This window comes from Myxocyprinus asiaticus, chromosome 32, assembly GCF_019703515.2.
Source record: "Myxocyprinus asiaticus isolate MX2 ecotype Aquarium Trade chromosome 32, UBuf_Myxa_2, whole genome shotgun sequence".
Lineage (NCBI taxonomy): Eukaryota > Metazoa > Chordata > Actinopteri > Cypriniformes > Catostomidae > Myxocyprinus > Myxocyprinus asiaticus.
The window spans coordinates 12,541,334-12,685,512 of NC_059375.1; the positions used below are offsets into that span (position 1 = coordinate 12,541,334).

The 144,179-nt window shown below is 38.7% G+C and overlaps 5 protein-coding genes across 6 annotated transcripts; all 5 read left to right on the forward strand.

Annotated features, from left to right (window-relative positions):
• The first annotated feature begins 3,020 nt into the window (after positions 1–3,020).
• LOC127423326 (transient receptor potential cation channel subfamily M member 4-like) lies at positions 3,021–64,499 on the forward strand. Its single transcript, XM_051667524.1, has 28 exons — positions 3,021–3,248; positions 8,127–8,188; positions 8,746–8,923; positions 10,903–11,083; positions 14,752–14,921; positions 16,788–16,956; positions 18,906–18,970; positions 19,054–19,287; positions 19,590–19,692; positions 19,866–19,987; positions 20,512–20,748; positions 28,574–28,675; positions 29,226–29,354; positions 29,458–29,587; positions 29,671–29,816; positions 39,359–39,471; positions 39,773–39,883; positions 39,998–40,044; positions 40,364–40,605; positions 48,865–48,980; positions 53,081–53,213; positions 53,778–53,952; positions 54,066–54,231; positions 54,588–54,769; positions 57,287–57,419; positions 60,282–60,354; positions 60,436–60,529; positions 62,851–64,499. The coding sequence occupies exons 1-28, from the start codon at positions 3,192–3,194 to the stop codon at positions 62,877–62,879; spliced, it is 3,699 nt and encodes a 1,232-aa protein (XP_051523484.1). The 5' UTR covers positions 3,021–3,191; the 3' UTR covers positions 62,880–64,499.
• On the forward strand, positions 33,425–37,753 carry LOC127423327 (uncharacterized). Its single transcript, XM_051667525.1, has 2 exons — positions 33,425–34,803; positions 37,608–37,753. Exon 1 carries the CDS (start codon positions 33,758–33,760, stop codon positions 34,622–34,624), a length of 867 nt encoding a protein of 288 aa, XP_051523485.1. The 5' UTR covers positions 33,425–33,757; the 3' UTR covers positions 34,625–34,803; positions 37,608–37,753.
• A 2,188-nt stretch (positions 64,500–66,687) lies between the features above and the next one.
• Positions 66,688–84,376, forward strand: LOC127423240 (cilia- and flagella-associated protein 251). Of its 2 annotated transcripts, none has more exons than XM_051667381.1 (6): positions 66,688–67,805; positions 70,551–70,648; positions 74,932–75,000; positions 77,130–77,184; positions 83,665–83,701; positions 83,873–84,376. In XM_051667381.1, the coding sequence occupies exons 1-6, from the start codon at positions 66,878–66,880 to the stop codon at positions 83,892–83,894; spliced, it is 1,209 nt and encodes a 402-aa protein (XP_051523341.1). In that variant the 5' UTR covers positions 66,688–66,877; the 3' UTR covers positions 83,895–84,376. The 2 variants fall into 2 exon arrangements, with proteins under 2 accessions (XP_051523341.1, XP_051523340.1); XM_051667380.1 differs by having other exon boundaries at positions 66,692–67,805; positions 70,548–70,648.
• A 17,833-nt stretch (positions 84,377–102,209) lies between these two features.
• LOC127423490 (carbonic anhydrase 4-like) lies at positions 102,210–110,839 on the forward strand. The gene is made up of 9 exons (XM_051667839.1): positions 102,210–102,258; positions 102,417–102,489; positions 102,688–102,714; positions 102,847–103,017; positions 104,598–104,749; positions 104,858–104,959; positions 105,051–105,123; positions 109,685–109,851; positions 109,963–110,839. Exons 2-9 carry the CDS (start codon positions 102,417–102,419, stop codon positions 110,170–110,172), a joined length of 975 nt encoding a protein of 324 aa, XP_051523799.1. The 5' UTR covers positions 102,210–102,258; the 3' UTR covers positions 110,173–110,839.
• A 2,387-nt stretch (positions 110,840–113,226) lies between these two features.
• ca15b (carbonic anhydrase XVb) lies at positions 113,227–120,171 on the forward strand. Its single transcript, XM_051666675.1, is given in 10 exon segments — positions 113,227–113,326; positions 115,685–115,711; positions 115,962–116,017; positions 116,019–116,133; positions 116,287–116,435; positions 116,523–116,588; positions 116,670–116,742; positions 116,845–116,937; positions 116,940–117,004; positions 120,022–120,171. Coding segments are annotated over 10 exon segments (894 nt in total).
• The last annotated feature ends 24,008 nt before the right edge of the window (positions 120,172–144,179 follow it).

Genomic DNA, 144,179 nt, shown 5'->3' on the forward strand with positions numbered 1-144,179 from the left:
TCGCATGGATGATTGTTGGTTCCAGACGGGCTGGTTTGAGTATTTCTGTAACTGCAGATCTCCTGGGATTTTCACACACAGCAGTCTCTAGAATTTACTCCGAATGGTGACAAATAAAAAACATCCAGTGAGCGGCAGTTCTGAGGATAGAAATGCCATGATTGTTTGACTTTGACTTTTCTTTTTCCATTTGCCAATCCATACCTGCTGAAGCCGAGGGGTGCCAGTAATAAAAAAGAATGAATCAATATATTAATTTGAAAATAAAAAGTGAATAAACCAATTTATAAATGGACAAATAAATATACACATTTAAATGTGTTTATTTAATTCACATGTAAAAATTTAATTATATTTAACAATTAAATTGTGCATTAAAAATAGTGTATTTAGTTCATGTTTAAAATGCAATTAAATATAACAATAAAATAGCACATTAATAAGTAAATAAGTTTTAAATGCACCTATTAATTTGCGTTTTAAAAAAGCATTTGGAAATTGCTTTTCTTAATTCATTTGCCAGTTGCTTTTCTTCATCTATTTGCCAATGGCTTTTCTTTATCCATTTGACAATCAAGGTTAAAAATGTCACTGGACAGTTGACACGTGGGAGCAACCAAGTGATGGGTATCTCTGAAAAGTTCAGATTCTAAACTTACAAATAATATATCATATGCCTAACTTTTGTATACGGAGACTTTAAAGTTTTAAGGGTAAACCTTTTTGCGATATAGCGCTCCCCGCCGAAGGGTCCATACAGTTTATGGGGTTTTAAGTAATTTTGGGTTTTATCATACATTTTATATCGGACATACAATTTTGAACAATAATTGCTCTTAAAGAAGTTATGTAATATATATATTTTTGTTATGTTTTGGATTTGGTCACAATAGAGCAATTGTTTAAAAAAAATTGTAGCCCTCATTTGCCATAATTGTTAATATTGAAGTGTGGGTAAGGGGTAGATTATAAACTGCTGTTGTATTTCACTGATGTTATGCATTTAAAAAGTGTCTCTTTGGGGATTAAAGTTCATTTAAAAATAAATTTTACTTATATTTGCTTGGTTTTAATAGTCTGATTCTTTAGTTCTGTGCTTCATTATGTGAGACTGTATCTAGCATTTGAGGATATGTTGTCAATTGACATTATATACACCTAAAATACACATACAAACTGATATTATAGAGCTTTTACATTTACTGTTATAATTATCACATGCCTACATTACAGTTATACAGAGTAATGACTGCTGACATGTCTATATGTTTTACCTTATGTTTGAGGTAAAAATTCAAAGCCTTAGGCTAAACATTTTTGAATAAATCAGCAAAAGTGTTACAATTAATCCTGCTCTACCCTACTTACAATGTGTCTTATCATAGATTAGTAGAAATGTAGAACTACATGGAATTATGATTGACTTCTCTTTGGCAGAAGGCGGGCTGCTCAAAATGGCTGTCAGCTTGGGACATGTCAGGTACACAACCTGGCGAACAAGTTATACCAAATGGGACAGAGCAACGGAAAAGAAGAGTCCAAAAATGCAAATGATCCAAAGGGATATGGACGTTAAGAATACATAACAGGACAACTTGAAGATTTCGGCTCAAATCTCAGCATTTATCAAGAGACAGAATGTGTTTGACTGGTACTGCTCAGGCTGTAATGCACAAATGGAAAAAAGAGCTATAATTTAAATAAGTTAAATATTGCATTTGTATTAACTAATTAACTATATATGATTGTGTATGTCTTTGATAGACTTTCTTTAGGCTGCTCTTATTGTATAAAGATGGTGTATGTATTGTAAGCAAAGATTGTATATAAAGATGACAAAAGTATTAAAATGAATAACACAGACTTTTAAAGACTTCATGGGTCCAAATTTTGGAGTCCAATATAAAATTACATACTATGACAGCTTCATCTTGCTTGTCTGCATAAGTATAGATCAGTCCAGAAAATATTCTGTTCTAGGCCTATCTAGTTTTAGGTTTACTGCATCAGCAGGCACTGTATAGTGAGCTGTAGCTGTTAGATATTTCTATTTGCTGTCCCAAGAGCATTTGTTGTTGCATGTGTAGCTATTACAGGATGAGTGTTTTTCATGAGAAAAAATTAAAATCAACTCTAAAAACTCTCAATGTGAAGAAATCACACTTTTAAAGGGACAGTTCACCCAAAAATGAAAATTATTTACTAATCCTCATGTCATCCCAGATGTGTATGACTTTCTTTCTTCTGCAGAACACAAACAAAGATTTTTAGGAATATATTTCAGCTATGTAGGTCCATACAATGCAAGTGAATGGTGGCCAGAACTTTGAAGGTCCAAAAAGCACATAAAGGCAGCAGACAAGTAATTTATCCGACTAGTTAAATCCATGTCTTTAGAAGTTATATAAAAGATATGGGTGAGAAACAGGTCAATATTTAAGTCCTTTTTTTACCATAAATCTCCACTTTCACTTTCACATTCTTCTTCTTTTGTTTTTGGTGCATTCTTTGTATGTATCACCACCTACTAGGCAGGGAGGAGAATTTATAGACATGGATTAAACCATTGGAGTTGTGCGGATTACTTTTACCCTGCCTTTATGTGCTTTTTGGACCTTCAAAGTTCTGGCCACCATCATATTTGCTAAAAATCTTTGTTTGTGTTCAGCAGAAGAAAGAAAGTCATATACATCTAGGATAGCATGAGGGTGAGTAAATGATGAGAGAAATTTAATTTTGTGTGAACTATTCCTTTAACTTCAAAAAAGGAGCTGTATACTCGTATCTAGTGCCAAATAAATGTTTGTGCTTATCTGCATAGTTTACAGCTACTTTTGTATGCATTGTTAATTGTTTTATATGGTAAGATACGTGTGTTTTATATTTTGATCAGACTTGTGCTCATAGCGACATTCAGTTGGTAAGCAACTCTGTCTCTCATGACAAAAAAATCTTTCACACAAAAATAATGAGACCAAGGGCAAGTCTCTTCCAGTCCTTCCTTCGCCAACCACACCCTGCCGACGGTGGTAACACCTGAACTCACGGGTAAACTAACACAGAGGTCTCGTGCGATATACCGGACTTCCTCATTCACGGACGACGTGGACGTTATGAGCGACTGCAAAGCGCTTTAAAGTGAAACTTACGACAAACTTAAGTCATATTAAAAATTCCAAAACCACACAGAGATGGATGAGAACGACATCGAACAAGGTGGAGTGGGCGCAATGTCGAAAACAGATCTGGTAGGTCTCTCAGAAAGTTGAAATCACCTTTGTAAAAGGAGCGCTTATACTGTATGCGCGTGCTATTGTAATGTTACGGAAAAAATGCTGGTGATGAATTCACTATACTCGCACCAGCCTGCATAACACAGCATCATTTTAGAAGAATATTTCAGCTCTGTGGCTACTTAGAATGCAATCGAATGGTGACCAGAAATTCGAAGCTCCAAAAAACACATAAAGGAAAAATAAAAGTAATCCACATGACTCCACTGGTGAAATACAAGTACTTTTTTACTCTAAATCTCCACTTTCACTTTCACATGTGGTTTTCATATGTAAAAGTAAAAGTTTAAAAAAAGGACTTAAATATTGATCTGTTTCTCACCCACATCCATCATATCGCTTCTGAAGATATGGATTAAACCACTGAAGTCATATGGATTACTTTTACATTTCCATTGTGTTATTTTAAGAGCTACAAAGGTCTGATCACCATTCACTTACCTTTCAGACCAACAGAGCTGAAATATTCTTCTAAAAATCTTCAATTTTGTTCAGTAGAAGAAAGAAAGTCATATACATCTGGGGTGGCATGAGGGTGAGTAAATGATGACAGAGTTTTCATTTTTGGGTGAACTATCCCTTTAAATTATGCTGTCAAGTGATTTTATCACACAAAAATAATATTAACAAGAAAAGTTTTCATGTCTTGCGGCTATACTTTTTAAAAATATTTGAACTTTTACGGATTGTCCCATTTACTTCCATTGTCTTATTGTAACACAGATAAAAAAGTAAAAAAAAATATTTAAGAAAAGGAGGGTGAAATCAAAATTAATTTTGCTATTTTGCCAAATTAATGCTGTCACAAATGCTGTTGATTGAGCCTAACTTGTATTCAGGGTTGGGGAGTAACAGAATACATGTAACGGGATTACGTATTTAAAACACAACATATAAGTAACTGTATTTCACTACAGTTATAATTTAAATAATTGGTAATTAGAATACAGTTACATTCAAAAAGTATTTTGATTACTGAAGAGATTACTTTGCATTTTATTGTCATTTGTTTCATTTAATATTTAGTCCTTTCAGATGGAAAACATTTATACATATAAATGATGTAATCCAAAGTGCATTTGAACAGCGGTGAAACACTTTCTTATGATGTGTTACATTCATACGAGCAGACAGAGAAGTAAGTTTGAAGTAAGTCTGGAGCAGAAGAAATAGAAATAAACCTTGTGTAAATTGTCAGCTTTACACTGAGCTAAAATGCTATTTCTAGCCATTTTACATGAACATGTCCCAGGCACGATCATATTTTATCAAGAAAATTCACGTTAGATCATAATTTCTTTTTTTCTAGTAAGACCTTTGAGATTAGGGCAAAAGTCGTATTCTTGATAATAATTTTTGTATTGTTTTCCTTTAAAAATATCTAAAAATCCTTAAAACAAGATCAATTTGATTTATCTTGTTTTAGAAACAACACTGCATAAGATATTTAGGTTTTTCAGAGAATGTATTTTTAACATGTGTATTTTGTCTTACTGTACTGGCAGAGTTTTTACAGTCAAAACAAGTGATAAAATCTACCAGTGCTGAAGAAGTAATCCAAAGTATTTAGAATACGTTACTGACCTTGAGTAATCTAACGGAATACATTACAAATTACATTTTACAGCATGTATTCTGTAATCTGTAGTGGAATACACTTCAAAAGTAACCCTCCCAAACCTGCTTATATTGAACCCTTAATATTCCTTTACTATGCAGTGTTGGGTAAAACAGTAGTCCACTACAAATTACTAATTATTTTTCACTCTAAAATGTATTTATTGATTGAAAAAGTAATCCCATTACTAATTACAGTACTTTATCTATAAAACAGTTTTCACTGAAAAGTTCAATCAACAAATTAAAAGTAATGTGTATATTTGCTCCTCGTTTATTTTCGGTGTCCCTTCAGCTGTTACAGAAACACAAACAGACGTATACTGTATTTGACCATAATTCATGTTTTAAATGTTTTCTACATAAATTATTTTATTTGATAAATATGTGTAAACTAAGTAATGTACTGAAAAGTAATTAACTTAAGTGAAAGTCAGTTAATGTAATCGATTACAATAACTTAAAATGTAATGTCACACTATTTTTGCCTAAAATTAATTAGATTACTTTGTAATCAGATTACACCCTTGCCTATTTTTGCCTATTTTGTGTAACGGCAAGCTGTCATTTATCAGATGCTTTTTTCCCAAAGTAATTTACTATATCCTTATACAGTTACAGTCCAACTGGAGCAACCAAGTTATGTTAGATTGAAATGGTGATAATTTAATGATAATTTACACACATATACAGTGGTGTGAAAAAGTGTTTGCCCCCTTCCTGATTTCTTGTTTTTTTGCATGTTTGTCACACTTAAATGTTTCAGATCATCAAACAAGTTTAAATATTAGTCAAAGATAACACAAGTAAACACAAAATGCAGTTTTTAAATGAAGGTTGTTATTATTAAGGGAAAACAAAATCCAAACCTACATGGCCCTATGTGAAAAAGTGTTTGACCCACCTGTTAAAACATAACTGTGGTTTATCACACCTGAGTTCAATTTCTCTAGCCACACCCAGGCCTGATTACTGCCACACCTGTTCTCAATCAAGAAATCACTTAAATAGGACCTGCCTGACAAAGTGAAGTAGACCAAAAGATCTTCAAAAGCTAGACATCATGCCGAGATCCAAAGAAATTCAGGAACAAATGAGAAAGAAACTAATTGAGATCTATCAGTCTGGAAAAGGTTATAAAGCCATTTCTAAAGCTTTGGGACTCCAGAAAACCACAGTGAGAGCCATTATCCACAAATGGCAAAAACATGGAACAGTGGTGAACCTTCCCAGGAGTGGCCGGCCGACCAAAATTACCCCAAAAGCGCAGCGACGACTCATCCAAGAGGTCACAAAAGACCCCACAACAACATCCAAAGAACTGCAGGCCTCACTTGCCTCAGTTAAGGTCAGTGTTCATGACTCAACCATAAGAAAGAGACTGGGCAAAAATGGCCTGCATGGCAGAGTTCCAAGATGAAAACCACTGCTGAGCAAAAAGAACATAAAGGCTCGTCTCATTTTTGCCAGAAAACATCTTGATGATCCCCAAGACTTTTGGGAAAATACTCTTTGGACTGATGAGACAAAAGTTGAACTTTTTGGAAGGTGTGTGTCCCATTACATCTGGCGTAAAAGTAACACCGCATTTCAGAAAAAGAACATCATACCAACAGTAAAATATGGTGGTAGTGTGATGGTCTGGGGCTGTTTTGCTGCTTCAGGACCTGGAAGACTTGCTGTGATAAATGGAACCATTCGGCTGTCTACCAAAAAATCCTGAAGGAGAATGTCCGGCCATCTGTTCGTGACCTCAAGCTGAAGCGAACTTGGGTTCTGCAGCAGGACAATGATCCAAAGCACACCAGCAAGTCCACCTCTGAATGGCTGAAAAAAAAACAAAATGAGGACTTTGGAGTGGCCTAGTCAAAGTCCTGACCTGAATCCTATTGAGATGCTGTGGCATGACCTTAAAAAGGCAGTTCATGCTCGAAAACCCTCCAATGTGGCTGAATTACAATTCTGCAAAGATGAGTGGGCCAAAATTTCTCCACAGCGCTGTAAAAGACTCATTGCAAGTTATCGCAAATGCTTGATTGCAGTTGTTGCTGCTAAGGGTGGCCCAACCAGTTATTAGGTTTAGGGGGCAATCACTTTTTCACACAGGGCCATGTAGGTTTGGATTTTGTTTTCCCTTAATAATAACAACCTTCATTTAAAAACTGCATTTTGTGTTTACTTGTGTTATCTTTGACTAATATTTAAACTTGTTTGATGATCTGAAACATTTAGGTGTGACAAACATGCAAAAAAATAAGAAATCAGGAAGGGGGCAAACACTTTTTCACACCACTGTATATATATATATATATATATATATATATATATATATATATATATATATATATATATATATATATATATATACATTTTTACTTTTACAATTGACATCCTCTCACAGTTTAAGGGGCATTAAACACAAAGCTCACAAGTTCATATAATCTAAACAAGTGATGAGATAAAAGGTAAACAGGTTTGGCTTGTTTTCCTGATGGAGGGGGCTCAAGTGACTCAGGACCTAATTATAAAATTAAAGGTGGATTTAGGGTGAGTTGAGCTGTTTATTTACACAAGCTTTGTGATTTATGAGATTCATTTTGATCTTCCTTTTGTAATGACATTAATTAAGATTTGAAGATTACACACTTTAAGGTCCACATGAAAGTCTATTCGCAACCGATTTTACTTCCATAATATGAAGCATTTCCAAATGAAACAGGATAGTCAAAGAAAAAATGTAGGGCAGCACTTTATTTTATTCACTGGGAATTGAGTGGATCAAGCAAAGTGGGTGTTACATCACAGAATGGAGAATGGTGATTGGAGAGGAGGGGGTGAAAAGTAGGGCTTGGTGATGTCAGCCAAAAAGGAACATTGTTTCAGAGGCAGAGCAAGTTATTATATGTTAATAAGAGATTCCGAAGGCAAACATTTGTTTTATTTGGAATAATAACGAAGGTGCAATAAGAAAGTAAATATGGTCCATTTTAATTTTGTGATGACTTCAAACAGTGAGCCTTTGTTTTGAGCTGTAACTGATATCTGTTTGATGTGATCACTGAATTGAATTACTAATGCATTATTTTTAAAGTGATCCCTAAACAGAAAATACCACAAACACTTGCAGAAGTAAAGTATCAATATAGTTTTTTTTTTGTTTTTTTTTTTTCAATGTACATGTTTACCAGTGTATTGAAATTATGTTTTTGATTTTAGAGCTGGATCCCAGAATTCTTTAAAAAGAGAGTGTGCACAACATTTGTGGAGGACTCTTTCAGGTGAGATGCCTTGATTTTGAGTTTGCTTTTCTTCGTGCTACGGGGGAATAACTGTACACATCAGTATGAAGAGGGTCTTTCCATTCAAACACATTCTCATTAAGAAACTTGGTGACCCATGGTCCATATTGTAAATGTCACTCTGGTGCCTTATTCACTCGTAATGGAGCATTTTTGTCAAATACATTATTGTGACTGTACCACCTGTTACGTGTTTATATTGTTGAGAAGTGGTTAGGTTAGGGATGGGGTTAGGGGATGGAAAATTTTTATATAATTGTATAATGTAGCTATACCAATTATGATGTACTGTAAGTATACTGTAATAAAGCATATTGTGATTAAACACATAATATCTGAAGATTGCCAAGCTTAAGATGGAATCTTAAGGTAGAAAAAGGGAAGAATGATTGATTGGCCTGTTTAAAGCAACACAATGTTTGTGTAATATGTTAAAAATCAATCTTATCCCCTTACAGAATGTTGTGTATAGCAATATCCAGTTCTTGTGTATAGATACAATATAACAGATTGAGCCACCTTCTATCAATCTGTAGTAATGGACGTCTGTGTCAGTGTGGGCTCGCACGAGACATCCACGACTCTGTGGCTTTGGGCGATAACTTCAGCACGGCCATCGTCAGTCACTGGGACAGCACACAGCACTCCTCAGAGCAGCCAACGGATGCCTTTGGAGAGCTAGAGTTTACCGGAGCTGGCAAAAAACACAGCTATGTGAGTTCCCATTAAACAGGATAATGATCTGTTCAAATGGATGTAAATTTTGCTATAATGGGCCTGTATGAATCAAGGACCATATACAGTATATAAACCTTCCTGGAGTGATCTTTCACGTCATAGTATGCTGGACCATATGGATAATTTGTGGTCAGCTTTTATACTGTTATTTAATATGTGTTATGCATAGAAACCTGATACATTTTATATAGGTACAGTGTGAAAAATAAATTGATTAATCAACATGAATTTAAGAATTTGCATTAATGACAACATGCACTTGTTGGCATGGACTCCACAAGTTCAAGTGCAAATCCTGATATTCCAAATAGCAATGGAAGCAAAGAAGTCTGAACTTTTGAACAAAAGAGTTACCGGTACATACCAAAGTTCATGGTGAGTGTCGTACATTTTGCGTATTTAATTAGTGACCTAGAAATAGTGCAGAATATTAAATATTTGTTATGTTGTAAATGTTTAAAAACCTGAAGTATGTAACTTTTTCTGTGTTGAAATACTTTCTCCTAACCAAGCTTAAAATGCAGAGACAACTACTGTATATTTTAAGCCATTTATAAGATAATTTTCTCGAAAACTGTATACAGAGTGTCTCTGTAGCGCTATAAAAATTCCTCTTTGTTTTCAGCGACCCGTTTCAAGAATAGATAGTAACATTGACTTAACCAGTGGTGTGAGACTATCTATTTGTTTGACCAATGGCAGACGGGGGGTGGATTTTGAAAAGAGAAAGCTGTTTTGAAAACAAAGTTTATTTTTGCAGTTACGTTCAGTGGCGCTAGTGGTACAGAAATTACATACTTAAGCTATAAATTAGATTTTGATTCCCAGATTTTCACTGTGGTTTCAGACTTTAGCACATAGAAAGGTGTTATGTAGCTTAAAAGCTTGTATGTCACTATGTAACAAATTGAGATAGTCTGTTGCTGTACTTTACATATACTGGGTCTCATTTACAAATTATTGCGTAAAAGTTGTGTACTTAATTATGTGCACAGAAAAAGTTCTAATTTTCAGCCAGATTCACAACTGGGGCATACGCACATAAATTATTTCTTACCCTCATTCTAATGTTGAAGAACTAAGTGAAGAACGTAGTTTGGATCTCAGCACTGTTGCACATGTGCGAGGCTGTAGTTCCAGCTTCGGCCACTGGGAGGCAATTCGAATGTTCGGATAGACCGATTTTAGCAGACAAAACAGTCAGCGGTGAATTCACGAAACAGTTGTACCACTTTTGCGCATGCTATTTCAATGTAAAAACCTCATCTAATTCACTAACCGCCCACAATCTAGTTTAAGCAGGTGTGTCAGATCGCAGTGGCCTGCTGCATCCTCCTCTATATAGCGCTCAGGACTGACCCCCAAGATCAGAATTGCACAATGCAAATTGCGTTCAGCACAAATTTTGTGGATACATTTGTGCTTTTGCCTGATCTGCATAATTCCTTTAGGAAACCGGGCACTAAACCAGCGCAGACAGTGCATGCAAATGAATGCCACTTTTACGGGGCGCAGTTCATTTTAGGGAATTCCCCCATCACAGATTTTCCAGTGAGATAAGTCTGGAAACTATCACAGATCAAGCTATAAGATACATAATTTTTGTTACTCTAAAATAAAAACATTTGTTGGGTCATTTAATTATTTATTTTTCTAATAATAATAATAATAATAATAATAATAATAATAATATTATATATAATCATTTTAGCTCTGCAATGTTTTTAGAGCCTAGGGAGTCTGTTTTTTGTGGATGTGTTGCTTCGGTTGGACCTAAATGTAATCCTAATTTAGAATAAATTTAAGTATGAACTTATTGATGAATCATGATTTTTATGCATGAAAATGTTCGCGGATAGGTTTTACACACAGATACGTGATGGTTAGTGAAAGAGACCCACTCTTCTTTGGGATAACTACTATTACTGTTTTGTTTTTTACTCTCTTTCCCACAGTTTTTGCGTCTCTCCAGTAGCACACCCCCTTCTAGGGTCTTTGATATCATGAAAGTACACTGGAAACTGAAACAGCCCAACCTGGTGGTGTCAGTGGTTGGTGGTGAGGGGAAGTTAAAGATCAGAGGCTGGGTGCGAGACTTGCTGAGGAAGGGACTGGTTAAAGCTGCACAAAGTACAGGTGCCCTCTCTTTACCACCACCCATTATATTGATCTCATTTTTTAATTCCTGCTGTCTCCTGTGTGGTCAAAGGTGTGAAAGTGGACAAATTTGGGTAGAAGTTTTAGAATTATTGTCAAGTTAGTTTAGAGTGATTCTCCTGAATGAGCTTGTTTAAAAATCTTCTAGTTGTTTTGCCCTTTTTTGCAAAAAAATGCAGATGCCGTGTGACTACTTTCCTGTTGAGATATGTCACTTGAATGCACTGAATAGATTGAAATGAGAAGTGTGTAACCACAGTGACTTAAGCAAACCCCTGCCGTAACTGTGCCTGGAATTGTCAACTAACAGGATCCAAGCAGTTATATGAATCATGCATTTATTTCTATACTAATTGCTTACCATTAAAGGCCCAATTTCACAAATTAATCCTGGATTAATTATATAGTAAACCTGGATTATAGTTTTTATTGTACACTCACTGAGCACTTTATTAGGAACACTATAGTAATACTGGGTAGAGCCTCCCTTTGTTCTCAAAACAACCTCAATTCTTCATGGCATGGATTCCACAAGATGTTGGAAACATTCTGGTCAATGTTCACATGATCGCAACATGCAATTTCTGCTGATTTGTGAGCTGCACATTCATGCTGCGAATATCTGTTCTACCACATCCCAAAGATGTTCAATTGGATTCAGATCCAGTGACAGGGAAGGCTACTGAAGAACAGTGAACTCATTGTCATGTTCATCAAACCAGTTTGAGATGACTTTTGCTTTGTGACATGGTGCATTATCATGCTGCAAGTAGCCATTAGAAGATGGGTAAATTGTGGCCTTGAAGGGATGCACATGGTCAGCAACAATACTCAAATAGGTTGTGGCATTCAAGTAATTATTGATTGGTATTAACAGGCCCAAAGTGTGCCAAGAAAACATTCCCCACACCGTTGCACCACCACCACCAGCCTGGACTGTTAACACAAAGCAGGTTGAGTCCATGGATTCATGCTGTTTGCACCAAATTCTGACCCTACCATCTGTGTGCCTCAGCAGAAATCGAGGTTCATCAGACCAGGCTACATTTTTCCAATTTTCAACTGTCCAGTTTTGGTCAGCTTGTTCCCACATGCAGCCTCAGCCTGAAAGAAGTAGAACCCAACGTGGTCTTTTGCTGTTGTAGCCCATCCGCCTCAATGTTCGAGTTGTGCATTCTGAGATGCTATTCTGCTCACTACAATTGTACAGAGTGGTTATCAAATCAAATCACTTTTATTGTCACACAACCATATACACAAGTGCAATAGTGTGTGAAATTCTTGGGTGCAGTTCCGAGCAACATAGTAGTCGTGACAGTGATGAGACAATTTAAAATAAACATCAGATTTACAACACAGTTTAAAATCTAATATACACATAATAACACACAACACAATATACAAATAATAACATACAATGTACAGTATACAATACATACAATATAGAATACACATTATACAATACAAAAAAAAAGTATATATAGTATATTTTGAATGTACAGTAGGTTGTATTGTACTGTATTGACATTCAGGCTGTTGGTTGATAGTAAGTTGTTAAGAGAGAATATAATATAATAATAATATAATTTATGACAGTCCGGTGTGAGATATAAGAGTAATAAAGTGCAGTGCTGATGTATTTGATCGTAGGAGATCACGAGTTCAAAAGTCTGATTTCTTGGGGAAAGAAGCTGTTATGAAGTCGGCTGGTGCGGGTCCTGATTCTGCGATACCGCCTGCCTGATGGTAGCAGTGAGAACAGCCCATGGCTCGGGTGGCTGGAGTCTCTGATGATCCTCTGAGCTTTTTTCACACACCGCCTGGTATATATGTCCTGGAGGGAGGGAAGCTCACCTCCGATGATGTGTCTGGCAGTTCGCACCACCCTTTGAAGGGCTTTGCGGTTGTGGGCTGTGCTGTTGCCGTACCAGGCGGAGATGCAGCCAGTCAGGATGCTCTCTACAGTGCAGGTGTAGAACCGTGTGAGGATGTGGCGGTTCATTCCAAACTTCCTCAGCCGTCTCAGGAAGAAGAGCCTTCTTCACAACGGCTTCAGTGTGGATGGACCATGTTAGTTCCTCAGTGATGTGGACACCCAGGAACTTGAAGCTGCTGACTCTCTCCACTGGTGCTCCATTGATGGTGATGGGACTATGTTCTCTATCTCTTCTCCTGAAGTCCACCACAAGCTCCTTTGTCTTGCTGACATTGAGGGAGAGGTTGTGCTCCTGACACCAGTGTGTCAGAGTGAGCACCTCCTCTCTGTAGGCTGTTTCATCATTGTCAGTGATCAGACCTATCACCATTATATCATCAGCAAACTTAATGATGGCATTGGAGCTATGTGTTGCCAAACAGTCATGTGTGTACAAGGAATACAGGAGTGGGCTGAGAACACAGCCCCGCGGGGCTCCAGTGTTGAGAGTCACTGATGAGATGTTGCTGCCCATTCTAACCACCTGGCGTCTGCTTGACAGGAAGTCCAGGATCTAGCTGCACAGTGAGCTGTTTAAGCCCAGAGCCCGGAGTTTCTCATCAAGCTTGGAGGGCACTATGGTGTTGAATGCTGAGCTGTAGTCTACAAACAGCATTCTCACATAAGTGTTCTTTTTTTCCAGGTGGGAGAGAGCAGTGTGTATTGTAGATGCAATGGCATCATCAGTGGAGCGGTTGTTGCGGTAAGCAAACTGCAGTGGGTCAAGTGAGGAAGGCAGCACAGAGCAGATGTAATCTCTGATTGGTCTCTCAAAGCATTTGCTGATGATGGGGGTCAGAGCAACAGGACGGCAGTCATTTAAGCAAGTTATTTTGGATTGCTTTGGAACAGGCACAATGGTGGACATTTTAAAGCATGTGGGGACTACAGACAAAGAGAGGGAAAGGTTGAAAATGTCCGTAAAAACACCAGCCAGTTGGTTCGCGCACACTCTGATGACACGGCCCGGAATGCTGTCTGGACCCGCGGCTTTGCGGATATTCACCTGTCGGAAGGATCGTGTTACATCCACTACAGAGACGGAGAGTGAATGTTTATCTGAGTTGCCGTAACATTTCTGTCAGCTCGAACCAGTCTGGCCATTCTCTGTTGACCTCTCTCATCAGCAAGCTGTTTCTGTTTGCAGAACTGCCGCTTACTGGATGTTTTTTGCTTTTGGCGCCATTCGGAGTAAACTCTAGAGACTGTTGTGTGTGAAAATCCCAGGAGATCAGCAGTTACAGAAATACTCAAACCAGCCCTTCTGGCACCTAATGCCAAAGTCGAAATAACTGAAATCAAATTTTTTCCCTATGGTTGATGTGAACATTAACTGAAGCTCCTGACCCATATCTGCATGATTTTATGCATTGCACTGCTGCCACATGATTGGCTGATTAGATAATCGCATGAATAAGTAGATGTACAGGTGTTCCTTATAAAATGCTCAGTGAGTATAAACATGATCACGGTGGGGACTAGGTTTAGTTAGCGGCAGAGAAAATCTGTCTGTCTGTCTGTCTTGTCTGTCTGTCAATGAAATAGTAATGAAGAATATTTTTGTGTATTATTATATGATAAAAATAAAATTTGATGAGGGAAAATGAAGTTTAAATAAAGTTCAATTTGGACAATGTATGTAATGTGCATATATACTGTATACTGTACACAGGAGCATGGATCATAACAGGAGGACTGAAGGAAGGCATTGGGAGGTGTGTAGGAGAGGCTGTGAGGGATCACATCACCGCAACGTCTTCTGTCTCCCTCAATAAAGTAGTTCCTATAGGCATCGCTCCCTGGGGTCTTGTACAGAACCGCCAACAGCTCATCCACCCTGAGGTAACACAACATATTTATAATTATATATATAATTATTATTATAATATACTGTAAATGCAAGTTGTTATTATATAACTTTAAGGGACAGCTCACTGAAAAATTTAAATTTCTCACCCTAAATTTTTAACCCCTCAAGACTTTCTGTTTTTTGTGGAACACAAAGGAGATATTTGGCAGAAGGCTCTATTTTCGTGAGTGTGCAAAGCGCAGCGCTACGCGCTATGACCGTACGCAATGTCTTATCCAATTTTCGTGAGAGCGCTAATTCTAAGCTCAGTTTTTATTGTCAGCGCAAAGTGCAACTGGGCGTGGGTGGTTATGTTTGTGCTACTGTGGGTGTAGGCGTGTAAACTCTGGGTGTATTGTATGTTAAAGTGGCGCAAAGCGCAATTTGCTGTTTTCCTGAGAATTTGGTCGTTGCGCTAAGACGTTTAAATAATACCTCTTAACTCGGCGCAAAGTCTAAATTCATTTCCTGCATTTGCAGTTTGGAGATTTCACCAGCAGGTGGTAATAAAGTTCATGTCCAAATTCTGAAAGTACAGAACATCAAATAATGCCCTTGATGATCACTGTTGAAACCGTTTGTTGAAACAAAAACAAAAATATGAGATTTGTGTAACATTTTCTAGAGGTCATGGTTTATTTTTTCAATTATTATTATTATTACTATTTTTATTGTTATGTTAAAGTCACTGTAAAAGGGGCTGGTGGAAGGAGAGAGTAAAATGTTTTGATTTGGTATGATTTTTTGGACCACTTCGTTATTTTAATTATACTTTTGTTTTGTTTGAAGTGTAATTTGAATTAAGAAATATTTTTGGATAAATTTTTTTGTGTTTCAAAAAATGTATTTAATTTTTCAAAATCAATGTCGACCTGTAGAAGTGAATGCGTGCCGATACAATCACTGTTAATACTAGCCATGATTTGAGTGTCAGTAGATGAAAATTATTAATACTTACATTCTCTGTAATTTAACGGAGCCTACATCCATATCCTGAACTACATTTTCCATGTGTATAAAAGACGCACAAAATAACGTAAATCCATATTTTTTATTCTTCCATTTCATTGCATACAGTCCATTTACACTACCAACTTCTTATGAATGTACTGTCTTTGTTTATATCGCTGGTACTTGACAGGGACTGGACTGTATAATAAGACGGAGACTGTGCCAGGGAAGAACCTCCATTGACCCGATTAGCGTCTTGCGTGCACGATTTCACCAAACCCACTTGTGCCTAGACTTAGCAACACTTCATGGCCATGACTTTGCACTTATGAGCTAAGACATTGCGCTGCGCTCAATGCTTGTGTGTTTAAAATAGGGCCCGTAATGTTAGGGAGCGTTCAGTTTCATTGCAACTTTTTTAATACAATGAAAGTGAAAGGTGACTAAAATGGAACATTCTGCCTGACATATACTTTTGTGTTTCACGGAAGAAAGAAAGTCAGATGGGTATGCAAAAACATGATAAATAAAAAACATAGAATTTTTATTTTGGGGTAAACTATCCCTTTATGAAAATATTTGTATATTAATTTAGAGGTTGGCTCAAAAATGTCACAACTTTTGGCAATCTAATCAAATTGTGAGTCAAGAAAGAGATCTTAAAAACAGTTTATTTCTGTTCATTCATCACACTGGAATTTTTTGTCAATGTAGTAGATCGTCCACATATTAAGTGCAAAATGTACATAATCTGCACAGTATACACTTCTTTTAAAGGTACACTGCTCCAAAAGAACTCAAATGCTTAAAATCATGAACCAATTTAAAGATAAACTAGCAAATGGGTTTAAACACAGTTCTCAGTCCTTCACAAAAATGGTTTCTCTCTTTTTTACTGCTTCTATTAGGGAAGTTTTCCTGCAAAGTATTTTGTCTCAAACACATCTCGTGACACTTGTTATCTGGATAATAACCACATGGCCTTCCTCCTTGTGGATGATGGGACCATGGGCCGTAGAGGTGGTGAGGTCAGCTTTAGAGTGCGTCTGGAGGACTACATTTCACGTCAGCGTCCAGGTACAGTGAGGGTTAAAGAGAGTTTTAAGAACAGTTTTAAAATATAGAATTACTTACAACTATGCTCAGCCCAGTTTCATTCTAAATACCATTTTACAGCTTATCTATGGTCTATGGTCTATCTGCTTTCTATGGTCTGAGGATGTTTAGATTATTTGGCCACCTAATGGTGATTTGGAGCTATTGCAAGAAAAGGAGATCATCTGTCAGAGGATGACCTGTACAATACATTGAGAAATGGACAACACAACTGTGATGTCATTTGATAAAGTCTGACAGTGTTTTAGTTTGTAAAATGTCAAAGATTCAGAGAACTGGAGTTTTCAAGAGAATGTGTTATTTTCGATAAATCTTGAAGACATTCTTTTAAATCTTTAATAATCAAATGACAATACTACGAATATCAAGTTAACCTTCAAAGTACTGTAAAATAATTTTTTATCAACTTCTTTTAATTGGGTGGAATAATTTGTGTGTAACACAACTGGGCAATAATTAGCTGAATTGGAATTGTATTAGTCTAATGGAAGTTTTGCGACAAAATATAAATAATTACACCATTAATTTTGACTGATTATGTCTATTTATTTCCTGATATGAAGAACAGATTTAACACAGCTATCAAAACAGATTAAACTTTTGCCATACAGCACCACATGTCTCATGTCTGGGAGCATTATGTTTGTGTGTTCCACCTTCCTTATGTCTTTGCCATGCGGATCTATAATATATTTTTCAAGTGTCAGTAAACCTGCTCTTCGGCACATTTCAAGTTTGTTTTGACTTATTTGCTCTGCAAACTCTTTGAATTTTCTAGACACCGTTATGTCAGGATGACCAGAGCAACATTTCAGATGCGATGATTGGTCCGCTTGTTAGACCAGAAATGAATGAGTGATTGACCATGTTTACATGCACTTAAGAAAACAGTTTATTCTTGAGTTTTTGCAGAAAGCGGCATTCTGAAACATCATGGAAACAAGAATGCAAATTTCCTTATGCCATTTAAGGGATTATGAGAAAGCGGCTTAATGTGGCCATGTAAATGCATAAGCGGCGTTCTGATGGGTGTCTGAAGAGTGCGCACGTGCGTGAACAGACCGAATAACAAACGTCATAGGATGGAGCCCAGCAACAAGTAAACACAGTGGAAAGAATTCAAAATATCTGGGAGTGCAGTGGGAAAAGTACATACACTTTTAATTATACCCGTTTATATACAACAATATAAAATATCGACTGTCCCGCACGTCCATGTATATGCACTGGTACATAAGGGGAATTCCAGAGTTGTATGTAAGAGGGAAACCCCACTATTGCAGCGCAGTTCCACTGCAGGTCACGATGAAAAGTTAAGGAAACCAACACAGCAAGATCTCTGGAATTGAAGCAATGGAGAATAAAATAGTGAAGTCTTCCTCGGATACCATGTTTGTTATTTAAAGCATCGCAGGGAAATTACTGTCTGTTGATGTGGAGAAAGCTGCTTCCTGACTGACCGCATGTATACGGGAGTAAAGAGGATGCTGTTTATACAGTGCATGTAAACCGGAATTCTGCTTTATTGCAATAAACCACTTTCTCGCAATAAGCCGCTTTCTGGTGTCCATGTAAATGTAGTCATTTAGTCACATGACTTTTTGATGCACATCTTGTATTCCCAATAAATTCAATAGGAGTTTATTCTGTAAATGTGTTTCCATAATAGTTTATGTGCATTTATTCATATTGGATACAAAATGTATCCACCTCAAGCGAGCGTATTCGTTTTTTATGCTCATTTTTGAGATTTTATTTGCATCTTGGTGTTTCCATCCAGATGTTTTAATGCAATATCCCAAAATGTGCATAAAAATACATGGAAAGAAACCCAGATATTTTTTATAAATAGCAATGAGGGCTGACTGATAAGCCTATTGATTACTGTAAATTTGTATTCTCATGCGCAGGCAGTGCAACTATCGACATTCCTGTTCTTTGTATGCTGATATCTGGAGAAGTTGCCATGCTAGAGGTGAGCAGGTTATAGTTATACAAAACACACAAGTTCTCTCTTCTATGTCTCAATCTTTCACTTTCCTTGTTTCTTCACCTAAGGCATTAGATTTATCCCTTAAGACTGCTATGCCCTGGTTGGTCCTTGCTGGTTCGGGCGGGCTTGCCAATTTTGTGACCGACATTGTGGAGAATGTGCAGTCTGCTTCAATGTCTCCATCTGGAGGTGCTGAGAAGGAGGAAGGGAATGTTAAAATGGAGCTCAAAGAGCGACTAGCAGAAAGAGTAAAAAAACATTTTCCTTCAGTGAATGAGACCGACAACCTGGTTGATAAGGTAAATGTCATAGTGAGGATTCTTTTTCCCTTGATTATATCAATTTACTACGGTATCAAAGAACAAAAGTTAAAGGTAAAACAGTTGCGAATCTTATCACAGAGATTTTTTATTAACAATGTTGACAAGAACTTATCTCTGAATGCACTGTTTTTTTGTTCTTTATTACCTTATTACTTAACTTTTATAATTAAAATAATTTTAGCGACGGCCCTGGTTATTGGTATCAACTACTGAAATTCTGGTATTGTGACAACCCTACAGAAAGGTGTCTTTTCTGTTTCTTGGCTGATTCCTGATAGGTTGTAAGCATCTACCAGAACAAAGACCTCATCTTTATTTATCATGCAGAGCAAGATGGGGCAGATGATTTTGACACTGTGTTGCTTAAAACTCTAGTTCAAGGTAAACTCACCCATCCCCTGTATGCAGAAAGTGATTGAGATGTACACGTGCAGTGCTGGTCATTTGTAATAACTGCTATCCCTAAATAACTAGGCTTCAGTCTACAGTGGATTTTGATTTTTATACATTCTATTTTGATGTATATAATTTCTGCTGTGTGTGTTTTGTGTTAGCGAGTAAACAGCGTGTTGCGGAGAGTGCTAATCCTTACTCTGATGAGTTGAGACTTGCTGTAACTTGGAACAGAGTGGACATTGCCAAGAGTGAAATCTTCAATGGAAACATCCAATGGAAGGTAGAGCATTGGGAGAAATTACATTTAGCTATAAAACTAGGGCAGTAATTTTGTTAATGTGCATTAATACCTTATCGTTCAAACCCATATGACTTTATTTTCTGTGTAGAACACAAAAGGGGAATTTTTAATGAATATCTCAGTCCGTCTTTTCAGTACAATGTCAGTGCCAGTTTATAATGTTGACATCCATTTCATGTTCATGAGCGTTATGAGGAAAGCTCTAGCTTTATTGGTAAAAACAGAGAAAGAGCTTCTCATGCAGAAGGTGGAAAATGGTCATAAACACACACACACACACACACACACACACACACACACGCATATATATATATATATATATATATATATATATATATATATATATATATATATATATATATAAATGATATAACCCCTTTAAGCATAGTATAATGTTTGTCAATAACTTTAATAACTGTAATAAATTAAAGTTATTTCAGTATACACTGTTATGTAGTTAGGAATGTGGTCATAATCTGGTACTTTTCATCTGGCAAATGCAGTATGGAGACCTGGAAGATTCCATGACTGATGCACTTGAGAACAATAAACCCAATTTTATTCGTCTCTTCATTGATAATGGTCTGAACATTTTGGACTACCTGACTTACGGCCGCCTGGAGGAACTTTACAAATCCATCCCTGAAAACTGTCTGGCCTACTCACTGCTTCAGCATTTCCTCAATGTCCGCTTGAATGAGTCCAGCACTGATCACCAATACAGTGTCAGTCTCTATGAGGTGAGGATAAAAGATAAGACATTACAAAGTATTTGTGTTTGCTATGACCAACATTTCATTTGCTCTTCCAAACTTTAAAAAAAGAGAAAATAAATGATTCTGCTCAGCTTCCTTCCATAATCTTGTCTTCTTAAGGCAATAGAAGTCAAAAGTCAGTGTGATTTCAAGTTCATTTGCAAATAAATTGGTTAAACTGCTGATTTCATGTTAAAGAACTACGCTACCCATAATTCTAAAGAGAGATCCACTAATCAGAGAAGTCACTGTTACCATGGTAATAAGAAAAGCGCCATAAGAGCTCTGTGGAAGCCCGTTTTGTCCATGGTTTATATTTATTTTTTTCTGTCTTGTTTTCTCGTGATCACAACCTAAATTTCTTGTGATCTCGACATAACAAATGTTTTCTCGTGATCATGATTTAATTTTCTCGTGATCTCGACATAACAAATGTTGTTCAGTTTCCTTTCGTTCCAGACTGCTAGCGGCAGTACTGAAAGCACAAGTGGAAAACTCTTGCGCTTGCGCTTTGACCGAGAAACAAATTAGAAAGTTGTCACCCCGTGACGCATGACATTCTCTTTAGCTATAAAAACCCCTGAACACGTCAGCTCGATCTCTACTTCATTCTCGCTTGACGGAATTTTATACAAATATCTTTTGCATAAAGAAGAGTGCTTCAGCTGACATCCGCAAAATTTTTCATCACCGTGCTTACGGATTGGATTATGAGTGGTTTTCTCCACTGCTAGCTACCAGGAAGTGCGGTTTATGAGCGTTTTTCTCCAGGATTCGCTGCTCGCAATCTGGAAGCGCTGTTTACGAGTGTTTTCTCGGGAAGCACCCGCAAGACGGTCTTGTGCTTCTGAAAGGTTTCAAACTTCTGGTTGCCTTTAAGTTTATACTTACATACCCTCTGAAGCCCTGGTTGCCTAGGTTTAATGAGCGCTGGATTTAAACTCATTGGATTGCTTTTAGGTGAGTATTGAAGTTAGTATGGATACATCTAGATGTTCTACATGCCCTAATGTGATGGATATCATGGATGGACATAATCAGTGCCCTGCTTGTCTTGGTGTGGACCATCTTAAAGAGACCATGTCTGACCCATGCTCTGAGTGCTCCATAATGCCTCTTGTTGTGCATCGAGCATGACTGGCAGGTCTGGATTCCTCTGCAGAGGATTTGCTGCTCTCTTCGAGCATCCCTATGTCTGATCGTAAGCAAACACTTCAGCATGACAAAAGGAATAAAAAACTAAATCTTCTGATTTAGCACACAAAGTGGAATAGCTGTCTTCTGCTGTAGAACTTTTACTGCTGCTCCTGGCCAGAGCTCAGCCTACAACCAAGGCACAGGACAAAGTGGAGCCTGAATCATGCACACCATTGTCACCAGCTATGCATGCAGAACAGTAGTTAGATGCAATGTCAGTAGCTGCCTCTAAATCGCTTTTTGGCGCAAATCCGGTTGCAACCTCAGTGATTGGTGAAAGTCTGCCTGCGGCCCAGTCATATCACTCTGACAAAGATAATGTGTCTGACAAATCGGGTGGGTCATCTTCAGTGGTAACGATCTCGGAGGGAAGTTGAAAGCAATGCTTACCCATATTAATCTGGACCCCCCACAACCAGCAGTGGGCTCTTAGAATGTTTTTCTGCATCGTGCACAAAGAGCCTCCTTATGGTGCCTCAGTGCCGTGATTTTACATCCGTATTAGTGTCTGCATGACGGAGTTCATCAAAGGTCACACGTCCTGATCAACTGGCCCGCACACTGGCTGTGATGCATGACCCGGAGGCAGTGGGTCTTGGCAGCATGCCACCTGTAGAACCCAGTGTTGCTGCGCTCATCGTATCTCCTGATGAGGCATTTCGTGATAACGTGTGCTGCCCCAATGTCGAGTGCAGATGCCCAGATTTACTGTCATGGGCACACAACTCTACAGCATGTCTTGGTCGTGTTTCTAATTCCTTGGCGCACATGCTTGTTGCGTTGCATTCCTTCCTGCGTGCAACATCATCTGACCCTTTAGTGATGGATCTAACTGAACTTGCGTTGCAGGTGATGGGTGTCATTGCCAACCACTGCGGCACAGCTTTGGGCACTCTAGTGCAGGCACAGCCCCAGGTTTGGTTGGCCCAATCCCCTTTGCCAGATGTCTGTTGGAACAACTTGAGACGGTTGCCACTAGTACCTGGTCGAATCTTTGGACCTGCAGCACAGGAAGCTCTAGATTAGTGTGTTTCAGTCTCAGAGACTCGTTCCCTTCATGTAGGGACAGCTTCAGCCCCAAGGGCACCTACAGCAACCCCTTTTGCTCACTATCAGATTGTTGGTACAAAACCTACATTTAAGCCTCCTCATCCTTTAAGTCAGCTGGCTCATTGGGGATCAGTAACAACAAACCAGTGGCTGCTGACTACCCTCTCAAGAGGCTATCGCATACAGTTTTGCCATCGACCCCCTGTACACACTGGTGTGAGACCCACAGTAGTTCACGATCCATGCCAGTTAGACGCCCTTGTGCATGAAGTTCAGGTGTTGCTGCGCAAAGAAGCCATAGAACTTGTCAACCCCCAAGTTCATCCGGGGGATTCTTTTTCACTTATTTTCTGGTCACAAAGGAAGACGGCGGGTTTCGGACAATCTTAGATTTTTTTTATTTTATCATTGCATTTACATGCGACAAATACTAAGTACTTATGTTACAGTGAGGGAGATAGGAAGGCAACAAGTGACAAAGTAGAGAAGAGACAAGAAGATGAGACAAAACAAAACAAAAAATAAAAACATTTGTTATGATTATAGGTGTTAAAAGGTGTTAATGTGTAGTTTGTATGTATTTACTGGGTGGGCACGTACTGTAGATGGTTCAGGGTGTGTGTATTGTGCTTGTGTGAGTGTGTGTGTATGTGTAGGATAATGTATGTGTGGGCAATTATAAGGGTATCTATATGAAATATTTAAAAAAGCAATGAAAACAACCGCAGCAACAACAACAGAAAAAAATCAAAATGTATAATAATCTGCCCCCATCCCCCCACGGTCCCAGCAAGCCAGGCCCCATGAGGAATAGGTCACAAGGAGATGCTGCCAGGCCCAGGGCACACCCATCATCCCCACCCCCACCGAATGCCCCCACCCCAGGCAGGCCACCATCTTAGATTTAAGGAATTTAAATTGTTTTCTAAAGTTATTGCCATTCCGAATGTTGCGCACAGCAGATGTTTTACAGGCCATTATGCCTCAAGATTGGTTTGTGATGATAGATTTAAGGGACGCCTACTTTAATATTCCAATTATTCTGGAACACAGGCAATTCCTTTGGTTTTTCATTTATGGGTCAAATATTTCAGTTCAGAGTTCTCCCATTTGGCCTCTCTCTGGCACCAAGTGTGTTTTTGAAGTGTGTCCAGGCTGCACTTGAACCACTACAAAGGAACGGCATGAGAGTGTTGCCATACCTGGACGATTGGCTTGTCTGTGAGGCATCACCACAGCAGGCAATGGATCAAACTCGCCAGTTGCTGGACCATATTATAGCTTTGGGGTTCACAGTGAATTGGGACAAATACAGGCTTGTCCCAACTCACTCGACCCATTTTATAGGTCTGACACTCAACTCTCCCACGAAGCTGGCCTCCCTCACACCGGAGAGGGTACGTTCAATTCTGACAGCATTGAAGCATCTTTGGGTGGGCCAAACCAACCCTCATTGGTTCTCTCTGATGGACGAGCCAGGATCACTGGGCTCGATTGGCCGGATGTAACGTTATATGCTTTCCCCCTGTTACCGCTGATTTGGAGAACCCTGTGCTTTGTGCGTAACTGCAGCCAACGTCTGCTGTTAGTTGCTCCTCAATGGCCTGCGATGCCATGGTTTCAGACCCTCCTGTCATTGTTAGCAGAGCCACCTTATCCTCTACCCAGCAGATCAGATCTGCTAACTCAGCTGGAGGGGAGAGTTTGCTATCCTCACTCAGACCAGTTGAAATTATGGGTGTGGCCACTGTGTCCACCGGGCCTCTCTTGGTGTGTTCACAGGAGGAAGGGACACTGTTTTGAATGCATGGTGCAACATCTACATGAAAATTGTATGCTAGTAAGTGGAAGGTGTTCTGTGACTGGTGCACCAACCATGCCACTTATCCACTACACTGTTCTGTAGGATGAATTTTAGATTTTTTGCAAGATCTTTTGATGCTTGGATGTTCTGCGTCTACACTTAAGTTGTATGTAGCAGCTTCGGAGGCCAACCGTTCTGAGGTGGGCGGTGTCTCACTTGGGTCTGACCGATTAGTTGTGGCCTTTTTGAAAGTGGCTAACCGTCTGTTCCCTACATGGGGTGTGCGAAGCCCAACATGGGACTTGAATGTGGTGCTCAATTCCTTATGTTAAGCACCATTTGAGCCTATAATGGACTCTGATATTAAATGGCTGTCTTTAAAGACTGCATTCCTCTTGGCCATTACAACAGCGAAGCGTGTGAGTGAGCTCCCTGCATTATCAGTGAGCACTCCCTGTTTGTGCTGGGGGCCTGATTTTATTAATGTTTCATTGTGGCCCAATCCAGCATTTTTACCCAAGACATTGTCTCCACAATTTAGGAATCATCCCATTATGTTGGCTGCTCTGCTGCCAGATCAGGCTGACATGCGGGTTGAGCTATGGGCCATTAGGTCTTTGAAGGTTTACATTGACAGAACAGCAGCCTGGTGCAAGACTGACCAATTGTTTGTTTGCTTTAGTGATGCACACAAAGGGATTGCGCAGGTAATTTGTCATGCATACAAGTCTTCAGGGCGTCCTGTCCCCTCATCTATCACTCATATGTCACTCTACATGTGCTTTCGCAACATCTTGGGCAGCGCTCAGAGGTGTATCACTCTCTGAAATTTGTGCAGCAGCAGCATGGGCTTCAGCCTGCACTTCTTCTCATTTCTACAGACTGAATGTGACTCCCGTGCCAGCAGTGTGTGCTGCGGTGCTCTCTACCTGCCCTGATGCATTGCAAGGGGATTCCTCGTGACTGCGTAGGTATTTGTCTTGCACTAGTGCTTTCAGTACTGCCTCTGGCAGTCTGGATTGAAAGGAAACAGAACGCTGGTTACATATGTAACTGTGATTCTATGACTGAGTGGAAGACTGCCAGAGTCTCTGGTCACTCGGAATTTGCAGGAATGATCTAGAAATCGAGCTGGTTTTTATAAATAAAGACACATCATGCGTCATGGGGTGCTAACTTTATAATTCGATTCTTGGTCCAAGCGCAAGAGTTTTCCACTAGTGCTTTCAGTATTGCCTCTGGTGGTCTTCCACTCAGTCATAGAACCAAAGTTACATATGTTACCAGCATTTTCTTGTGATCACAACTTAATTTTCTTGTGATCTTGACAACAAATTTTGTTTTCTTGTGATCACAACTTAATAATGTATTCAGATAGAAGACAAAGGTAGGCCTAACACAGTCATAAACCTAACTCAGGCCCCCACATACAAGGTCATAAATTATACTGATAAAAATCACAGCAAAATCAAACAAAGGGAGTCCAAAACAGACTACAAATCTCATGAAGCCTTGCTCACTAAAGGATCGAACTCTCAACTCCTATTGGATGAGGCACACTACAGAACGCACCTCAACCATGACATCATCAGGAGTAGAAATACCTCTAAAATGCTTCCGTTATTTGCTTCCAGCAACTTTGCTCGCCGTGTGTAGACGCAGCTCATCGCTACTCTCAGGTGCAGCCTCGTGGCACAAGGAAGTAACGTCCGACTTGAAACTGTGGCCATACAATCTCCATCTCGCTGGACGAGTTGAGATTACTCTGTGTTCCACCGAACACTCTAATGGATCCGAAGGAGACTGACAAGCAATCCACATCTTCATCCGTTTGCCTGCAGAAGTGAAGAGATAAAAGATTCCTCTTCCAACTTCAATCAAGTCGACGTCGCTAATTTCTCCACCAGCCCGCCGAGAATCAGCAGCCGTACCGCCCGCCGATAGAGCGAGGAAACAGCCTCCCGTCATCACCCGAGCCTCGTGGAACCGAGTCTGAGTTAAAGGACGGATGAACACACATTCTGCATCCTCATGCGATTCAAGTAAGAGGTTTACGTCTGGGCAGAGATAGAATATTATAGTGTGTTATTCTTGTGTACCAAGGTTGTTGCTTGTACAGTTTACGGACCGCCATGTCCGCTCATTATTAATACTCAAGGTATTAATTATCACAAATTTGATTTGCTGTATTGTGGTCCAACCACATTGGACTGTTGTGCATTTTCGCCATTGCGGGTGAGACCGGCAAACTGAGTTTATCCATTAATGAATCAAAGAACGCGGGACGGTTTACGAGCCGTCCACCGCGTCTCTGAGTGATAAACTAACAGCTGCTTTCTCTCCCACGATCGCAAAATTGGCTTTGGGGCTATCACTTTATTCTCTCTCTCTCTCTTGTACTAACCACACACACACACACACACACCCTCACAAACATTCTCGGACACATTTTTGGCTAGTAGATAGCTTCGTGATAAAGCTCAGCTTTGTCCCTAAGCTATCGTACAAGTGGATACACGCGGTAACTGGTAGACGCCATTGACTGGTTTCTCTCCGTCCACATTCGCGGCCATATTCTCTGGCTGGAAGTCTCCCTTGACATACTCTCCACGAGAGTCACGTCCGCCATTTTGTGCGCGTCCCTCCTTATACACACACACACACACACACACACACTCGCTCTCTCTCTCACACACACACACACACACCCTCATGTGTTATAGGATTATTTTGATTTCCATATCTAATCATATCACTGTTTAGTTTGTAGTTGTAAGTTGGAAGTTTATTGACTGCATTGTATTAATTATTAATTGATATTACTGCATAAATAAACTTTGTTATATTACAAAGAGAAGTGTTTTGGTTTGTTTTGCATACACCTGTGTCATGTTGACGGGATGTCACTGCTTGGATTCAAGCCTTCATTCATTGTTTTTTTTCCCGAAAATCGATATTCTTCGGATGTCAATTTTCCTAAGAAAACAATCTAATATTGAGACTGTTTTACTATCTGGTTATTAGTCCCTGATTCCAGGGTGGTGTCCCGTCAATGTTAATCCTTATTAATATTCTACTGATTTTTGATAATTGATAATTATCTTTGATGATTGTTGAATTTGAATGATCAATAAGCTAGTGTTAATTTTAATAAACGTTTCATCGATGTTAACAATTAATGATTATCTTTGATAATTGTTGATTTAAAGGATTAGAAAAAGCTAACATTGATTCTCATCAATGTTCTGTTGATTTTAATCATTAATAATTGTCTTTGATAATTATGAATTATTGCTAATAACCAAACCCGCTCCTAAACGTAGCGCACTACATTTACTGGAGCCCCATATGAGGTTTTAATGAGTTAGATTCAATTAATTAATTTAAATATTAATTAATAACTAAAGAAATAATTATTAATTATTTCTGATAGTAACTGATCTAAACAACCAGTAAAGCCCTACAACATGGACAAAACGGTCTCTGTAGCAGTGAATGGCATAATTGAGTCAGTCATACTGTACTATGAAACAACTTATGTGTTTGTATATATTTGAATATTTTACAATAATCTTTAAATATATTGGATTTTATAATTCAATCAATACCTTAAAAACAATAGTTTTATATTTTACTCTCATTTATGATATGATTAATTTGCAATGTTTCATAGAAAGAGTAGTTAATTTGCTCATAAAATAATTTAAATACCCAGTCTTGTAAGTTACTGTTATAACTGTCACTGATTTCTTTCCTCAGGTATCTCAACTGTTGGAGAATCTGTTAGGGGATGTATGTCTGCCCTTCTACATAACTGAACTTGAGCTGGACACAAACTCCTCCAAAAGAAAAACTTTTAAGGTGTCAGACATCACTTTAGATCTATCTGGTTTGAAAATTCAATTTGTACACTATATGGCCGAATTAAGTGGACACTCAAACATCACATCCATAAGTGCTTGTTGAGCACTTACTATCAAAACCATTTGCATTAATAGGGAGTTGCTCCTCCCTAATAGCTTCCACTAGATGTTGGAACATGGTTGCAGGGATTTGCAGGGTCTGGCTCACAGTAGCCATTAATTCACCCCAAAGGTGTTCAGGTCTGGGCTTTGTGCAGGCCAGTAAAGTTCTTTCACAACAGACACAGTTACCCATTTCTAAATAGACATTGCTTTCCACACAGGAGCATAGACGTACTAGAACAGACCCATTCTACTAAAAATGCTTAAGTTTAACCACCTGCTTGAAATGGGTGTAGCTGAAATATCCGAACCCATTAAATAGAGGGGGTGTCCACGTACTTTTGGTTGCATGCTTCCATATTTTTTCACAATATCAGCTCACTAACTGCAAATGTAATGTCATTAAATCTTAAAGTACCATCTTGTCTTGAAATATTACCCTTTAGAAAGCATGTAAGGTCCTGAAGGGGAATTGCTTATATCGTGAAAAGACCTGTAAGCACCCTTGGTTATGTCTCTTCATCTGGGCAGTGCTACAGAACCGCTGTGAGATGGCTGTCTTTTTCTGGGAAATGGTATGCTTTTGATCGTGACAAACTTATGATATATAGCTTGTTAGTTCTGAGATTTAAATGTAATGGTACTACCGTACTCACCTGTATCTTCACAATCTCTCAGTGTGGTGAGTCAGTTCTGACTGCTCTGGGAGGTTGTAAACTGCTGAGGGAGCTGTCAAAACTGGAGATTGAGACCGAGACCAAGCTTTCCATGAGGGATTTGGCCCTGAAGTTTGAGTATATGGCCAATGGTAAGAAGCAAGCAAGCGTATTGTTTTTTATACACCTTCTAAAACGTTTTAACCCTCTTTCTTCCTACTGTCATTATTGACAGATGTGTTCAGCATGTGCTACCAAACCAAAGCGTGCCGTTCCTTTAAGCTTTTGATTCGGAAGTCTCAGCTGTGGGGTAATGCCACCTGTCTGAAGATGGCCTTGGGGGCTGATGCTCGCCTTTTCTCCAGCCATGATGGAGTGCAGGTCAGTCAGCAATAAGGCTGGGTCAGGATATTCAACTTATCGTCCAACAACTGACTTTTCCAGGGTTCATCAAACTGGGATTCGAGGACCCTTGGTGGGGTGCTGAGGGTCCACGAAATATTTCAGAGAAAAAAGGGCACAAAACAAATTATTAAAAAGTAAAAAGGTTAACATGTGACATTATTACTGTTTCATTCTGGTTTCTAAAGACTGGTCGAAAAAATTTTATTTTCAATTGACAGCCATAGTTTTAAAGGGGTCATGTCATGAGGAATAAAATTTTCCTTGATCTTTTGACACATAAAATGCAATTGTACTATAAAAACATACTGTAAGTTTCAGAACTCTAAACTTTCTCCTTGCTGCAAAAAGAGCATTTGTTGAAACTGTAAGGGGGAAGTCACCCACTGGCCCAAGGACGGTATCCAATGGCGTGGCTGAAGGTCTCTTGCGTGTTCTGTCTTATCGTGCGCGACATTAAATAATACTTTGATTATTTGATTTGAGTTCCATGTTTTTTATTAATCTTATCATTAATTCTTTTCTTTATTTCATCTGACTCCAATTATGAAAAACCTCGTTGATGTATCTATGCTCTGAATTTTAGTAATTCTCTCTTCTAGGCTGCATTTGTTACTTCAATGTTATTTGGGTCCTGTGCTGGTCAGACACAGGTCCTTTTAACTACAAATTCATCAGTTTCAGATATTAGTAAGTTTTAGACTAAGTCCATATAGGTTCTTGGCTTTATCCATTTAGTCTTATTTGGCTAAGTTCTATAATAGATTCTCGGTTTACCGTTTAACCCCAGTCAATTAAGTCCTGTTTTACAGGTTCTCGGTCCTACATTTAGTATTCCCATTTAATTCTACTTGGCTAAGTTCTATAATAGATTCTCGGTTCACCGCTTAACCCCAGTCAATCAAGTCCTGTTTTACAGGTTCTCGGTCCTACATTTAGTATTCCCATTTAATTCTACTTGGCTAAGTTCTATAATAGATTCTCGGTTCACCGCTTAACCCCAGTCAATTAAGTCCTGTTTTACAGGTTCTCGGTCCTACATTTAGTATTCCCATTTAATTCTACTTGGCTAAGTTCTATAATAGATTCTCGGTTCATCGTTTAACCCCAGTCAATTAAGTCCTGTTTTACAGGTTCTCGGTCCTACATTTAGTATTCCCATTTAATTCTACTTGGCTAAGTTCTATAATAGATTCTCGGTTCACCACTTAACCCCAGTCAATTAAGTCCTGTTTTACAGGTTCTCGGTCCTACATTGAGTATTCCCATTTAATTCTACTTGGCTAAGTTCTATAATAGATTCTCGGTTTACCGTTTAACCCCAGTCAATTAAGTCCTGTTTTACAGGTTCTCGGTCCTACATTTAGTATTCCCATTTAATTCTACTTGGCTAAGTTCTATTATAGATTCTCAGTTCACCGCTTAACCCCAGTCAATTAAGTCCTGTTTTACAGGTTCTCGGTCCTACATTGAGTATTCCCATTTAATTCTACTTGGCTAAGTTCTATAATAGATTCTCGGTTTACCGTTTAACCCCAGTCAATTAAGTCCTGTTTTACAGGTTCTCGGTTCTACATTGAGTATTCCCATTTAATTCTACTTGGCTAAGATCTATTATAGATTCTCGGTTTACCGTTTAGCCTCTTACATACTTAACTAATGGGTTACTTCTGAAGTAGCTTAATTAAGCCAACTCTGACCATAGATTTGTAGTTAACAAGAAATATACTAGAAAACAGTCCTTCAGAATGAATCATAATAACAATTTATTTACCAGGTAATAGTAATACATTCAAATAATCCAATTAAAATAATAAATCAAACTCAAAGCTATCAGTGAACCAAACATAATAATATATTTAAAGTTGTATTCCATTCAAACATTTACCAAACATAAGAAATACAAATTGCAATTACCTGGTAGTGAAAAAACTACATGCAAACAACGAAGCATGGGAGATCTGATTTGCAGATTCCCCGAGCTTCTCTGCCATCCCTCCTTAAGTACCAAACGATTCCATTGTTATTTCAGATGTGTGTGTTTGATGTTATTTAGGATTTGTTTTATAATTTAGGGAGTTGTAAGTCAACCTTTGATTGAGTAGGTTGTTTGATGTTTACAAAGAATACACCTAATCTGCATACAGCATCTGGTCTCTGTGTGAGACTTGGGAGGGGCATGCCCCGGATAGGATACTGTATTTTATTAAGTTCTTAAATCTTACTTGTGATTTGACTTTGCTGAAAAGGAATGAGACCGTTTTACCAGTCGCACTGAGACCTCTTGAATGATACCAAACATGTATGATCAGAAAACCTTTAACATTACAGAACAGGATAAGTCATAACTTAGTTTTTAGTGTCCTTAAGGTGACCTGAGGTGAGAGAGAGAGAGAGCAGATGTGAGTGTGAATTGCGTTTTATGGTCCCCAATCAGTAGGGTTTGTTTTCTCAGGTGGAGATGCTCCTCTGTGTGAGTTTTGTGACTTTGGTTCTCGCAGAATTCTTTGACTTTCCCGGAAGTAATGCAAACAATTCTGTGTCAGTCTTACAAAACCAAGCTGCCAGAACGACTTGTTCTCTACTCTGATATCACACTGTGGTAGAAATTTGCATCTGACCGCCTCCACAACAACACATCAATGCCTACTTTACCTTTAAGCACTTCCGTAGCCTGTCTAGTGGCGGTGAGCAGTGAGATGGCAAGGAGAGAGCAGGTCAGTCAAGAGCAGAGAGCCAATCATAACAGTGGAAATTTAATGTCAAGTTTTAAAGGAGAAGCAGCACCAAAACCGAGTGTTTCTGACAGAGGGTCAGGATGAGGGTGGAAAATGACCATGTTTTACAAATATATGATTGTTTTTTTTTTTGCAGAAAACTTGACTAATATTATAATTGAAACTCAAGGAACATATTAAAATATTTTTTACAAAATTCAAATTTATTTAAGTGTTCATCTCTCCTTCCCTGCACCGTACATACTTTCGAGAATTGTTTGTACTTGTGTTGTATCTTACTAGAGAGTTTCTCCTTGACACTGTCACCATTAGTTTGCTTACTGGGGGTTGTAAATAAATATTCTCTGTAAAGCTTATTGTTAAAAGTGCTGTACAAATACAATTCAATTCAATTGACAATGTTTCTGTGATAAATCTCAAGTTCTATTCTCAAAGAGGAAGCGAGGGCCGGATAAATGTCCAACTCAAGTCATTTTAGTACACACTTTTCAGTGTAACAAACAAGTTTGCTTTTCAGCACAATGTAAATGAATGCACACATCAACACTCCTGCATGCCTCTCTCCCCTCTGGTCATTTGGACTGCCCTTTTAGCCCTCTCCAGCTCTCACTGCAACACAAAACAGCTGTTAGAGATCATTTTCCACAGGTGTCAGTCCTTACCGCTCTTCCTCTCCCAGCCACACTCTCCACAGTTGTCGCCTGGCCACAACCACATCACCACAGTTTCTCTTCTGGTTTCTAAATCAAATTAATCATTTATTTTGTCTTTTGTGCAATAAGGTATATGTGGCAGCGGGGGCGTGGTCAAGCATCTCTCCGGAGAGAGAGAAAGCGGTAAGGGCGCTTACACCTGAACTAAATTATGTCTAACACCTGTCTCTAATTTCAGTGAGCACGGGGAGAGCGGCATAAATAGAGCCACACTGCAAGTAGAAAAGAGAGAGAGCCTGGGCACCACAGACCCGAACAAGAAGCAAGAGTTTTGTTATTACAAATGATGAGAGTTTTATTTTGGTGAAGCGGTGTGTGATTATAGATCAACTTAGTGGATAATGCAAAGACGCTGAGACTGCAATTGTGCTGCAAAGAGAAAATAAATCCTTACCTGAACCAGGAAAGCTGCTTCTCGCCTCCACTTTACACTGGTGCCGAAACCCGGGAATTGAAATTTGGGTTGAAGATGGATGGAAGTCATCCCGTAGAGTCCTCCCAGTTGGCGGAGATCCTCCAAGCCCTCGCTGGCCTACATCAGAGCCACCAGCAGACATTGCTTGAGCTCCGACAAGACCAAGATCGCCGGTTTGTCGAGCTCCTGCACGCTCAAGCCAAGGACCAGCAGGCAATCCGGAGCCTCCTCAGCCAGGAGGCGTCCTCAGCCGCAACCCCGGACGCTCCCACGCCGTTACCCCTGCCCGCATTACAGAAAATGGGGGCGGCAGACGACCCCGAGGCCTTCCTGGATTTGTTTAAGCGGACTGCCGATATCTGGGGCTGGCCGCTCGGCCAATGGTCGGCCCGACTGATCCCACTGTTGTCCGGGGAAGTCCAGCTCGCGGCTCAACAACTGCCAGCGACGAGCCTCCTGGCCTACGGAGATTTAAAGAGAGCCATCTTGCAACGGGTTGGTCACACTCCGGAGGAAAGTCATCAACTCTTCCGGAGCTTGAAGTTGGAGAGCTCTGACCGCCCGTTTGCCTTCGCCCAGCGGCTCCGTGACGCCTGCCGAAGATGGCTGCTAGCGGGGGACCGCGACGTCGATGGAGTTATCGACCAGGTGGTACTGGAGCAATTCACACATCGACTGCCAAAAGGGACGGCGGAGTGGGTCCAGTGCCACCGCCAGGCGTCACTGGAGGAAGCTGTCCGGCTTGCGGAGGACCACATGGCGGCGATCCCGAGGGCGGAAGAGCCCTCCTACATTTTTTCTCCTCCCTCTGTCTCTTCCTCCTCCCCTCTCTCCTCTCGTTCTGCTCTCTCTCCAGGTCCCGTTCCTGCCTCACGCAGACGAGGAGGACTTCAGCCCCTGAGACCAGTTCCCCGGGTGTAGGAGGCGACACCTACCCCTATCCCAATGCCCCGCCGCTCTCCCCCTCAGGGGGGGGGGCGCCTGCCGACGCAAGTGTGGGCGTAGCGCCTGGGCCGGCCTGCTGGAGGTGCGGAGACCCGGGCCACTTCCGAGATCAGTGCCCTCTGATGGAGCTGGGGATGGTAGCGTACCGGATACCGGTAAGTGTCAAGGAGGGTACTCACCAAGCGTTGGTGGACACCGGGTGTAATCAAACCACTATCCACCAATGCCTGGTTCAACCTGAGGCACTGGTCACAACTAAAATGGTGAAGGTGAAATGCGTACACGGGGATATTCACAAGTATCTGGTGGTGACCCTGACGATTAAATTCCGGGGGAAAAAGCATAAAATGGAGGCCGCGGTTAGTTCCCGCCTCACCCATCCGCTGATTTTGGGGACTGATTGGCCTGATTTCAAAGTTTTATTAAAGGGAATTTGCACGGATGGGTCCTGTACGTAATTAGGGAGATGTGTGATGTGCGATGCTCTGGCAGGAGAGGCGGAGCCGGGGCCGTCCTCGACAGCTCCATGTCATAATGACGAGAGAGGGGGAGAGGCTGCAGCCCCTCCCCTTCTCAGGGAATTCCCTATGGGGGATTTCCCTTTTGAGCAGTCGCGAGAGGAAACCCTCAAACACGCCTTCGACCAAGTGAGAGTCATCGATGGTCAACGACTCCAGCCGGACATCACCCTTTCATACCCCTATTTTGCGATTATAAATGAGCGCTTGTATAGAGTGACACAGGACACTCAAACTAAAGAGGATACAACCCAACTTTTGATTCCAAGGAGCCGTCGGGAAATGGTATTCCAGGCGGCTCATTATAATCCCATGGCGGGTCATCTAGGAGAAAGGAAAACACTGAACCATCTAATAGCCCGTTTCTATTGGCCGGGCATTGGCGGCGATGTCCGCAGGTGGTGTGCAGCATGCCGCGAATGCCAACTGGTTAACCCACCGGCCACCCCAAAAGCGCCATTGCGCCCTCTCCCTTTGATCGAGGTCCCCTTTGAGAGAATTGGAATGGACCTCGTCGGGCCATTAGAACGGTCAGCACGCGGACATCGCTTTGTATTGGTCCTAGTGGACTATGCAACGCGATATCCGGAAGCAGTGCCTCTTCGCAACATCTCAGCACGCAGTGTTGCGGAGGCACTCTTCAAAATAATCTCCCGGGTGGGGATTCCGAAAGAAATCCTCACCGATCAGGGCACAACATTTATGTCACGGACACTAAGCGAACTATACGAGTTGTTAAATATTAAATCGGTTCGCACCAGCATATACCATCCTCAAACGGATGGCCTGGTGGAATGATTTAATAAAACCCTCAAAAACATGATTTGTAAGTTCGTACACGACGATGCTAGAAATTGGGATAAATGGCTCGACCCCCTGTTATTTGCAGTATGAGAGGTCCCGCAAGCCTCCACTGGCTTCTCCCCATTCGAGCTGTTGTATGGGCGACGCCCACGCGGCGTGCTTGATGTATTGCGAGAGGCCTGGGAGGAGGGACCTTCAAACAGCAAAAATGAAATTCAGTACGTTCTTGATCTTAGAGTAAAACTCCACACTTTGGGACAGCTAACACAGGAGAATTTGCTCCAAGCTCAAGAACGACAGCACCGAATGTATGACAGGGGAACTCAGCTAAGGGAATTTGCACCGGGAGATAAAGTGCTTGTATTGCTTCCCACATCGAGCTCTAAATTACTCGCCAAGTGGCAAGGACCCTTTGAGGTCACACGACGAGTGGGAGATCTCGATTATGAGGTTAAACGAACCGATAGAGGGGACGCACGTCAAATATACCACCTCAATCTCCTGAAATTGTGGAGGGAGGCGGTTCCCGTGATGTTGACTATGGTAGTTCCGGAGAAGGCGGAGCTCGGACCGGAGGTGAGTTCAAAGCATAAACAGTTCACTTGCGGAGACCACCTCTCACCGAGTCAACTCGCAGAGGTTGCTAGATTGCAACAGGAGTTTGCGGACGTGTTCTCCCCTCTACCGGGACGTACAAACCTCATTCATCACCACATCGAGACCGAGCCGGGGGTCGTGGTACGTTGCCGCCCCTATCGATTACCCGAACACAAGAAAAAAATCGTTCAGGAAGAATTGGATGCAATGCTCAATATGGTGGTAATAGAAGAATCCCACAGTGATTGGTCCAGCCCAGTTGTTCTAGTGCCTAAGAGCGACGGGTCTGTGCGATTCTGTGTGGATTATAGAAAAGTCAACGCGGTGTCTAAATTTGATGCATATCCAATGCCTTGCGTTGATGAGTTGCACGATCGGTTGGGCACTGCTCGATTTTACTCGACATTGGATTTGACGAAGGGTTATTGGCAGATCCCCTTGACACCAATTTCCCGTGAGAAAACCGCCTTCTCCACACCATTTAGATTACACCAATTTGTGACACTTCCGTTCGGTTTGTTTGGGGCCCCGGCTACGTTTCAGCGTCTCATGGACCGAATCCTCAGACCACATTCAGCCTACGCCGCTGCCTATTTAGATGACATCATCATTTATAGCAATGATTGGCAGCGGCACATGCAACATCTGAGGGCGGTTCTGAGATCACTGCGCCGAGCGGGACTCACAACGAACCCAAAGAAGTGCGCGATTGGATGGGTGGAGGTACGGAATCTGGGGTTCCACTTGGGCCACGGGCAGGTGCGTCCCCAAATTGACAAGACAGCGGTGATTGCGACCTGCCCAAGACCCAAGACCAGAAAGGGGGTGAGACAGTTCCTGGGGCTGGCTGGCTATTATAGAAGGTTCGTGCCTAATTATTCGGATGTCACCAGCCCGCTGACTAATCTTACTAAAAGGGAGCTCCAGATCCGGTCCAGTGGACGGAGCAGTGTCAGCGGGCGTTCACGCAAGTTAAAGCTGCACTTTGCGGGGGGCAGCTTTTACATTCACCTGACTTCTCTCTCCCTTTTGTTTTACAGACAGATGCTTCAGACAGGGGGCTGGGGGCCGTACTCTCACAGGTGGTGGAGGGGGAGGAGCGCCCAGTGTTGTACATTAGTCGTAAGCTCTCCTTGAGGGAAACTAAGTACAGCACCGTAGAAAAGGAGTGTCTCGCCATCAAGTGGGCGGTCCTCACTCTCCGATACTACCTGTTGGGGTGGGCCTTCACCCTCTGTTCCGATCACGCCCCACTCCAGTGGCTCCACTGCATGAAAGATACCAATGCCCGGATCACCCGTTGGTATCTGGCTCTTCAGCCGTTTAAGTTCAAGGTGGTCCACAGACGGGGGTGCAGATGGCTGTCGCCGACTTCCTTTCCAGGAATGGGGGGGAGTGGTAGTCAGGCCGAATGCCGCCCCGGCCTGAGTCGGGCGGTGGGAATATGTGGCAGCGGGGGCGTGGTCAAGCATCTCTCCGGAGAGAGAGAAAGCGGTAAGGGCACTTACACCTGAGCTAAATTATGTCTAACACCTGTCTCTAATTTCAGTGAGCACGGGGAGAGCGGCATAAATAGAGCCACACCGCAAGTAGAAAAGAGAGGGAGCCTGGGCACCACAGACCCGAACAAGAAGCAAGAGTTTTGTTATTACAAATGATGAGAGTTTTATTTTGGTGAAGTGTTGTGTGATTATAGATCAACTTAGTGGATAATGCAAAGATGCTGAGACTGCAATTGTGCTGCAAAGAGAAAATAAATCCTTACCTGAACCAGGAAAGCTGCTTCTCGCCTCCTCTTTACAGTATAAAAGCCAGTTGTTGAATAATATCATGTCTTTATAATATCATGCCAACTTTTTTTCTCACACAGTATAAATATATTTTAGAAGGGGGCACCTTACAAAGTTTGAAAACCCCTGAACTAGTCAATTATTGAATTCGACTAGTTAGTTCATCTAGATTTTTTTCTAGTTGTAAACTTAAGCAGTGTATTAGTATTTTTATTGATTTAAAAAGATTTAGAAACTTTTCAGAACAGATTTTAGCATTCTAATAGTAACCACTGGACTTTTGGCAAAGCAAGAACCTTATCTGAGAAGTTACGTCTCTCATTCAAAGCACCACCTTTGTAAAAAATTCACAGCCATTTCAAGACAATTACTACTAAATTCAATATTTTTAATTGTTGGTCTGTGCACACAAGCAAAGGGACGTCTTTCAAGTAAAAGAAAATCTTCTTTTAATCCTCAGAGACCCTAACTTGGACATGATGATATATTTATTTTTTAAAGTGTTTTGGGGAGAATTTTGCATGACATTGGCAAGATCTTACATTCAGTATTTTTAAGTATATTTTGTTTTGGAGTGAATTTTGTGTCTTTTTTTCTCCTTGCCAAACAAGTTACAGAAAAAAACAGTACAGAGTGTCAGCTACCATTATGTGTAGTTTTTACATATTTCCAATAAAATAAAAATGGTATTATTTAATTGCTTTAAATGTTCAAGTCTGGGGAGGGTTAATAATGCCTGCGTTCTATTCCATTCTACTGTGATTCGTCCTGCTGTTTTTTGAATGCAATATCACATCCTATGTAAACGACCCTTAGGAAATGAGATTATAAAGGGCTTCCTTAGGACCGACTAGATGATTAGTCATTAAGACCGATTAGTCGATTTTGAAAGTGTGTAGTTTTTCACAACCCTGTCAGCATGCAAACAATTATTCATATATATATATTATTATTATTTTTTTTTTACATAAGGTGTGTTCACAAAAGTGTTCTTTTTTTAGTCCCTGCTGTCACAGATCTGGTGGGGTGACATGGAAAGAGGCACTGAGGTATGGAAAGTCATCCTGACTATGTTCATTCCTCCACTCTGCTACACCAACCTCATCAATTTCAGGTCAGCAAATCACCAACATTTACTTCACAGTTCAACTTTCTTCGTATTTATTTCTGTCTGTCTGAATTTACCAATGATTCTCCCTGCTGGTCATTAACCTGGTAGCAAGCCTACCCTTGTTCAACCAGCTTTATTTGGAAAAACAATGCTGGTCGACCAGCATTTTTTACTTGTGCAATACATCTATATGCTGGTCCACCAGCCAGACTGGCAGCAGACCCACACTAACCATTATAAACCTGTTTGTAGCAGCATAGAAATTCATGCTGATCTAAGATGATCTGTTGTGTATTTCTCACAGGAAATTGGAGAATGTGGAAGAGGAGAAAGTAACACTGGTGGGACATCCAACCTCAGAAACAGACTGCCACTACGGAGAGACTTTCTTCTCCTTTTCTGAAATCAAAAACCAGTAACATGACCTTTTATTGAATAAATCAGGCATACATATAATATAATATAAATCTGTATTTGAAATATAAATTGGTAAACACATTATCTGTTACCTTCTTACTATATTTGTCAGTGAAGTTGAGCAAGAGGACTCAAATAATATCAGACGTCCAACAAAAGGTTTGAATTCTGATTTTGAAACCAATGTGTTTGTTCATTTACATCCTGCACATTCATTCAAATCTTATTGCCACTAGTCTTTATGCATCTTGGGCCTCATTTATGAAATATGTGCAGAACAATTTTTGTGTGTATGTAAATCATTCGTAAAACCATTCTAATGTAAATTGTCACATTCAATGAGGCACAATGCACTATTATGATTTAGAACAGAAAGTCATTCTGCCCATGTTTCATGGAAAAGCCCATTATATTTTACAGTTATAATAATGGGTGAAATGATTCCTTATTGTTTTTATTTATTCCGTCCTGTAATCAGGTACTTCGCTTGCATCTTTCCGCCAAAAGAAGCGACCCTTTGTGGTTTCCCGCTGGAGGCAGTTCTGGTATGCCCCTGTCACCTCATTCCTCGGCAATGTTCTGATGTACTTCCTTTTCCTGTTTCTGTACGCCTACGTGCTATTAATTGACTTCAAGCCACCTCCCCCAGATGGCCCTGCCGCCTCAGAGTTTGTGCTGTACTTTTGGGTGTTTACTCTCGTGTGCGAGGAGATTCGAGAGGTTGGTGTTCATTTTATGGTGTGCACTTTCATTAACCCTCTCATCCATGGTGCCCACTACAGTGTACAGACCTTTAAAAGCCATTTTTAACAATTCAGGGTGTGATGTTACATCCAAACCACCATCCATAAGTGAATACATTTGACCCTTTCTTATAATTCTCTATGACTGTCCTCTTTATATGTCATTATGTTTTTTATAACCACATAAATTAAATATGATGATGAAAGTGGTGATGCACTGGAATATTTAACATTGTCTTGAATTGTAATGGACAGATGTGTAACTCTTATCGAAATACATTATTCTGGAAAATAATTTCAGTTGGGAATTATAATATTCTTGTTCTGAAGAAAAAGAAACGTCCTGGTTACTGATGGAGTGAACGAGACGTTGTGTCGATGTAGTGACACTAGGGGTCACGCTTGGGAGCCCGAAACACCTCTGGTCGTTGAAAAAAGGGCAATGAAAATTGGCTGAACATACAGGTACACTATATTGCCAAAAGTATTCGCTCATTTGCCTTTAGACGCATATGAACTTAAGTGACATCCCATTCTTAATCCATAGGGTTTAATATGATGTCGGCCCACCCTTTGCAGCTATAACAGCTTCAACTCTTCTGGGAAGGCTTTCCACAAGGTTTAGGGACCATTCTTCCAGAAGCGCATTTGTGAGGTCTGACACTGATGTTGGATGAGAAGGCCTGGCTCGCAGTCTTCGCTCTAATTCATCCCAAAGGTGCTCTATCGGGTTGAGGTCAGGACTCTGTGCAGGCCAGTCAAGTTCTTCCACACCAAACTCGCTCATCCATGTCTTTATGGACCTTGCTTTGTGCACTGGTGCGCAGTCATGTTGGAACAGGAAGGGGCCATCCCCAAACTGTTCCCACAAAGTTGGGAGCATGGAATTGTCCAAAATCTCTTAGTATGCTGAAGCATTCAGAGTTCCTTTCACTGGAACTAAGGGGCCAAGCCCAGCTCCTGAAAAATAACCCCACACCATAATCCCCCCTCCACCAAACTTCACAGTTGGCACAATGCAGTCAGACAAGTACCGTTCTCCTGGCAACCGCCAAACCCAGACTCGTCCATCAGATTGCCAGATGGAGAAGCGTGATTCGTCGCTCCAGAGAACGCGTCTCCACTGCTCTAGAGTCCAGTGGCGGCGTGCTTTACACCACTGCATCCGACGCTTTGCATTGCACTTGGTGATGTATGGCTTGGATGCAGCTGCTTGGCCATGGAAACTCATTCCATGAAGCTCTCTACGCACTGTTCTTGAGCTAATCTGAAGGCCACGTGAACTTTGGAGGTCTGTAGCGATTGACTCTGCAGAAAGTTGGCGACCTCTGCGCACTATGCGCCTCAGCATCCGCTGACCATTTTACGTGGCCTACCACTTTGTGGCTGAGTTGCTGTCATTCCGAATCACTTCCACTTTGTTATAATACCACTGGCAGTTGACTGTGGAATATTTAGTAGCGAGGAAGTTTCACGACTGGACTTGTTGCACAGGTGACATCCTATCACAGTACCACGCTGGAATTCACTGAGCTCCTGAGAGCGGCCCATTCTTTCACAAATGTTTGTAGAAGCATTCTGCATGCCTAGGTGCTTCATTTTATACACCTGTGGCCATGGAAGTGATTGGAACACCTGAATTCAATTATTTGGATGGGTGAGCGAATACTTTTGGCAGTATAGTGTATAAAAGGAGCTGGTATGCAACCATTCATTCAGGTTTTGTGCTGAGGAGCCGAGACAAGGTCCCGGCCATTTCAGCGGGTAGTCCAGCGTTGTGGCAGGAGGGACACAACGTCTCATTACCTCCATCAGGGAACGGAGGTTACGAATGTAACCAGGACGTTCCCTATCTGTCACTCACACAACGTTGTGTCGATGTAGTGACACTAGGGGTCACTATACGAAACGTCACAACTGGCTGAACTGTGTTACGTGAACTGGGGGTGTGTGATGGGCAGACCACTGTGTGCCTTGTAGCCAGTGCACCAGGCCGACACGTAACCTCCCTCAATGCTGTTATGAGTGTCGAATGGCCCTTCAGGGACAAGTCGACTGCCCAAAAGATAGAGACAGGCTAGCCCAGTCTCTTATCCTCTCTTTTTTTCTGGGGCCACCATGTCTATGTCGGGGGGCTGTCACTCCCAAGGGGAAGACACCGCGGGGGGGTATTTTGAGTGGAAATATGTCACATGGTCTTGCCGAGCTTTGTCTGAAGTATGTCATGTGGAGAAGTCCCATGATAGGTCCTACCCTATGGGGGAGGAGTTTCTACAAACATGGTGAATGGGGCAGAGGGGCCCAAGGAAGACGCAGTTTACCAACAGGGAAACGAATTAGCGGAAGATATATGTCGCATGGGGTTACCTATGGGGAACCAACACATGCGGAGCACCTACCCCAGTACAGGGCTTAGTTAGCACATGTACTGAGCCGGCAGCGAGTTTCTTCACAAACTCGTCTGCCACAGGGCTCGGAGGAAGTCATCCAGGGAACACAGTTTGTGAACACTACTGGGAGTCAACAGCACATGTCTTCAGCTCAGGGGAGGTGAAAGGCGCAATGTGCAAGTGATACACCCAGCCAGCTGTCCCGGACTTATCTGCTTGTGCCTGCCACTACATGGGACGAAACCGGTTCCACCCGGAGATTGTAGAACCTCGCAAAGGTGTTGGGTGTTGCCCAGCCCGCTGCTCTGCAAATGTCTGTTAGAGAGGCACCACTGGTCAAGGCCCAGGAGGTCGCCACACTCCTGGTAGAATGGGCTCGTAGCGTCCTGAGCGTGATATGCCATTGCTATGGTGTCAATGACCCAGTGGGCGATCCTCTGCTTGGAGACAATGCTTCCTTTCCGCTGTCCACCAAAGCAGACAAAGAGCTGCTCAGAGATCCTAAAGCTCTGCGTGCGATCCATATAGATGTGTAAAGCAAGCACCGGACACAGCAATGTCAGGGCTGGGTCTGCCTCCTCCTGGGGCAGCACTTGCAGGTTCACCACCTGATCCCTAAAAGGGGTCGTGGGAACCTTGGGCACATAGCCCGGTCAGGGTCTCAGGATCATGTGAGAGTAGCCTGGACCGAACTCCAGGCATGTTTCGCTGACAGAGGATGCTTGCAGATCTCCTACCCTCTTGATGGAAGTGAGCGCAGTCAGGAGGGCAGTCTTCAAAGAGAGTGCCTTAAGCTCAGCTGACTGCAGGGGCTCAAAGGGGGCTCCCTGTAGACCCTGAAGAACTACAGAGAGATCCCATGAGAGAATGAGGCGCGGTCTGAAAGGATTCAACCTCCTGGCGCCTCTCAGGAACCTGATGATCAGGTCTTGCTTCCCTAAGGACTTACCATCCACTGTGTCATGGTGTGCTCCTATAGCGGCTATATACTCCTTCAAGGTGGAGGGGGACAGCCGCCCTTCCAACCTCTCCTGCAGGAAGGAAAGCACCGATCCGACTGCGCATCTCTGGGTGTCTTCACGTCGGGAAAAACACCACTTAGCGAACAGATGCCACTTCAAGGCATACAGTCGCCTCGTAGAGGGGGCCCTAGCCTGAGTGATCGTGTCTACCACTGCGGGTGATAGGCCACTTAAGTCTTCCGCGTCCTGTCCAGGGCCAGACATGGAGATTCCAGAGGTCTGGTCGCGGGTGCCAGAGATTCCAGAGGTCCTTCCTCAGGGGAATTCACCGGGGGGCTGTCGTGAGGTCCGAGAACCATGTCTGGGTGGGCCAGTAGGGTGCTACCAGGACGATCTGCTCCTCGTCCTCCCTGACCTTGCACAGGGTCTGTGCAAGTAGGCTCACTGGGGGAAACACATATTTGCATAGTCCAGGGGGCCAGCTGTGTGTCAGCGCATCTATACCGAGAGGTGCCTCAGTCAGGGCGTACCAGAGCGGGCAGCGGGAGGATTCTTGGGAAGCAAACAAGTCTACATGTGCCTGCCCGAATCGACTCCAAATCGGGAACGCCTGCCCGTAGAAATATGAGGTCGGTCCAAGGGCTGAAGAGGCGGTGACAGACTGGCGTGATGGCCACGCGATGTGTCCCACGGCACCATGCCTATCTCTGGACTTGAGTCTGGAGCCAGTGCTGAAGCAGTCTCGTATACATCAACCCGAGCAGAGTGGCCACTGCTGAGGATGCCATATGCTCCAGGACCTCTGAAACAGTTTTAGTGGAACCGCTGTCTTCTGTCTGATCGCCTTCAAACAGGTCAGCACCAACTGTGCGTGGCAGGATGTGTCGGATAGCTTCCGTCTGCTGCTTCACCGCCGAGAACTGCTGGGCAAAGTCCTTGATGGTGTTGCTGAACAGGCCAACCTGGGAAATGGGGGCGCCAAGGAACCGTGCCTTGTCAGCCTCTCCCATCTCGACCAGGTTGAGCCAAAGGTGGTGCTCCTGGACCACCAAGGTGGACATCGCCTGCCTGAGAAACCGCACCATGACCATCGTCGCCCAGAGGGCGAGGTCGGTCACCAAGCGCAGCTCCTGCATCAATCCCGGGGCAGAACTACCCTCATGCAATTCCTTTAGCGCCTTGGCTTAGTGGGCTTGCAGGAGAGCCATGGCGTGCAGGGTGGAGGCGGCTTGTCCAGCAGCACCATAGACCTTGGCCATCAGGGACGACATAAACCTACAGGCCTTGGACGGGAGCTTTGGGCACCCACGCCAGGTGGCGGCGCTCTGCGGGCATAGTGCACCGCGAGCGCCTTATCCACCGGGGGGATCGCCGAATAGCCCTTGGGGCCTATCGAGGGTAGTGAGAATGGGGGAACTGAAAGATCGGGACTGGGCAGTAAATGGTGCCTCCCATGACCTTATCAGCTCCTCGAGCCACGAGGGTTCAGGGGAGAGCGGAGGGTTCCATTCTAGCCCGACGCTTGTGGCTGCCCGGGAAAGCATGTCTGTCATCTCCGCATCAGCCTGTGACTGGGCGACCATACCCGAGGGGGGGAGCCCAGCTGAGGATTCCACATCCGACTGGACGAGCCCGCTCTCCGATGCTGCGCTCAACAGCTCATCACCTTTGCGGGCTCCGAACAAGAGGTCGAACTCGCCGTGAGACGAGCTGGCGGACTCATCCGGAAGCCCGATCGGGGCAGACGAGCGTGCTGGGGAATGGGAGGTCCATGGGGGGATACCCGGTGGAGGTGGTCCCATTGGGGTCCCCAAATTGCCCCCAGTGCTAGCCGCGCTGGCCTCATACTTGTAGGTAGAAGGACCGAGGTGGGGAGCCGCTGGGGTGACTTGCTTTCTTACGAAGGCAAGCCACGACCGCAACGTTGCCATGGTCATGTTCTCGCAATGAGTACATGATCCATCCATGAATGCTGTCTCCGCGTGGGTAGCGCCCAGACATGAAAGACAGCGATCGTGACCGTCAGAAGGCGAGAGATAACGACTGCAACCAGGAATAACACACAAACGGAAGGGCATCTTTAAAAAGACGTTCCGTATGTGCCGCTCTTTTAGAGAAATATACTCTTTTTAGAATATACTCTGCCGAATTTATTTCTGCCGAAGTGCCCTGGGGCGTTCTCTGCAGTGCACCAGTGCAGAGGGGGAGAAGCCACTGAAATGCACCGTCAGATCCAGCAGAGGTGAATGAACAGCCGTAATAATTCAGCTCAGTGAGCATCGACCGTTCGCCTCCAAAGAGAAAATCTGAATGAGTGGTTGCATACCAGCTCCTTTTATACCCATATATTCGGGGGAGTGGTATGCAAATACCACTCGCCAGTTTTCATTGGCCTTTTTTCAAAGACCAGAAGTGTTTCGGGCTCCCAAGAGTGACCCCTAGTGTCACTACGTCGACACAACGTAGAGTGAGTGACAGATAGGGAACATACATTTTTCCCTTTGTGATTTAAAGGAATAGTACTCTACAAAATAAAAATTGTCATCATTCACTCACCCTCATGCCATTTAACTTTCTTCTGTGGAAGACACACACACACACACACACACACACACACACACACACAAAATACTGATTGGGGAATCTGGGCTGTCGAGTTAAAAAAATCAAAGTTTCAGATAGTGGTTTCAAACTTGCCATGTCACGATCTGTCATGTAACATGAAGTTGTCAATAGTCGCTTTTCCACATAAAGCCTTTTCCAGAAAATTACCTGCAATTTTCAGTTTACAGGTTATGTGTGAACACAGGACATGCTGATGGAAGACGGAGATTATTCAGTTACTCTGGAGTCAAAAAAATGTCATCAAACTGGAAAAATAGTGAAATTATTCCATTTAGTCAGAGGATATAAAAAATATTTGATGTTTTAGAGCCGACTATAGAAGAAATATCGTAGAGTATGATGCTCCATGACTCAAATCTGAAGTCAAATGTTAAGCAGCCAATAAAAAGCGACCGTGCGCGGACACAAAACTGGACCATGAACAAATGTAGATGGCAAACAAGCGCTCAAAGTGGAACAAATATTTAACGCCACTTGCATCCGACTTAAGTCGCAGTCTCCATCTTTCCTCCCAAGACAGCACCCAAATGAGCTCTGCCCATTTCTTTTGAGACTCTGAACAGAGAAACAGCAACAATAATGGCAGTGCTCCCTTACATCCATGTTTGATTACATCTGTCATGCGTCTCCTAGAATGGGAGTATGTGTTTTCACATGAGTTTGTGATCAGATCAACATGACAGCCAGAGTGATCATCAGTCGTTTAGTGTGTGATGCCCAGTTATTGTCTTTAGACATTTACATTGTCGGTAAGTGTGTGATACCTAGTATTTTTAGATTCTGTTCATATTTTAGAAGTGGTGTAGTGTAATTCAGCCTAAAAATGCTTCTCTTCATCCGAGTGGATGAAGAAATTTGTCAACTGATAAAAACCTAACTACATCTCAAGAGTTTAATAGCATTTTGGAGCTTATGTATGAATGTTAGCAAAACGGAAAAAAGACGGAAACCATTGCATGTGTGAATAGTAGACGTGGTACATTTACCAGTAAAAGCATTTCAACAGTGTTAATGCAATTTACTAGGTTGCATGTGTCAAAAGGGCTAATGTCAAGACATGTTGCATCTCAAGGTGGTGCATTTAACCTCCTGAGACCCAAGGATTGCTGTGTATATTTTCCATTTCCCTTTTTGATTTGTAACTAGTAGCACCTAATAAACATGTAAAAAAAAAAGAGCAAATAGTTTCACTTAAATAGATGTCCACATATGTGGACAGTGGGACTATGTTGTGAAATTTTAAATAATACCAAGCTATAGAAAGTCAGGTCTTTTTTTAAAACAAACTGATCAAACACTCCCTTGCTCCCTATTTAGTGAATGACTTAACCTCCAGTGTGCTTTCTGTCTGCACTGGCCTCAGAACAGTTTGAAATGCACCTTATTTTCATCCTAACTCCATGTAAATCCTCTAAAGGCAAAAATGTTTTCACAATGTGAAAATTTCACATTTTAAAATGGCATATCGGTTTAAACTAGAGACTAATCTTTTGACTCAAACAGGTTTCAATGTAAAAAACTTAATTAGGTTTCTTACCAGATTAAGTTTTGTTGGCGTTTCTCCCAAAGACAAACTGCGCTGTGATCGGCACCATGTTGTTTGGTCACATGACAAAGTTGAAACCTTTCCTGAGAGCCCAGAGTCTTCTGAACTAAGGTCAGTCAGTTTAAATGAAATGAAATTATGCATACAACGAAGCCAAAATACAATGTCCACGCATGTGTACGCATGTGTATGCGGGGTTGCACAACGTTAAATGGATGCGGGCAGCAGAGGGCAACATTTTCAGTGAATAATGTCTGTTTGCCACATAAAAACCTATTGTATGGCCTCAGAAAGCTTGGAATATAGCGCACAAGTTGTGTGAACTACAGTTATGAATCTTTTCTGGTACTTTTTGTCATTTTGGAGCTCAACAACTCAGATTCCCATTCAGTCTCATTATATGGAAAAGAGTGGTCAGTACAGTACACTTCTTCAACATTTCTTCTTCTGTGTGCCACAGAAGACAGAAAGTGAAATAACATGACAGTTAGTATATTATGACCAAAAAAAAAAAAAAAGAAAACTTAAGTTCACAAAAGTTACATGCATCAAAATATTTCAATATCAAAATGTGCATAGTGTGTGTAAAGATTAGTGCAGGAGTGTAAATCTCTCAAACAACAGTTTTCAATCAAACACAGATTATGGTAATTAGACACTTGTGATAGACGTGTAAGGTTAATAACCCATTAATTGTCTTCTTTTACTCACAGACATTTATTGTGGGCAGTAAGACTGTTGGTCAGAGGTTGATGCTGTATGTTCAGGATGTGTGGAATAAGTTTGATGTCCTTGCCATCTCCCTCTTCATCGCTGGTATGTTCTGCAGGTAATGGCTCTTTACAGTAAGTCCTGTATCTCTGAATGGAATTAGGAGAACATTTCCACTAGGGGACAATTCTCTATATGTATACAATGAATATGGTGAATCACTAGCCACATATAGCTGTGGGGAGATCAGTGAGGAAAACTGAGTTTTAGTGTTTGCATCAGACTTTTTTTTTCGTGTTTGATGCAAACACTAAAACTCCATTTTCCTCACTGATCTCCCCACAGCTATATGTGCCTTTATCTAATTTAATAGTTCTATATAAGTTATTTATAGTTATTTTAATATTAATTAAACTAATAGTTATTTAGTGTAATATCAGCATCAGCATTTGGTATGTCTCCCCATTTTCTTTAATGACAGCATGAACTCGAGCTAGTATGAACTCCACAAGTTTGTGGAAAACCTAATGATTCATGTCATCCAGCATGATTTGAAAATGTTAAAAAGAACATCTTGACATGAACATGGTCAATATCACATATTTGTTTATATGTTATATTCATATATTATGTTCATATATTTTTCAATATCCTAAAACCTTTTGTTTATTTCCAGGTTTTTATTAGTTTTTTTTTACATCCCATATTTTGAATTTGGAGTTTTGAGTCCAAAAGAACTGTTGTTGTATTACACGTGAGAAAAGTCATATGAGTTTGGATTGGCATAAGGGAAGGAAGATGATGACAGAATTTGTTTTGTTTAGAGCAAGTTATCATCGGGTCAATCCATCTGAAGTGGTTCAATAATTGTAAAGTTGGTTGCTTGACCATTTTTAATTTTCCAATTTTATTTTTAAGTGATTACCTCTAGAGGATAGTGGATTTTACCAATACCGATAACTAAGTTGGGCAGTACCTGCCGATAACCGATTAATCAACCGATAGTTTTTAAAATTGATACTGAATGAAAAAATAACACTCAAAGTAAAATAGTGCTGAACTTTATTACAAAAATAAATATTACTGACTGAACCATGAAAAGGTATTGTACTTTTTTAAATGAAATTAATATATAGACATGAATATAATACTAATATTCGAATTTTAAAGTTTCATAATATTTTTAAGCTTCATAATAACAGAGAAATACCACATTGTTTTTTATTCAGTACAGTTGAATGTAGAGTAGCAATATTCACAGATAGCAATGGTATCCAGCTGAACTTGGTGGTGAAGCGGCTCAGACTATGAGCCCAGGCCAGGAGCTGTTCAAACAGGTGGAACCGAACCCGAGGATCTCGAGACACACATTTCCAAGTTGAACATCTTTCCTGACATAGCATTTAAACAACTCATTGCTTAATCTGAGAAATGCTTATAAGAGAGCAAGATGCAATGGCCAAAGAACTCCACCAACTGTACGGGGCTGTTCACAACGAATGCTTTTGCAACCATCCATTTGTTTTTCTATGTAAACGCACACGAACACGAACGTCTTTGTTTATTCAGCATCTAGTGCAGGATCGCTGTTTTTTAGATGAGGTGTCTAATTAAAAAGAACTTTAAAAGCATATTGAGACAAAACTCTATTTGTTGCACTGCATCTAGCCTTTTATAGCGCAAGAATGTGATCGATCTGAAGTCATCATATTACAGTGAGGATACATTTTTTTAATTGAAATTAGATGCGTTTCTGATTTGTTTAAACGTTTCTCTTGGCTGCATGAAGATATTAATTTGCTTTCTCATGTCACTAACTTTAAATATGTAACTTAGCTGGCTAACGAATGCATAAACGTGACCAGCTGGATATAAACTAATGCAAATAGATGGTAATAGATGGTAACAATCATGACATTTAAACATTTGGGTTGGACTTGCGTGTATTTTTGTCACATTGTTCTAACTGCTTGAGGTTAGCTTTAATGTTAGTGTCCTCTCAGCCTTGTCAGCAAACATACTGCTCTTCTGTACTAATACAGCATCTAGTCAGCAAATTAATTACTTTATAATGATATGACAGCGTGTACTGTAGTGTACATACCTTTTCGTTTTTGATGTTTTAAATCCGCATCTGAAGTGTTCCCCTCCATGCAGTGTGTAGTCTCGCATCAAAACAAACACCACAAGGCATCAGTGAAGTGATAGTTTTTATTTCTCCTCTAGAGGCCGCTCTCATACTGTATAGCGACAGCGGACCCTTCACAGCTGCTCCAGCACCAGATGCAACAGGGAAAAACTATCAGTGTGGATTTTTGCCAGAAATCTGTTATCGGTGCCGATTAATCGGCAAATCTGATATATCAGTCGACCTCTAATTACCTCTATGTATTGGTATTGCAAAACCACCAGTTTTTTATTTTTATATTTAAAATAACTTGGTTTAACCACGGTGGCCATCTTTGTGTCATGGCGCACAACATATTTTGATTATACAGATGTTTACGGAAACCTCAATATCTCATCTCAGGGTGGTCCTAGCTCCTTGGAATGAAAACTGATTTCTAGAGCACATTACAAGGTACAGTACATGTGTCACGAATCCCACCTCTGTAGTTCCTCCCGCTCACCACCAGAGGGCTCTATCACCTGAGTATTGACTCTAACTCTCCGGACTCCATTTCCCATAATCCCCGTACCTGGCACTGATTACCTCCTCACCTGTTGCCTATCTACTCAGCTATTTAAGACTCACTCTCTGTCTATGAGAAGTCTTGATTTGCCCTGGCTGACATTTCTGAGCATTATCTGTATTTACTGGCTAACCTGTGTATGATCCTGGACTGTTTACCCTGTTTTGCCCTTTGCTGCCTGCCTACTGTTACTGCTTTGTTTACCTGGATATTACCTGTGATTACCTGCCGCCTGCCCTGACCTCTTGCCTGTTTTGTGACTATCTCTCTGATTTACCTTGGATACTACTATTGCTGGTGATTTATCCTTGCCTGTCTATATTACTACGTTTACTGTTAATAAAGCTGCACATGGATCCCAGCTCCGCTGACTCATCATTACAACATGTCCATATATAAACATTTTGCACACTCTTGTTCCTTAGACTTAGAATTTAAGTCCTAATGTAATGATCAAGATCGAGGAAAGTTCCACTTTTACTGACAATTTATAATGGAAAGGGTTCGAGTCTCAGTTCTAAATGTTTTTAGGGGATACCTAGGTAAGTATAGTGTTTGAGACTTCTCTTAATTTGTATTTTTTTATGGGGTCGAAAAAGTGGAATTTTTCATTTTCGGATTGATTATCTCTTGTGTGGGACCAGATAGGAACCTGAAATTTTCAAAGATATAAGTCCTCTATAGTAGCATTCTTCTGTAAAAATGTTGAGTTTGAGATTCCACTGGTTACAGAGCTAGGGCTAGTATAAATATGTGGAAAAGCCTATTTTATTAATGCATTTTGAGAAATGAACAGATGTATTATAAGCATAACAAATAATAAAAATGAACAGTATTTTACACTACTTATGTTTATGATTGACATACCACAATTGCAAGCTACATGTTTGATTAGAAGCTGTGAGATTTCCTCACTCAATCTCTCGGAAATATTGTGAGGGGTCAAATCCTCACCCCTGTTTGTATGTGTTCCTCTTTTGCAATGAGAGGATTAAGGGGGTTACATAAATCTATGTCAATCACTCAAAAAAAAAAAAAAAAAAAAAAAAAAACAATTAGGAAAATTAAAAATGGTAAAGCAACCTATGTTGGACCACTTAAGATGGATTAACCCCATCAGAAGGTATGAATTGAGTGGACTGACCAAATTTAGACATGTAAATGTCAAAATCTTGTGATGCTTTCTGACAGTCTTTTAGACAAACATTTTTTTTTTTTTTTTTTTTTTACATTTTTTAACTTATAATAATCAAGTAACTTAATCATAAAAGATGTAAATTATGAAACATTTTTGGAAGTTATATTCAAAAATCTGAAGGGGCATGTTTGAATAGGCATGATGCTTCTGATTTCCTCTCTAATTTTTTATTTAATCAAAAACATGTGATTCAGTCTTCTCAAAAATAGCTATTGTTGGTGCAGGTGTCACAATTTAGCAGTTTTTAATCAAACCTTAGTGGTAAGCATTCTTCTACATTTTTGTGGCCTGGATTCATGTGCGTATGTGTAAATGTGTCTGTCTCAGGATGTTCAGTTGGTCATTCAACATGGGACGTGGCATATTGTGCATGGACTACATGGTCTTCACACTCCGACTCATTCACATTTTCACCATTCACAAACAGCTGGGCCCGAAAATCATCATATTGGGCAAAATGGTGAGGTGACCAACTTCAGTGAACTGAAAGATTGTTGCATAGTTGATAAATAAATGGGGGATAAATGTTAAAATACACAGTGTCGAAAGTATAACCACAACTTAAACATTATACAGTATGTGATTGCATGAGACTAGTGTGATGAAAATAGTTTACTGTCCTTGTCTGTGCAAAATTATATGTAATTTTCAACTCGCGTAACAGCAGTTAACCTGATAACCTGCGCACAACTTGAGTTGCACATTTCTGCATTATTTTCTAAATTAATTTCTGTGGCAATTGGCAGCAGGTCACATAAGCTTTTGATGGAGCTTAGCTTGTTTTAAACTCCCCAAAATTCCTTTAATCTGAAATAATCTTAATGATAAAGTTTCACTGGGGGTTAGTGAATTTCTATCATTACTTGTGTTCAATGAAAAAAGAAGGACCGTAGAAATCAGCCAAATATCAGTCAAAATAAATAAATAATAAAAAAGAAATGTTTTTTTTTCACTGGAATTATTTTATAATCAAGTATCATTTCTCTTGTCTTCCTGTTTCGGGGTAAATTTTCTTGAACAACAGATGAAGGATGCATTTTTCTTCTTATTCTTTCTGGCGGTGTGGCTGTGTGCTTATGGAGTGGCCAATCAGGCTCTACTGTACACATATGATCCGAGACCTGATAGGGTGTTTCGACGGGTGTTGTACAGACCATATTTGCATATATTTGGACAGATTCCTGTGGAGGAAATAGACAGTATGTTCACTTCTGACCATGAATACTAAGAATATTTTGCAGCGTTTTTGTTGGCATACACTGACTCAGTTGTTTTTCTCTGTGTGTGTGTGTGTGTGTGTGTGTGTGTTAAGCTGGTAAATCCTGGGATAGGGACTGCACAGATAATCTGACACTGGTTAATGAAGGAGAAGAGCCATGTAGAGATACCAGCCACAACTGGCTTGTGGTCATTTTGCTGGTTATCTTCCTACTGGTCACCAACATCTTACTTGTCAACCTGCTCATTGCCACATTCAGGTATTCATCTGTCTGTTTATCCATTCCAACTGTTTAGCCAGTGTTCTACACAGCAAAAATCATTTTCTTCTTAATCAGTGTGTTTAAAGTTAAGTTGCTTGACAGTTTACAGTTTAAGACTTTGAAATAAATCTTATATATATATTTTTAAATTTATGCTTAAAATAACATAAAATTGCAAAGTGGGGTAAGAAAAACAAACTTAATTCAAGATATATTCTCTGAAAAAAAGTTTTATTTTCAAGCAAATGTATTTTGCTTAAGGGATGATGAAAATGATTTTTGTTTTGCTGTGTATTCATCCATCCATCTGTGTATTTGTGAAAATTCTCTTCTCTTTGTGTCTGTCTCTGCAGCTACACCTTTTCTAAGGTTCAGGAGCGCAGTGACACATACTGGAAGTTTCAGCGTTACAATCTGATAGTGGAGTATCATTCTCGTCCAACTCTCGCTCCACCCTTCATCATCTTGTCCCACATCAATCTCTTCATCAAAAGAAACATTCGCAAAGTGCCATCCACCAAAATCCACCATTTTGGTAAAGTTAGAAAATGATTACAACCAAGCAGAGCAACTTGCTTAGTGTTTGGTAGAGACCGCCAAATATAATTTTTACCCCCACTACAATATAGATTATTTTTATGTTATGCAGAAACTATATTTAATTAGTGTTTATTTCAGCTTTTTGGCACAATAATAGATATTCTAACAAAAAAGTTATATTTATTAGGGTTACACGTTATTTTAATGTGTAATTACAAAATAATTACTGATTATTACTAATTAACAACATATACTTACTATATGTTTAGGGTAAGGGTTTGGTGTAGGGTTAGTTGCTTGTAATTGTGCATAATTGACTGTTATTACTATAGTAAATACATGTAATATGTGTAACAGGACACATTAAAATAAAGTGTTACTTTTATTAGAAATACTAAGTTATAAAAACAGGCATTATAAAAATGATTTGTTTTGGGATCTGTCTAACTGTTTAGCTATGTGTTTCACACTTGAAATAAATGACTATTATGTAAAAAGAGTAATTTATGCAGAAAATACATTAAAGCTTATGTGTGTTATTTCTACATCAATAGTGCCACCAAACGGAGTTTCAAACAATCACTTTTTTCAAAAAGATTCCAAAAAACACCCCCCGTCTTCCATTGGTTGTACAAACTAATAGTCTTGCAAACTCAGACAATCGGTTGAGGCAATGTAGCTGTCTCAGGCTGGAAAAACGGGAATGCTTTGTTAGCGCCACAGTGTTATACTTTTAGGTGAAATCATCCTACTTATAGTTGACCCTGCATATTAACCTGGGACATGCAAAATAATTATGACATAAAAAAAAATATTCACACATCAGCTTTGTGTAAGTTTCTTTACCTGTGAATATAGTTGTTTGCATACAGTACTGAAATGGCTTGTTGGTTGTTTTGGTCATTAGAGAACTTAGGAATAGCAGCACTTATTTCCTGATTTCTTCTGCTTTTGTGCATTTTTCATACTACATTTTTTTTAGATCTTCAAACGAGATATAACATACAACAAAGGCAACCTGAGTAAACACAAAATAAAGTTTTCAAATATGTTTTGTATGGTTATCCAACTCCTATATCACCCATGTGAAAATCTAACTGCCCCTTTAAACTTAATAGCTGGTTGTGCCACCTTTAGCAGCAGCAACTGCAACCAAACACTTCTGATAACAGAGATCAGTCTTTCACAACGCTGTGGTGGAATTTTGGCCCACTCTTCTTTGTAGAACTGCTTTAGTTCAGCCACATTGGAGGGTTTTCGAGCACAAACTGCCCGTTTAAAGTCCTGCCACAGCATTTAAATCGGGTTCAAGTCAGGACTTTGATTAGGCCACTGCAAAACTTTAATTTAGCTTCTTTTGAGCCATTCAGAGGTGGACTTACTCATATGCATTGGATCATTGTCTTGCTTTATAATCCAATTGCACTTGAGCTTCAACTCACGGACTGATGACCGGACGTTCTCCTTTAGGATTTTCTGGTAGAGAGCAGAATTCATGTTTCCCTCAATTATTGCAAGTCGCCCTGGCCCTGAAGCAGCAAAGCATCCCCACACCATCACACTAGCACCACCTTGCTTGACCGTAGGTATGATGTTCTTTTTGTAGAATTCGGTGTTTGATTTACACCAGATGTAACGGGACCCCTGTCTTTCAAACAGTTCCACTTTCGTCTCATCAGTCCACAGAACATTCTCCCAAAAAGTTTGAGGATCATCAAGGTGTGTTTTGGCAAAATTCAAATGAGCCTTAATGCTCTGCTGGGTTAGCAGTGGTTTTTGCCTCACCACTTTTCCATGGATGGCATTTTTGACCAGTGTCTTTCTGATAGTGGAGTCATGAACAGTGGCCTTTATTGATGCGAGAGAGGCCTGCAGTTCCTTGGATGTTGTCCATGGATTTTTTTATGACTTCCTGGATGAGTCATCGTTATGCTCTTGGAGGAATTTCGGAAGGTCGGCCACTTCTGTGAAGGTTCACTACTGTGCCAAGTTTTCTCCCTTTGGAGATAATGGCTCTCACTGTGGTTCTTTGGAGTCTCAGAGCCTTTTAAATAGCTTTGTAACCCTTCCCAGACTGATGTATTTCAATCACCTTTTTCCTCATCATTTCTGGAATATCTTTCGACCATGGCACAGTGTGCTACTGGGTGAGACCTTTAAGCCAACTTCATGCCGCTGAAAAAGACCTATTTAGGTGTTGATTTGATTGAACAGGGTTGGCAGTAATCAGGCCTGGGTGTGTCTAGACCCGCTGAACCCCATTATGAATGAAGTTTCATAGATTTGGGGATTTAGTAACTAAGGGAGGAAATACTAAAACAGAAGAAATCAGGATCACAGCACTGTGTGTGTGTGTGTGTGTGTGTGTGTGTGTGTATATATATATATATATATTGGTCAAACGCATTATGAGTCTATCACTAGTATTAAGGAACAATCCAGTTCCTCAAATTGTATTTTAGATTAAATATGTCAATTGATGTATGTGTCTTTCATTTTTCTTTTTAAATAGCCTTGGATTTGAAGGGTAAAGAAGCTAACAAATTGGTAAAATGGGAGACCCTGCAGAAGGAAAACTTCCTGGCTATCGAGTACAAAAAACAAAAAGGGACAGACTCTGAGAGGCTAAAACAGATTTCTGCCAAGTGAGTACCCAACCAATGCAAACCTTTAAAGAGTTAATATAAAAAAATGTGAGTCAGAAAAGACTGCAAAAATGGCTTCTACAACTTTCTAACATCAGACAGATACATTTACACATTTACAGTGGCCCCAGAAAGTATTTGGACACTTAAGCTGCACATAAAAATATACACATTTTATTGCATTAGATAACAAAATGTATAAAAGTGGCATTTATTGTAAGAAATATAGCATGAGCACACTTTCAATGCAAAACATTTAACAAAAATAATGATGAACTACACCTATGGTTACTCGGACACCTGTGTGAATTTGAAGGGAATTTGAGGGGCACTGACTTCATACATCCACTAAAAATCACTGCCACACCAGTTGATAAAAAGTAATTGCAGAAATGGCTGAGAACAGTGAAATAAGTTCAGAGAAAATAAATTTTGTTTATATTAGGTGTCTTTAACTACTATGTACTTACATTAAAATGCATACAATACCATATATTTATTGTGTAACTACATGTTGTTCTGCAAAACAATTCACGGGTATGTTTAGGAGTAGGGCTAGGGGTTATGATTAGGTTTAGGGTTAGGGGTTAGGTTAAAAATAAAAACTACAGATGTAATTAAATACAGGTACTTTAAATGTAAGTACAGTGCAACAACACAAATATACATAAGTACATTGGATCAAATGCTTAAGTACATAGTAGTTAGAGACATCTAATATAAAGTTGATCCTATTGTTCTATAATTTAAAACCTCACAAGCTTATTTTATGTTAAACGTTTTGCTTGAAAATTGTGCTCATGCTATGTTCACAATAAATGCCATTTGGTTTGATGTTTTGTTCTCTAACGCAATGTAAAACATATGTTTTTAAGTGCAGCCTAAATGTCCAAATACTTTTTGGGGCCACTGTACATATAAACAACACCTATTAGGTATTCAGCAACTTAGCCCACTCAGTGAGGAAATTAGTTTGAGATAGGATACTAGTATTCCTAAACAACCAAAGCTTTAATGTACTATTATTAATTGTTATATATAACTACCAATTAAAGATGTTGGAGAAGTTAACGGAATTTCCTGATGTTCCTGGCTGTGGGGTAGCACCCACAGTTCTGCATAACATTTGAAACAAGTAAAAAAAAAAAACAAATGTCTTTAAAAAGGGCCCTGGTCAAGTCATCTTTATTTGTATAGTGCTTTACACAACACACACCATTTCAAAGCAGCTTTACAGAAAATTATGCTTTAACAGATTATTATTATTATTTTTTTTTAAATCAGTCCAACCTTTACAATTTGTGTGTAGAATTTCAGCACGGATTGTTTCAAATTTAATGCAGGTTTTGAAAAGGAGCTTTTATTGAAGGATGTAGCACAATATTGACCCAGATGGCAAACCTGCAACCTGTTATTAAGCACTGTTACCTATTTCACTTTGGAATAGGGTGTTTACATAAAAGCCTTTAAGGTACAAAAGCAAAATGGCCCTAATTCTAAAGTTCAGGGAGAGGTTGGAAAATAGTCAATGTAATGTAGTTGGAAAATGTAATTTTGCTTAGGAAATAAAAAGAAAAAAAAAAAGAAAAGTGGACCACAGGGAGAAAAATACAATTCTGAATAATTGATGACTCCTCCTTAACCCTGGGGACCCACCGGCGGGTCTAAAAGGGAGCGCTATGTCAAAAAAATGTACGCTTAAAATGTTCAAGTGTCTGAATACATAAGTCAGGCACATTTGGTATTGTTTGAAAGCTTAGAATCTGAACTTTTCAGATAACTTCTACATTTATGTTACATAAAATAACAAAATAAGGCCAAAAAACATGCAAGTCGCAAATCAGTGCCACTTAGTGGTCATGTGGTAGAAATATTGATATGAATATAAAAGTCTTTCAAATATCACTTAAATAGACAGATATCAAATGAAAGCTCTCATTCTCAGGAATGCGACTGTACAGTTTATTTTGTTGCCCTAATACCACAGTTTGAAAGATTTGCAAAAGAATCGCAAAGTGAAATATATGATATATGTAAGACATCAAATACAAACATCTGTTTTAATGCGCTGGTCACTGCTGCTATAAGCCCCAAATAGCTTAAAACTGTATATCTGCTTTTACCTTAGGCAGTTTTAAAAAAAATTAGCCATTTGTTACTTGTCTGTGAGCTTGCTTGTGTGTATAATCCAATGTTATATCTTAGATGTTCAGAACAAAATATGCGGTCCAGAAGGTAAAGCATGCTAAACAAGTTATCGTAAATATATGTTATCGACTATTGATGATAAATGTTATACATCATTTTTGCACTTTCTAATGACAGATTGAGCTTCTAGTCCACTCAGAGGCAGAGATATTCCATGAAACAATGGGGTTAGTGCATGAACTGAAAATTAGACTGAATGTCTATGGACGAGCACATCTGTTAGGGCTTAAATGCGTTAGAGCGCCACCTACATTTCAGATTGGCATTTTGTGACGGAAGGTGATAGAGGATTCTTTCTTTTTTCTAGTAGTGGAATAAAATAAGACTTTTTGGAGTGAGATGGAGTGAACAGAACCAGAATTACATGCTTACAAATTTAGGACAAAAAAAAAGATTTTTTTATTTTTGATTCATCATAACATATATACTTTCATGAATAATTGGAGTCCTTTTATTTTATTTGAGATGTATGCGTTGAGTACAGTATGTGTAAATGGTGAGCTTTTAATTTTGAGTGTGAAAAATTGTTAAAGAGTTAAAGAGGTTAACAGATTCAAAAGCAAATAAGGTCTTACAATACAATGTTACAAATACAATGTTGTTTCTTTAAGATACTGCAGAATGTTGACGTGTCTATCTTTGTGCATGTTGCAGAGTGGATGGTGTTCTCAAACAGGTTGCAGAGATCAGAGATGTTGATCGCAGACTGAGAACACTAGAATCAGATGTAAGAGCACATGTTGTGATATCTATATTAAACTTTATATGTAAGTCTGCCGTTCAAAGCTAAATACTCACCTATATGCAGATGGAGTTCTGTACATCTTCTCTTCAGTGGATTATGGAAACTCTGTCTCAAAGCAGTGGAGCGAAGACCAGCAAAGTGCACCCTACTCGAAAAGGTCCACCTGCTTTTTGTGTCACAATTCCTTAGTGGTGTTCACACATACATGATCTGCTGTGACAAAGCGATTGAAAGTCATGCATTTTCAATGAGAATTTATTTCTGCCAACATGAGTGACAGCGGCTGTTTACTCTGTGAGAATGTCCATTGACAAAGTTGAGAAGAGTTTATTTGAGTGAGCAGTGACACAAGGTGGGGACTACCAGTGGGAGTGAAGACATTAGAGTTCATCCAATATGTATGCTCCGAGATGAGGTAGTTGAGTTTAGGCAAGATGGAGAAGTTAAAGGAACAGTTTACCCAAAAATTTAAATTTACCCTCATATCGTTCCGAACCAATTTATCTTTTTATATTCTGCGGAACACAAAAGGAGGAATTTTAAAGGAAGCCCCATTCGCTGAATTCAATACAATGGCAGTTGATAGTGACTCAATTTAAATCTTCTTGTCAAAATAGGATGACAAATTATACAGTGTCAAGAAAAAGTATATGAACCCCTTGGAATTAGCTGGTTTTCTGCATCAATTGGTCATAGAATATGATCTCATCTTCATCAAAATCACAAAGACAAACAACAATGTTCTTAAGCTAACAACATTCAAACAATTATAATCTTTCATGTCTTTATTAAACACATTCCATTAAACATTCACTGTGCTGTTGAAAAAGTAAGTGAACCCTTGGATTTAATAACTGGTTGATCCACCTTTGGCAGCAATAACCTCAACCAAGCATTTCCGGTAGCTGCGGATTAGACCTGCAAAACGTTAAGAAGGAATTTTGGGAACCGCTTCAGCTTAGCCATATTCTTAGGATGTCTGGTGTAAATGTCTCTCTTGAGTTCATTCCACAGCATCTCTATTAGGTTAAGGTCTGGGCTCTGACTGGGCCACACCAAAAGGTGGATTTATTTTATTTTTTGAAGCCATTCTGTAGTGGATTTACTTCAATGTTTAGGGTCACTGTCCTGCTGCATCACCCAACTTCTACTGAGCTTCAGCTGGAGCACAGCCACCCTGACATTATCCTGTAGGATATCTTGATAAACTTGGGAATTCATATTTCTCTCAATGATGGCAAGCAGTCCAGGCCCCAAAGAATGAAAGCAGCCCCAAATCATGATGCTCCCTCCACCGTACTTCACAGTTAGGATGATGATTTCATGTTTGTATGCGGTGCCCTTTTTACTGCATACATTATGCTGCATGTTCTTCCCAAACAATTCAACAGTAGTTTCAGCAATCCACAAAACATTTTCCCAGTAGCCTTGTGGAGTATCAAGGTGGTCATTGGCAGACTTCAGGCACACAGCAATGTTTTTGTTGGAAAGCAGCGGCTTCCTTCGTGGTGTCCTGCCATGGACACCATGCCTGTTTAATGTTTTCCATATAAAAGTCTAATGATCAGAGATGTTAACCAGTTCCAATGATTTCAAGTCTTAAGCTGTCACATTAGGGTTCTTTTTTATTTATTTTTTTACCTCATTGAGCATTCTGCAGTGTGCCCTTTGAGTCATCTTGGCTGGACAGCCACTTCTAGGGAGAGTAGCCACAGTAATAAATTGTCTCCATTTATAGACAGTTTGTCTAACTGTGGACAGATGAATATCTAAGATGTTCGAGATAACTTTGTAACCCTTTCTAGCTTCAAGCAAAGCAACAATTCTTGATCATAGGACTTCTGAAATCTCTTTTTTGTGAGACATGGTCAATGTCAGCAGATGCTTCTTATGAATAGCAAACTCAGAATGTCTGAGTGCTTTTTATAAGTCAAAGCAGCTCTAACCCACACCTCCAATCTCGTTTCATTAATTGGATGCTAGGTTTGCCAACTTCTGACTCTTATTAGCTTTAGTTAACGTCATTAGCCTAGGGGTTCACATACTTTTTCCAACCTACACTGTGAATATTTGAATGATGTATTCAGTATGTACAAGAACAATACAATAATTTGTGTGTTATTTGTTAAAACAGATTGTGTTTGTTCATTATTGTAAGTTCAAACCAGATTTTAAGTCAGATTTATACATAAATGCAGATAATTCCAAAGTGTTCACATATTTTTCTTGCCACTGTATTTACAGGCAATGCATCATATTTCTGATCAGATTTTCAAAAGCTGTGGCCAATTGCGCAGCCCACTATTAATGTTCTGTGGCCAACAGTCCAGCAACCTGTGCTAAAATCACTATATCTGTGAACGACCATTAGGTTATAAGGCTTAAATACATACATTAGTGAATGCATTTGACAGTCAGAAGATTGTATTACATTTCGAACATAAACTGATGTGGTTTTGGTTCATCATCTTTCCACAGCTGTAATTTCAGCCTCTCTTGAGAAATGAAAAAGAGCCTTCTTCCTGTACTCGTCTGCTGTCCCACACTCTCCCGGACACATAAACCAAGAAGGCGCAGAGAGCCAGTGAAAACAGGGGTGGTGACTTGTAAAAAAAAACTGACTGTATTGTTCTGCTTTCCATTTTTAAATTTGTCATCCTGGCCTTTTTAATGGCTCTTTCTACTCTTGACAGTTTAGTACTCCCAGGTGACCTGTCTTCTTTTCCATCTGAATGTGGAAAGGCACAGAATGTCTTGAGCTTATTGTTCACTCAAATATCAACTATGTCATGTTACATTTATAGATTAATCAAATTATCATGTTCTTAAAGGAATATTGTTGTTAGGCTTACATCTTTTTAAAGTCAGAGTGTTATTCTGTATTGTGCTCATAGAATCTGATTTTATAAAGCTATAATCATGAAACATAATTTATAAGAATAAGAAATATGCTTGTCCTGTGTTTTGATTAATGTCTTTCAACAAATATAAAGTGGTGTGGCTTAAAAGCAGCAATGGCGAACAAACATATTGCTCTTGTGCTCTTGTAACATACATTTACATCATTGTTCAATTTATTTTGTGAACAAAATACCTCAACAATTTGCATTTATTATGTAATTCTTGAAATAATGTTACAGTGCATGCAATAAGTTCAGCAGAGTTTATTATGTTATGTTTATTATGTTAATGACAGAGAATATTACTTAACATACCAAATTAATTAAATATCTAGTGTTTCTTGCACTCAGATATAAAAACCAAACAAAGCAAACTTTGTATTGCACTTTAAGTATGGTAATGCGTGTTTACATTTAAATGTAGAACAGATGTGTTTTATGTCATGGCATTTTTCAAACCTTTTTGTAAAATTCTACTGTAGTTGCATCCACTGAAACTGTAATTGCATGCTGTTAACTGTGTTTTTGGATTTTGGGTTTTTGTTTGGTATTTATATCAAGTTTTTATATAATTTTGCTATTGTTTTTATTTTAGACTACATTGTGATTTTTAATAGAATTTCTGACACCATAACATGTAATGTCTTTATTTAAAGGACTGTAATGTTTTGGCAACCTCACCATAACAGAATCCGCAGCAGAGAGAAATAGACTGCATGTACTGCGTTGTAAGTTTGCCTCGTATTTCAGGGACAACGAAGATCCTTCTCTCTTTTCCCTCCACCCCAACCCCCACCCCTAAAAAAATTATTACAAAGCTAGAACTATGCCCATACTCTCTGGACTAAAGTATACTAAAGCAGTGATTCCAAACTGTACATGTAACCTAGGGATACTTAAGCAGGTTCCATATGGTACTTGGAAAGATTCAGATTTTGCTTTAAGTTATTTAAATTAGCTGCTAGACCTTTCTCAAGAGAAAGTTTCTCCATGATTTCCACTAAAACATAAGCCAAACAAGTTCACGAGTCCGCATTTCACGCACATAATAGATTATTTTAGTTAAAAGGTTAATCATTGCAATAATGGCAACATTTTAAAGGTTAGTTATTTTATTCAATTTACCCTTATGTTGTTTCAAACACTTAAAGGAATAGTTCACCCAAAATGAAAATTCTCTTATCATCTACTCACCCTTATACCATTCTGGATGTGTATGACTTTCTTCAGCAGAACACAAATAAAGATTTTTAGAATAATGTCTCAGCTCTTTTGGTCCATACAATGCAAGTGAATGGATGCCAAAATTTTGAAGCTCCAGAAATCACATAAGTCAGCATAAAAGTAATCATATGTCTCTAGTGGTTAAATCCATGTCTTCAGAAGTAATATGATAGGTGTGGGTGAGAAACAGATCAACATTTAAGTCCATTTTTTACTAAAAATGATCTTCCCTGCTCAGTCAATCTCCACTTTAACTTTCACATTCTTCTTCTTGTGTTTTTGGTGATTCACATTCTACATGCATATGCCCCCTATTGGGCAGGGAGAAGAATTTCTAACAAAAATTGACAAATATTTATCTGTTTCTCACCCACACCTATCATATCAATTCTGAAGATAAAGATTTAACCACTGGAGTCTTATGGATTACTTTTATGCTGCCTTCATGTGCTTTTTGGAGCATCAAAAATTTGGCACCCATTCACTACAGAGCTGAGATATTCTTATAAAAATCTTAATTTGTGTTTTGCAGGAAAAAAAAAAAATCATACACATCTGGGATGGTATGAGGGTAAGTAAATGATGAGAGAATTTTCATTTTTGGGTGAACTATTCCTTTAAGGTAAATGGGGACTGAGACTCTGCCTAACATCTCCTTTTGTGTTCCTTGGAAGAAAGGTTCCTGTAGCCAGTGTCATGGGTTTGATTCCCAGAGAACACACAAACTGATAAAAAATGTATAGCTCAAATGCACTTTAAGTCGCTTTGGAAAAAAAGCGACTGCAAAATGCATAAATGTATTATATTTTTGGAACAACATGAGGGTAAGAAAATTATGGCATAGTTATAGCTGGGTGAAGTATCCTGTTAATATTAATGATTATGTTTACTTATATCCAGAATGAGTCAATAGGAACATACTTTTGCTTTTGTGGGGCTGTGGGGGTATCTATGACTAAGCTCAATTATAACCAATATAATATAATTAGGGCTGTCAATGGAATAACATTTTTAATCAATGAATTACATGATATGGAGATTAATTAATCAAGTTAATTGCAAATAATCACTTATCAACATTTGCTGAAAAGGTCCACAAATAAAGATAATTCATTATAATAATCAAAATAATGATAAATATATAATAAATTATATTAAATTATGCAAAAAAATAAATACCAGACAACTCAAAAACATCACATTATTGAGGCAGATGAGTTAAACATTGATTAGACAATACTAAAGGTGTCTTTAGAACTCAAAATTTGTTAACACTTAACAAGTTTCCATTCTTTAACATTAGTTAATGCATTAGGCATCATGAACTAACAATATATATATATATATATATATATATATATATATATATATATATATATATTACATCATTTATTAATCTTTGTTAATAAAAATACTGTTGTTCATTGTTAGTTCATAATGCATTAATTTTGTTAACAAAAACAACTTAAAAATGTATTACTATATGTTGAAATTAGCATTAACTAAGATTAATAAATGCTTAATAAGTATTGTTCATTGTTAGTTCATGTTAAATAATGTTGTTCACTAATGGTAACAAATGGAACCTTATTGTAAAGTGTTACTGTCAAAATATTGTTTGGTTTATTATTATATATTTATAATACAAAACCATTTAATTGAAAAGCATGTAACAGATGTAGAGACCAAAGGCAAAAGTGTATGATCAGCAAAATGGATTTAGGTGCCCTTTCGAAAAGGACTGAGTATAGGGAAAGAAAGAGAGAGAGAGTGGGATGGAGTTTCAGCAGCTGAGAGATCTATTGAAGGTCAGATCATGCAATGTACGGCTGCTTTTGAGAGCCTCTTTATATAGCTTCACACCCACCTGCCAGACCCAGCCAGGCCTGAGAATGGTCAAAATGGGGCAGATTTCACTGCGTTTGTCTGGTGTTGGTCCTAAAGCTTATTTGTGCCTTCCAACCACTCCCATATTCATCTGATATTGACATATCTCATCAGTTCTTGTTTATCTCACTTTCTCTCCAACTCAAACACTCACATAGACAAAGATGTAATAAAGGACATTAGAAGCATGTCTTACGCATGTGGCCCTGTCAATCATCTCAGTATGTTCCTCTGTTCCACACTGTCCTCTGAATGGAGTCAGAGTACATGTGACCATACAACAGAGGCCAACCCCCTCTCTGGCAATCAACTAGCTCTTTCTAATTCTCTCTAGAGTATCCAACAGATCAGGAGTTAGTTTTTGCCTTTGACTCTACGTGATCTTGGTGCAGTTTAACTCCTTAAAATCTGCTCTTCTTGGGTGGACACAAAAAGTTTTTAGACAGGACTGTCTGTTTTTTCCTGCTATAGTTGTACTTGTCAGTGACTGCAAAATGGTAGCTTCACGTGGTTGGTTTCTGGGGCTTTTCATTGCCCTGTTTAGCACTGGAGCATTTAAGGATTCTGTGCAGGCTGAAGAAGGGCTGCAAACTGAGGTAGCCAAGGAACTGGGGGGTCTGGACATTACTGAAGTTGTGGAAGAGGATGCAGCTAATGATGAGGAGGTTGGAAACACATCTGAGGAAGTGGCTGATGACACAGGAGAGGATGAAGGAGGAGATGTGGAGGCAGAGGAAGAGGATGATGGAGAGGAATGGGCAGCTCCTGCTGGTGACATAGAGGTAGGGGTGTCTGAGGAAGTGAAAGTGGTGGAGGAAAATACTGAAGAGGAGGAAGGAGCAGCAGAGGAAGAAGAGGAGGAGGAAGTAGCACAGAAAGTTAAGGAAACAGAAGGAGCCATAGATGAAGAGGAGGATGAGGAGGAAGTAGCAGAGAATGAGGAGGAAACTGAAGGAGCCACAGATGAAGAGGAGGAGGAGGAGGAGGAGGAAGTAGCAGTGAACGACGAGGAAACGGAAGGAGCCGCAGATGAAGAGGAGGAGGATGTAGCAGAGAACGACGAGGAAAAAGAAGGAGCCTCAGATAAAGAGCAGGAGGAAGAAGTAACTGAGGAGGAAGAGGAAACAGCAGCAGATGAAGAGGAGGACACAAAGGAAGAGCAGGAGCAGACAGAAGCAGCACAACAGAAAGAGGAGGAAGAAGCAGCAGAGGAGGTGTTGGAGAGAGCACCAATTGAGGAAGAGGAAGAGGTAGAAGTGTTTGATGATGATGAGGATGAAGATAATGTGGATTCTGATGAGGAAGATGAGGAAGCAGAACAATCAGAGGGTGTTGAAGAACTGGCTGAGGAAAAACAGGAGGCTAGTGAGACTGAGAAAGCTGAAGAGTCTGTAAATTGTACCACTGGGGATGACACTGAAGGTAATTACTAAATTGATCTTTCAATGGCCCAGCGATACCCTCTTTATCTTAAGCCAGATTCCCTTTTCCAAACTTTCTCAACTCACAAATACTTTTAATTATTACATGCAGTTTGGTTCAGAGGTAAAGGTCCATCAGCGTGCATATGAGAGTATTCGAAACAAAACTTCTCTTTTTTTGTGTTTGATTATTTGCACTTATTTCTGGCTTTGTTCCAAAACCTAGTGAGTTGCCTTGCTATCTACTGCCTATAGGACAGTGCCTTCTAAAGGCTGGATTACAATACATGACTTTGACACCAATTTTAGCCCTGATTTGCAGTCGGGCCGAGTCAGTGCTTGTGCGCGTTAGTCATCTCTAGTCTGCAGATTTTGGGCCAGTCAGAGCTGACAGATTTCACCAAAAATTGTATATTGTATGATGGGTACAGACTGATTTCTTGCCCTCAGAAAATGGTTCCATGTAGTAAGAGAATATCAAGCATGTTTGACATTTTTGAGCCCACTATCCATGACTACAAAGGAAATATCATAGTGCATTATGCTCCATGACTGAAATCTGAAGTCATATGATGAGCAGCCAATGAAAATTATACGAGTATGCGTGGCGACTAAGCTCAAGAAATGGATATGGTGAACAAGCACTCAAAGTGTAGCTTAACTTTTAACCGAACTCACCTCCAACTTGTAATGCAGTCTCTAGAGGCCATATTGGCCGCGTCTTCCCACCCATTACCACACCCAAATGCGTTGGGCCAGTGTCTTTCGTGACTCGGAAAACAGAGTAGCAGCAACAAGAATAACAATGCTCCCATACATGTTTGTTTACATTTGTTATACTGCTCGTAGAGCGAAGGGTGTGTGTTTTGGGTGGTGCTTGATCCTCAGTTGTATAGTGTGTGATGGCCAGTTTTAATCTTTAGCCATTTACAAAGTCGGTAGGTGTATAATACCTAGTATTTTTAGAATCTATTCAGATTTTAAAAGTCATGTGATGTAATCCAGCCTTAAGGCATCCTAACCAAAATAACTGTTTTGACTGTGACTGTTTTGGAATGCTCAACATAGGCAGCAACTCATAGGAAGTGTCATACGTATAATGCTCCTCATGTGAAGTGCAGGAGAGACTTGACTTACAATTGATTTTAAATAGAGTTTGGTGCTAGAATGTTGCTAAGCGAAAAATAATGCAATAGTCTAATAATACTCTAATAAAAATCACACACAAATATTGGGTAAAATAGTCTAAAAATTTAGGTAAATAGGTAAAATTTAATTTTAGTTATACTTTTCAGTATTGAATGAATTATTAGTATTTTTAATCAACAATTTATCTTGCTTCGTCCACCATTTTGGATGAATTTTCTCACTAAGCTTGTTGTGATTGCCTTCACCATGTGAAGCATTCTACCAAAGTCCTTTCAAGGCAGGTCAAGACCACTCTGCGGATGTTCTTAACACCTCTGGGATAGCAACCTGCTGGATGCTTTTGTATGGATACAAGAACAGCTTCTATCTATTTGAATGGGGAAGACCGAGATCCCCAAAACAGTTAGTCAAGATTACAGTCATATAAAATTGTCAAATCAGCAGTAAAACTTGACACCAATCATGTTATAAATTTTGCTTCTTTAGCTCAGATCACTTTTAAAAACAAAATTTTTCAGGCTGGTCCAGCTAATGCACATGTATGTTCTCAAGTAAACTGATGTCTCTATATAAATAGAGATAATATTTTTTAACTGTAAGGTGGGACTTCAATTTCTGACAGCTGCCATATTTAGCATTTCGGTCTCTGATTCTACCTACAGTCTGTCCAAAAGAAGTTATATTGGAATAATTTTGAACAGGCTTTGCATCTGGAGCGTACCATGTGATGGCTACGTAGGCAGCTCACTAGGTTATGGGAAAGAGCAACTGTCAGCTATGGAAAGTCCTGTGCATATCCCACAGTGGGTCTGTGAAGGCAAACCTCAGCCCTAAAATAGCTCGCTATATCTGAACAGCTAAAGCAGCTGAAATATTCCAACCGTTTTAAGTCCTTTCTGGTTGAATGCTGTTGACAGGATACTAACACACAGCATATATTTGTCAGGGTATTGCATGTCTGTATGACTCCTGGTGAATCCTAAGATATGTTATCTCCAAATCGCTATGATAAAGTTACGGGCTAATTGCAATTCAGTTATTGCTGCTGTGTCACACAAAACAATGCAACAATATCTCCGTGGCACACACTCAATTGTCATCTAGCTTTTCTTTTATTACTATCAGATAAGTAATGGTCTTCAGATGTTTTTTTTACCAAATGTAATGGCAATTAATTGGTTAAGGGACTTTATTCTAATAAACAATGATTTGCGTGATGTTGAGGCCATACCCATACCATAAATCTATAGGCTAATTATAGTTCATAACACAACTGTTGTTATATAATTACTATATTTTTGATAGAGTTTCATAAGACTATGTATAGACCCCATCAAAGCAAAATCTGAGTTTTGTGGCATTAAGTACATGTCTGTATGCTCTGTTGCTATGTTCCACCCCAAATGATTTCTTGGGGTCTTTAAGAACAATTTAATCAGAATATTGCCATTTACATTTAATTTGTGTATACTCTTTTGTAAATGTTCACTTGGGCTATGTTCAAGTAACATAAGTCATTCTTTGTGCATGTTCTTTCCTTACCCATTACTAATGGAGATCATTTGTTTAACCTCATCTTTCCCTTACTCTGCAGAAGATGCTGAGGAGGTAAATGTAGAGGAGGAAGAAGTGCCCCCCACAGAAGATGCAGAGTACAGTTCAGGCTCTTTCTGTAAACTTTGCTCGGTCTGTGAGGTAAACCACCCTTCAGACCAGAAACATAAAAGATGAGCAAAGTTCTGACAGCGCTTACATTACTGACATAAGAAATTACATACATTAGAAGGTCCTCTGGCTAGCCAGCTGTATGAATGAGTATTGTGTGTATAAATGTCATCAAATGATCTATAATATATATTCTATATACAGTTGAAGTCAGAAGTTTACATAAACCTTAGCCAAATACATTTAAACTCAGTTTTTCACATTTAATCGTAGAAAACATTCCCTGTCTTAGGTCAGTTAGAATCACTACTTTATTTTAAGAATGTGAAATGTCAGAATAATAGTAGAGAGAATTATTTATTTCAGCTTTTATTTCTTTCATCACATTCCCAGTGGGTCAGAAGCAAGGGTGTAGCAGCTGCACTCTTTAAAAAGGTGATTTGGTCTCCCGCAGTTTTTCAAGCTAAACCCATACCAAGTCCAAATGGTGGATTTGTATACAATATTCTTTGTGTTTTGTTACTTTGGGCTGATTGAGCAACCATCCATCCAATCACAGGTGAGTATCATGAGCCGAAACATCCCTTACGTAATAGGTCTAATCAATACGGCTCTGTTCATTTAAGTTGCTTTCAACAATGCTCATTTATAAAACATTTTATCTGCACTGATGTTGATCTAAATTAATAATCTATAGATGAGGAACACACAAATGAGAGTTATTTATTGGCATATCGTTCTTGATTGGCAGCATTACGTGAAATGCACTGCAGAAAAAAAAGGACAATCCTTCTTTTAACCACACTTTGTAAGTGGAGTTTATATCAGTCTTTCTTTTTATATCAAGTTATCCTTTTTACATTATGTTTGTGAGGTAAAAGTTTGACTGGATCTTTTATGCCAATTTAAGCAGATTACTAGATATGTGTTAAATATGTAAAGCTGTTTTTAATATAAGCTCCTGTTTTTTACCTTTATGATGGTGTGCAGTTGACAAACTGTAGGAAAACTGTGTTCTTAGAATACTTAGGCATTTTACTGAAGTCAGTAGATACTGTAGACATGCTTTTTTATACATGAAAACATACGGATGTTATTGAAACTCATAATTATTACTGTTATCTTTTGATAAAAGTCATGCTCAGCAACTCACAATCTGTAGGGAAATTATAGATTTGCTTTGTTCTTATAATGCTTAAAACCTCTACTGAAGTCTCTTTGTAGGCCTGTAGACATACAAATTTTAAAGGACTAAAAATTTGTTATGATCGTTGATTCAGTGACTAACTCATTTCACACAAGACACTCATTTGTCACCACCTTCTGGCATCACCAGAAATGGTCACTGAACGAATTATTAAATGGATCTGAACGAATCTTGGTGAATGTAGTCAAAACACTTCAATCCCACAATGCAAGAGCACAGAGTAAAAAATTAAATTGCACATACACAATTGTCATTATTGATTAAATAATTTATTCAGGACCAGCTTGTGCTCAGTCTTTTATTGTCATGTGTGGAAAAAGAAGCAAGTGCTCCACAAGATGCCCTTTATTTTTGCAGCTAATTTTGTAAAATTTTGCAATTAATTTGCAATACTTGAATCTTTAAAATACTACAAATACAAGTATATAATACTTATATTTAAGCAATATCACACGACCAAGAGTGCAATATGGCCCTATATCAGCACTGCTGTGATTCGGCCGCAGGCGAGCCACCTACTCACTGCTGTGTCCCCCACACTTTTAAAATGACTGCTACGCCCCCTGGTCAGAAGTTTACATACACTTTGTTAGTATTTGGTAGCATTGCCTTTAAATTGTTTAACTTGGGTCAAACGTTTTGGGTAGCCTTCCACAAGCTTCTCACAATAAGTTCTGTAATTTTGGTCCATTCCTCCAGACAGAACTGGTGTAACTGAGTCAGGTTTGTAGGCTTCCTTGCTCGCACACGATTTTTCAGTTCTGCCCACACATTTTCTATCTGATTGAGGTCAGGGCTTTGTGATGGCCACTCCAATACCTTGACTTTGTTGTCCTTAAGCCATTTTGACACAACTTTGGAGGTATGCTTGGGGTCATTGTCCATTTGGAAGACCCATTTGCAACTGAGCTTTAACTTCATGGCTGATGTCTTGAGATGTTGCTTCAATATATCCACATAATTTTCCTTGCTATGATGCCATCTATTTTGTGAAGTGCACCAGTCCCTCCTGCAGCAAAGCACCCCACAACATGATGCTGAAACCCCCATGCTTCATGGTTGGGATGGTGTTCTTCAGCTTGCAAGCCTCACCCATTTTCCTCCAAACATAACGATGGCCATTATGGCCAAACAGTTCAATTTTTGTTTCATGAATTTTCCAAGCTGCTTAAAGGCATAGTTAACTTAGTTTTTTTAAACTTCTGACCCAGTGGAATTGTGATATAGTCAATTAAATGTGAAACAATCTGTCTGTAAACAATTGTTGGAAAAGTAGATGTCCTAAACAACTTGCCAAAACTATAGTTTGCTAATATGAAATCTGTGGAGTGATTAAAAAATGAGTTTTAATAACTTCAACCTAAGTGTATGTAAACTTCTGACTTCAACTGTATATATATATATATATATATATATATATATATAACAGTGATGTCATCGCATATACAGTACTGTGCAAAAGTTTTAGGCACTTGTGAAAAATGTTGCATAGTGAGGATGCCATAAATAGTTTTCATTATCATATTTCAATCATACAAAATCCAGTAAACATAAAAAATCTAAATCAATATTCGGTGTGACCACCTTTGCCTTTAAAACAGCACCAATTCTCCTAGGTACACCTGGACACAGTTTTTCTTGGTTGTTGGCAGATAGGATGTACCAAGCTTCTTGGAGAATTCAGCACAGTTCTTTTATCTATTAAGTCTCAATTGCTTCTGTTTCTTCATGTAATCCCAGACTGACTTGATGTTCAGTGGGGGGCTTTGTGGGGGCAATTCCATCTCTTGCAGAGTGCCCTTTTCTTCTATTCTAATCTTTTCTATTTGCAAAAGTAATGTTTGGGAGTCTAAAATGTATTTTTCCTATTGAAAATGTATTTAACCCTATCTTCTCTCCACAATTGTACAGAGTGGTTATCTGAGTTACCGTAGACTTTGTCAGTTCGAACCAGTCTGGCCATTCTCTGTTGACCTCTCTCATCAACAAGGCATGTCTGTCCACAGAACTGCCGCTCACTGGATGTTTTTTGTTTTTGGGACCATTCTGAGTAAATTTTAGAGTGTTGTGCGTGAAACTCTGGCCAAAATCTAGCCATCTAGCCAACAATCATGCCATGGTCCAAATCACTGAGATCACATTCTTTCCCCATTTTGATGGTTGATGTGAACATTAACTGAAGCTCCTGACCCGTATCTGCATGATGTTATGCACTGCACTGCTGCCACATGATTGGCTGATTAGATAATCGCATGGATGATTGTTGGTGCCAGATGGACTGGATTAAGTATTTCTGTAACTGCTGATCTCCTAGGATTTTCATAAAAAAAGTAAATAGAATTTATTCCAAATGGTGCCAAAAACAAAAAAACATCCAGTGAACGGCAGTTCTGTGGACGGAAATGCCTTGTTGATGAGAGAGGTCAAAAGAGAATGGCCAGACTAGTTTGAACTGACAAAGTCTACGGTAACTCAGATAACCACTCTGTACAATTGTCGTAATAAGAATGTTATCTCAGAATGCTATTCTGAGATAACATCTCAGCGGCAACCCATATCTCAACATTCTGAGATGCAGGTTGGCGCTGTTTTGGCAGCACGATGGGGACCTACACAATATTAGGCAGGTGGTTTTAATGTTGTGGCTGATCGGTGTATATATATATATATATATATATATATATATATATATATATATATATATATATATATATATTCGTGGAAGTTGCTTCATTTGGCAGTGACCTCTGTGTGGGCGGTGCTTTGTACACAGCTACATTAGATATTCACAATGGACAAAGATATAATTTTAGCAGCGAGTTTACTTTTAATTTCACTATTCCAGAGTATAAAGTGCAGAATTAAAAAGAGGCTGCTTGTCCATTTTGTTTTTTTTTTTTTAGATGCAACCAAAGTAAGACAAAACAAAACAAAATCTACATTATAAAATCATTATCAATCACATTTAATGGAAAACACGACCTTACTTCAATGAACTTGCTGAAATATAGATTTGGTGTGTTCCTTTTCTGAGCTTTCCCAATAATGAGATGACGCATTACTTAAAGCACTCTATCTCTGTCTGCCTCTCTCTTTCTCCTCTCAGCACTGCAGTAGCTGTGACAAATGTCCCTGTGAGGAAGGAGACACATCAGCACACTGCAAACACTGTGAAGTAAGTGTAGTTCAATGTGCAGTGAAACTGTAAGCCAATTTGTATGTTGACTTCCAGTATAGAATAAACACTGGTTCAAAACACTGTTCCATTTGAGTGGTCCAACGTGACAACTTCTGGCTCAACCAGTGGCGTGAGTTTGTTGTGGGAGGAATTGTTTGTTTGAACAATGGAAGACATGAGGCAATAGGAAGGAGTGGTAGAAGCCTGGGAAACATTTTTGGAAATAATATACAGTGCATCCGGAAAGTATTCACAGCACTTCACTTTTTCCACATTTTGTTAGGTTACAGCCTTATTCCAAAATGGATTAAATTAATTATTTTCCTCAAAATTCTACAAACAATACCCCATAATGACAATGTGAAAAAAGTTTGTTTGAAATGTTTGCAAATTTATTAAAAATAAAAAACGAAAAAAATCACATGCACACAAGTATTCACAGCCTTTGCCATGACACTCAAAATTGAGCTCAGGTGCATCCTGTTTCCACTGATCATCCTTGAGATGTTTCTACAACTTGATTGGAGTCCACCTGTGGTAAATTCAGTTGATTGGACATGATTTGGAAAGGCACACACCTGTCTATATGAGGTCCCACAGTTAACAGTGCATGTCAGAGCACAAACCAAGCCATGAAGTCCAAGGAATTGTTTGTATACCTCCCAGACAGGATTGTATCGAGGCACAGATCTGGGGAAGGGTACAGAAAAAATTCTGCAGCATTGAAGGTCCCAATGAGCACAGTGGCCTCCATCATCCGTAAATGGAAGAAGTTTGGAACCACCAGGACTCTTCCTAGAGCTGGCCGCCCGGCCAAACTGAGCGATCGGGGGAGAAGGGCCTTAGTCAGGGAGGTGACCAAGAACCCGATGGTCACTCTGACAGAGCTCCAGTGTTTCTCTGTGGAGAGAGGAGAAACTTCCAGAAGAACAACCATCTCTGCAGCACTCCACCAATCAGGCCTGTATGGTAGAGTGGCCAGACGGAAGCCACTCCTCAGTAAAAGGCACATGACAGCCCACCAGGTGTTTGCCAAAAGGCACCTGAAGGACTCTCAGACCATGAGAAACAAAGATTGAACTCTTTGGCCTGAATGGCAAGCGTCATGCCTGGAGGAAACCAGGCACCGCTCATCACCTGGCCAATACCATCCCTACAGTGAAGCATGGTGGAGGCAGCATCATGCTGTGGGGATGTTTTTCAGCGGCAGGAACTGGGAGACTAGTCAGGATTCAGGGAAAGATGAATGCAGCAATGTACAGAGACCTCCTTGATGAAAACCTGCTCCAGAGCGCTCTGGACCTCAGACTGGGATGAAGGTTCATCTTCCAACAAGACAACGACCCTAAGCACACAGCCAAGATAACAAAGGAGTGGTTATGGGACAACTCTGTGAATGTCCTTGAGTGGCCCAGCCAGTGCCCAGACTTGAACCCGATTGAACATCTCTGGAGAGATCTGAAAATGGCTGTGCACTGACGTTCCCCTTCCAACCTGATGGAGCTTGAGAGGTCCTGCAAAGAAGAATGGGAGAAACTGCCCAAAAACAGGTGTGCCAAGCTTGTAGAATCATACTCAAAAAGACTTGAGGCTGTAACTGGTGCCAAAGGTGCTTCAACAAAGTATTGAGCAAAGGCTGTGAATACTTATGTACATGTGATTTGTTTCGTTTTTTATTTTTAATAAATTTGCAAAGATTTCAAACAAACTTCTTTCACGTTGTCATTATGGGGTATTGTTTGTAGAATTTTGAGGAAAATAATGAATTTAATCCATTTTAGAATAAGGCTGTAACATAACAAAATGTGGAAAAAGTGAAGCGCTGTGAATACTTTCTGGATGCACTGTATATTATTTCCAAAAATGCACTGTAATAATCATAATAATCATTATTTTTTGCAATTCCATTTGGTGCCAATTAGTACAAAAACATTACAAACACTACCCCGTCTGCCACTGTTTGGACAAAAAAGTAGTCCCACCCAAACACAGGCCATTGGTTAAGCCAATTATGTTTTGTCCAGCCTAGTAAAGCCGGCCATACTGGTCATAAGACATAATATGCATTTTAAATTAGGAAAAACAAAACATGTACTGACTGAACAGTTTTGTTTCTCCCTTGACAGCATTGTTCCTACTGCTACATTTGTCCTGTTATCTGTGAGACAGTCTGCCAGCCAGGTACGATGCTTCAAACATCAGTGAAACAAATGTCTGAAAGACTGGACTAGTATGAACCACACGTTAAATTACTAAAATAGCATACCCACTTAAAATGCGGTCAGATAAATCAACAAGATATTCATGACCGTGGGGACTCTAATGCACAGCTTTGAGGTCGTTATTGTCTTTACAAAATGGCAGAAACAGCAATATGACATAAAACAATGAACTGAAAACAAGCGCAAATCTCATGTGTTGAATTAAAAAATACCGCCTTTAAAAGTGTCATGCCAGGTGTGTTATGGAGTAACCCTAAAAACCCAGACTGATCTCATAATAAAATTGGAAACAAAAGGTTGGCTTTTCTTTAGCTAAAATCGGTCTCTACTTACCAAAATGTGAAACACTGCCCCAGTGGCCAAAGCGGTAAGTGCTGTTGGGCTCATGGGCACATGTGAGCTCCATTCTCCAGGTGAAATATCCACGTGGGGGCACTAAAAACGAGTTGTGAAGTGAGATGTTTTGAGCTGTACAGGCTGTAATACAGTGAAGAGGAATGCATATAAACTGTACCCCCAACCTAAACCCTAAACCTAACCATCAGTGGAGTAAAATGTAACGTTAGATTGAAAAATGCAACCTTCGAAAATACGCTTGTCACTGATTATGTAAAAGTGATTACTTCCTGGTTTCAATGCAGTATCTGAACCGGGTCACACCACTGGTCGAGCCGATGCAAAAATGTCTGACAGGAGATGGCACTTATACATGAGTCAGAACTCTTGGAAAGAACATATCCGCGACTTCCCATGTGATCATGCTGAATTTTTTTTTTTTTATATACTTAACTCAAAAATTCATGACATTTGTAAAAAAAAAAATATCTTTAACCTTGAAAAATATATTTGAAAACATTTTATTAAATTAATGATTAAGTTGTGCACACTCTTACATATTAAAGCTGCAAGGAAAGTGTTTTAATACCTTTTATTGCTGGTTACACCAAATGACATTTTTAAAGTAATTTAATAATTTTATTTGTAGAAAATGCTAAATGTTTTACCAAAAATTATGAAACCAAATCAGACACATAAATTACATTTCTACTTAGAAACGTGAACTTTAAAATATTTCACACATATATAAATCCAGTAACAACTATATGCAACGTGCCAAAAAGGGCCTCATTTTCATTTTATTTTAGGATAGGTTGTTTTAATTTAATTTCATAAACTCTCATGGTGAGACACACTGAAATACTAGCTGTATGCTCAAGATGTCACTGTGGACGGCCGTCTCGGTGTGGAGCTCTCCAATTCTTTTGTTGTTTTTGTTTGTTTGTCCTGTGTTTAGTAATTTTTTTCCAATCAGTTTTACCAGGGACAAACTACTGAACATTTGGCAGCACATACCAGACAATCTTTTCCTGGTTTTGGACTATTCAGACTTTATGCTGGACATTTTAGTCAGAGGTGCAGCTGTGTTGTTCAAGCGTGCAATGAGACGCAAGTGAGGGAAGCGAGCTGGCGCGCTGGTCAAGCTCCGTCAGCACGGCTTTCGAACAGCGCTGCCGAGTATTCATCTAACGAATCTCCGCTCTCTTCCTAACAAAACGGACAAACTACATCTCCTCACCCGTACAAACAAGGACTTTTCAAACTCTGCTGCCTTGTGCTTCACAGGAACCTGGCTGAGTAAAGCCATTCTGGACAGCGTGTTACATCTGCCGGGCTTTCAGCTGTTCAGAGCGGTTTGCATTGCAGAGTTAATGGGGAAAACGAGAGGTGGTGGAACATGCTTTTACATCAGTGAAATTTGGTGTACAGATGTAACAACGTTAAAGAAGATGTGCTGTCCTAATTCGAAAAGTGCTCTTTATCAAATGTAAGCCTTTCTATTCACCGCAGGAATTTTCCTAGTTTATTCTGGTGAGTGTGTACATCTCGCCACAAGCATGTGTGAATGCAGCGCTGCAACAGCTGGCTGATCACATCACAAACACGGAGCAACAACACCTTGCTCTCTTATTATTATTCTCGCCGATTTTAACAAAGCCAACCTCATATGTGTAATGCCAAAATACAGACAGCACATTAAATGCCCCACCAGAGACAGAAATATACTGGAACACTGCTACACAACATTAAAGGATGCATATCGCTCTGTCCCTAGAGCAGCTTTGGGAATCTCTGAACACAGTCTAGTTCATCTTCTTCTGACCTACAGGCAGAAACTAAAATCAGCTAAACCTGTAGTAAAGATGGACCAATGAAACAGAGCTGGAACTACAAGCCTGCTTTGACTGCACTGATTTGAGTGTTTTTGAAGCTCCAGACACTAATCTGGACGAGTCATTCAGGTTCCTGGGTAGGGTTGCACCAGCTGTGCATATGGTCTCATGTAAGTTGGGATGTAAAGATCACACTAAGGGCTTAGTAAATACTAGTTAGTTTGTAACTAAGTTAGTTACTTAATTTTGTTGCACCACCTGTTCTTAAGGCAAGACTTGACAAATAGGTCGTAAGCTCTCCGTAAAGTAATGCGTAATCATATAATATAACGATTGCCTGTATTGATCCAATAAGCAACCTTCAAATTTATACACAGAAGTGTTAAAAAGCTGTGAATTTCACTTTGATCTTGTTATGGTTGATGTTCAAACCTTGTTTGCTCATGTGTAACGTTGAGTTGGTGGAGTGGAAGAGAGGAGACACTGGGAGTAAATACTTTAAATCTTTTAATAATAAATGCTGGAGTGGAACAAACAATAATTATAAACATCACAACATAACCATTAAACGTAACACTTCAAGGACTGACCAATGAAAGAACCAAACAAGAGGGTATTTAAACACAAGGAGCTAAATGAGGGAATGGAATACAGGTGAAAATGATGAGGAGCAGATGGAAGTGATGAGGGCAGTGCACTATGGGATATGTAGTCCAGGAGAAAACTTCAAAATAAGAGTCCTTGAAAAACAAGAGGGAGACACTACGTAACTGTCAGCTGTATATCCCCATTAAAATACGATATGTAATAAAAGTAGATTTGATAAATAGTATATTTGCCCTGTGTAAATAACAATATAAAGGAACTGTATCTAAAATAAATAAGGTGAGATAAATAAATACTAATACAACAGGCTGGAAAAATAGACATCAATTCATTTTAATATCCTACATATATTTTGAATGTGTTGAACTGGGCGACACACCCTGAAAACTGCACCGTTTGATCGGTTTCATGCAGAAGAGCAGCTTAAAAGTACATTTTTTTCTCTCTCTGCTAAATGTAAATGAGTGTAAATGTCAACATCATACTGTATGTCGAAATGATTGATGCCTGTCACAAAAACATGAGCTCATTGATGTCATAAAATATCAGTCTGCTTTTTTATTCCAACCATTATTGCTGGTCGGAGTCTTCCGTCAATATTTAGTTCATACGTAAGGTTACGTCCTACCTAAGTTTCATGGTGCACCCATCAAATATTTAGTTGTGCTTAAATTGTGACTTAGTGCCCATTTACTCCACAACTAGGCTAAGTTTTAACTTATGTATAGCTGGTGAAACCGGCCCCTAGGCACTACCATCTCACAGGACCTGAAGTGGGAGACTTGCATTGACTTCAAAAGAAAAAGGCCCAGCAGAGGTTGTACTTCCTTCGCCAGTGGAGGAAGTTCAACCTGCCACAGGCGCTGCTGATACAGTTCTACTCAGCAGCCATTGAGTTTGTCCTCTGCACTATGTAACTGTCTGGTTTGGTTCAGCTACGAAATCGGACATCAGAAGACTACAAAGGACAGTTCGGACTGCTGAGCGGATTATTGGTTGTCCCCTGCCCTCCCTTCAAGAACAGTACACTTCCAGAGTGAGGAAAAGGGCTGGAAAAATCACTCTATACCCCATTCGCCCAGCCCACTACCTTTTTGAACTGTTGCCTTCTGGTCGGCGCTACAGCGCTCTGAGCACCAGAACCGTCAGGCACAAGAACAGTTTTTTCCCTCATGCTATCCATATCATGAACAGTTAAAACTGCCCATTGTGCAATAATTATGTGCAATACACAGCTTAGTTATTTAACATATCCTACCTCTTCTGCATTACATTCCCTTGCATACAAATATAACAGATTTGTATTTGTACATACATATATACAGTGAGAATGTTGTTTGTAGACTACAGCTCAGCATTCAACACCATAGTGCCCTCCAAGCTTGATGAGAAACTCCGGGCTCTGGGCTTAAACAGCTCGCTGTGCAGCTGGATCCTGGACTTCCTGTCAAGCAGACGCCAGGTGGTTAGAATAGGCAGCAACATCTCCTCATCACTGACCCTCAACACTGGAGCACCACAGGGCTGTGTTCTCAGCCCACTCTTGTATTCCTTGTACACACATGACTGTGTAGCAACACATAGCTCCAATGCCATCATTAAGTTTGCTGATGACACGACGGTGGTAGGTCTGATCACTGACAATGATGAAATAGCCTTCAGAGGGGAGGTGCACACTCTGACACACTGGTGTCGGGAGCACAACCTCTCCCTCAACGTCAGTAAGACAAAGGAGCTTGTGGTGGGCTTCAGGAGAAGAGATAGAGAACACAGTCCCATCACCATCAATGGAGCACCAGTGGAGAGAGTCAGCAGCTTCAAGTTCCTGGGTGTCCACATCACTGAGGAACTCACATGGTCCATCCACACTGAAGTCGTTGTGAAGAAGGCTCATCAGCGCCTCTTCTTCCTGAGACGGCTGAGGAAGTTTGGAATGAACCGCCACATCCTCACACGGTTCTACACCTGCACTGTAGAGAGCATCCTGACTGGCTGCATCTCCGCCTGGTACGGCAATAGCACAGCCCACAACTGCAAAGCACTGCAAAGGGTGGTGCGAACTGCCAGACACATCATCAGAGACTCCAGCCACCCGAGCCATGGGCTGTTCTCACTGCTACCATCAGGCAGGCGGTATCGCAGGATCAGGACCCGCACCAGCCGACTTCATAACAGCTTCTTTCCCCAAGCAATCAGACTTTTGAACTCGTGATCTCCTACGATCAAATACATCAGCACTGCACTTTATTACTCTTATATCTCACACCGGACTGTCATAAATTATATTATTATTATATTATATTCTCTCTTAACAACTTACTATCAACCGACAGCCTGAATGTCAGTACAGTACAATACAGCCTACTGTACATTCTATATATACTATACATACTTCTTTTTATTGAGTAATGTGTATCTATATTGTGTGTATTGTATACTGTACAGTGTATGTTATTATTTGTATGTTGTGTTGTGTGTAATTATGTGTATATTAGACTTTAAATTGTGTTGTGTAAATTTGATGTTTATTGTAAATTGGTATATGTCTCATCACTGTCACGACTGCTATATTGATCGGAACTGCACCCAAGAATTTCACACACCATTGCACTTGTGTATATGGCTGTGTGACAATAAAGTGATTTGATTTGATTTGATTTATATATATATATATATATATATATATATATATATATATATATATATATATTTTGTCTTGTTGTGTATTTCTATATAGAGTATACTTTATATTTCCTTTTTCTTTTATATACTTATATATTATATTTTATTTCTTTTTTATTTTATTTGTATTTATTTGTATTATTATTACCTCTGTCTTGTTGTTGTATTGTTCGTGCACTGGAAGCTTCTGTCACCAAGAAAAATTCCTTAAATGTGTAAGCATATTTGGCAATAAAGCTCATTTTGATTCTGAAAGAACAGTGCACTTGGATGTAAGACAAAATGGCTAAAATGCCCTTCCATAGAATATACCCTGATAGCCCATGTACATCACCTAGACATATATTTAATGTCTGTGTTTACATCTGGAAGACATATTTTGTAGGTTGTTTGCTCTTTTGCAATACGTCTATACAACGTTTCCTCTCAGATGTCAAAGAGACATTCATCAGATGAATGTAAAATTTAGAATCAGGGGCGGGCTGGGAAGAGAAATCGCCCTGGATTTTACATAGAAACCGGCCCAAAAGTTGTGTTGCTGTCCTTTTCTGCATATTTCTGCAGCTCCCTTCGGCATATCACGGCACTGTTTTGCGGCCCGGTTCAGCCAGTTGTAGCCCGTTCGGCATTACGCGGTGGCCCGTTTCAGCTTATCAGTCCCGGTTCTCCCTATCGCCAGTCTGCCCCGTTTAGAATGTTTGTAAATCTGAAATTTTTAAGATGTTTAGAAGATTTTAGTTAGAATGTGATGCTTTCAAGATTAAATGCTCTTAAACAAACTATGACTTTCCAAGTATTTTAGTACTAACTGTACTGCTTAGCTGAAACCGTCAACCAGTTTCAAAAATTTGGATAATTATATAACACACTTAAAACTGATCAAAATACCACATCTTTCAGCACTATGTAATTTATATGATTGTTTTTAATCTTTTATGATGATTTTACTGGAACAATATTTTGCTTTTGTTTGTTTTTAGGAGGGATTCTTGACATAGTGAGTGGTTCTATCTACCAGTAAGCACACCAAATCCGCCCAACACCCTAATTTCTTAGCAGAATGACCATGTTATAAATTATATTTATACATCTGTTAGTATAGGTTAAGGCTGTTGACTCATTCCCTTCTTCTCTCTCTTTTGTTTTCTTCTCACCTCCTCTGTGCTTGTCTTCCACATCACCTCACAGGACTGTAAGCACATTACTCTGAATACTCTTCACTTGCGGTGAACAGCGAAACTACAGACTAGCGGTCAATCCATACACTTGTAGGCCTACTGGAAGTTCGGTCAGCAAGATCTAGGAATTTTTGCTTTGTGTCCAACTATGGGAGCGAATTTGGACAACCTAATCCTAGATATAACTGGGGAACTTACTCCAAGGACCTTAATGTTTACCATTAACAGGCACATAATTGTGACTTCACAGACTGCATTAAATAAATAAAAACAAATTCTGAAGGTTCAGTGCAAAGGTTCTTATAGCCTACAGTAGTAATTATTGTCATTTATAATAGAGATCTATGTTTACAGACCAATGATATGAAACAACAATATAGAAATACAAAAAAACATTCAGATCAATCCTAATTGTAAAGAATTTGTGTCAATGCTGTCTGTAACTGGATACTCATGCTGGTTTCAGATTAAGCAATTCAAATAAATAAATGGGTATAATTTTTAAGTGTATGTCAATTTGAATAAATACTTGCATATTATATAAATACACAACACAGAAAGCCTCCATTTGTACTGAAGAGACTAGATTAATTCAAGAAATGTTGCAGTAGTGCTTTACTTTGCCTAAATTTCACATAGTCAAATTAAGTTTTACCAAAGTCTTTCTAGTAAGTCAGTCCACTGTCGGCCATCTTTGGAACACTCTCGGGAGGCTATTTCCAGTCATGCCAGTGCAGCTCCTATCTACTTGAATGGAGAAAGACCAAAATCTCAAAAACGGTTGGTCAAGATTATGATCAAAGAACATATTTCAAATCAGCAATACAAACTGACAATACTGGAATCATAAATTGTGATCCTTTACCTTATATTATGCTAAAAAAAAATTCCCAGCTTGTATAGCTAATGCGCATTCTAAAGTTGATCGACAAGTAATGTCTGTATCTAAAAGGTGATTGGCTCTTTTACCTGTAAGGTGAGACTTCTTTTCTACATCCGTTGACCGTTGGGCGCTCAGAGCTCATTAGTTGAGCGTTACAATTTCTCCCATTTATCTTAATAGAAGTGGCCCTTCTCTGCTAAATAAATAATCCTCTGGTTTTACAAAGGATATGGTGTATATAAAAAATTACAGCAATAAAGATTTAGAATAATTTGTAGACTTTACAAAATAATTTTTATATACAAAAACTATAAGCATTTGCATAAAAGTGTGGCTTTGGTACTGATAACCGTTTCTTGTCCAGAACTGGTTCCATTTAAAAATAAATAAATACCAGAAAAATATGATTTTCATGACTTTCGGTTCTGTTAATGGTTCCTGTATGTTCAATTTTACGCAGCAGCGCTGCCCTCTACCCTCTACATCAGACGAAGTAGTTACTGAATTATTCTTATACTGATGCGCAAGTTATAAATGTCCAACTTAAAATGAAATAAGAACTGTTAAAGGTGCACTCAGTAACTTTTGTCTTTGTGTCATCTTGGACTTACACTGACACCTAGTGGCTTGGATGCAGCATCATTTAAAATCAATAGTTTTCAGTTTCAGATGACATTGTAGAAATGTAGTATTCACAGTCAGCCATGACTTTAATCAATTAGTGATTCTAACATGGCAGCCCCCATGTGCGGACCCCCTCCATGTAGAATAAAACAGCTTTTATAAGGTTACTGATATGACTGGAGTCTTCATTTTAATGTGAGTCGTCATGATTTCCTACATATATTGCAAAATTACAAATCATGATTTTAGGAATTAAACTTTTTTAATGAGGAAAAAATTACTGAGTGCACATTTAAAATCTCACAAGCCTGAAGTACAACATTAGATTAACACAGTCTAAACTGTGTCTAGAACTGTTAATGTTATGTCATGTTTTTACTTCAGACCAGTGTAACTGCTCGTTTTTTTTGTTGTTTTTTTTTGCAGTTTGTTCATCACTTCATTATATTTCCTGCAGGCAGGCTCCAGTTCAGTTTTTTTTTATGTATTCCGTCTCCATTTAACGAGTGTGCTTGCTTGAAAACACCTTTAACAGTTCCTTGGTCTAATAGGTCAGTTGGACCCTTTTGAATTTTTAAAACTGATTTACATCAACTTAACTTTAAGTTTTCAGCCTGAAACTTCATGACATCCTCCACAGTGGTGATTTTAACCTGATGATGTAAAAATGACTAATTTTATGTTTTTTAAAAGGAAGTTATAAAAAAAAAGTACTTTCGTAGACCCTCCGGGTCAATTTGACCTGGTTAATATAAAGACTTGCAAAAGAAACTGCAAAATGGTAGTACAGTTCCAAAAAGTACACTCATACTCATTTTTATGCCGCCTAAATGTGACTTTTGGACCGTCAAAGTGCTGGCACCCATGTACATCCATTATAAGGACCTGACAGAGCTCTATCTTCTTCTAAAAATCTTCATTTGTGTTTTGCTGAAGAAAGACAGTCATACACATCTGGGATAGCATCAGGGTAAGTGAATAATGATAGAATTTCCATTTCTGGGTGAACTATTCCTTTAACATTTAAATCCATTATGTCTCTACTTGACCACAGACTCACACATAAAAGCCAGGCATTACATCTCATATTAAGCACAACACAGTGTGGAAAAGTGTTGCCTGAAGCAGTTTATACTGTAGAGCTGACCTTGGTTTCTTTTTAATTTCATTTTAGATTGGTGCTACTTTGGCTGTGGTGAGCAATATTACTGTGCATTTTCATATCATCGTTATAATCAAATATGTTTTAAATATTTCTGAATCTTTGGTTAATTACTTTTTTGTATAAGCACACAGAATAGAATTACTCACCTTTTTAGCTCACCTAAAGATGAAAGTTCCGTCATTATTTACTCACCCTCATGTCGTTCCAATCTTGCATGCTGTTATTTTTTAATTCAAGCTTAAAAAGGGGCAAAAAAGCTGTTACACCTGGGACATTTGCCCTAGTGGTCACTAGAGGTCGCTAGGTGTATTTAGAGACTCTTAGTGTGAAGTTCTGTGTATTCCTTGTCTTGTCATGTGATATCCTGTTTCCCTCATGTTCATGTGTCCTGTTCTCATTGGTTTATTGTCTTGTTAAGTATCAGTTCTGTTCTGTTATTGGTTCCTGTTTAGTAGTCTTGTTATCTTGTTTTTAGTTTAGTCTTGTCATTGGTTGTCTTTGTCATGCATTTCCCTTGTCAGCGATTTTAAGCCCTCTTGTTTGCTATAGTCCCTCGTCGAGTATTGTTTGTTGTAACTCTGTTTCATGTTCCTGTTGCGATCACTGTAAATAAACTGCACTGGGGTTCACACTCCAGCTATTTTGTTTCTGTCTGCTCCTGTGTTCATCCTGCTGGTATGTTCCAAAAGCACCATAACAGCTCCATAAAAGTAGTTCATATGACTTGAAAGCTATATTTCAATTTTCTGAAGCCATGCATGAAGATTCTTCAAAACAAACAACATGCAGGTTTGGAACGACATGAGGGTGAGTATGTAAAGACAGAACTTTCATTTTTGGATGAACTACTCCTTTAAGCATTTAATGTTTGTTTAGCCTACTGCCTAAGGAAAGATCCTAACTGGTGATCTTAATGATCATTACTGTATCTAACAGTGCAACTGTATCAGACAACCACTATGGGAGATGTTCATCTCACAATCAATCTTATTTATTCATCAGTTAGTTCCGGTCGTCGAATCCGATTGGACAAGAGATGTTCCATGAGGATTCGTCAGGATTTGTGACAGACACAGATCATATGGATTACTTTTATGCTGACTTCATCTCCTTTTTCGGAGCTTCAAAGGCCTGATAAATATTCACTAGCACACCACTTGCATTGTATGGACCTACAGAGCTGAGATATTCTTCTAAAAATCTTTGTGTTCTGCCGAAGAAAGTCATACACATCTGGGATGGCATGAGGATGAGTAAATGATAAAATAATTTTCATTTTGTGGGTGAACTAACCCTTTAACAGCTATTTTACAATACAAAAACAGTTCATAGTGACCATGAATTCTGTAGGACTTGAGCCGTGTGTGTGAGACAAACTGGTAATTACAAGGGTATTATGCTATGTGGTCTGAGGACATTTCTAGTGTCCCCATAATTCAAATCGCTTAAACATCCTAAACGATTTTTTTAATTTATTTTTTTTTATGTAAAAAATCATCATAAGGATAGCTGCACCTGTGTGTGTGTGTGTGTGTTTAAACATGGTGACATGCACTTAATTTTATTACACTGAAATTCTTAGTCCCTCTCTAGTTTGTTGATGGCTGTCTTTTGAGCCAAGGTTTGCCAAACATTTGTGGATAGCTAGTTTATAATTGCATTCCAGTGCAGAGACACAAACTAAATTTCATGTTGACTCTGTTTGATAAAGGGAATTTAAATGTATACAATAAAAAGGCATTGGCGACATAAAAGGATTGAGTCAAGTGCTCGTGGAAGAGATATGCATATTTAGACAAGAGTTATAAAGAAACGACACATGAGCTTAATGATAAATACCACTCCATTATTCCTTCAGGTTGTGGAAGACGAGCAAAAGGAAAAGCCACAGATCAGGAAAAACTTTACTGATTATCTTCAAAAAAATACCAAGAAAGGGTAACATGACCAAATGGTGGATAAACATGCAGAACAAGAGTGTTACTCTTGGTTCATGTGTGTGTGTGTGTGTGTGTGTGTGTGTGTGTGTGGGTTACTTTTGAAATGTATTCCACTATAGATTACAGAATACATGCTGTAGAATGTAATTTGTAAAGTATTTCGTTAGATTACTCAAGGTCAGTAACATATTCTAAATACTTTGGATTACTTCTTCAGCACTGGTAGATTTTATCACTTGTTTTGACTGTAAAAACTCTGCCAGTACAGTAAGACAAATTACACATGTTAAAAATACATTCTCTGAAAAACTGAAATATCTTATGCAGTGTTGTTTCTAAAACAAGATAAATCTAATTGATCTTGTTTTAAGGATTTTTAGATATTTTTACAGGAAAACAATACAAAAATGATCAAGAATATGATTTTTGCCCTAATCTCAAAGGTCTTACTAGAAAAAAGAAATTATGATCCAACGTGAATTTTCTTGATAAAAAAGTATGATTGTGCCTGGTAACATGTGCATGTAAAATGGCTAGAAATAGCATTTTAGCTTAGCGTAAAGCTGAAAATTTACACAAGGTTTATTTCTATTTCTTCTGCTCCAGACTTACTTCAAACGTACTTCTCTGTCGCTCGTATGAATGTAACACATCATAAGAAAGTGTTTCACCGCTGTTCAAATGCACTTTGGATCGCATCATTAAATGAAACAAATGACAATAAAATGCAAAGTAATCTCTTCAGTAATCAAAATACTTTTTGAATGTAACTGTATTCTAATTACCAATGATTTAAATTGTAACTGTAGTGAAATACAGTTACTTATATGTTGTATTTTAAATGCGTAATCCTGTTACATGTATTCCGTTACTCCCCAACCCTGTGTGTGTGTGTGTGTGTGCAGGTTTAAGTGGTTTACGAGGACTTTTTTTTTAGGTTACAAACTGGAAATTACAAGGGTATTATGCTATAAATGTGGTTTATGAGGACATTTCTAGTGTCTCCATAATTTAAATCGCTTAAAAACATAATGAAAATGAAAAAAATGCAGAACGTTTTTTGTGAGGGTTAGGTTTAGGGTTAGGGTTAGGGGATAGAATCTATAGTTTGTACAGTATAAAAATCATTAAGTCTATGGAGTGTCCTCATAATGATAGCTGCACCAACGTGTGTGTGTGTGTGTGTGATTTTTATTTTATTTTTGTATTAGATATTTAGCTACTAGCCTAAAATTGGTGCCCCTGGTAATAATGTGGTAGCTACTTAAACCTCACACTGCAAGAATGTAGGCACAAAGCTATATTACATTTGTAAATAAAATGGATAAAGAAAATGAAACTGATACATTTTAAATGAAGTATTTTCAGTATTTCCATGCACTGAAATGGTAGTTGCGCACAACAGTTTGAGTATATTTACATGCGCATCAGTGCACTAATAACTGTAAAATTCAGCTTATTAAAAAAAAATAAAAAACAGAAGACAACAGAAGAAAAGCATGTTTACATGAGATTTGAAATCATTGGATTATTCTCTGTTTTTGATATCAAAATGTAAATATGTGCACAACACATGCACACAGTGGATTAGCCACTAAGAGTAAAGTTGTTTACATGTAAAGCAAAATCGGGGAAATGGAAAAAAATCTACAACTGTCGATAACTTTTTGCTTTAACCATTTGACATTACCCTAAAAAAAAGAAAGCTGTTTAAGGCAATTACATGACCTTACACGTTGTCTGCTAATTAAGTATAATTAGTGTGAGATTGCACATGTAAACTGCTCAAGGAGGGCATTTTTGGCTAACCGTTGTAAATTCTTGTCAACCAAAATATTTAATATATTTGCAGAACTGTCTACACGGATGTGCTTTGGCCTGACCTGGGTGTTTTTGAGTATTTATTCGCAAAGCTTATTTAGATATTTTCCAGCTGTTTTCTCATTTCTGTTCTAGAAAACAAAGTTAGAATTATGGAGCCCTTTTCTATGGATCAGCTCTTAAAGGGTGTTGACCTCACCAAGTACTATCACTACAATGGCTCTCTGACCACCCCTCCCTGTAATGAAGCAGTGGTATGGACCATTTACAAGGACCCAATTTGGATCAGCAGAGATCTGGTACAGGCAAAGGGTTCATTTCCAATTCCATCTGTATTCCATCTTCGTACGATTTTACAGCTTTCTATTAGTTCAAAGTTTCCCCTAGTTCCAATTAGGCTCCATTAAGCAGGAGACTTGCTGCCTTCCTCCCCAAGTGGCTTTTAATGCACATTTTGATAATTTTATTTGCATCTTGGTGCTTCCATCCAGCATTTTTATGCAATATCCCAAATTCGCATAAAAATGTGGATGGAAACCCAACTTATGGCAGTGATTGTCAAATTAGGCCACCTGTTGATCTGAGTTCTGTCCAGCTCTACAGTATGTGTACTTCCAGACTTGCCATCACTAGGAAAGAGAGACTTGTGCACAGGAGTTTTAATAAGAGAGGCGTGGCCTGCCACATAGGTGATACCCAACATATATATATATATATATATATACACAGTTGTGCTCAAAAGTTTGCATACCCTGGCAGAAATTTTGGCATTGATTTTGAAAATATGACTGATCATGCAAAAACAACCTGCTCCTTGAAACAACCACACCGTCTTTTTCCAGAGCAGCCTGTATTTCTCTTGTGGTTACCTGTGGGTTTTTCTTTGTATCCCAAACAATTCTTCTGGCAGTTGTGGCTGAAATCTTTCTTGGTCTACCTGACCTTGGCTTGGTATCAAGAGATCCCAGAATTTTCCACTTCTTAATAAGTGATTGAACAGTACTAATTGGCATTTTCAAGGCTTTGGATATCTTTTTATATCCTTTTCCATCTTTATAAAGTTCCATTACCTTGTTACACAGGTCTTTTGACAGTTCTTTTCTGCTCCCCATGACTCAGTATCTAGCCTGCTCAGTGCATCCACGTGAGCGCTAACAAACTCATTGACTATTTATAACCACAGGTGTGGGAAATTAAACTTTAATTGGCATTTAAACCTGTGTGTGTCACCTTGTGTGTCTGTAACAAGGCCAAACATTCAAGGGTATGTAAACTTTTGATCAGGGCCATTTGGGTGATTTCTGTTATCATTATGATTTGAAATGGAGCTAAACAACTATGTGATAATAAATAGCTTCATATGATCACTATCCTTAAATAAAAGACAGTTTTATTTTGCATGATCAGTCATATTTTCAAAATCAATGGCAAAATGTCACAATTTCTGCCAGGGTATGCAATATATATATATATATATATATATATATATATATATATATATATATATATATATATATATATATAATAAGATAATTAACTGAACTAAATGAATGCATTAAATCGACAGCCCTATTAAAAATGAATTAGTATGTTAAAATTAACATTAACCAAGATTGAATTGCTGTAAGGTTAGTTTATTATTAGTTCATGTAAGCTAATGTATTTAATGTTAAGGAATACCACCTTATTGTAAAGTGTTACCAAACAAACAAACATGAAAATATGCAAATATTTAAGAAATATTTTCCAGAAAAATTCGGAAAAATCCATGTTGGTAAGTTTGAGTATATTTACATGTGCATCAGTGCACTAATAACTGTAAAATTCAGCTTATTAAAAAAAAAAAAAATCTGACAACAGAAGAAAAGCACGTTTACATGAGATTTGAAATCATTGGATTATTCTCTGTTTTTGATATCAAAATGTAAATATGTGCACAACACATGCACACAGTGGATTAGCCACTAAGAGTAAAGTTGTTTACATGTAAAGCAAAATCGGGGAAATGGAAAAAAATCTACAACTGTCGATAATTTTTTGCTTTAACCATTTGACATTACCCTAAAAAAAAGAAAGCTGTTTAAGGCAATTACATGACCTTACACGTTGTCTGCTAATTAAGTATAATTAGTGTGAGATTGCACATGTAAACTGCTCAAGGAGGGCATTTTTGGCTAACCGTTGTAAATTCTTGTCAACCAAAATATTTAATATATTTGCAGAACTGTCTACACGGATGTGCTTTGGCCTGACCTGGGTGTTTTTGAGTATTTATTCGCAAAGCTTATTTAGATATTTTTCCAGCTGTTTTCTCATTTCTGTTCTAGAAAACAAAGTTAGAATTATGGAGCCCTTTTCTATGGATCAGCTCTTAAAGGGTGTTGACCTCACCAAGTACTATCACTACAATGGCTCTCTGACCACCCCTCCCTGTAATGAAGCAGTGGTATGGACCATTTTCAAGGACCCAATTCGGATCAGTAGAGATCTGGTACAGGCAAAGGGTTCATTTCCAATTCCATCTGTATTCCATCTACATACGATTTTACAGCTTTCTATTAGTTCAAAGTTTCCCCTAGTTCCAATTAGGCTCCATTAAGCAGGAGACTTGCTGCCTTCCTCCCCAAGTGGCTTTTAATGCACATTTTGATAATTTTATTTGCATCTTGGTGCTTCCATCCAGCATTTTTATGCAATATCCCAAATTCTCATAAAAATGTGGATGGAAACCCAACTTATGGCAGTGATAGTCAAATTAGGCCACCTGTTGATCTGAGTTCTGTCCAGCTCTACAGTATGTGTACTTCCAGACGTGCCATCACTAGGAAAGAGAGACTTGTGCACAGGAGTTTTAATAAGAGAGGCGTGGCCTGCCACATAGGTGATACCCAACATCAACTCTCTAGAATTACTGCTGGTTTTTGTAGAACTCATACATTTCCACTCTATGCTGGAATTTACTGCATGTTCTTGTTCTGATCAGAACAGACAGCATGACGGCCATGTCTAACATAAGTCCCTAAATCTGTTGTGGCTGTAACACTCACTTCTTTCGTGGTGCAGCAACCATCTGCTATCTCTCAGAGCATCACATGTCCCAGGTCACTTAAAAATAGGGATGAACCTAAATGGCGTCGTTTCACTGTGTGTATTTATTGCCCTCATGTTTTGTGTCTTTGTTGGTTCTTGTCCTTGTTGGATGTAATGGTTTGTGTTGTGCTCTAGTTTATATTGGGTTTCTCCAGTGTTTCTTATGTTTCTATTTATTGAGTTTATAATCTAAAGCTTGCATTTAGATCCATGTTTTCTCATCCTTCGTCTCTACGAACACAATCTGCAGAAGCTATACATAAGCAAAACATTTGAATTTTCTCAGGCACTTTTTGAGTATAAAATACACAGCCTACATAATTTCAGTAGTACACCCAAGTGACAATATCCAAATTATACTGGCGAGGACTGACCCTTTTTCTTGGCAAAGGGTCAATCATGTGAGTGGTTCTCTGCTCTAATACCAATAAATAAATAAATAAATGAATAAATTCAACTCTGTGCAAATGAAACTTTGACACTGGCATAGTATAATTAATAGACTTGACCAAAATAAGGCAAGCAACTATTGTAACTTTGGTGTCTGTAATTACATATGAAAGAACAAAACATAGAATCAGTTTTAACTTCAATAATTAGCATGCTTTAATGCTCAAATTATAATTTTATGTACAGTATATAATATTAGTCATTTGTTTGGCTTTAATCCTAACCTTACTATTATATTGTAGTTGCAATGAAGAAAATCTGAGCATGCATCTGTTTGCATACATACAGCGCTGTGAAAAGGTTTTTGCCCCCATCCTGATATCTTCTGTTTTTGTGTACTGTATCTTATAATACATTTTCAAAAATTCAAACAAAATCTAACATAAAACAAAGGCAATCTGAGTAAACACAAAATACAGTTTTTAAATGATAATGTTATTTATTGAAGCAAAACAAAATTATCTAATACCAACTGGGCCTGTGTGAAAAAGTATTTGTCCCCTTAGTTTCTAAATCCCCAAATCTATGAAACTTCATTCATAATAGGGTTCAGCAGGACTAGACACACCCAGGCCTGATTACTGCCAGCCCTGTTCAATCAAATCAACACCTAAGTAAAACTTTTTCAGCAGCATGAAGTTGGCTAAAAGGTCTCACCCAGTAACACACTGTGCCAAGGTCTCCCATCCAGGTACTGACCCGGCTCAACCCTGCTTATAGCTTCAGTGGGCAACCGGTCTTGATATACAGGGTGATATGGCTGCTGTCGGTGATGTGGCTGAACTAAAGCAGTTCTGCAAAGAAGAGTGGGCCAAAATTCCACTACAGTTTTGTGAAAGACCGATCTCCAGTTATCGGAAGCATTTGGTTGCAGTTGTTGCTGCTTAAGGTGGAACAACCAGCTATTAAGTTTAAGGGGGCAATTTGTTTTTCACATGGGTGATATAGGTGTTGGATATTTTTTTAAGCAAAAAAGTTAAATATATATATATATATATATATATATATATATATATATATATATATATATATATATATATATTGTGAATTTTTTTGGTTTACTCAGGTTGCCTTTGTTTTATATTATATCTCGTTTGTAGATCTAAAACAATTTAGCATGAAAAATACACAAAAACAGAAGAAATCAGGAAGGGGGCAAATACTTTTACACAGCACTGTAACTGCTTTTTTTGTCAAGTTCTTTTGTATTCTACTCAGGTGATGTGTTTATCACCTGATCTATCTTTTACGCTGCTGGTATCTTTTCAAATGCCATCTCGTACAGTATCCTACACATTTTAAAATTCCTTTTGGCAGCAGGTGCAGCGAGCATGTGATCTAATCATGTGACCACATACACGCGCCTCTCCAGACAGAGTGCAGTCAGTAACATTATGCAAGATGCCATGCCATTTTCAGTTTAGCCCCTTACCTTGTGTCTCAGTGTTCGGATTCCCAACAAAGTGTCCTTCAACGTCTATCGCCCACAGCATTTTCTGAATAACCGTGTGGTCTTTGCATCAGCTGCTGTCACTGCTGACTTTTCGTCACTTGCTGGTAAATGTTCATTTCAACATGTATGCAAAATTTGACATTTCTCATTTGCAACAAAACCAAAATTAAATTCATATGTATTTCATACCCATTTCCTGTGTTCCTCTCCATACTTTTCTTAGGTCACACAACTGGGCACATCCGGTTACTTGAGAGTACTAATCCATAGCAGAAATCATACAGACTCCTTGCTGAGGGGACCCTGGCCTTTAGTATAATACTTAGCACCAGCTGCGACAACACTTATGTGTCAGACGAGCCCCCTTCACATGAAGTCTCCACAGCAATATGGTTCTATTTGTTAACATCAGTAAATGCACTAGGTGTCATGAACTAACAATGGACAACATTTTTTCAGCATTTATAAATCTTGGTTAATGTTAATTTTTAAAAATACAATAGTTCATATTAGTTTACATTAATGTTAACATATACAACTTTTAACTTTAAAAATAGGGCTGTCAACGGATTAACATTTGTAATCTAGCTTATTTCATTACACAACATGCCGAATAATTAATTTAATTAATCACAATTAATTGCATGTATTAATACTTGCTGAGAAAGGCCTTCAAATAAAGATTATTCAATAAAAAAAAATACATAATAATTACAATAATTTTAAATCATATCTTGAGATCCCTGCATTCTGTTGTGCTATGTCTAGCTGTCAAGTACATGTACTGTGGGAACTGGCTTTCATCCTGTGGCTGCACTGCTCTTTTTGGTTTTGGTTTGTTGAGGGGCACTGACTGCTCCCTGCTGATGTGGCTCCTAAAAACACATGTACTGCAGTCTTAAACTGCAAAGATGGTAGTAGGAAAATAAATACTTTAAATTTTGAAATATATATATATATATATATATATATATATATATATATATATATATATATATATATATACAGTATATACTACCATTCAAAAGTTTGGGGTCACTTGACTGAAATGTTTCTCATGATCTTAAAAACCTTTTGATTTGAAGGCATATGCTTAAATGTTTGAAATTAGTTTTGTAGGCAAAAATATAATTGTGCCAATATATGAATTTATTTAATTCCAAAACAAACATTTCATATAAATTATTATTATTATTATTATTATTTTTTTAAATGGATGACTTGAACCGAATAATAAAGAAAAGCAGCTAATAAGTGCCCAACATAGATGGGAACTCCTTCAATACTGTTTAAAAAGCATCCCAGGGTGATACCTCAAGAAGTTGGTTGAGAAAATGTCAGGAGTACATGTCTTTATAAATCTAGGCAAAGTGTGGCTTCTTTGAAGATGTTAAAATATAACACAGTTTTGATTTATTTTATAATTTTTTTAGTCACAACATAATTCCCATAGTTCTATTTATGTTATTCCATAGTTTTGATGACTTTAGTATTATCCTTATATGTGAAAAATAATAATAATAAAGAATGAGTAAGTGACCCTAAATTTTGACCGGTAGTATGTGTGTGTGTGTGTGTGTGTGCGTGTGTGTGTATATACAGTATATATATATATATATATATATATATACACAGTTGTGCTCAAAAGTTTGCATACCCTGGCAGAAATTTTGAAATTTTGGCATTGATTTTGAAAATATCACTGATCATGCAAAAACAACCTGCTCCTTGAAACAACCACACCGTCTTTTTCCAGAGCAGCCTGTATTTCTCTTGTGGTTACCTGTGGGTTTTTCTTTGTATCCCGAACAATTCTTCTGGCAGTTGTGGCTGAAATCTTTCTTGGTCTACCTGACCTTGGCTTGGTATCAAGAGATCCCCGAATTTTCCACTTCTTATAAGTTACTGAACAGTATTGACTGGCATTTTCAAGGCTTTGGATATCTTTTTATATCCTTTTCCATCTTTATAAAGTTCCATTACCTTGTTACGCAGGTCTTTTGACAGTTCTTTTCTGCTCCACATGGCTCAGTATCTAGCCTGCTCAGTGCATCCACGTGAGAGCTAACAAACTCATTGACTATTTATACACAGACACTAACTGCAATTTAAAAAGCCACAGGTGTGGGAAATTAACCTTTAATTGCCATTTAAACCTGTGTGTGTCACCTTGTGTGTCTGTAACAAGGCCAAACATTCAAGGGTATGTAAACTTTTGATCAGGGCCATTTGGGTGATTTCTGTTATCATTATGATTTAAAAAGGAGCCAAACAACTATGTGATAATAAATGGCTTCATATGATCACTATCCTTAAATAAAAGACAGTTTTTTTGCATGATCAGTCATATTTTCAAAATCAATGGCAAAATTTCACAATTTCTGCCAGGGTATGCAATATATATATATATATATATATATATATATATATATATATATATATATATATATATATATATATATAATAAGATAATTAACTGAACTAAATGAATGCATTAAATCGACAGCCAAGATTGAATTGCTGTAAGGGTAGTTTATTATTAGTTCATGTAAGCTAATGTATTTAATGTTAAGGAATACCACCTTATTGTAAAGTGTTACCAAACAAACAAACATGAAAATATGCAAATATTTAAGAAATATTTTCCAGAAAAATTTGGAAAAATGCATGTTGGTAACACGCATGTAAAGTCAACCTCTCCAACAACACTATTTTAATATTCTCTCCATGCATTAATAAATGAATTTACATTAGTATAAACTGTCCAAGGAAAGTCTACAAGCCTTTTGTTGTCACAGATACTCATGTCAAAACCAGTTAAGGCCAAACAACACAAACATCCATTATGCGGCAGCCTTTATAAATAAATGTATATCAGATCTGATGTAATATCACCATCACATCACCTTGACAAATGATCATCATCATACAGGTGGTAGTAGATACAGTTATCAGTGATCAATTACTAAACACACAAAAATGCAGCAAACAGCTTACAAAGATCTTATTTAAGATTTAAGAAAATGTTTTGTCAGGCATCTGATGCTTGAGAGGAATCTTGTCTGTTGTTGACAGGCCAAGAGACTGAAGCAGATTTAGATCTTAGATATATAGATAGAATAACTCAGAAGAATGACTTACTGCTGAAATCATGTGGTAACCCTAAAAAAACCCGTGACAATGCAGGAATGTTTTTTTTTTTTTTTTTTTATAGGATCTTTCTGATGTGGAATGACATAACTCTTTATTTTTGTTGTTTTCTTAGTCATTGTTTATTGATATCGTTCAAACAGGACAGTGTAGTGTTCAGAAATGTTAATTCCTACTCATACAGTATAGAAGCATATCCTTGATGAGAGCAATTTTGATCGACCAGAGATCTGCATTTATGACATTGTTTAATTTTCCTAAAGATTAGTGGGACCTAGATTGCTCAACCAGACTAGAGCACATATGTGAATCCAACTGAAATGTGTGTTAGATATTAATGTCCACTGATTCTCTCAATCTGATTTGGTTGAGTCGGCACACACATTTGCAATGTGTATATTATTTTACCTAACCTAAAATCTAGATGTGTAAATCTCATATACCCATGAAGATGCATGACTGTAAATATATACTAAAGAATTCTGTACAAAGTAATGGCAATTTGAGTGCCAAATGTAAGTCCTTCATTCTGGAATTAAACCTTTTGTATAATTTGATTCATGAATGCTAAATTTTGTTATTAATGTCACAAGACGTTAGGTAAATATGATTTTTTCTCTCTCCTTTTCTCCCCAATTTGGAATGCCCAATTCCCAATGCGCTCTAAGTCCTCGTGGTGGCGTAGTGACTCGCCTCAATCCGGGTGGCGGAGGACAAATCTCAGTTGCCTCCGCATCTGAGACGTTAATCTGCGCATCTTATCATGTGGCTTGTTGAGCGCGTTACTGCAGAGACGTAGCTTGCGTGGAGGGCCACGCTATTCTCCACGGCATCCACGCACAACTCACCACGCACCCCACCGAGAGCGAGAACCACAAATTATAGCAACACGAGGATGTTACCCCATGTGACTCTACCCTCCCTAGCAACCGGGCCAATTTGGTTGCTTAGGAGACCTGGCTGGAATCACTCAGCACGTCCTGGATTCGAACTCGTGACTCCAGGGGTGGTAGTCAGCGTCAATACTCACTGAGCTAGTTAGGTACATTTTTTAGCAAGGAGGTTGAAAGATTTGAAGCGGATGCCCCCCTATTTAGGGTTTAAATTAGGTAAAAATGAAGAAGCATTAGATGACATTAAAAGGTCTGGAACTGAAAATGAATCAAACAAGTCATTCATCTGAACATTTTTTTAGACTTTCCTGAGGCTGTTCATTTACCAAAACTTCTAATGAAAAATTATGATTGACAATAACAGTAGCTAATTGGTGTTTCTGTTTATACTGTGTTTGTGAAATTAACTCCGTATAAACACAGTGTTTACTATAAATCATCGCTTCTGGTCAGCAGCCTCTGCGCATTCAGGAGAGGACGGAATTCACACAGTCTCGAGTGGCATATTCGCATTGGCATGTTTTGGATAGAATCTCACGTTTTTCTCTTGATTGAGACATCCAGGATGAGCACACAAACTCCCCATTGTGAGTAAACAAACAAATAAAACCAACAAAGCTTCTGTACAGTCTTCCTCCTACTTAGTTGTAAACAGCGCTGCTTCTCCGTGTGTGTTGCATGTGTGTCTGTTCTAGCATGCACATGCCAACGCGATTGTCACACTCGTGCACCGCTGCTGACCGAAAGCGATGAAGTACTTAAATATTGATATTGTTCACAGCAAAAGCCTTTCGCTTAAGAAGACATTAATTTAACCATTGGAGTCATATAGATGATGTTTATACTGACAGTTCTTTTTGGAGATTCAAAGTTCTAATCACCATCCACTTGCATTTTAAGGACCTACTGAGCTAAGATATTTTTCTATTTTTCTTCAAATGTGTTCTGCTGAAAAAAGAAAATCATACACACCTGGGATGGCATGAGGGTGAGTACATTTTCATTTACTAAGAATTAAAATTTTTGGTTGAACTAACCCTTTAATGTTACCCTAATTCTTCAATGATTTCTGCAATCCTTAAAATCACTGTAAAAACAATTGTTAAACTTACGGTAAAATACCGGCATCTGTGGTTGCCAGAAATGACCTTAAAAAAATACGGTGATGTTTCAGGCTTTACAGGTTGTAATTTTTAATGCCTGTATATTTTACAGTTCACTACCATTTCTATTATTAAATGATAAAAACTTTATATATCAAATTTCTGGAACTATAAAAGTCAGATTGTTTCCTTTAAAATGTACTGTTATTCACCGCAGCAACTACAAAAGGCCACATGATTACTTAGTTCATCAAGGGTGGTTCTTCCAGGAGCAATAATTAATTACCATCAGGGTAATTAAATGACATTAACTAAATGACATAAAATATAACACAGAACACTCCAATGTACATAACTGATATTAAAAATAAGAAACATATCTATTGCGATAAAATATAATGAAATGTGATGTCATGCAGGTACTTCTGGGGACCATTGGTTTTTGTTTTTCAACATAATTTGTTAAATATCGTACACATTTGTACCATTAATTATATTGCACTATACTATTTATACTATATTTTACCATACAATTACATGTATCATCTAGTTAAATATGCTATAATTTTTTATCCTTTATTTTTAGGTAACTAGCAGGTAGTGCTGGAGCCTATCCCAGCTGTCTCGGGCCAAAGGTAGGGAAACACCCTGGACAGGTTGCCAGTCCATTACAGGGCTAACACACACAGACATACACACTCACACTCTCACTCTCACCTACGGTAATTTAGAATTTTACCCGTTAACCAATTAACATTTTTACATACTTTTTAAAATTACAGACATTTTTAGATGTGCAAAGCTCATATACCCAAGAAAATCCATGTAAATTATTTTAAAGAATTCTGTACAAAGTAATGACAATTTGAGAGGCAAATGTAAGTCCTTTCTGGAATTAAACCTTTTGAAAAATCTGATTTATAAATGCTAAATTTTGTTATTAACCTCACAAAACACAGGTACGTTTTTAGAGCAAGGGAGGTGAAAGATGTGGAGCCGATGTCTGCCTATTTAGGATCTAAATGAGGTTAAAAAAAGAAAAAGGAAGAAGGATAATAAACAGCAAACAAGTAATTCATCTGAACATTTGTGAGACTTCCCTGAAAAATGATGAGGGTGTACATTAACAATAGCTGATGGTAGTTTCTGTTTATACTGTTTGCATTCTAATAGGCTGCTAAATAAACATTTCTGGGTTAAGAATAAAATGGAAAGTGTTACATAAGACTAAAATCTGTCAACACGTTTGTAACAATTTAGGTTTTGGTTTCATGAGAATATCTAAACATGTAATAGCATATTTTTTTTTTTTTATTAAGCTCTACTATTATGCGTAGTCAGATTTTGATCTTTAGTGCTTTCTGAAGTTGGGATGTGAATCGACATTCTTAATGTCATGTAACTTTCATTATAGCCTATAGCCTACTTTTGATTGTAAACTCTGTAAAACAACTAGGTTCTTATGGTGGATTTGAAGAAAGAGATGTGCAGCATCACGAGAAGCTGCAAACTTGTGCGAGCTGATGCTGAGGTGCAGGTTACAGCACACCAAAGATGATTCAAATATGATTTATTGTACATCTTAAAGTAATCTTCGACAACGAAAGATATCTATCGAGATGATCACAAGTGAAGGCGCGTCATGCCTCGTGATGCTTTGATAACGATTTGATCTGAATTCCGTTTGTCGTCAGTGCAGACGCAAATACAAATGGAGTTGACACACCCACATACAGGTGAGCAGCCATGAGTATTAATAGTCAGGAATGAAGCCAAGTCATTATATATCTACACACAGACAGATCAGTCTCCTCAAAGACTAAGGTAAGACATTTTGTATTCAATCCCCACATTTAATGAAATCTAATAAAATTTAAGTAAATCGAAATTAAATTCCAATTAAGCTAGGGTAAAAAAGGATTAATCTTAAAAATTGTACCTCAGGAAGTTCATACAATAGTGTACATTTTTGTTTAATTTAGATGATTGTCTTGCTGGTAACATGCCTTGCTGCCATTCTGTGCCCCACTGCTCACAGTTCAGACTCTGCAGTGGGTAAGTAGCTGAACCTCAGCATCATTTACTTAGTCACAATAGACCTTTTTCCCTTTTATTATTATTAATAATGTTATTTATTTATTCCATTTAGGAGTACAGAGTATTAAATGCTTTCAAACTTTTTAGGGAATAGTGTCACATTCCAGTTGTCTTTTCAGTGATTATTTTTTATTACTGTCAATTCACCCTAAACAGCATGGTGCTATCACGAGCCAGCCTGCAGTAAGTGTTTTTTTTTTTTTTTTTTTTTTTTTAAATCCACATAGAAATCAATTTACCTTTGAATTTACTTATGATTAAAATTGTGATGTTTTCATGAGCAAAAGCACATTTTCTGGTTTTAATTTGCAATAGATTTTACCACGTGGCCAAAAATTGTCTCAGATTTCTGCAGTGGATCAAAGCAATCTCCTATTGATATTGTGACTGCAAAAGTTCAGGCAAATTCCAACCTGACCTCATTCAACTTTACTGGTTTTGGTGACAACACAACCTTCTTGGCAATTACAAACAGTGGCGATTCTGGTAAGGGGCGCTGCCCACCAGGAAACTTATTTGGATGTTTTCTGCATTTATTTGACACATTGAACAGAACAGCCTTAAAATCAATTGCCGGTTTTCTCAGGGTTTGCTATTTCTTACAAAATATAGTTTGGACCCTGACTAGTATTTTCATTATAAGCAACTGTTTTTGGCTTATTGTGTTGTTAATGGCTAGCTAAATAAGGAATGAACTGATCAAACATGTGATGAAAGCTGTCACGTTACTTACATTTACTAATTTAGTTGATGCTTTTATCTAAAAATATTTGAGAGGAATACTACAACAAAAGCATATCATCCTAGGGACACAGTAACATTTAAAGTGCCACAATACAACATTCAAAAATTGCTTAGAAAAGTTCAAAAGTATAAGCCCTTGTACAGAGATGTGATATACATTGCCTGATGCTTAAAGGTGCACTCAGCGCTTTCTGAGAAACACTGTTGATATTTGAGGTCAACTGCCAAAACAAGCACACCCCTCCCTTCAGTGCTCCTTTGGAAGCTCCGCCCCCCCTAAATTCATGCAGGAGAGACAGTTTTATGCACGCCAGCTCCAGACACTCACATCTCTCCTGCTACTAAATCTAACATCACAACAACAGCATATATGAGTTCTGTGAAATAAAGCAAAATGTATGTTACCCACCTATCGAGAAGAAAAAGAGCAACTTCTGCTTCCGTCTTCAAGCCTTTTACCTCTCAGAGGTCTCTCCGCTGCTGAAAAGCCTCGCAGATGTTGACGCAGCTCCTAGCCTTAGACTTACCATAATCCTTCTTTTTTAGTTTATATTCGTCTGACCTTTTTCTCTTGGTCTGTTTCTCAGCCATTTGTCCTCCTTGGAGTTTAGAAAGTTTGCATCAGCCAGATTTGCTGTCGCTCTAATGTCGCTCTATCATTTACTCACCCGAACACCATCCCAGATGTGCATGACTTTTTTTCTTCTGCTGAATGCAAACAAATATTTTTAGAAGAATATCTCAGGTCTGTAGATCCATACAATGTAAGTGAATGGTGGCCAGAACTTTGAAGGCCCAAAAAACAATAAAGGCAGCATAAAAGTAATCCACACAACTCCAGTGGTTAAATCTATATCTTCTGAAGTGATATGATATGTGGTGAGAAACCGATCAATATTTCAGTCATTTATTTAATAAAAATTCTCCTTCCTGTTCAGTAGGTGGCGATGTGTACAAAGAATAAATGAACTTAAGATTTATAATTAAAAGAACTTAAATACTGATCTGTTTCTCACCAACATTTATCATATCACTTCTGATAATATGGACTTAATCACTGGATTAATATGGATTACTTTTGTGCTGCCTTTATATGCTTTTTGGGCCTTCAAAGTTCTGGCCACCATTCTCTTGCATTGTATGGGCCGACGAGCTGAGCTATTTTTCTAAAAATCTTTTGTGTTCAAAAGAAGAAAGAAAGTTATACACATCTGAGAGGAAATGATGAGAGAATTTTAAATTTGGGTGAACTATTCATTTAATATCAATGTTGATCTAGTAAGTGGTGAACCTTGTAAGTAATATATTAATTGTCTTGTCAGTGGTGGTCAAACTGGATGATAGTACAATGACAGTGGACGGAGGCAATCTTCCTGGTATGTACAACTCTGTACAATTCCATCTCCACTGGGGTAACGGCAGCTCCGCACCTGGCTCTGAGCACACTGTGGATGGCAAACAGTTCCCAATGGAGGTATGAATAGGATAAGAAACAATGTCTGAACGAATGAATTCATGAGTATGTGATCAGTCATTCACTGTACGTATACTCCATCTCTGTCACTGTAATTCTGTCTCTCAGCTGCACATTGTGAACGTTCATTCAAAGTACAACGGGAATGTCAGTTCGGCAATAGCTTCTAATGACACAACAGGATTGGCTGTTCTTAGTTTCTTCATTGAGGTGAGCAATGCTACCTTTATTACATCCAGAGAAAGGAAATGCAAACCTAAAAGTAAATACATATTATAAATGTACTTTATTTAACCATTAGGGAACCAATGACACAAGCAACACAAAAAGCTGGAAAACCCTAACATCATATTTGTCAAACGTCACCAATGCAGGTAAGGAAATGTTTTTTATTAACCGTGGCCCTTACAGTTTGAATGCTTAATAGAGCTGTTCAGCCATCATGTCAATATGTAGGTGAACCCGGAAGGTTAATTCGCCGTGGGTTGCCATGGGATTTTCCTATGGGTTTTTCTAATAGGGTTTTTCAACTTACTGTATAAGTAAAATAAGGTCTTTGGTAAAGATTACTTGAAGATACTTGGACAGTTTGTTCTGCAACATAAATTACACCCTTTCATACCTCAGACATGAATTTTGAAGCCACTGTGTGACTTTTAAAAAAAGTATACGATTCAATACGGCTTCAAAATTCACAGTTGGGGGGATGAAAGTGTGTAATTTATGTTGTATAACAAAATGACCACATATCTTCAAGTAATGTTTATCACAGACCTTATTTTACTTATAAATCCCAAACTGGGATTTTACTTTATAAAAACTCATAGTAAAATCCAGAGGGAACCAATGGCGAATTCTCTACTGGGTCTTTGAAAAACAACCTGAACAGCTCTATGGTGCACTCAGTATTATTTTGAATATGTCAACTGAATATGTAGAAATTCACTATTCACAGTAGGGCTGAACGATTAATCGAAATATAATTGAAATCGCGATATGACAGTGCGATTATCAAACTGCAAAGGCTATGATTTAATTAAATAAATAGCCTGCACATGCTGCACTTACTGTTACACAAACTCAAAGCACGTGTGAGGCTAATGATTTAAGTGCAATATATCTACAGCACTCTAGATTCACTAATTGCACAAAGGCTTGGCTGCTAAAAGTAACAATAATAATAATAATAATAATAATAGCTGTTGTTGTTAATATTATACAAAAATATATTTCCATAATAATTTCTTAATCTAATAATAACTTATTATTGGGTTGTAAAAAAATAATGATTAAAAGTGGGCTGAGAACCTATCACAAAGTAGACAAAAACAGGTACACAGTGTCTTCATTTGCGTGCTTATGATTTTATACATGTTTCAAAATTAAAATTCATTTTTGTGAGAGTAAAACTTTTATACTGAGGAATATAGCTTTAGACGCTCTGAGCAGCTCTTTGTCTGCTTTGGAAGACAGCAGAAACAGAGCGCTGTCTCTAAACAGAGGATCGCCCACTGGGTCATTGACGCCATCGCTTTGGCATATGTTTTGACTATAAAAACTCTACCAGTACAATAAGACAAAAATACACATGTTAAAAACACATTCTCTGAAAAACCTAAATATCTTATGCAGTGTTGTTTCTAAAACAAGATTAAACTAATTTATCTTGTTTTAAGGATTTTTAGATATTTTTACAGGAAAACAAATAAAAAATTATTATCAAGAATACGATTTTTGCCCTAATCTCAAAGGTCTTACTAGAAAAAAGAAATTATGATCTAACGTGAATTTCCTTGATAAAAAAAATATGATTGTGCCTGGTAACGTGCATGTAAAATGGCTAGAAATAGCATTTTAGCTTAGTGTAAAGCTGACAATTTACACAAGGTTTATTTCTATTTCTTCTGCTCCAAACTTACTTCAAACATACTTCTCTGTCTGCTCATATGAATGTAACACATCATAAGAAAGTGTTTCACCGCTGTTCAAATGCACTTTGGATCGCATCATTTATATGTATAAATATTAAATGAAACAAATGACAATAAAATGCAAAGTAATCTCTTCAGTAATCAAAATACTTTTTGAATGTAACTGTATTCTAATTACCAATGATTTAAATTGAAACTGTAGTGAAATACAGTTACTTATATTTTGTATTTTAAATACGTAATCCTGTTACATGTATTCCGTTACTCCCCAACCCTGTTCATATACTACATTGTTGTCACAGGACCTAACTATGTTGCATGTTTAATTTCTGCAAGTGGTGTCCAGTTATCATCTGGAAAATATGGATAATTTGCATTTCGTATCTAATTTGGCCAAAAATTTGTCCTATCAAATAATGGGTTAAGAATAAGATTAAAATATAAGATTGTAACAGGTTTGTTCAGTCATGTAAAAGAGGCATCGGGAGCCGGTTGAACACTCCAACGTCAGACTTTAATTAACAGAAAAGATCGCTTTTCAGCTTGCAAGCACCAACTCAAATATTAACTAGACACAGCCAGAACTCGGGTGTGGGTCACTCTTCTAACATCATCTGTGGACTCGGTTGACTTTTTATGTCCCCCATCATGTAATTAGCAATAATTTGACCTAGGTGAAGATCCTTACCGCTTCCTCTCTCCCTCAGACGATTGCTCGACCATGTCTCCACCTCCACAAAGATACTGTAAAAATAGTTATATAAAAATGCCATTCTGAACATTCACTATCAACCCTGCTTGGTAACTACAATGTCAAGGCTAGGGGCTTTTGTGACTTGGAGATACAGACAGCATTTTCTTATTGGAAAGTGGACGAGATATTGTATGAATGTCAATGCATTAGCTATATATGCAACTAAATGGCATCTGTAAACAAATTATGCTAGACATTTTCTCAGAACTAACTGCCCTTTTCAGAGCTATTTTTGCAAATATTTTTTTACTTTTAAGTTTTAACCAAGTGGATGTATGAAGTCAGTTCCTATAGGTGTAGAGTAACTATAGGTGTAGTTCATCATATTAACTATGGACATGTTCCACTAACGATGGACAACCAGAAAGTGACCAAATTCAAATTCTCTATTGTTGTGCAATTTAAACCCTAACAAACCTCTTGAGATCTATCTTTATTTAAAATAAATGCCATTTTTTTGACATTTTTCATATAATGCAAAGACATTCATAAATTTTTTTAGTGTTGGATTTGAGTCCCCCTTAGTCAAGTCCGAGTCTTTAAACAATCGAGTACGAGTTGAGTCCGAGTCCAAAAGGGGCCGGAAATTGTAACCGTAAACTCAACATCAATATTTTAAGCTCATTTTAACCTTCATAACTAAGAAAAACAATTTTTCAATATAAATGCAAAAAACAAATGATTAGTATCCTGCTGAACAAATTTCAAAGTGGTTTCAGAATGAAAGCATATGCTTTAGGTTTATGAAGACAAAACTGTCCTTTAACATGATTCTTATTGCGTTCTGTTGGCATTTCAATTATTTGTTGCTTTTTCCCCTCCACTCAAACATTGACTAAGGAAAGTGAAAGCTACATTAGTCATTACAACCAGTTATTATTATTTCAAATTTAATTTAGTATTTATTTCTACTTCATTTTCAATATGTCCATTCAATTTAGTTTAGTTTTATCTAAAAATGAGTGAAATACATTTAACGTAATTAATTAAATACATTTAATAAACGGTAATATTAAAACATTTAATAATGCCCATAAAATTAAATACAACAAAAGAAAATAAAAACAGAAAAGAAAAGATACCATTAAAAAATATATTGATATATTACAGTACTTCATTTCACACTTTTCAGTCCTCCTGCTGTGTCCAGGTGTAGCCTACTTCCCTAAAGTCAAGATCAAACTCACCATGGGCTGACGTTTCTTTTCACATTATATTTAGTATGGATAATAGGTGAATAGAGACTTCTCCCCGCACTTGTGTTCTTCATTGTATTTTCGGACTTTTTTGCCATTGAAATGCAAGTGCCAGCTTTACAGGTGTCACACAGAGGTTGCACTACAAATATGTGATGGACTGAGTTGTACAATTTCCATCATGATCTATTTCATCTATCATATTAGTTTAAATGTCCCTGATATGTAGTCAATTTGATTTTCTCGATATAGTCAAATTTCTTCAGTTAGAAATGACTTTGCGTAGTCTGATAAAACTTGTTCTATTTAATAATTTGCAGAGTTGGGGAACGTACTTTTTTTAACTTACGTTATTGATATTTCTGAATGAGAGTGGCAGAGCACGTGTGGCGAATGGCGATCTCTTTCCCACACACACATACAGCACGGGTGCTCGGGCGAGAGAGTTAAAAAAGTACTTTGAAAGAGTGCGCACTGCTTTCAGACAGAATAATCACACGTAAGGACATAAATGCACAGTATCAAATACACAGAATGTATGATAACTAACTAACTGTAGAGAGCACATCGATGTTGACAAAGCCAAATCCAGGACATTTTTTACATTTTGAAATCCCGGCCAGACGCTTTTTTCAGGTCTGAAAAAGAGGATATGTCTGGGGAAAAGAGGACGTATGATCACCCTATGATACATTATTTTTTTGTTTATTTGTTTGTTTGTTTTTCATTGCATCACAAATGCCATGGACTTGGCTGAACTCTGAAAAAAATCCCAAGTCCAAAAGGCTCGAGTCCGTGTCAAGACAGAGTAAAAATGCATCCGAGTCCATGACAAGTCCAAGCCCATTAAAATTGGACTCGTGACTCGGACTCAAGTCCGAACTCGAGTACCCCAACTCTATTTTTAAGTGTGGCTAAAGTGTCCAAGTACTTTTTGGGCTCACTGTATACTAATGTATACTCTCTTCACCTACATAAATTAGCAAACATACTCAGTTTAATTAAAGAGAGATGGGTAGCTTCCTTTCAACCTCTTGAAATCTGGTATATTTAGGCGATACAACAACAGACATCATGAATCAAATTACAATGGACAGTCTGCTTGGAAATGTGGACAGGACAAAATATTACCGTTACCAAGGCTCCCTTACCACGCCCAGCTGTAATGAAGTTGTGATCTGGACTGTGTTTAAAGACACCATCAAAGTCAGCCATGAGTTGGTAAGTCAGTGCAATTCTATGATTAACATTAGAAAAGAATCATCTATTATTGGGTTGAGAATGTTACATTCTTCACATTCTAAGATCATTTTAAATTATCTCTCCAAACAGATCAGTCTCTTTAGTACAACTGTCTATTTCAAGAAAACAAGCCTGCCAGTTCAGATTACAAACAACTTCAGAGGTGTTCAGTCTGTGAATGGCAGAGTTGTGACATCACAGGTGGCAGGAACCGTGACCTCTACAGTACCTTCATCAGCAGCCGCAACTAATTTCTGTATAATCACAGTACTTCTCTTTTCCAGTTCGTCCTGGCTGTAAAAACTAGGGTTTAACAATTAGAGTAATAAAGTATATTCTTAGCATAATAGTTCCCCCGAAAACGAACATTCATTATTTACGCACTCTCACATTGTTTCAAACCCATATGACTTTCTTCTGTGGAACACAAAAGCAGTTGTTTAAGTCTAAGTCACCATTAACTTTCACTGCATCTTTTTTTTTACATCCAATAAAAGTGAATGGTCATTCTGCATAACATCTCCTTTTGTGTTCCACAGCAGTAAGTAAGTCATACAGGTTTTCCAAACAACATGAGAGCGAGTAAATGATGACCAAATTTTCTGTCTTTTTTAACATTATGATCTAATTTAATTTAATTATCTTGTGAATAATGTGTTAACTTTAACATGTTTAATGATGGTTGATGTCTTCCATAATATGTAAATGTTTTGCGAATCAACTTACTTTTATTTGTTAATGATACTTGACTGTTCCTGTTTCTAGGTTTTGAAATCTTAAACATATTCTGGAGTTAAGATGGTATATATGAAGCTTATGATGTATTTGCTCTCTCTCTCTCTCTCTCTCTCTCTCTCTCTCTCTCTCTCTCACTCTCTCTCTCAATTACTTTATTGGCATGACTGTATGTTACAATGTTGCCAAAGCACAAGTTATAATCAAACAGATTAGAAACAAGTGTATAACATTAATCAACAGATTTAAACTGTGGATATTTATAACACAGTAATTAACAAACAAATAAACAAATGCATTGTATGTAAATATTTTAAATCACATGTAACTAATACACAGTAATATATAGTGTATATACTCTATAATGAAATAATATATGAACTAATGTATAAATTTAAGTGAAAAAGCTTGCTGTAGGGGCCATGTGTTCTTTCTCTCCTAATATTATTTGAATTTGTTAAATTTCAGGCAGTTCACATATTTCAGGTATAGACTCACTGGATTTTGCGAAGAATGTGTTTCTAATGAATTGATATTTTCCACAGTGGAGGAGAATATGTTTATATCTCTGTTTAGAATATCTCTGTTTCAACCTCTCCACTCTGGCAGTAAACACATGTCCTGTTTTCTCTGGGGAGCCAAGACTTTTTAAGTCTCCCTTTACTATGGCGAGGTTATGATCACTCAGCCTGTATTTGGTTAGAGCTGGTGAGTTTCAGGACCAGCTGGCTGAGAGGACTGCTTTTTGGGTTCAGTTCTTGGTCTAAAAATGCTTCATGGTGGAGTGTTTGATGGGGGCTTGATTTAAGGTGTTTCCAAAATTTAAGAGGTCTCTTTTGAATGTATAAAATGAATAGGTATCTGCCTAGTTCGGCTAAGTCCCCAGATCTCACTTCCATACAGGGAGATGGGTAAAATTACACTGTCAAATATTTTGTTCCAGGTTTTGATTGGGATTTCTATGTTATGAAATTTTCTTTTAATGGCATATAATGCTCTCCTTGCTTTCTCCTTCAGTGTGTTAACAGCCAGACCAAAGCAACCTGACGTGCTCATTTTTAGTCCAAGATAGTTGTAATTTAGTGTGTGTTCTAGGGTGGTGTTGCCTAGTGTGAAAAAAATATTTGCTATCTTGATGTCTGGCTTTCTTTTGAAAAATCATAATTTTGGTTTTAATAGGATTGACTGCCAGGGCACAGTTGTGGCAGTACTGCTGGAGCAGGTCTAGGTACTGCTGTAGACCTTCAGCTGTGGGTGACAGCAGCACCAGATCATCTGCATACAGGAGAAACTTCTGCTCTCTCTCTCTCTCTCTCTCTCTCTCTCACACACACACACACACACACACACACACACCTTGCAATCAAAAATATTCAGCCCCCTGACCTGCAAGACATTCTGGTGATGTCACTAAAAACACATCAACTAAAACCTCAGTAAACAGTCAAAAAGGTTTTTTAATACACATTTGAGTGATTTTGAGAACATTTTCATATTTTAAATGAAAATAATCATATTCTCTCCACAAATGTCAGTATTTTGTGGAGCATCCTTTACCCTTTATAACATCTAATAAATGTTTCAGGTAAGTGCCTTCAAGCTTCTGACACCTCTCAGTTGGAATCTTAATCCATTTCTCATGTGCAAAAGCTGCAGCTCATTGACATTTGACATTCCAGCTCAAAGATTTTCAACTGGATTTTAATGCAGGGACTTAAATGGCCATTCAAGGACATTTCAAGACCCATCAATGAACCATGCTTTGAAAAAAACTTGTCTGTATCCTCGGCAAGTCCAATGATCACCAAGCTTCAATTAACACAAGGAAGGCATCGCATTCCTTGCCAAAATGGCCTGATGCCTTAAAGAATCCATGGTAATAATATTAATAATTCCATACATTTATATAGCACTTTCCAAGGCACTCAAAGCACTTTACATAGTAGCAGGGAAATCTCCTCCATCACCACCACCATTGTGCAGCATTCACCTGGATAATGCAATGGCAGCCACAGGCAGAGTTCCCTTTGCCATAATTGCATAGAAAAGCATATTTGGTTTACGCCATTAAACTTCAATTTTTAAACTTAAATAAGTGTCATTATAAAGGTGAAGACTTGATTGTGTTTTAAAACAATACATTTTATAGCCTTACATATTTAGAAAACAAGGAATAGGAGTTGAATAATTACGACATGGCTGTATTTAAAAAATAAAATTAAAATAAAATCATGCTACTCAGAAATATTAGGTTATATATTCACATTATCACTTTGAATATGTCACTCAACTGATATTGATGTAATCAATCAGAATTACTTAATTCAGAAAAGGCTTAAATTTGCCAATTTTTCTGTCTCGGAGAGGGCTGAATAATTTTGATTGCAATCACATATGTATTATCTATCTATCTATCTATCTATCTATCTATCTATCTATCTATCTGTCTATCTGTCTGTCTGTCTGTCTGTCTGTCTGTCTATATACATATACACATACACTGATGGGAAAATAGACACCCATCATGTTGTGTAAAACATACTGAAATTTCTGCAACAATGCATCATTAATCAAAATCTGGAACTTGGGCAATATCTTCAAGATATCTGTCTTTTAGCTATGGAGAAGTCTATGGCTGTATCCGAAACCAAAGGCAGCTGTCTTGCACAGTCAGTCAATGATTTAACAGACAGTGTTAAGGTTCCACCTAAGGAAGTTGGTTTCAGACAGGCTTTGAGGCACCATTATCATAATAGTATAATGTGATTGTGAACTGATTTAGTACAAATTCTGGGCTTTAGACATAACTAAGCAAATATTAAATGATTACAATGCTTATTGTTATAACTTCTCAATCATCAGCTTATTGGTAATGCTTTTTGTTGCAATTACTTATGCTAGAAATTGAATCATAAGTGGAAAAAATAAACAATTTCAACCACTCATTCAAACACCATTTTTATTCTTTCCACCAAATACCAAACCATACACAAATACTCTGGGATATCACTGGAAGTGAAATATGCATTTATGCTACCTTTAAAAAATGACAAGATGAACCAGTAGACATAATTGCATACAAACACTGGATACAAATGTGACATCTTTCTACCTGTGTATACTGCCTGTGAGGCCAGCATTATTCAGGTTTCGGACACAGCCATCATGTGACCATTGTCGTCAACTTGTAACACCTGAAACAAGTGTTCTTAATCACCTGACACACTTAAGGGAAATACCAGTCCCTACAAGATGTTGGGCTCCCTCTACATTTGTTTGCATCTCTCAAGGACTTTTAAAGCTTTTAAGTGCAAAGTTTTCAGATTTGATCATTGTTATAACGTAGGGCTTTACAGATTTAATACAGGAGTTTGACTATAAATAGGAAGAGAGAAAGCCAAGGGCCAGTGAAATTAATTAAATAGACTAAAATGGTAAGATACTGTAGCAGTGAAATGACTCGCAGTTGTCTTTTGTTAGGATTGAAGTTAGTTTTCCCTTTGCTTTTATTAACAAATGTATTGTTGGGCCTCATGTGCTCAGATAGGAGGCCTACACACAGTCATAAAGCCTGACTGAGGCCTGTAGGAACACTCAAAGCCAAACGGCACCGAAATCAAACAAAGGGTGTCCAAACAGACTACAGATCCCATCAAGCCTTGCTCACTTTACACCTAAGAGTGAAATTCTGAAGGATTGAACTCTCAACTCCTATTGGATGAAACGCACGGCAGAACGTGTCCCTCAACCATGATGTCACTGAGAGTATAAAACCCTGGAGATTCCTCCTAAGCTTACTTCCAGTGACAGTATTCGCCTCATCATTCTCTGGCCGGAAACCTCATTCTCTGCGTGACACTTTGTTCACTCCTTCTCTCCTTACAAACACACACACACACACACACACACACACACACACACACACACACACACACACACACACACACACACATGTTGGTGCAGCTATCCTTATGAGGACTCTCCATAGACATTATGATTTTTATATTGTACAAACTATAGATTCTATCTCCTAACCCTAACCCTACCCCTAAACCTAACCCTCACAGAAAACTTTCTGCATTTTTACATTTTCAAAAAAAAATATCGTTTAGTATGTTTTTTTAAGTGATTTGAATTATCGGGACACTAGAAATGTTCTCATAAACCACATTTATAGCATAATACCCTTGTAATTACCAGTTTGTAACCTAAAAAAATTTCCTCGTAAACCACTTAAACCTGCCCACACACACACACACATCTACCCTCCTCATGTATTATACTGTAGGCTTATCTGTTACATATCTAATCATGTTACTGTTTAGTTTGTAGTTGGAAGTCGGAAGTTTATCGACTGCATTGCATAGATTATTAATTGATATTACTGCATCAATAAACTTTGTTATACTTTAAAGAGAAGTGTTTTGGTATTGTTCTGCATGCACCTGTGCCAAGGACTGGCAGGGGATGTCAGTGCTCGGATTCAAGCCTTCATTGTTCCCTTTTTGAATGTCGATGTTCTCCGGACGTTGACTTTCCTAAGAGAACACTCCTATATTGAGACTGCTATACTGTCTGGTTATTAGTCCCTGATTCCAGGGTGGTGCCCCGGCAATATTAATTCTTAATAATATTCTATTGATTTTGATAATTGATGGTTATCTTTGATGATTGTTGATTTGAAGGATTGATAAGCTAATGTTGATTCTAATCAATATTCTATTGATTTGAATAATTAATAGTTATCTTTGATAATTATTCATTATTGCTATTAACAAAACCAGCTCCTGAATGAAGCCACAACAGTATTTATTATTGTTATTATTTTATTTATTTTAACAGATGAATGCTTTGCTCATGGTCTGCCTTGCAGTTTGTCTGATGCCCATGTCACACAGTGCATATATCCTTGTGTGTAAATGAAGCTGATCACATTAATTGGCAAATTTGTAAATTCTCTAATGCAATGTTATTGAATCATTGTTTAATCACCCTTGGTGTTTATAAGAAAATACTTTGCTACTTAATGTTTCAAACATTTCAATAGTTAATCTTGCTCTACTTTGGTTTTTCCCAGCTTGGTGCTATCACATGCCATCTTGTAGTAAGTTTCTTTCTCCTTTTAATAGGTTACACTTATGTCCCTCATGGCCTAAAAGTAAACCTTAAACAATTCAAACGCTTCATACTGTATAATTTGAAATTCAGTGCAGTAGCTCTGGTAGTTTTTGTAGAGACTGCTTTGCCACTTTGCTTGATGAATCCCAACAAGTATATCATATGCCTCATTGTTGTTCAGAAAGGTTGGAATCTGATCTGTTTCATTTGTTTGTTTTTTTTTTTTTGTGTCTGAGGTGAGGTCACTTGGCCCACAATCACAAGCAAAGAATGTAATGGCACTCAACAGTCTACAAAAAGATATTGTTAATGCCAATGTTCAAGCTAATGCCAGTTTAACCTCTTTCAATTTCAGTGGCTATGACGATGACACCACCTTATCTATGATTGAAAATACTGGCAAGACAAGTGAGTAACTCTCTATTATTTTGTGTTTCCTCTGTTTACTTTTACTCACCATTATCTTCAGCATGCTGATCAGGAGTTATTTTGTGTATTGGATAGTTAAGGGCTGAACATGTGTACTTGCACACTTCATTCGTATTTGGCTTTACTCTTTAGTTAAGGTTACACTTGATCACAAGAAAATGCATGTAGAAGGAGATCTGCCAGGCTTGTTTACTAGTATGGAGTTTCATCTTCACTGGGGCAATGGTAGTGCCATGCCTGGATCTGATCACACTGTAGATGGCAAACAATGCCCCATGGAGGTATGGACAATGTACTGGAAGTACAACTTTACCACTTTTAGTAGTAATGCTGTGTCACACACTACTTGTCTTGTCCATTTGTTTCAGCTGCACATAGTGAATAAAGCTGTAGCTGATTCACATGAATTGGCTGCCTTTGGTTTCTTTATAGAGGTATGTTTCCGTTTTTGCCTACCAATAATGTTTGAGACTGTATTACAGTTTTGAGTGTTTCAAGTGTGGTTTGACACACAGGCCACTAATGACACCGGGAAACCAGAAAGCTGGAAGACCATAACATCTTATCTGACAAAAATTGCCAATGAAGGTAAGGACATAATCAGTAGTAGATAAAGTGTCAAAGCACAGACTATCTAATGTAATTTTCTCCCCCCAAATATTGTTTTTAAAAGCACTTTCTGCTCTTTAGGTGAAAGCGCATGCATCACCCAATTTATCTCCATGGATGATCTGCATCCTGGGGTGGACAGGACTAAATTTTAACATTATCTTGGTTCTTTGACCACAACTGCAATGAAAGTGTAGTGTGGACAATCTTTAAAGACCCCATCAAAGTCAGCCAGGATTTGGTATGTCTAATCTAGACACTACACCATTCTGAGCAATATCTTACAATATGGCCAAAAGTATGTGGACACCTAAACACCACAACTGTACATCCTTGTTGAACATTTTATTTATGGTTAATTTCAAAACCATATGCATAAATCGTATGGCATGAAATATGTGCCATTGGGGCTTGAACTTGAATTTTAGGACTTGAATTTGAACATGTTTCAAATTTGAAATTCAAATGTACGTGGCACGATTTCAGATTCCTTTTTTTAAAACACTGATTCAGGTTTTATATTCAGATTTGGTTAAATTTGACGACGACATTGAGGTACTCTGAGCAATCAAGCCTGTATGCAATCAAACTCCTTAGCCAATCAATGTTGCTCACAGTTCAGATTTGGAAGAGGATGGGTCCGCTGTGAAATAGTGCCAACGTGGAATCATGGCCGAATGAGAGCCACCACCTCTCTCTAGCGTAAGTTACTTGTTCTGCCCTGATGCAAACTCCAGACATAATTAGTGTGATTGGTAAACAGGCTGTTTGATGCATTAAATAAATGTTTATCAGTCATCTGATATCTGACGTGTTTACTTTTCATTATCAGATCAATGTTTGCCACCAGTGTTGTAACTACAAGGCAGTTAGCTAATCTTTGCTGCTGTTTTTTATTTTTTATTTAATTTTTTACTAATGCTCTATATAACACCTAGGAGAAAACATAAATCTTTGCTGCTGTTTCACGAGCCAACCAGCTACCGTTTAAGTTAACACTAGATTGCCAAGTAAGAAGTAGTAATTGAGGTCTATATGTGGAAATAGAAGATATGTGCCAACAAATATTCTAGCTACCTAACTCGCATTTACTAGTATAGTACAGCGATTTAGTATACTTGCCATAAGAATTAGGGGTGTCATCAAAATCATGGACCAATCAGTTTAAGAAAACACATAGTCTGTGTTTATGATGACCGACCTTCCAATCCAGACCTGACTAATGTTAAGTTAACGTTAGCTACAGTGAAATAAGAAATAAGAAATAATGAAATAAGAGTAGACTATCTAGCAAACATGACATTACACAGAAGGTGGTTGGCTTGCGAAACACAGCAAACATTAGCTAACTGCCTATTTGAACCTGTGGCAAACATTGATCTGATAAATATTTTTTTCATGCATCAAACAGCCAGTTTACCAATCACACTAATTATGTCTGGAGTTTGCATCAGGGCAGAACAAGTAACTTACGCTAGAGAGAGGTGGTGGCTCTCATTCGGCCATGATTCCACGTTGGCACTATTTCACTGCGGACCAAACCTCTTCCAAATATGAACTGTGAGTTACATTGTGATTGGTCAAGAAGAAGTTTGAGGCTTTCTACTAGTTGGAACTTGGTTGTGGGGATTCAGACACGAGCGTCAGTGAGGACAGGCACTTATTTTGGGTGATGGGATCTGGCTTGCAGTTGGCTTTCCAATTAATTCCAAAGGTGTTCAGTGGGGTTCAGGTCTGTGCCCAGATGCAAGAAACCACTAAAGTTCAGAAAAAACACAAACAAGGGTATTGTCGCCAAGGGGTTTCTTATTTTAAAGGAATATTCCGGGTTCAATACAAGTTAAGCTCAAACGAAAGCATTTGTGGCATAATATTGATTACCATAATTTAGTTTGACTTGCCCTTCCTTCAAAAAAGCAAAAATCTGGGTTACAGTGAGGAACAATGGAGGTGGATGGGGGGCCAGTTTTTGAATACTCACTTTTTCTAAAGTGTAGCCACAATGTGTGTCGACATGATTTAGTGTGATAAAAAAACCCAATAAAATCACAGTTTTATTTGAAGTACATGATTGGATTAAACTATCCAATCACAATCCCCTATCAGTAGACGTCCAGTTAGTGAACTGATTGAACAGTCAGTCTGAAAGAGCACACAGATGAAATTGCGGCTGGAAAAATGTCAAGGAAGCGTGCATGTAATGAGGATCTTCAAAAAGAGTTTACATTTCTAAAAATGGAGTCACAGACAGAGCCTAGTAAAGTGAGATGTGAGATTTGTGGAGCTCGCTTTTCTATCACCCATAGAGGCTGCACCGACATCGCGCAGCATGTATGTACAAAAAAGCACGTGGATGCTTCTAAAAGTGTGCCACACCAAGTGTTAGCTTGAAGTTGGTGACATGCAAACGGATGATTTCTTTTGTGCAGTGAGAAACTTTTATTCAGCATCGGTGGATTACCTCCAAAATTGGAGCCGCTCATTGGAAAACATGGAAAAACTTGAGTGGGCCCTACTGAGAAACATCCCATAGTGGAAAGACATTCAGAGCAGCCTCAAACACTTCTCCAGAATCCCCATTCTCAGTTTGATTGACGAAACCACACTCTTTGATGAGTGGGTTTGTGTGAAAAACATTGTCACTCGTCGCATCACTAAGTGGAACATGAACAAGATGGCCATGTCTGAGAGATGGACAGAAATTTTTCGTGAGCTGGAGAGCAAGACCATCAACTTCAGAGTCTTAGCCAATGTCGTGGAGTTTGTTTTATGCCTGCCTGGGACATCTGCATCTGTTGAGCGTGTGTTAATTAATGAATGCAGCATGGACACCGGATAAATCTTGACTCAGTGTAACAGTCATGAAGGCAATGCTTTTTGTGCATCTTAATTTTGGACTGGACTGCTCTGCATTTTACGATAAACTCTTGAAAGACAAGCGCACACTGAGAAAAATTGCTGCCAGCGAAAAGTACAAGGTGACAACTGTTACAGAAGCGGATGCACACTCTACTTCACACTGATCTGCACCTAGGTAAGGATACGTCAATTTAATTTTTGCTGGGAGGGGGCTGTCCCATTTTCCACAAGCAGGAATCTGGTCACCCTAATTATGGGCCTTGCTTTTGTGTAGATAAAATGCTAAACTAATTAGAAGGGGGTGTCTGCATACCTTTGGCCATGTAGTGCATTTATGGTGTGTTACACTTTTGGCTTCATGTGGGACTATATTAAATTATTTGCTTCTCCAAATTCTAGATCAACCTCTTCAGAACTGTCTACATCAACATGTCAACCAACTCTCCCCTAATGGCTAACACTTTCAGAGGTGTTCAGCCAATCAGTAACAGGACTGTGATATCACAAGTGGCAGGTACCAGAATTACTGGTTCTAAAATGCCAACATAAACCACAACAAAACCATAAATGACCTCCTCTGTGTGCAATACTTATGTACCTCATCCTACATCTGATTTAAAAACTGATGGATACTGGTAGGATTATGTTGCACAATTTGCATGGGTGTAATAGCTTTTTGCACTGAAGTTAATGTAAAAAATTATGTTTAAATGATAATATATTGTGAAAAGAAATTATTATAAAACACTGTGAAAATAGAAACCTTTAGTCAGATTTATGTCAGTCTTGTGAAGTATTATTCCAGTAGCATATTTAAGGTTTCATACAGTAAATTTTAATGTTTAAGCCAAATGTTTTGGGTCAGTGACAAATATTCCCATCCTTAGCTTGTTAACTGCAACTGTTCCAAGTTTCAAACAGAACAATGGAATCTGGGATGGACAAAGTACTGTTTTAGGCTTTGACTAAATGCAGGTAGTAGTGTGAGGGTGATGGATGTCATTGATTCAAAAATATTTGGTTTAGAAAAGTTCTTGATTAAAAATGTTTAATGTGTCAATGACCAAGTACATGCATTTGGTGCTATGTTTTCCAACTCACAGGTGCTGCTTGAGTTTTGTTTGGCCCTAATAAATATTTGCACAGAAAAGGTTTGTCTTTTGCCTTTTGAAAATGACATGTGGCACCAACATGTGTGTGTTTGTCTCTGTCAAAATGCTTGTGGCTTCAGTTCAAATAGCCAAGCATTCAAAAGATTTAACTAGTCACACAACATTTACATGTAATTTTTACCAATTCGGTTTTAATGCATATTTTGTCTTCTGCTTCTGTTGGACCCCAAATAAACACAATATGTTAATGTTGCATGAGTTTCGGCAACGGAGGCTTACTCTAGACATGACCAGAGATTAATTTATTTACTGAGATACCAACCTCTGCAGCTCTACCATAGGAGAGAGTGTAATTGTCAACTTGGATCATGTGAGTCAATCATATTCACCTTATGTGCCAGTGGCCATCTTGAAAATTTTGTCTTTGAACTTCCAGGATTGCGGTCAATATAGAGATATCTATGGTGTTGATGTCAGAGTCTGAGTAGCTAACGAAGTGGATTTACAGGTTTTAGAGTTGCAAAAAGGTATCACAAGTATTTTAAAGTGTTCCCCTGTCCTGATTTAAAACACTCAAAAAATCTGCTTACCTTAACAATAACGCGATGAGTGAATGACACGAGGAGATGGCCAGAGGTGTCGTACAGAGATATTTAGGGGCCAAGCCTCGAAGCTGCTGTAGCCCCTAATGTATCCATTAGTATTATTATAATTACTCTTCCTCCCAAATGGGAGTCTATGGCAGCCCATAGAACCATTCGTATGAAAATTATGAAATTGATAGGGGTGGTCATAAATAGTTCCCATAGCAAATTTGGGACCTCTAGGAAAAACTCCATAGCGCCACTACCAGTTCAAAAATTAACTTTTCTTTTGTGCGTATCTTTTCAACAGTTTGTTCTAGAAACAAAATAATTTTTTGTCTGATTACTATCTTCTTTAATGTTTCTCTAAATGAACCCCCATACATTATAACTCCGCCCATTACAGTAGCTGCCATCTTGGATAATGATGTTTACAGTTTAAAAGTTTCACATCCTTCAAACTTTGTCTGATTTGTCTGAGGATACATGTAAAATTTAGAGACAGCACTACCTATGGGTCAAAAGATGTAAAAGAAACTGATATTTTTGCCTGTAACTTTTGAACTGTATGTCCTAAAATCATGGGGTTGGTGTCTGTGGACTCCTGGGGTCATACGTATTTCAACTTTACCAATTTTTCAACTCTACCCTGCCACTTTGAATTTTATTAAAAAGTTATATATAATTTTAAAGCATTGTCAGATTTAAAAGAAAAATTTTATGCATCATAAACATCATGTCCTGAGGATACCTGAGCAGTTTTGAGACAGCACCACCTATAATTCAAAATATAATGCACACTTATGTGCTGACTCTAACCTTACAATGTCTCTTTTCCATGAGCCTAACATGTCAGCTGAGTAGCTCAGTGTGTTAAAACACAGTATTATCGTTTCATCGGTTAAAATTTCTGTTGTTACAGAGATCTTTGCATTGTGCTTTTAAATGTTTACTGGGCTTTACTCCAATCAAATTCTGTTTTTCATTTTGTTGTAGTTACATGAATATGAAGTTGACTTTGGTGACTGACAATGATGTGGCTCTGTGGTCCAGTGGAATGTGCAGTGGCCTGTTGAATGGAAAGTCCATCAAATCCATCCTGAGGTGATGTATAATGTCGTGTGTTTGTGCATTGTCATATGTGATCTTTGGGTTGAGGTTAATGCTGTGCAATGCTTGTCATTTTGGTGCTTGACCCTGTAATTTCTGCTTGCAGCTATTTTATTATTAACATTATTATTTCTCCCCAATTGGAGTCTATGGCAGCCCACAGAACAGTTCATAGGAAAATGATGAAATTTGGCACACTAATAGGGGTGGATAAGAATAGTCCTCTAATTTCAGACCTCTAGGGCAAACTCCATAGTGCCATCACCAGTTCAGACATTCACTTTTCTTTTGCACGTATCTTTTGAACAATTTGTCCTAGAGACACCATTCTTTTTTGAATAATTGCTCTCCTCTTATTGTTTCAAACATTATAGCTCCGCCCATTACAGTAGCTGCCATCTTGGATAATGATGTTTACAGTTTAAAAGTTTCACATCCTTTAAACTTTGTCCGATTTGTCCAAACAGTGGCTCAAAATAATCTCCAGACTGAGCTGCACAGAAATGATCATAAAGAATTTTGAAATTTTGACTTTGTTGAAGTTATGCAAACTCAGGTGGCGATGAAAATGGATTTGAGGCTATATCTCAGAAACCCTTTGTCCTATCGAAACAATACTTCACGAGGACCATGGTCTGAGGGCAAATACAGAGTTTCGCGACAGCGCCACCTATGAGTCAAAAAATGTGAAAAGTTTTTATTTTTGCCCGTAACTTTTTAACCCTATGTACTAAAATAATGAGGTTGGTGTCTGTGGACTCCTTGGGCCACGAGGATTTCAATGATACCAATTGTTCCCATATCAGCCTTACTTGTCTCTCCACAATATTTAATTTATTTAAAAAGTTATAAATCTTTTTATAGCATTGTCAGATTTAAAGGGGACATATTATGCAAAATCCATTTTTTAAATTTTTTTGAATATAAATGTGTCCCCAGTGTGTGTAGACAACCACAAAATATGGTAAAAGGCCATCCCCTCGTTTCTTTCCTTTCCCCATCAATAAAAAAAGGCCGTTCAGTTTGCAGCCCCTTATGATGTAAAAATGGGAAAGGTACTGCCCACGGCTGGTGAAGAGATCCACCCAAGTAGATCCAACTTCATTAAAACCTGAGCGACCATTGCACAGTCTGCCAAATTTATCTCCTCGCTAGAGCTGCTTGTGCCAACTCGGACTGCTTCATCAACTATGGTCAACACAAGGCTGGATTTGCTTCAAAGCTAAGGATCAAGGATGGATCAATACCAACTCTCCGTGACCCAACTTCAGATTTGCGAGTTGTAAATTTTGCACTTTATACTTTTTTAATGTTTGCAATTTGGCTTTCTGAATCTGCTTGTTTGCATGTTGCACGAAAAACACTTGTTGTGAAAACATTGTGCTTTGTGTGACATAGCAACTAGTCCCTAACTACCTTATTCTATAACAATAAAGTTTCGGTTACGATACAAACTGATTGGCGTCCTCCACAGTCCCGCTTGAGTGGTCATGCAATGAAGATTTCCGTGTAATAAAACCAGTTAATATTTTAAAAACGCTTATGGAACGATAGTGGTATTTTGTACAACTATAGCTGTTTTTCATATTTCATAACTCACCCTTTGTTATGCACAATACAGTAAGATGAATGACTTGTTTAAGTTTAAGTTCTCCTGCATTGTTGTTGCCGGGGTATCCATGGCACCAGCAGGAAAGGCACAGCTCACTTCCAGATAGGGGTGTGGGGAGCAGCAGCTCCTTTGCATTTAAAGCTACAGATACTAAAACAGCCTGTTTGGAACAGGGCTACAAAACAGGGGTATAAAGTCATGGTAGTATAAATGATCGAGGTACGCTCGCTAGAATGCGTTTTTGTGTCAGCATCTTGAACAGAATCTGTGAAAAGCCCGGTTCAGTACTCGCAGGCCCAAGTTTGGCCGCAACCCACTGCCTTTCTTCAGTACAATAAAGTAGGTGCTATAAAACCCCTTCTTCATCTCGGCCGGAGGGACAGGCTCTATCGCACCCTTCCGTAGGAGGATAGCGATTTCCGCGTGCAAGGTAGCGGCATTCTCGCCCTTCACTGAGGTGAAGTGGATGCTGCTGAACCTGGGCGGACGCCTGGCGAACTGAATCACATAGCTGAGTCGGAAGGTCCGGACCAGCCATTGCGACGGGTTGGAAAGCGCAAGTTACACGTCCAAGCTCCGGGTGAGGGGGACCAAGGGGGCAATCTCATCGGATGTACCGGCAGGTGGGGCCTCACGGCGGAGCGAAGCCTGAGGTGCCACATCGTGCCGTGGCCGTGCTGAGTTCAGGGACATCTAAGCACTTACCTGGCTCCTTGTGACCACCCCCAGAACAGCCTGGGATGGGGGAGGAAGAGGCCTGTCCTCGTGACCCGAGGATACCTTTCCATGAAAAAATTGCTTACAGCACTTTAATGCTTTAATTGCATGCAATTAATTAAAAAAGTTTAGCGCATACATTTTTCTTATTCATATGATAAAACAACATAAACACTGGTTGGGAGGGTGGAACCTTTGTAATGTGTCCGACTGGAGCCATTACACTGATGCACAAACGTCAACAGCGCTTCCCTGTCATTGATAAAATGATGGAGAAAGGAGCTGTTAGTGCTATATGATGTACAAAACAAGCCCAGATGGGACTTGTGATAGTAGAAATATTTTCAGCCTATTTAAGGCACATTTGAATCACCAATGAAGCATGCCAAGTGTTAACTATCAATCCACTTTTCCTGTGGAGTTCAAAGCTGCGCTCGACGCTGGCATTGATGCTTTGACGCAAATTATGAGTACAGCTTCACAACTGATGTAGGAAAGCGGATAGTCACAGTCTACCGGCAGATTAATATTGTGGAGGATGAACGTTTAAGAGATTTAATGCCCATTGCAATGAATACTTAACCTATGGGGACTAAAGCCATCTTTACACAGCAAAGGTGGCACAGAAGCTGCATCTGAAGTGGCAATTAGGTGTATTTTCACAGAGCAGGAATAAATTCATTTACACAGCAGTTGCAAATGCATAAATAATGTTATGAGATGAATATTTTCAATGTAAAATTATAAATATATAATTATTTAAAGAATGAAAAATGAATACTCAACCTATGGGGACTAGTTCTTTCAATAAGTGAACCTACCAATTCAACTTTTGTTACTTTAATAAGTAATATTTTAGTGCATTTCTATCTTTATACTGTGGAAGGCTTTGTTTGGAAATGTTAATAAAGCATTATATTATTACGTATTGTATTGTTTTCTTTCCTAAGATGGAAATAAATGCATATGGACAGGAAAATAATTATATTGTGTCAGATTTCAGCATTTTCAAAATCTGCGATTAATCGCGATTGGATTGTAAGTAAAAAACATTCGTACTTAAATTGTCTCATTGAATGAATGGATCTGCCTGTTTCACATGAATAAGACCCCATGTCTTTGCAATTTCTAAAATGTTTTTCAACAGAATACACTACTTTTGAAGGGCGCTGGATAGTATGGGAGGGAACATCTGACAGAGATTTTGGGTGGGCTGACTTGTGGAAGGTACACCAGGCCAGACTTAGTTTTCTAGTAAGGTCCACCTATGACACCCTTCCAAGCCCTGGGAATTTGTCTCTGTGGTATGGCATAGAGGATAGTTTCCCCCTCTGTGAGGCCCAAAGATCAAATCTGCAGCATATGTTGGCTGGGTGCAAGACTGCTTTGGCACAAGGACGGTACAGGTGGTGGCATAATCAGGTCCTGCACAAGCTGGTGGAGTTCTTAGAGATGTGTAGAGTAAAGACAAACAAAGGCCACCATGCAGGGGCCACTGGGACTAAAAAGTAGCCCTGGACTTTCTGGCACAGAGCGGCCCATCAGACCCTCCCACAACAAATCACATCATAACACACAGGCTCATTGATTTCATTTTCCAGCTCAATTTCAAATTTTTGTGTTGAAAAATACATAAATTCTACTGACTGCTAGTCATGACAATGGGCCCCACCAGTGCAAAAATGGTCATAACTTTAAAAACATATAAAACCACTGTAAATGTGATGAGTAGATTTTTTTTTAGAGAAAGCACTAAAGATAAGATGTCTGAAAGCTTTTTTTTCCCCAACATACAGATGTTAGGTTAAAATGTACATGAAAGTACAAGGGAAAGTGTGTATTTTAGGTGCTGTGACAATTCAGCATTTCTTCAAAAGTTTTTAAAGATCACCTTTTAACATTTTCCTAGAAGTGCAAGTAAACCATTGTCTTGGTTAATATGAGGTTGTGGCAACAACAAGTATAATAATAATATGTTATAATATGTATTTATAGCTATACAAGATCATAAAATGTTGTTTAAAATAGGTAGATGAATAAAGTAGATATTTGCAGATATTTTGCAGAGTAATTTCTTTCCCCAGGTTGTTCTTGAGAAAAAGTGAAAAGGCCTATGCTTTGACAAGTGCTGTTTCTGCTTTACTTAAAGAAAGTAAGCCTCAAAGACTCAAATAGCCACAAAGTAAAATATTTCATGACTCATTTTCTGAATTTTTATCAGGCGTGAGCATTATTCAGCAAGCTGCACTTCAGCTCCCAGTAATGCTTTGCGTTATGAATACTTTATACAATGTGTAAGTAATTTGAAATTACTTACACATTGAAGAGATTACATTATGTAAAAACAAAAGACGTTGTAAGACGGACTGGTATTTGTGCAGCAGCCGACCGGTTCAAATTACACAGCAGCCCACCGGTAAAACATCCGGTGCTCCCGATGGCCAGTCCGCCACTGCCACCATGCTCCTTCGAAGCAGTTCATTGATTTTGTTAAAAAGAGAGGTGCTGCACAAGGCACTGCATGGAGGGAAGTCAGATATATCCTGATGCCTGGAAGTGATTGGACAATGGAAGTCAACCTTGGCCAGCAGTTGAATTTCCCTTCTGAGGTCACCATAACCTCATTAAGACTGGGTGTAGTGTTATGGTCAGCATCAGTTAGAAAAGTCATAATGATTGAGCTTACTGTCCCATGAGAAGTGGGACTGGAGGCAGCCTATGAGATGAAGAAGCTAAAATATGCTAAACTGGCTGCTGAGTGCTGGGAAACTTAATGGAGGACTGCCACTTACCCTATAGATGTCAGGTGTCGAGGATTTATAGAAATATCAATGCACTGCCTATCGAAAGACATTGGTATCAGTGTATCAGCACTGAAGCAGTCTCTGAAGGAAATGGCAGAGTAAGCTGAGAAAGGTTGAGAATGAAAGACAAAAGTATGTCTAGGTAATCTCACAGCCTTATACACAGGGGTAGTGCATATGATCGGATGGGAGGTTATGCCATACAGAACCCGTGAACTTAACATGAATTAATGTGCCAGTGGGGCTAGCACAGCTTTAACACTGGGTTGTCACATATGGTTGGATGGGAGGTTATGCCATACGGAACCAGGGGAACAGAGTATGCATTAATGTGCTAGTGGGGCTAGCACAGTCTTATCCACCGGTTTCAGCACATGATTGCATGGGAGGTAATTTGTCGCACTATTGGTGTGAGATAATATGGACAGCAGATGTCTGCATGGGTAGGACTACTCGGGGTGGGATATTGAACCTTGGCTACATGTTATGACCTGTAAAGTTGGAATGTTTTGATGGTAAGGCAAGAAGGAGAGGCAATCCAAAGGATCCAGTGTCCAACTGCAGGGGGCAGGGAGACGTCCCTGACCGCTGCCTCACAACCAGGAGATGTTTCAGGATTAATGGTGTAGGATAATGACAAATGATCAGTTTAGAAATCTGCCTAAAAACCATTAAATGTAAGGATATAAGGCTGAACTTTCCTGTGTGTCTCTACCAAAATATGTAGTGGATTTAGCAACACTGAGACTTCTGTACACGTTATTCACCCTTGTATGTAATAATGCAAGGAATTTAGCTCAAGAAGGGAAATATGATTAATTTGAGGAATATTGAAAGAACTAATGGCTATGTCTAATCAATCTGTGGCCTGCACTGACTGTACATTTCCACTGGCACGGGAAAAATCTGCTCAACTGTGCTCACCACACCAGAGAGCTGCCACTTAGGGGTGTGTTACCGTATGTTTCCACTGCCGCTGAAAAACTCTGCTCAAAGCCGCTCTCAACACCAGAGATCTGCCGCTTTGTGGCGTTACAGCGAATGTGGGCTGTCTTAGCTATTGCATACTTCCTGTACTACGTTTACTGCTTCTGCAAAATCAGTCTATGGCAGAAATAATGAGTAGTATGTAGTATGCCATTTCGAACTCATTCAGTGATTGTTTTCAGTTCACCATCAATCTAATCATCATAAATATGCATTGTTACAGTCAGAAAGATGCAAACTTTATTTCTAGAAGCCCAACATATAAAAACTATGTTGATTTATTGTGGTTTTTATCCAGCCACTGTTTTCACATTGAATGCATGCATTCTTCAATTGTCAAGTCTGTTTGAAGTCTCACTTTTGCTCACCCAGCCACAGTATTGTCACAATGTATGCATGCAATCATCATTTGAAGTCCATAGTTGAATAAAGCACTGAATCCAGCAGAAACTTCAGCATTATCCTCATATGTTGAAGCACTTATGACGGACGTCACTTCTTTCAGCTCACAGTCATTGGCCGGCATAAAGATGAAAACACTTATTTTAAGTAAAGAGACCAGACATGAGCTTTACTTAAACCAAAATAAAGAAATGCAAGCACACACACACACACACACACACACACACACACAAACAACTATTTTTAAGTAGCAATTTGAAATTTTTGTTTGTTTGCTGGGATTCAAGGAAATCTGCTTGCCAATTTACAGTATTAGTCTTACATATTCAATTGAGCAGAGGTGTGCAATTGTTTTGGAACAGGGGCCACATCAGCCGTTAAGTAGAACATGGAAGAAAGAAGATAAACATTTCTGCATAATTGTATATTTTAAGCCCATGTTGGGCCTCATGTATTCAGATAGAAGACAAAGGCAGGCCTAACATAGTCGTAAAACCTAACTCAGCCCCCACATACCAAGTCGTATATCTTACTGATAAAAATCGCGCCAAGATCAAACAAAGGGAGTCCAAAACAGACTACAAATCCCATGAAGCCTTGCTCACTAAAGGATCGAACTCTCAATTCCTATTGGATGAGGCACACAACAGAATGTCCCTCAACCATGACATCATCAGGAGTAGAAATACCTCTGAAATGCTTAGGGATTTGCTTCTAGCAACTTTGTTCGCCGTGTATAGGCGTAGCTCATCGCTGCTCTCAGGTGCAACCTCGTGGCACAAGGAAGTAACGTCCAACTTGAAACTGTGGCCATACAATCTCCATCTCGCTGGACGAGTTGAGATTACTCTGTGTTCAATCAAACACTCTAATGGATCCGAAGGAGACCGCCGAGCAAACCGCATCTTCATCCGTTTGCCTGCAGTAGTGAAGAGATTAAAGATTTCTTTTCCATCTTCAATCAAGTCGACATTTCTGATTTCTCCGCCAGCCGGTTGAGAATCAGCAGTCGTATGCCCGCCAACAGAGCGAGGAAATGGCCTCCCGTCATCACCCGAGCCTCGAGGAACCGAGTCTGAGTTAAAGGACGGATGAACACACATTCTGCATCCTCATGCGATTCAAGTAAGAGGTTTACGTCTGGGCAGAGATAGAATATTATAGTGTGTTATTCTTGTGTTTCAAGGTTTTTGCTTGTACAGTTTATGGACTGCCATGTCCGCTCAATATTAATACTCAGGGTATTAATTATCACAAATTTGATTTGCTGTATTGTGGTCCAACCACAGTGGGCTGTTGTGCATTTCCGCCATCGTGGGTGAGACCGGCAAACTGAGTTTATCCATTAAAGAATCAAAGAATGCGGGACTGTTTACGAGCTGTCCATCGTGCCTCTGAGTGATAAACTAACAGCTGCTTTCTCTCCCATGATCGCGAAAATCGGCATTGGGGCCGTCACTTAATTCTCTCTCTCTCTCTCTCGTACTAACCACACACACACACACACACGCACGCGCGACCCCTCACAAACATTCTGACACACATTTTTGGCTCATAGATAGCTTCGTGCTAAAGCTCAGCTTTGTCCCTAAGCTATCGTACAAGCGGATACACGTGGTAACTGATAGACGCCATTGACTGTTTTCTCTCCGCCCACATTCGCAGCCATATTCCCTGGCCGGAAGTCTCACGTGACATACTCTCCACGAGAGTCACGTTCGCCATTTTGTGCGTGTCCCTCCTTACACACACACTAGCTCTCACACACACACACACACACACACACACACACACACCCTCATGTGTTATAGGATTATTTTGATTTCCATATCTAATCATATCACTGTTTAGTTTGTAGTTGAAAGTTGGAAGTTTGTTGACTGCATTGTATTAATTATTAATTGATATTACTGCATAAATAAACTTTGTTTATATTACAAAGAGAAGTGTTTTGGTTTGTTTTGCATACGCCTGTGTCATGTTGACGGGATGTCAGTGCTCGGATTCAAGCCTTTATTCATTGTTTTTTCCCGAAAATCGATATTCTTCGGATGTCGATTTTCCTATGAAAACAATCTAATATTGAGACTGTTATACTATCTGGTTATTAGTCCCTGATTCCCGTCAATGTTAATCCTTATTAATATTCTGTTGATTTTTGATAATTGATAATTATCTTTGATGATTGTTGAATTTGAATGATCAATAAGCTAGTGTTAATTTTAATTAATGTTTCATCGATGTTAACCATTAAGGATTATCTTTGATAACTGTTGATTTAAAGGATTAAAAAAGCTAACATTGATTCTCATCTATGTTCTATTGATTTTAATAATTAATAATTATCTTTGATAACCCGCTCCTAAACGTAGCACACTACATTTACTGGAGCCCCATATGAGGTTTTAATGAGTTAGATTCAATTAATTAATTTAAATATTAATTAATAACTAAAGAAATTATTATTAATTATTTCTGATAGTAACACTGATCTAAACAACCAGTAAAGCCCTACACCCAGAAGTAGTAGTGCACTCACGCACTCAATGAATGATGCACAATTTTCTGAAGTGTATACAGACTGATGGGGCCATTCTGTGATTGCTTGAGGTTTTGCTGCTACTTTTCTATCATGTGTTAGTAAATGGAATAAAGGCTGAATAAAGTTATTGTTTATTTTACCATACTTCAGTGCAGTGGTAATTTAGTATTTAATTTAACACTCTACATCAGGAGTCTGGTTTAATAGTAAAATAAAATATTCGGAAATGATAGATTCTAAAAGCTTATTTTAATGTTGGCCTCAAAGTTGATTAAGTTTGTTTATTCTGAAAACATTATCAACCCGTTTACACGCTCATGGGTCATGATGTGAGTCTCGTCAGTGGTTTGTTTGGCACCCCATTCAGCACAAAACTGAATAAAACAGGCTGCATGACACTGATAAATGATTACTGCCAGAGTAACATTCGCATACAGGTGTGAGGGACTTCAACATTTCACAAATAACACAAAGAACAAACATATTCCTCTCTCACTTAGTTTTGCTCGCGTGTCCCCTCCGTGTGCGAATGATGCGAAGATCTGTTGGGATTTTACTAAAGTTCATCACTGAAAAGGTTTCAGAATCAGAATGAGCTTTATTGCCAAGTGTGCTTACAAATACAAGGAATTTGTCTTGGTGACAGAAGCTTCCAGTGCACACACAAGCAACAAGACAAAGATAATAATAAATAAAAAAATAGAATTAAAAAAAAAAGTGAATAGAAAATAAGGTATTTAAAGAAATACACAATAGGACAAATATATATATATATATATATATGTATGTATGTATGTACAATAGACAAATACAAATCTGTTATATAGAGAAGCAAGGGAACGTAATGACAGAAGAGGTATGTTGGATAAATATAAATAGGTAGTGTAAAGATCTGTTCCTGTGCCTGACAGTTCTAGTTCTCTGTGCTCTGTAGTGCCTGCCAGAAGGCAACAGTTCAAATAGATAGTGGGCTGGGTGAGTGGGGTCCAGAGTGATTTTTCCAGCACTTTTCCTCACTCTGGAAGTGTATAGTTCTTGAATGGAGGGCAGGGGGCAACCAGTAATCCTATCAGCAGTCTGAACTGTCCTTTGTAGTCTTCTGATATCCGATTTCGTAGCTGCACAAAACCAGACAGTTACTGAAGTGCAGAGGATGGACTCAGTGACTGCTGAGTAGAACTGTATCAGCAGCACCTGTGGCAGGTTGAACTTCCTCAGCTGGCGAAGGAAGTACAACCTCTGCTGGGCCTTTTTCACAACGGAGTGAATGTGGGTCTCCCACTTCAGGTCCTGTGAGATGGTAATTCCCAAGAACCTGAATGACACCACTGCTGCCACAGTGCTGTTTAGAATGGTGAGGGGGTCAATGTTGGGGTGTTCCTTTTAAAGTCCACAATCATCTCCACCATTTTGTGTGTGTTCAGCTCTAGGTAGTTTTGACTACACCAGTGAGCCGTTCAACCTCCCTTCTGTATACAGACTCATCGTCGTCTTGGATGAGGCCGATGACAGTAGTGTCATCTGCAAATTTCAGGAGCTTGACAGAGGGGTCCTTGGCAGTTCAGTCATTTGTATACAGGGAGTAGTGGGGAGAGCACACATCCCTGGGGGGCACCAGTGCTGATTGTACATGTGCTTGTCCGTCAGAAAGCTGGTGATCCACTGACAGATAGATGTGGGAACAGAGAGTTGGTGAAATTTAGTCTGGAGATAGCTGGGATGATGGTGTTTAAAGCCGAACTGAAGTCCACAAAAAGGATCCTTGCATATGTCCCTGGTCTGTCCAGATGTTGCAGGATATGATGTAATCCCATGTTGACTGCATCATCCACAGACCTGTTTGCTTGATAAGCAAATTGAAGGGAATCTAGAAAGGGTCCAGTGATGTCCTTCAGGTGGGCCAACACCAGTCTCTCAAATGATTTCATGACCACAGACGTCAGAGCGATGGGTCTGTAGTCATCAAGTCCTGTGATTTTGGGTTTCTTTGGGACAGAAATGATGATTGAGCATTTGAAGCAGCATAGGACTTCACACTGCTCCAGTGATCTCTTGAAGATCAGTGTGAAGATGTGGGCAAGCTGGTTAGTACAGGGTACTAACAAGTGGGTGAAAGACTGTCTGGGCCCTGTGCTTTCCATGTCTTTTGTTTTCGGAAGACATGGCACACCTCCTCTTCACAGATCTTAAGTGCAGGTTGAGTAGCAGGAGGAGGAGGAGGGGGATTGCTGGAGGTGTTGATGTTTGTGTGAAGTGAAGGTCAGAGTGGGTGTGGGGTGTGAGATTGGGCCTTTCAAATCTACAGCAGACCTCATTCAGGTCATCAGCCAGTTGTTGGTCCACTACAGTGTTGGGTGTAGGAGTCCTGTAGTTCGTAAATTGTTTCAGGCCACTCCACACTGATGCAGGCCCTGCTCTCGACAACCCTCAATGCTTTCTCCGCGAAGCTGTCAATCACACAATCCACCTCGATAGCGTGGCGCTCAACTTCTTTATGAATGAACTGAAAACACTCACTCACCTTCCCTCACAATGCACCAGTGGAAACGTATGGTGAGTTGATGTGACATATTTGTTAATTCCTTAGAGTAATATTATTCTCATGGCCATTGAAAATAATATCACAAATATTTTGAAACACTGTTTGTAAGCATAGCTTTCAGGATCTTTATAGAGTTCAAGGGACCGATTTATTTATCAAGCATACCACAGTCAACTTCTCTTTTTAATACAAACAAAACTTTATTGACTAATCTACAACATAATACTAAACTAAAACATATAGGCAAACATGAACACGGGTTAATGAATGAGTTTTGACAGGAAATGAATGGAAATAATCTGTAACAGGAAAATTAATATGTGTTGAGTCTACAGGGCTTGTCTTGACCAACCCCACAATACTTCATTGAATACACCCTGATTTGAGATCGGTTTTATTTAAATTATATATTAAAGCAACATATTTTCGAAAGTCTGGAGGTAATTGTATTTGTGTGTTGCACTGCGTTGTGTTGAAGTCCTTAGGTTTGGTTCAGGGAGGTCTTTGTTTGGTTCGATGGTCTTGAAGTTCTGATAGAACTGGATTGTCGATATTGGCAGAAATTGATTATGCATGCCGGATTGATGATGGAAAGACCAGCAGAGCTTTGGAGGCTACAGAAGAAGGCTTGTGACTTCTACATTTTAAAGATGCGGTAACTCGGAACACGAGAACACCCGTGAGGGAAGGCCTCGGGTCTCTTGAGAGTTTCCAGAATTCTTGGGCTTGATGGCACGTGAGAACATGATACGAACTTGAGACTTTTCCGAAGAGAAGTGCACAGAGTTCGTTCGAGGCGGGGAGTTTTTGGTAGTTGAGGTTGGCCGCACCCCAAAGGTGTTTTGATCCAAGCAGAAGTGCTCAACTCTCTCTCCTCCCTCAAGGTGAATTATGGTCCTTTGTTCCTATAGTTTCCCACCTGAAAGAGGGCAATGTTTAATCATGCATTTTAATATCATGATTTCAATAGATTTCAGAAAATAAACTTCATTAATATTCAAGACATATAAAACCAAACAAAGTAAATATGATGTGCTTATTTTAAATTATTACCTTACTAGTGATACAACATGAATAAACAAGATTAAAAGTCACAATGTTCAATAGACATTTTTCACACTCAGGGTTTTGGAACACGGAAGTAAATGTTTGCAGGGTAAATTTCAACAGCGCTGAATGGGAGATCACAGCAAATATTATTTTCACTTGCCCATTTGCTCCAAGACCAAAAGAAAAAAAATCCACTCTCATGTTTGAATGACTTCCCAGAAGAGGAAAAAATAGAGAGCAGTGGATTAAGACAGTAAAATGGGAGATGATGCTAAATTTTAGCATAACAGTAGTACATGAAGGAATATCATTAAACAAGTTAGGGTAGCTCTCTACAGAATCAATGACATCCTGTTTTTGGTCAACAGGCAGGTACGATAACTGGGACTGTAAAGAATCCAAGATCTCTGAATTTTTCAAACGGCCAACATCTTTGTATGCATTTCCAACTCATCAAAATCATCGGCAATCAGCGCATTAGAAACTAAAGATATCTTCTCCACACCCAACTCAGTAGGTTGACTAGGTTCTCACATCAGAGTTTACTCACATCATCAGTTTTAGCAGTATGACATGAATACAGTTTAAGCATATTTATATGACAAAAACGCATCTTCCATTTTCGTTCTGGTGTATGAATAATATAATCAGTGTTGCTCAACTTGCTCTTAACACCATATGGCCCCAAAAAGCATGCAGCAAGAGCAGCACCAGGTAAAGGTAAGAACACCAAAACCTCCTAACACGAAATTACGCACAAATCATAGCACATGCACTATGCAAACACTCACAGCAGCGAGTGACGAAGTCAAGCACATTTATTTTTAAAGACTGGCCTGCAAATTTATCTTTTAACACTTTCAAAGGTTCACGTACATTATGTCTGAAAACCAGTTCAGCCGGGCTGAAAACAAGGGACTCCTGTCTTGCCTCGCAAATGGCATACACCACTAGCGGGACACCATAACCCATTATCCCAATCATTACCTGTCTCTAGGCAATATTTCCGCAATGTACATTTTAATGTCTGGTGCCAGTGCTCCAGAGCACCCTGTGATTCATGATGATATGCACTGGACATGACATGCCACAACCCAAGATTTTGCAATGTACTTCGAAAAGCTTTAGACAAAAAATTTGAGTCTTGATTGGTCTGAACTGTTTTAGGAAGTCCACATGTGGTTATTTTTCAGAATGGTATTGCCTCTGGGAATTGTGTGGCAAAATACATTATGGTCAGAAGGTAGGAAGGTCCTTCAACGGATGAGCATTCCATTTTCTCATCAACACATTGTTATTCCAATAAAACCGATGACTACATGGCTGCTGTTGTAAGGCTGGCACCAGGATGTCTACACCCAAAAGGCACCATTTCCAGTAAAAGTCAAAGAACTCTGCGAGAATCAACGTCATAGAACTCTCTCTCAAAAGCTGAAATCTACACCTGAATATCACCACGTGTGATAAATTGCATATCGCCTTTGCATTGTTTTACAAAGCTGAAATCTTCACCTGAATATCACCACAGTGTGATAAATTGCAAATCACCTTGCTGCCCCCTCTTCTCTCTCCCCCTTCTCCCCTTCAACAGCTCTGGACCAACACAAAGACACAAGATTTATATGTAAAATATAACAAATACCATGAAAACAAAGAATGCAACTGTATGTGTTTGATATCATTTAAGAGGTCTCTGTGCAACTGGTATAGTGGTCTCTTTCCCATGTAGATAAAACTAATGGTAACAAAGTTATAAAGTCTTTGCCAAATACTGCATAATTCTGGAGGTCTATCCCCCTCTTTGACCTACAATTTAAATTATCTCCTGTATGTTAAAGTTAAACCCCAGGAAGTCAAGAAGCCATTCACCCCCAAATTCTCATTGTTCAAAGGTAATACCATTTGGAACACAATGTTTATTCTGTCTGGGTATTTAAGGAAAGTTGGCAAGAAGCTCAGGGAATCTGTAGACAGATCTCCCGCACAATCGCTGTGTGTAGTTTTCATTACCAGGTAAATATTTTTAAATTCCTTGATCTCTGAATTATTGATATTGTATGTGATTGGCTAATGATTTTATTCTTTGAATTGGATTTTGAATTATTGTTTTGTTACTTGGTTAATAAATTGTTATGTTTAAAATAATTATATTGACCTTGTGTTATTAACTCTAGTAGATTATGTTAAGTCCATAACACCACAAATCTATGCTCAGGTTAGTAACAGACTAAAATACAGCTTCGGTGGAGCAGAGGGGCACACCAACTGATGTTTTAGAGCTCTGACTAACACATTGGCATTAGTCATGTATACTTAGACTGTAGAGGCTAATAATGGGTTTTTCCGTTTAGAACAACAAGGTGTTGTCAGACCAATCTAAATAGGGGTGGGCCTCAACCTCTGATTTTTGTAATATTATTTTAACTAAGTGTACGTGGGAAACCATGGCCTGATTATACAAAGTTACCATTAGAAGAAGTTAAGTTGGTCAGCTTAGTTCTATGGTAATGGTCATGACCTCTGGTTAGATATAGTCTTACCTTAATTAAGTGTGTTCAGATCTATGGGAACTAGATAATATATTCTAGAATGAGCAAAGTGGAGTACGGCCATCTAGGATATTAGTCACTCGCATCTGTGTAATGACCAAGACTGACGAATTTGTGATTATGAGATTGTATACCCGGCCGGTGCGAGACTCAAAGTGTTGTAGGAATCCGGATGAACGAGTGTAGAATGTAAAGTAAGGTGTTAAATAGAATAATCAAACATTCACCTAAATTTAATGATTAACAAACATCATTTAAACCTTTTTTCATTATTGGAGTCAGATGAAATAAAGAAGTAATACATATAATATTTTTGTGCTGGTTCCACCTTGCAGCTGCAGTTTATTTTGTAGAGTGGCACACCTTCAGGACAGTTTTATGGATGAACCTACACGCTCTTTGTATTTATTCCTCCTATTGGCTGGAGTTTGTTTTGCAGAGTATTTCTTGCAAAGACATTGGAGTGATTAAGTCATTTGCCTGTACTCTTAGGTTGCAGCCAAGTGGACCGGCTCACTGAACATTTGCTTGACTGAAGAATCTGTGTGCTTTTTTTGTGCTAGTTCCACCTAGCGTCTGGAGTAACACACCTTCAGGATAGTTTTATGGATGAATCTACATGCTCTTTGTGTTTATTCTGCCTATTGGCTGGAGTTTGTTTTATAGATTATCTTTTGCTTTGTAATTCTGTCACACAAAATTTGTATAGAAACACTGGACTTGAGCAATCGGACGACAAAGCTGTCATGGTGTCTCTCGTTGGTGTGCATGGACTGTTTGAGTTTGGAGGGATGGACGCCAATTGGCACTGTCGTGCATGGGGTTACTGCGCACGTTTTTCTTTTTTCTGTTTGTTTGGTTCTGGGGGAAGTTCGGGTTTTGATGGTCACACCAATGTTGGAAAGTGGTCTTTATAATCTTGTTTTTGACACACAATCTATTGTTTAGTCAGATGCCAGATGGCTTTGCCGCTGAGTTTTTTAGAGCTTATGATACAGAACTGTACGGAATCATTAATGAATGGAAAGCCTCTGCCAACCATGACGCAAGCCCTGATCAGTCTGATTCTTAAAAGGACAAAGATCCAAGCAAGTGTAAGAGTTACCGTCCAATTTCCCCGATCCAGCTAGACGTTAAAATATTGTAAAAAAATATGGCTAAGCAGTTATGACAACTCTTATACATATAGATCAGGTGGGGTTTATTTGTGGCCGTAACACTTCTGATAACATTAGGTATTTCATTAATGTCAAGTGGGCAGTGGCGAATGATCAGACTCCGGTCACTGCCATCTCACTTGACGCCAAAAAGGCATTTTATATGGTAGAATGGGATTATCTTTTTGAAGATTTTGGAAATGTATGGGTTCGGGAATACTTTTATTGGGTGGATTAAGTTACTTTATAGACACCCGGTAGCAGCGGTTCAAACGAATGAATTAATTTCAGATTATTTTACTCTGGATATGGGTACCCGGCAGGGTTGCCCTCTTTCCCCCTTATTGTTCTGTCTTGCCCTGGAACCATTAGCAGCCGTGATAAGAAAGGAGGATGATATTCCAGGGGTGGTGGCAGGAGGCGTGGCGCATAAGCTTTTGCTTTACGCTGATTATATTTTATTTTTTGTTTCTGATCCTACTAGATCTATGCCTTGCCTCCACAGTATAATTAATTCCTTTTCTAAGTTCTCAGGATACAGAGTGAATTGGTCTAAATCCAAAGATTTGGCTCTGACAGCATACTGCCCAGTAATGGCTTTTCAGCCGGGCACCTTCGAGTGGCCCAAACAGGGCTTTAAGTATTTGGGTATTTTATTCCCAGCAAATTTGTGTGATTTAGTAAGAGTTAATTTTGACCCTTTAATAAAAAGGTTTTTGTGCGATGTGGGTAGATGGGCTTCATTACATTTATCAATGACTGGGAAGGTTAATGCTATTCATATGAATTATATTCCAAAATTCAACTACCTGCTACAACGTCCCAGTCGAGAGAGACAAAGGCTCAGACTTTGGCATAGAAAGAGGTGGTCCTACCTCTGCTCAACCCCCAGCAAGTGGGTAACAGGCTCACCTACAGAAGGCCATAGTGAGGCCTGCTCCACCTCATCTGTGACAGCTGCCGATAACTCCACCAATTTTGTTAAAACAACATCAGCTGCTGGTAACACTCCTTTATTACTCAAACCAGCCAGCAAACAAGCCTTTAAATCTTTTTTGAGTAACACTTTAGATACAGGTATCTCAGTGTTGAGAAATACTAAACAAATTGTCCTTCCTACAACACTTGGTTGATTTATAAACTCGTTCAAATCAGAAGTTGCCATAACCAATAACCGCCAACCCTGCAATAGCAAAATGAGAAGAGAGAATATGTTTTTTTCTCTCTACTAAAATATAAACTACTCTGGATCTAACTACCTAACATCTATTAATATTACATGGCAAATAAGTGACACAAAAGAGAAAAAGAACACACATCAACAAAATAAGGAAGACGATGACTAAACACTAAACATTTAACACTAACCAAAACAAACAGCTGAAAAACCTGGAACTCCCAAACATACATTGGTAGCAAACAAATAGAAAATAACAAATGAATGAGTTATAAAAGTAGGAAATACCAAAAGAAGAAAAAAAAACATAGAATACATACTTGGCTTCAGTGTCTTTTTATTCTCGATTCAATCAGTTGAGTCTTGATGAGCTGATGGGCTGCAGGTGCACAAAGGCAGACCTAAAGGAAACACTTGCACACTTGGAGAGGGAGAGAAAGCTAGCTAGAGGGAAAGAGAGAGGGAGAGAGAGAGAAACCGAAATCACAGACTGTAACATGATATCAAAAAAATAAACTGCATTGTGTAGTGTAACATGAGGGTAAGATGAGTCTTGCGATTGTGTCAAAATTCCTGGATGAAGATGAGAGGTCATGATATATATGTACACATGAAAAGTTCATTTTGTGCATTTGGAGAGGATGAGAAAACATTAGTTTTGTGTCCAGCTAAAGAGAGTTCACAGGGACCATTTCAAAGAAAATCTTTTCAAGCTCTCTTGTCTTAGATAATGGGTTTTTACCACGTGATTGTTAGGCTGAAGGTGATCTTGTGATGGTCATTTAGTATATAATTTTAAGTGTATATTTGTTCTGACTAAATGAAAGAGACAAGGTGATCTTAATTCTGAACCTCAATGGTTTCCATGGCAACAGCTTTTAGGGAAGAGTTTTTTCAGCAGACGGCAGAGATTCGTCCTTGGTTCACAAGACAGCTGACAATCAGCAGAGCAACTTTTATGAGAGTCTTCTTGACAGAGTCTTTAAATTATGATGTTGAGGAATTTCTGGTGTGGAATACGGGTCTTCTCTGTGTAATTCTCTTAATTTTCTTCTGCCTCCAAGCACTACAGTGAAGCAAAACATCTATAATGGGTCCTTCCCAGGTGATGACCCCATAGTTGTACCAAAGGCACTGATGGAGGTGCGGCAGGGAACAATGCCCAGTAGGTTTAGACAGCTACCTGTGCACATGATTAGTATTCTGGGAAACCAATGACTACTGTGAAAAAGGCAGCTGGATTCCAGGGAAGACTGGAGGAAAGTCAGGAAAGATTGGCTAACTGTAGGAAAGTCTGCACAGGGGTGGGTAGGCTGAATACAGTGGTGCTTAAACATCATCTGATTTTCACACAAGTCCTAAAAGTAGATAAAGAGAACCCAATTAAACAAATGTGACAAAAATATTATACTTGGTCATTTATTTATTGAGTAAAATGATCCAATATTACATATCGGGGAGTGGCAAAAGTATGTGAACCTCTAGGATTAGCAGTTAATTTGAAGGTGAAATTAGAGTCAGGTGTTTTCAAACAATCGGATGACAATCAGGTGTGTATGGGTGTCCTTTTTTATTTAACCCTTTAAAGCCTGAGTCCAAAATTCAGAAAATTCCATTCTGTGCCAGAATATGATATTCATATCCATTTTCATATTACATTCATATTCATATACCATCACACACCTGAACTGTATATACCATATTGAAGAGAAAAACTAGGGCTTTCAAATGATATAAATATATGTATGATTATTTAAGGCTAATCATCCTTTATCAATAAGATTTCGCACAGCAATTTTTACAAAAATCTTCTCCGGCTACCATACTTCATCAGACAACTGCATTTTCAACCATTTTAATTACAAGCTGGAGGGAAACTCAGAGTGTATGAAATATACATAATTTTGTGGGCAATGTAGAATAGCAGACAGATTAGAAATATAATCTATTGTTCAAAAGTTATGACAATTCTAGTGATTAGTGGGAAAACGGAATAAAACAAACATTTAGAATGTTAAGATACATTTCACATGACCACTCCTCAAATACTCCTTTTGAGCACCTGTAATAATAAATTGAGATTGCATCTGAAATTGAAAGACACAAACACTGAAATATACTAAAATTTATGTGTTCAATAAAACACACACTTTATTTAATTTGAACATTAGAATAACACACAAATTACACAGCAAAACATATAAAATCAAACTTTCGAACTATCTACAGTAAATACATTTTTAAAAAAGAGTGCAGGAACAGAATATATTTAAATTCATAAATACTCAACAACTGCAATACCTGTGGAGAGAAGAGAGGGAGAAAAGAGGGGAGGGGGAGGACAACAACACCAGTAAACACAGCCCAACCTTCTCAAAACTGGTCACACAGCTAAGTGCCAAGACTGAAAACAGTTCCTATCGTGAACCAAGAAAAATCTTTTGCCATTACATTCCGGCGCGCAACAAGCTACTTTAGTTTTATTTTCAGTCCTACTTTTCCGATAGCATAGCCAACATCTCTTACAGGACTCTTCAAATTTAGGGACATGGGCTGTGTGGAGTGATGACGAAGGAGGGACTACAGGCTTTAGTGTATTCAAAGAGAAACTTGTGTGAATATCGATACCTCCCAGCTGACGAGCCAGGTTTTCTCTGAAATCTATCTGGGTTAAGTTCACCGGTCTACGCTCATCTCCTGGTGCCGCATGAATGTGTTGCCATTCCTTAAACAATATTAAACTACTGACGACGGCAATGTCTATGAAGTGGAAAAAAAAGAGTCTTCCACCACTTCTGAGTTTTTTGTAGGATGTCGTAAGATTTTATCATTTGGTCTGACATATCAACTCCGCCCATGTTTTTGTTTTTCGCTGATGACAGTGGGCTGGAGGGCAACTTCTTTTGTCCAGTCGCCATCATTTTTTACAAACCTAGTAATTTCGGTTGAGCCATTCGCATTGTGGAAATTGTAGAGGCATGTAACTGCACGTGTGTCCTTCCACTGAATTACAAGTATATTCCCCTCAATCCTACACCACCTCATATCCCCACGAGCTGTCTTGCGTTCCCATCTTTTGATGTCTTTAAATTCTGCAGGAAACAGTTTACGATTCACTCTGCATGTCCTACAGGCATTAGTTCCCATTTCTAACAACTTAACCATAAGAGCTGGGGACGTGTAAAAGTTGTCAAACCAAACATTGTGGCCCTGGTCTTTGAATGGCTGCAGTAAAGATTCAACTACTTTGGTGGCCAAGTCAGTGACACGCCCATCATGACTACCTGTGTAAACATTAAAGTTGAGAGTATACCCCAAGTCTGATGTTGCAATTACCCATAATTTAAAACCCCTCCAAGTAGACTTGCCCTTCATGTATTGTTTAAATCCTGACCGAGCTTTAGACTTGACCATACGTTCATCTATTTTACGAGATTTTGGTTAGGCTGAAAGAGCTGCTGGCATTTTTGTTTGAGGTGGTCCATAAGATAAAGCAACTTCCTTAGGCGATCCTGATTATCCCCTGTGGTAGGGTCTACAACATGTAGAGCTGCTAAAAGAGCCTTGTAGCGGTCACGTGACATAAATCCGCTCGCCCACGAGCCCTGAAGTAACTTGGTTCCTCAATGATGATGGGAATCAAGGAGAATTGAAAACCTCATGTAAATGAGCAACCCAAGAGATTTGTAAAATTCATCGGGGGTCACCTCCATCCAAGCTACTTGGTAGCTGGAATATGACGGACAGTTTAGAATGAGCTCCCACCCCTGACGGTTTGTAAAGCTGCATATCTCAGCAACTACAGCCTGAGTAAAAAACAGCATGAAAAAGTAAATTTCTCACATCATATTGGAGGTTGACTGCAGAGCCTGACACACGCTACCTAAGTCAATACCGAATGGATGGCTAGGCTTAAATGGGAGGTTTTTGGTGCCTGTGAATCGATGTCAGAGTACAAGGGATAAGAAACAGAGTCAGGGAAGCATTTACGCTTTCTAGCTGACTTGGGACCTGTGCAAGAATGGTTAGCCATACCCCAAATAATAAGAGTAACAGTGTTAGTGTTACTGTGAGTATCAGTCATATGAGAAATGGAAACAAACAATACATACACATTCATATATACCCAGTTGATGGTCTTGGCTGGGGATCAGGTTCCATCTCATCCTACATCTTCTCGTGGTCTGGGTCTTCCTGCAGTAGTTCCTGGTC

Coding starts and splice junctions, on each gene's coding strand:
- LOC127423327 (XM_051667525.1), top strand. CDS start 33,758: ATGGATGGAAGTCATCCCGTAGAGTCCTCCCAGTTGGCGGAGATCCTC.
- LOC127423326 (XM_051667524.1), top strand. CDS start 3,192: ATGGATGAGAACGACATCGAACAAGGTGGAGTGGGCGCAATGTCGAAA. Junction 53,953..54,065: donor TCCTGTGGAGGAAATAGACA/GTATGTTCACTT, acceptor GTGTGTGTTAAG/CTGGTAAATCCTGGGATAGG. Junction 60,530..62,850: donor AGTGCACCCTACTCGAAAAG/GTCCACCTGCTT, acceptor ATCTTTCCACAG/CTGTAATTTCAGCCTCTCTT.
- LOC127423490 (XM_051667839.1), top strand. CDS start 102,417: ATGATTGTCTTGCTGGTAACATGCCTTGCTGCCATTCTGTGCCCCACT. Junction 102,490..102,687: donor CAGTTCAGACTCTGCAGTGG/GTAAGTAGCTGA, acceptor CACCCTAAACAG/CATGGTGCTATCACGAGCCA. Junction 105,124..109,684: donor GTCAAACGTCACCAATGCAG/GTAAGGAAATGT, acceptor TGGTATATTTAG/GCGATACAACAACAGACATC.
- LOC127423240 (XM_051667380.1), top strand. CDS start 66,878: ATGGTAGCTTCACGTGGTTGGTTTCTGGGGCTTTTCATTGCCCTGTTT. Junction 70,649..74,931: donor AACTTTGCTCGGTCTGTGAG/GTAAACCACCCT, acceptor TTCTCCTCTCAG/CACTGCAGTAGCTGTGACAA. Junction 83,702..83,872: donor GTGAGTGGTTCTATCTACCA/GTAAGCACACCA, acceptor ATCACCTCACAG/GACTGTAAGCACATTACTCT.